Below are 137,397 nucleotides of genomic sequence, written 5' to 3' on the forward strand. Positions count from 1 at the left end.
TCTCTTTTTGAGAGGAAAATGTCTCATGTTTTCCATACCGGACGGGGATTAAACTCGGTAACTTTACCCGTTGTCGAGAGTCCTCTTAACCACTCGGTCAATGAGGTGGGCACATTATGGCATCGCTAACTTCCGTATAAAAATAAATAAATAGAAATACCGTTTCAATCAACGTCAGCGTTTGATTTGCAAATAAAACATCTACATGCATAATTCAGGTGAAAATTATCTCTTTTTGAGAGGAAAATGTCTCATGTTTTCCATACCGGACGGGGATTAAACTCGGTAACTTTAAATGTTGTCGAGAGTCCTCTTAACCACTCGGTCAATGGGGTGGGCACATTATGGCATCGCTAACTTCCGTATAAAAATAAATAAATAGAAATACCGTTTCAATCAACGTCAGCGTTTGATTTGCAACCACTTGCAAGCGCGGAGAGATAATTACAGAGCAAACCTTGCACATTAATCTGAAAACCAAATGGATCGAAATGATCCGAGCGACTTCAAAGCATGGTCCAGTTTAGCCACAATGTGATCCGAGATTAATATCACCGAACATTAAACAATCATAAGAAGGGTGACGCCCTTAGCGATCTACAGGGTGTCAGCGGCAGAATCGTGGAAGACCTGGAGGACCCCCCTGGTTTGATATGTCCTCATCAGAACTTTTCCGAGCCCCCAACAAAACACGAATACTCATACTTTTCGGCGTAACAAACTTGACCATGTTCCTTCTGAAGATTAGCCATAAATTATACAAGTGTAAATACAACGAGGAATACATTTGGTGAGAAGAAAACATGAGTTAGATTCGTTTTAATAGGTCAGCCAACCTACGAGATCTATTAATGAGAACTAAGGAACAAATGGTTGTTTCGTTACAAAGACATCGATTTTCTAATCTACTCGGGACGGAAAACGGTATCAAAGGAACTTATTCAGATATACTTTATCCTTGTATTCTTGCTCCTTATTTGCTTCGACTAATGATGTGCTAACAAATGTTAGATTCGCTAGTCCATTGATTGTTCTACACTTATGTTATTCTTGGTCCTTATTTGCTTCGACCAATGATGTGCTAACAAATGTTAGATTCGCTAGTCCATTGATTGTTCTACACTTATTTGTAAATTTCGTCACCTGTTTTGTAACCAAATCTTTTGTGTGAGAATACTACATTCTTATCTCGCGACACTCGGAACACTCCCTAGAGTAAATTTCGTCACCTGTTTTGTAACCAAATCTTTTGTGTGAGAATACTACATTCTTATCTCGCGACACTCGGAACACTCCCTAGAGCACTTGCAAGAATCCAGAACCTTTACACAACCATTCCTTTAAAAGGTTTATATAGTCCAAATACATCCAAAGCGTTTAGATGTACACAAAACTTATTTTTAAGAGGTTTATAATACATGGTCCAAATAGATTCAAAGCGTTTAGGTGTACACAAACCTTATTTTAAAAGGTTCATAATAGATAGTCCAAATAGATTTGCCCGTCACCTACCAGTGAACTCTGCATACATACATATGTCGCCATCGAAAGGAGAATTCGTTACATGCTCCTTTAGGTTAACGAAATTGAAATTTTCTATCTTGTAGGACAACTCAACGAATTCTATTGATGTACTGATATGATTGATTGTAGAGAGAAAATATCAAAGAAGACTAGGAAAGAAAAGCTCAGAATATTGACCTACTGTATAGGATGTATGTATTTTATTCATCTGCGCTTGTCCAAAAACCCAAATTCCTTTTCAACCTTAGTCTGTAAACCTGAGACTTAATTGCTCTCGGCAACATCATATGTCACCATCGAAAGGAGAATTCGTTAGATGCTCCTTTAGGTCAACGAAATTGAAATTTTCTACCTTGTAGGACAACTCAACGAATTCTATTGATGTACTGAGACGATTGATTGTAGAGAGAAAATATCAAAGAAGACTAGGAAAGAAGAGCTCAGAATATTGACCTACTGTATATACATATACTAGTAAATCTGTTCTAGAACAGGTAACATCGTAACTTCAACTGTTTTCTTGATTTAGGTTCCTCTTCCTTATGTATGTATTTTATTCATCTGCGCTTGTCCAAAAACCCAAATTCCTTTTCAAACTTAGTCTGTAAACCTGAGACTTAATTGCTCTCGGCAATAGGCTTAGATGAAAACACTCAGCAATTTTCCCACCTTTGTCAGTAACATACTGTTCATTACTCATCAAGAATAAGTTGTTCACTGAGTGAGGCAGTCACTGACTCTATTGAAACGCATACCTGTTCTCTTCAATCTTTTGAACAATTTTGAAAGAATAAAAACTTTTGACTGGTTTGATGACTGAGCGGTGCATGATTAATAAAAATCTTACGCAAGCTCTTGTCAATCATTTGGGTTCTGAGTTGCGATGATAATTACAGGTAATTAACAATCGCAGGTACTTGGAATCAAACCTCGGAGAGCCTAACGTGTCATTTTTGCTCAGAATTGAATATCAGTATGGAAGCATTTTTTGTTCAGAATTGAGTATGGAGGGAACGAACTCTTAGGAGGCTGTTGGAAATATTGGGCTCAACGATTATCTGTCGTAATTTTTACTGTTCCCTTTGTTTGTTTCTTCTGAAGATGTCTTCTGAGGATTTTCATACATGTTTGTGTGGTTTGGCGGAGATTCTCTCTTTCCAGGTGTCTTAAGCAGAATAATTTCATTGGGTATCTTGAGTACTGCAAAAGTTGCTGTAATAATTTTTTTTTCTTTTTTTAAGAGGTTTGACAAAAGGAACTGTAACTGCTATGGTCTTAATTTGTTTTTCAAACTCTCCGGGAAACCTCTGATTGAATACCCCTGGCAAACAAACTATGAAAACTTCACTTTATTTCTGCAAGCCATAATAGCAACCAAGGTCCATCCTTCGAGCGAAACGTACTGCAACAATATGATATTCAAACTGTGAATTCCATGTGAATTATTTGTCTGCAAAGTATTCTGGTTCAAATGAACCACACATATGCCCCAGGCCATTGTTCTGGCCTACAAGTGTTTTAGATCGGGTACCAATTTATCTTTATTAAGTTCCAACGAGACAAGAGTCGAGAATTAAAACAAGTGCTTTGCAGAGTGAGGTGTTTTGAAATAGTGGTTTGTTAGTTTTTATTGGCGCGTCTTTGAGTTTTTTGACCATGTTCCTTCTGAAGATTAGCCATAAATATTACAAGTGTAAACACAACGAGGAGTACATTTGGTGAGAGGAAAACATGAGTTACATTCGTTTTAATAGGTCAGCCAACCTACGAGATCTATAAATGAGAACTAAGGAACAAATGGTTGTTTCGTTACAAAGACATCGATTTTCTAATCTACTCAGGACGGAACCGAAGGAACTTATTCAGCTATATTTTATCCTTGTATTCTTGGTCCTTATTTGCTTCGACCAATGATGTGCTAACAAATGTTAGATTCGCTAGTCCATTGATTGTTCTACACTTATGTGCAAATTTCGTCACCTGTTTTGTAACCAAATTTTTTTGTGTGAGAATACTACATTCTTATCTCGCGACACTCGGAACACTCCCTAGAGCACTTGCAAGAATCCAGAACCTTTACACAACCATTCCTTTAAAAGGTTTAGATAGTTCAAATCCATCCAAAGCGTTCAGGTGTACACAAAACTTATTTTTAAGAGGTTTATAATACATAGTCCAAATAGATTCAAAGCGTTTAGATGTACACAAACCTTATTTTAAAAGGTTCATAATAGATAGTCCAAATAAATTTGCCCGTCACCTCTGGTAGTTCAGTTTGAGACAAGGTGTTGGTGTGAGTATACTTTCAATTTTTGACACTTCCATCATCAAGTGGTCTTGTGATAAAATTTACTATCTCATTGACTGCTTTAATGTCTGAGGGGTGTGTACTTTCAATTTTTGACACTTCCATCATCAAGTGGTCTTGTGATAAAATTTACTATCTCATTGACTGCTTTAATGTCTGAGGGGTGTGTCTAGTGTTGAGACATTCTATTTTATGTTCTTGTTGGTTTTGTTGTTGTTCTTGTTGGTTTTGACTTTGCGTCTTTGACATCGCTGGGGAATTTATTGTTCACACGCACGTCGTGATTATCAAACCTGACAATTATGATTTGCCCGCCACCTCTGGTAGTTCAGGTTGAGACAAGGTGTTGGTGTGAGTATACTTTCAATTTTTGACACTTCCATCATCAAGTGGTCGTGTGATAAAATTTACTATCTCATTGACTGCTTTAATGTCTGAGGGGTGTGTCCAGTGTTGAGACATTCTATTTTATTATGTTCTTGTTGGTTTTGTTGTTATTCTTGTTGGTTTTGACTTTGCGTCTTTGACATCGCTGGGGAATTTATTGTTCACACGCACGTCGTGATTATCAAACCTGACAATTATGATGGCTTGTGTTCCTCTGGTATACGATTATGGCCACAGGTGATGTTCCTAGATACACGAACTTTATGTTTCATAGGTAGTGTTAGTGTGGCTCTGAGGATATCTGTTGAGTTATTGACAACACCAAATGAAAGTGATGGTTTGCTTTTTTGTTTGCAAATAACGTAGAAAACGTTCAGTTGGGGAAAGTGTGAATGATGTGTTTTCTCTTGGGTTCTTTCGTCTAGTTGTAGGATAATCCATGTCAGAAATATGATCTATGCTGAATACTGAATAGTGTACATCTAATATTGCTCAATTTTATCAAACAAATCCAACGCGCCTAATATGATGAGACCAAAATATGGGCTGGAGAATTCAATTAAAAATGTTGAGATGAGCACATAATTTTCGAGTTGTCCTCCCACGCTGTTTTTTGGAAATCGATTCTCCGGAAAGCTTTACAATTCCAAGTCACCAGTTTGCCCAGGGTGACATTTTTAGAAATCCAGACAATCTTTTTGTTTCCACTTTGATATTTCTTTCAAAATTCAATCCCAAGCTGTTACTGGATATATCAAGAAGCAGGTTGTGGGTGTTGGTGTTATGTATCAAGCTATCAGGTGATAGGCCTTCTGAAAGTTAAAACACCTTCCTTATGATACTTAGCTAACTTTAGGATATTCTTCTTTTGATGAATTGTTTTATTTAAACATAAATAGTTAGGTAATAATGTTGAAACTAATATGTTCCTATGGTTTATCCTGTGTTTCAGATGTATGAGCTGTGTTATCACCAGGTAAGCATATGGATTTCTTCCTTGAGTTTTTATTGATCTTAAAAATCTTTGTCGCTCCCTTGGGATATGCATTTCTTCTTCTGAGCGGTTTTGGTGTAGGTAAGTGCTCTTTGGGTGTGCAAGTTATCAAATATCAACGTTAATGAACCCAAATAGCGGTGTTGAGCAAAGTATCCATCAAGTACCCCAACTGTAGGAGTTTCGCTCATGTCAATCATCCGTTTAGAGCGCAAGTGAATCTTACGTTAGCTTCTAAATCGCTCAGGGGGTTCCACTATGGAAATTGGCAACATCTCAATACTTTCAATTTTTGACACTTCCATCATCAAGTGGTCGTGTGATAAATTTTACTATCTCATTGACTGCTTTAATGTCTGAGGGGTGTGTCCAGTGTTGAGACATTCTATTTTATGTTCTTGTTGGTTTTGTTGTTGTTGTTGTTCTTGTTGGTTTTGACTTTGCGTCTTTGACATCGCTGGGGAATTCATTGTTCACACGCACGTCGTGATTATCAAACCTGACAATTATGATGGCTTGTGTTCCTCTGGTATACGATTATGGCCACAGGTGATGTTCCTAGATACACGAACTTTATGTTTCATAGGTAGTGTTAGTGTGGCTCTGAGGATATCTGTTGAGTTATTGACAACACCAAATGAAAGTGATGGTTTGCTTTTTTGTTTGCAAATAACGTAGAAAACGTTCAGTTGGGGAAAGTGTGAATGATGTGTTTTCTCTTGGGTTCTTTCGTCTAGTTGTAGGATAATCCATGTCAGAAATATGATCTATGCTGAATACTGAATAGTGTACATCTAATATTGCTCAATTTTATCAAACAAATCCAACGCGCCTAATGTGATGAGACCCGAGAAAATTTCTCTGACTTCTGGTCTTCAAAAGGGGCAATAACTCGAGCATCAGCATCATGAACACTTCGTACGCAAAAAGCCTAATCTGAGGCTCAGGTGTAGGGGCAAACAGCCCTTAAGTTGATGGGTGAAACTTATACGAATCATGAGCAAGTTGCCTATATCAAAGACAAAGTGGAAGATATTGATTGGAATATCAAAGACACATTGGAAGAAGTTAGTGAAGTTATAGTTGCTGAAGTTATGCAAAACAGTATTTCAAGGCAAGGAAGTAACTTGAGGCCTGGGATTGATGAGCTGAGACCAAATTATGGGCTGGAGAATTCAATTAAAAATGTCGAGATGAGCACATAATTTTCGAGTTGTCCTCCCACGCTGTTTTTTGGAAATCGATTCTCCGGAAAGCTTTACAATTCGAAGTCACCAGTTTGCCCAGGGTGACATTTTTAGAAATCCAGACAATCTTTTTGTTTCCACTTTGATATTTCTTTCAAAATTCAATCCCTGTTCAGTGAGCTACAAGTAGTACTGACTCAGAAAAAGCACTCTTTGGAGCTACACTGACCGGCAAAATTACCCGGCCGCTCGTATTTTTTGGTTTTTCTCAAACTGCTGTTCAGTGTTCATTTTTTTTGGAGCTATAAGGACCAAAATCAGTGTTTCTATGTATGGCCCTCATTTCATGAAAATTGGATGAACCGTTCTAGAGTTAGGTATCACGTATCAAACCAGAACAGATGGACTAAAGAGAAAAAGAGAGAGATGATAAAATTCAAAATAATGAAAGTCTAAATGCAAAATGAGAACTCACTTCATTCAAAACTTTGAGAAAACTCTGGAAATTTTCTTGAAGAATTCTACATTTTAACGCTTTTAATAGAATGAAGTTGAAAATGTGAAGATGCAGGCACACAGTGATGGCATTTTCAACAACTTTATCTAAAAAAACCTTTCGGTGACATTTTATCATCTAATATGTTAAATGCAAATAATGAAAACAATTTAAAGGGTTTAAACTGGCGTGCTTTTTGCCAATAAACTCAATACGATAAACATTTAGATCCTAATAAAGTTAGACATAAGTGTTAAATGATAAAGTTCAGGTCACTACGTTCAACTTGTAATCCCATTCAAACGTTTCTCGAAGAATTAAATGTGCAACTTCCGTTTGAACAGATTTGCCTTGGGCTGTAGGCCACTTTTGTTCGGAATATTAAGAGAAATAAACACATGTTTAGAGTGTTAAGCGATATACGCCTATATCAATTTAAAGCAAAACTCCATCGTAATGCAAATGCAGTGAGGTTTGAACAACTTCTGGTTCTCACAAATTAAGTTTTGTTATTAATCTATTAAGTTTTGTTATGTAGCTTAGGATTGGATTGGGTGATTCATTGAGCAGTAGGTTCAGCGTACCTTTGATCTGAGAGACACAGAAACATTTGATTTCGAACAACAAAGGTATAAAAGTATAAACTATCAAATATTTTATATTAAAGTAGAAATAATTGTAATAAACTTTCCTGCCTTAGTAAGGGGTAAGGTAACATGCAAAAATGTCTTTCACAAATGAGCAAAATTTCAATTTAAAGGGAAGTTTTGAGCGGGCTGGCTCTTTGATTTAACCTAATTGCTTTAGTAAGGGGTTTGGTAACATGCAAAAATGTCTTTCACAAATGAGCAAAATTTCAATTTAAAGGGAAGTTTTGAGCGGGCTGGCTCTTTGATTTAAACTAACTGCTTTATTAAGGGGTTTGGTAACATGCAAAAATGTTTTTCACAAATGAGCAAAATTTCAATTTAAAGGGAAGTTTTGAGCGGGCTGGCTCTTTGATTTAACCTAACTTCTTGTTCTATTATTCAATCAGTTTATTTACCAACAAGAAAGTCAATTATACTGACAGATTGCATGAGATCTAGGACCAATACAACTGATAATAATAGTTAAAAGAGCAACAGGAAAGTTGGCGTAATCTATCGATGTAAACATTGTAAACACATTATGTACATATAATGGAGAATGGCCAAGCCAAAACACATTGAGAGATACCTTGGGTTTATCAGGTGAGATTTCTGAGCGGACCAGCAGACTGTATGTCTCTAGCAAGCTATTAATTAGATCTGGGATATCAGTAGTAATTTTAAGCAAATAATAACGCAGCTAATGACTCCTTAATGTTACACCAAGCGCGCATCATTAATTTTGCAAACAGTGTTTGCAATCATTTTTCCACAAACATTGGCTTGCAAACAGCGTTCGTGTGTGCGTGGAGTTGATCCGGCTGCTGTCGGTTTAAAGGTATAGAATGGAAGACACTAAAGCTAATGTTACACCAAGCGCGCATCGTTTGCAATTTGCAATCATTTGCAAACAGCGTTTGCAAACGTTTGCAATCATTTTTCCACAAACATTGGCTTGCAAACAGCGTTCGTGTGTGCGTGGAGTTGATCCGGCTGCTGTCGGTTTTTCTACCAAAGCTAAAGGTAATGTGAATCAAAATTGGCTTAAAGAGTGAGCTCACTTTATTAAGTTTTGATACTTTTTGGCAGTGTGTATTCTTGAAGATGATCAATTGATTGCAGACCCATGGAAAGTAAAGTACTTGTGCATGAGGCAATGTTAGTTCCTCTACGACTATGATATACGTTAATACGTTCTATTGGGGATAAAGTCCGGAGAAGTATTATTCGATTTGTTCGCCGCTATATTACAAATCTGGACTAAAAATGTCAATGAAGTGTTATTTTATTGACCAATGCGTCCATTCCTTCATATTTTTCCTCTTGCCGGAGATCTTGTGGGATTAGTCGGATTATTCAATTTGACACCTGACAGTTGGGTTTAAAAATAAATCCTTTAACTAGTTCCAGTTCTATTTGTCTTGAGGTACAATTGAACCGAACACCCTCTTTATAATAATTGAGTGCGAAGTGTTACACAAAGCTTTGTAATTACAAAGAAACGAGTTCGAACCTTGATTCGAATTTATTTTCCAAGTGGGCAACACGGAGCAATTGTCACCTCTCTGTGCCTCTGATACGGGGTAGTTGCGAGTTTGCAAGTTTGGCTCCAGACATTCAGTCTTATAATCCCCTCAAATCTATGATATGTCATCTTCAGATCCCATAAAGTCAGGGTCTTATGATACCAACTTCATGGTCGAAAACAGGAATCACTGAAGTAAGTTGTATGTTGAGTATACAGACAGACTAGGGTCTTATGATACCAACTTCATGGTCGAAAACAGGAATCACTGAAGTAAGTGGTATGTTGAGTATACAGACTGACTGCTTCCTGTAAAAGGCTGGTATGCAGTGGTATGCCCTCTGTAGTCCGTACCCTAACGAATGAATTATTTCCATTTAAGGTAAGGTTAAAAGATGAGGGGAGGGGGCGTCACCAGGGCTTTTCTGATTAATAGTGGCTGATCCGCTACCTTACGAATGGTCTTCTTATAAAGAAAGTTCTCACACTCGTATTTATGAACAAGAATGATCGTTCTTAGATCAGTCTCAAGTCAAAATTGACCAATCAAATGCCTTGAGACTATGCTTGGCACAAACTTAAGAGCCAGCATTTTGTTAATAAATATGGGTGTAAGTCTTATAATCCCCTCAAATCTATGATATGTCATCTTCAGATCCTATAAAGTCAGGGTCTTATGATACCAACTTCATGGTCGAAAACAGGAATCACTGAAGTAAGTGGTATGTTGAGTATACTGACTGCTTCCTACTAAAAGTTGGTATGCAGTGGTATGCCCTCTATAGTCCGTACCCTAACGAATAAATTATTTCTATAAGGTAAGGTTAAAAGATGAGGGGAGGAGATGAGGGGAGGGGGCGTCACCAGGGCTTTTCTGATTAATAGTGGCTGATCCGCTACCTTACGAATGGTCTTCTTATAAAGAAAGTTCAAAATACGGGGTTGGTGGGCAAAGTTCGAGTCAGTGAAGAGAATCATTTCCGATATCCCAAGTCCACCCTGTTTAGGCGTCTATTATTCTCCAGCACAGCTGATAAGCGGGGTATATGTCAGGGTTACTGCGATGTTTCCTTCACTGTCGTTTATTTAACTGGTTTTAAATATGTACTTACCAAATGGAGGGTTGTTAAATGTTGTATGTGACTGTGAATTTTCATCGAGAGCTTACCTGGAATCAAAGAAAAATAGAACATTTAGTGTCAATTTCATTATTCTTTATACGGCAGACTTTTGAACTCAAATAGAAGTAAATGAAAAAGAAGAAGAAGAAAATGGCGAAGGTTGAAAATAAGCGTGAGATAGTGCGGTGTTGTGAGTTTGTGCACAACGAAATGTACCAAACATTGGTGCATAAACATAAACAAGAAGAAGAAGAAAATGGTGAAGGTTGAAAATAAGCGTGAGATAGTGCGGTGTTGCGAGTTTGTGCACAACGAAATGTACCAAACATTGTTGCATAAACATAAACAAATTAAACACTTTGCACAAGTGACCCGTGAAAACAACAACAAAGGTCATGAGGAAATCAAAAGCGTTACAACTATCGATATCTGTATCCAACCTGTACATAACAGTCTGACTGACACTTTTAAGGCGGATAACAGGATCCTTGAAAAACACCTTGACAGAAGAAATTTAATGAAAGAGGTAAATTTAATGCTGAACTCATTGATAAAGTGAGCGAGATAGGGCGTATAATAGACACAATTGGCATCAAGGGTAAACAATTGCTATTTGCTATGCAGGTTTATCAATTGTATAATGCAGATCACAAAAGCTTGTGTACTCAAATGTAAACAGGTATTGTTAGCTCAAATGATAAACCTATGTCTTGATAAGGTATTTGCAAAGGTCTGAATAATAGAATAATGTTGTCTAATAAGTTATACATAGTCCTGTTATTGTATAATGCAGATCACAAAAGCTTGTGTACTCAAATGTAAACAGGTATTGTTAGCTCAAATGATAAACCTATGTCTTGATAAGGTATTTGCAAAGGTCTGAATAATAGAATAATGTCGTCTAATAAGTTATACATAGTCCTGTTGATGATTGATTTCTGGCAGTGATACATAGGAACCTAGGTTTAGATGATATAGTTAGTTCTATAGAGATAGGTGTACCGAGGTTGACAGTGAGACCTAGGTATGACTGGTATAGTTAGGTCTTCAGAGATATAGGATACATAGGTAGATCGGATGGATGGGTTTTATGACTTTTTGGTGTGTGTGACATGATCAGTGTGTTACGTTAAAATTGCGCGGATTAGATTGGAGAAAGAAGTCCTGTTGATGTTATACATAGTCCTGTTGATGATTGATTTCTGTATCAACCAGAGTGAAGGAGTTATCGATACCTAAACAGGTAACCTTTGGTTTGATTACAATAATATTATAAGGTGGTGAAAGAAAATGATTTTGATTACGCTCATTATGTTCCTATTTTCCAGTCAAAGGTCGTACTAATTCATTGATATTTTTCATTATTATTACTTGTCTTGTTTGTTAATACGAGGTTCTTGTTCATTGATATGCTCAGATACGAGGTAATTCATTCATCGATTTTTTCTGCCCTAAGATTAGGTAAGTAAAGGTACCCACCCACCTATCCATGCAGTGTAGAGAAATGGACTAAGAAACGGACTACGGTACTAATTTGCTCAACATGTCAGGGAATGTATCAGAAGATTTTAAAGATTCATTCATCGATTTTTTTCTGCCCTAAGATTAGGTAAGTAAAGGTACCCACCTATCCATGCAGTGTAGAAAAACGGACTAAGAAACGGACTACGGTACTAATTTGCTCAACATGTCAGGGAATGTATCAGAAGATTTTAAAGTTATTTTCTATTGGGAGAAAAAGAAACGGACTACGGTACTAATTTGCTCAACATGTCAGGGAATGTATCAGAAGATTTTAAAGTTATTTTCTATTGGGAGAGAAAAAACTATTTTCTATTGGGAGAAAAAAAAATAATAATGGAACAAAAAAGTCGCAGAATTCGCCGATTACGGCGTGAAATTACCGACAAGACGTAATCGTCACGTGACCTTTTCAAATCCGAAACACAAAAAAATGTTCCCAAAGCTGCGAAAAAAATCCATGTTAAAGTAGAAAAAAAAATAATAATAATGGAACAAAAAAGTCGCAGAATTCGCCGATTACGGCGTGAAATTACCCACAAGACGTAATCGTCACGTGACCTTTTCAAATCCGAAACACAAAAAAATGTTCCCAAAGCTGCGAAAAAAATCCATGTTAAAGTATGTAAGTCATTCTCGTGAAATCGTTGATAAATATAATCACAGAAGACAGTTTTGCTGAAAAGAACCCAGCTCAACGCAAAAAAAAGCTTAAATTCAGCAATTTTCAGTAAAGAAGATCTGATCTTGTAAACAACTTCGAGATTATTGTACACATGTCCGGTCGTTGACCTCGGTAATCAAGGAGTCCTGTTAGTTTTGCATGAAATTAAAATCAACACCACAATCGGACAAAAAACTACACACACAACTTTACGGAACTTTCGTAAAGATCTGATCTTGTAAACAACTTCGAGATTATTGTACACATGTCCGGTCATTAACCTCGGCAATCAAGGAGTCCTGTTAGTTTTGCATGAAATTAAAATCAACACCACAATCGGACAAAAAACTACACACACAACTTTACGGAACTTTCATGTCAAGTTAACATAATATCCAATTGAGTATTAGGAGAGTCATCTTTCAAACAGGATCTCATCATCTCTCAGATTTAATTACACAATATCACAAAATTCAGCAATTTTGTAAAGAAGATCAGATCTTGTAAACAACTTCGAGATTATTGTACACATGTCCGGTCATTGACCTCGGTAATCAAGGAGTCCTGTTAGTTTTGCATGAAATTAAAATCAACACCACAATCGGACAAAAAAACTACACACACAACTTTACGGAACTTTCATGTCAAGTTAACATAATATCCAATTGAGTATTAGAAGAGTCATCTTTCAAACAGGATCTCATCATCTCTCAGATTTAATTACACAATATCACAATGTCAAACCTGTCTCCTTTCTTGTTTAATAAATTATTTAACACGGGATTTAATTATTGTTATTATTATTTTTTTAATACCCTAAATTCTTCAAAAAATTACCCTATTTCAGTCAAAATTACCCTAAATTCACCCCCCTCCCCTTTCAGAAAAAATGCAGTTCAATAGTCAAAGGATCAGTGTTTTGATTTTGCTGCCTTCTATTTTCACACAATTGGTCACTTTTATTTTTACTAAAATAAGAAGAGAATAGGTCTTCACTTGACTAAATAAACGAATTTATTGATGGAAAAGAGTCAACATGTTTCAATACAACCGTTCGTGTCTTAATACACCTTGGTTTCCTAATGCTACAAAGTCGCTATCTAAAAGAACATGGTAAAGGTGCTGGGAGTGACATTCTCGATTCTATGCTACGTAATTCAAGATAAAGCTTGAGAATCTTTCAAACTGTTGAAAAAGAAAGTGACATGTAGGCACATACCCTTTTGAGACTAGTTGAGATACGCAAGTTTATCTTGAAATTTTCGATTTCAATAAGAATAAGTCTCAACTTTTTTTTGCTGTACCTCGATTTCTTAGGGAACAGACCTCTAAAACCTACGTTTATCATCTTCGAAAATCATCAGGTGGAAGACTGCTGATGAGACATTTGAAGTGCCATGTAGATTTGTCAAAAACAAATAATTTCACTAAAGAAACAAACTCCACTTTTGTTTGTAAAGAGATCTATTGAACTGCTAGTAGAAGACAAAACACAATTACCAGAGATAAGTTGTCCTCAATGGTAATTCTTGCTGAATGCTTCTGGTAGGGTGTTGGTCAGTGTTTTGCATTCATTTGCGTATTATCTCGGTTTTTGCTGAATGGGATCTAATCTGGGATGTATTTGGAACAAATTCTCTACATACGCCCACAATCTATGTGCTCTAGAAATTATTCTCGAGTTAAAAGTTCTCTGTGGGGTTCTCTGCGATCTTAAGGTAAAAATGCATGTTCCGGCTACTAGTGATGCAAATTTTTGAAATTTGAATAAGTCTGATTTCCGGTTTAAAAAAGTTCTCTGTGGCGTTCTCTGCGATCTTAAGGTAAAAATGCATGTTCCGGCTACTATTGATGCAAACTTTTGAAATTTGAATCAGTCTGATTTCCGGTTTAATTCCAAACATGTGAAATGATGCACCATTGACTGTAATGATGCACACTTGTGTTCCCGGCTACTAGTGATGCAAATTTTTGAAATTTGAATCAGTCTGATTTCCGGTTTAATTCCAAACATGTGAAATGATGCACCATTGATTGTAATGATGCACACTTGTGTTGGGCATAGGACAGTGATGATGTGCACTTGTATTGGGTATAGGACAATAATTACTGTCCTTTACCCATCATAGGATTTTATAAATGCATTTAAAATATAGGATTTTATAAATGCCTTTGAAATTATGAACAATATGATATCATGTGAAAATGATGCACACTTGTGTTGGGCATAGGACAGTGATGATGTGCACTTGTATTGGGTATAGGACAATAACTGTCCTTTATTACCCATCATATGTGAAATGATGTACCATTGACTGTAATGATGCACACTTGTGTTGGGCATAGGACAGTGATGATGTGCACTTGTATTGGGTATAGGACAATAACTGTCCTTTACCCATCATAGCGAGAATCTTATCTTGAACTTCAAACTGTTGAAAAGGAAAGTGACATGTAGGCACATACTCTTTTGAGATTAGTTGAGATACGCAAGTTTATCTTGAAATTTTCGATTTCAATGAGACTAAGTCTCAACTTTTTTTTGCTGTATCTCGATTTCTTAGGGAACAGACCTCTAAAACCTACGTTTATCATCTTCGAAAATCATCAGGTTCGTGATAATTCTTCAATTGGAAAAGGACATGGAGGATTGAGGATTGGTCATTTGCTCTTCATGGAATACTGGGTGTAGTAGATCTCTTTCATAATGCTTCATCCTTTGGTATCTGCTAGTAATTCTTTTTCATGATCCTTCGTAGATTGGTATAAGCTTAACCCAACTTTTATGACTGTTTGTCCCTATTAAACCTTAGCCTCAGAGTGTTCTTTTTGTGTGAGAAAATCCTTTGTTTCTGGTCCTAAATCCTAACGTACATACTTTGCATGTGGTTTGATGTGATTTTCAATGTCATGTTTTGGGGGGTGTCACACATAAACTTTTTTGACTCACATTCTCACATAAAACAAGATCTCCATCCTACCATTCCCAGACTTGATGGCTTGATCCCGAAGGATTTTTGCCAACCATATCCCCGAGAACTCCCCTTTCCATAGGTTTGCTATTCGGGACATTCAAGTTTCTTGACCACGGAGTCATGGCTCCGCACAGTCTAGTCTCTAGTACTCTAGTAGACTAGTACTCTAACGTAACGAATCAGCCAATAAATCACTCATGTCGCATATGCTCAAACACATACGCATGGTAAGTTTCATCATGGTACTTTGCCAACCATATCCCCGAGAACTCCCCTTTCCATCGGTTTTGCTATTCGGGACATTCAAGTTTCTTGACCACGGAGTCATGGCTCCGCACAGTCTAGTCTCTAACGTAACGAATCAGCCAATAAATCACTCATGTCGCATATGCTCAAACACATACGCATGGTAAGTTTCATCATGGTAGCGTGAGGAATGTGTAAGATCAAATTGAATTATTATATATTACCACTATATTATTTGAAAATATCCAAGTACTCAACAAATCATACCTAAAGGTACAATTATACTGAGGCAACTTGTAGCATACCGTGAGGAATGCGTAAGATCAAATTGAATTATTATATTACCACTATATTATTTGAAAATATCCAAGTACTCAACAAATCATACCTAAAGGTACAATTATACTGAGGCAACTTGTAGCATGTTTTATAACACAAAAAGAGTCACAATCTCACAAAAGATCTAATCAGGAGGTTGCAATAACATAGGGCTTTAAATAGCCAATGCCCCTTCTTACTTCTTAGGTCGAATTTCACCACCCTGGATTGTCTCAGGATTGAGTTCAAACCGAGGTTGACTTGTGTATTAAGTATAGGTAACATAGGGCTTTAAATAGCCAATGGCCCTTCTTACTTCTTAGGTCGAATTTCACCACCCTGGATTGTCTCAGGATTGAGTTCAAACCGAGGTTGTCTTGTGTATTCAGTATAGGGAAATCCTCGTTTCATCTCAATCCCCAGTTGGTAAACCCCAGCATTATTCCAATAAACATGCAGCTTGCAGGATGCTCCAAAGAATTTGCATTGGATTGATATGGTTTTGAACCATGCTACAATTTCTAGATGTTGCTCTGTAGCATGTTTCACTGCGGCATGCTTCATGGTGCCTCAGTGTAATAGCGCCTTAAGAACATGTGTGGAGTTCTCTACGGTGTTATAATTATTGACTATGCGGAATTATTGACACAGACATTCACACCTATCATATGGTTCTCATTACATGTAATATTGTTTTAGTTCTTTTATCCTCTGGTCAATGGAATGAACGGTATGTAGGATCAATTGGACTTTGCCAAAGAGGAATGTGAAAGAAGTCATGCGAGTGGAGTTGGTAAATGCTATTTCAAGTGGAATCTTTGTAAATTTGAAATGCAGGTCTTTTGCAATATGTGCCTTTTGTGTAGGTTTGGATTTATTAATAACTAACGGAAGAATCTGAATAATTTGAGCATCTAATTGGTTTTTGGTTTACCATTGGAGTTGGATTCAATGTTTGGTTTCTTAGGTCGGATTTCACCACCCTGGATTGTCTCAGGATTGACTTCAAACCGAGGTTGACTTGTGTATTAAGTATAGGGAAATCCTCGTTTCATCTTAATCCCCAGCTAGTAAACCCCAGCATTATTCCAATACCAAACATGCAGCTTGCAGGATGCTCCAAAGAATTTGCATTGGATTGATATGGTCTTGAACCATGCTACAATTTCTAGATGTTGCTCTGAAGCATGTTTCACTGCGGCATGCTTCATGTTGCCTCAGTGTAATAGCGCCTTAAGAACATGTGTGGTGTTCTCTACGGTGTTATAATTATTGACTATGCGGAATTATTGACACAGACATTCACACCTATCATATGGTTCTCATTACATGTAATATTGTTTTAGTTCTTTTATCCTCTGGTCAATGGAATGAACGGTATGTAGGATCAATTGGACTTTGCCAAAGAGGAATGTGAAAGAAGTCATGCGAGTGGAGTTGGTAAATGCTATTTCAAGTGGAATCTTTGTAAATTTGAAATGCAGGTCTTTTGCAATATGTGCCTTTTGTGTAGGTTTAGATTTATTAATTAATAACTAACGGAAGAATCTGAATAATTTGAGCATCTAATTGGTTTTTGGTTTACCATTGGAGTTGGATTCAATGTTTGGTAATCCTTCAGATTGTGGCTTGGTGATAGTTATTAGACCTAAACTTTCCATTTTCTTCACCCCTAATTTTAACAGTTTTGAAGATCGAAATCTCGTAAAGATAATTCGATTTAGATTAGTTTTTAATCTTAGCGTAAACTTTCATCAATTTCAAAATTTTCAATAAGGACCGTAATCAAATTGCCTATCGACAGGAACTTGTTTGGGTTTTGTTGATTGCTCCAAATATCTTTAGTTCAGAATTTACGAATCGAAAGTATTCGTGTTTAATTAGTCTATTTTTACTGTTGTTATAATTGCTAGATATGTATATTTATATCTTTTGCATTAAGTTTTATACCTCGGGTTGCCTTTGTTTTCAAACCCGTTGGTTCTTTTTTTAACAATATTGGCCAATAATTAATTTTCATAAATGAATTCCTTTGTGTGTCAATTTATTGTTCTTGGTGAACTTTCGATTGATCTCTGCATTGATTGCAACATATCTGTCGGTTAAGCTTGTAGGAGTTTTGCAGATTTGTTCAAGATAAAGCTTGAGAATCTTTCAAACTTTTGAAAAAGAAAGTGACATGTAGGCACATACCCTTTTGAGATTAGTTGAGATACGCAAGTTTATCTTGAAATTTTCGATTTCAATAAGAAAAAACCATGTAATAAGTCTCAACTTTTTTTTGCTGTATCTCGATTTCTTAGGGAACAGACCTCTAAAACCTACGTTTATCATCTTCGAAAATCATCAGGTATCTTGAACTTCAAACTGTTGAAAAGGAAAGTGACATGTAGGCACATACCACATACCCTTTTGAGATTAGTTGAGATACGCAAGTTTATCTTGAAATTTTCGATTTCAATAAGAATAAGTCTCAACTTTTTTTGCTGTATCTCGATTTCTTAGGGAACAGACCTCTAAAACCTACGTTTATCATCTTCGAAAATCATCAGGTGGAAGACTGCTGATGAGACATTTGAAAGTGTATTCAACTTGGAATTAGCCCCACCTTGGAATGCCAAAAACACTTGAGAAAGTTTATGAAATAAGGGTCTTTTTCTATACTGTTTAGAGCCATTCTTCAATAGACCTCATTTCAATGACGATCATTCCTCGTCATCTGTCATATTAAACTATTGTCTATATCAGATAGCAACGTCCACAGTAACTTCTATACATTTGTATTGACTATCAAATACCCATGTGTTACTTACTATTCAATGTATTGTTTTGGTCTACGACAGTAACGAGAGGTGCATTCCTATTCAGTATTAGTCACCAGTCGCGTGAGGACTCACAAAATTTTGCTGGTTCAATACTCCTATCCAACGCAACGTTGCACGTTGTTGGCGAAATTTTGTTTGAACCGAGACTTAAATCGGATGTAGGAAACGATATGGATAACAATTTACAGTCTACAATAGCTACGTTGGACATTGTAGACTTCGCGTCTGACGTCATAATGAAAGTAAATGATAAAAGTTTATGAAATAAGGGTCTTTTTCTATACTGTTTAGAACCATTCTTCAATAGACCTCGTTTCAATGACGATCATTCCTCGTTATCTGCCATATTAAACTATTGTCTATATCAGATAGCAACGTACACAGTAACTTCTATACATTTGTATTGACTATCAAATACCCATGTGTTAATTACTATTCAATGTGTTGTTTTGGTCTACGACAGTAACGAGAGGTGCATTCCTATTCAGTATTAGTCACCAGTCGCGTGAGGACTCACAAAATTTTGCTGGTTCAATACTCCTAACCAACGCAACGTTGCACGTTGTTGGCGAAATTTTGTTTGAACCGAGACTTAAATCGGATGTAGAAAACGATATGGATAACAATTTACAGTCTACAATAGCTACGTTGGACATTGTAGACTTCGCGTCTGACGTCATAATGAAAGTAAATGATATAATGAAATAAGGGTCTTTTTCTATACTGATTAGAGCCATTCTTCAATAGACCTCGTTTCAATGACGATCATTCCTCGTTATCTGTCATATTAAACTATTGTCTATATCAGATAGCAACGTCCACAGTAACTTCTATACATTTGTATTGACTATCAAATACCCATGTGTTACTTACTATTCAATGTGTTGTTTTGGTCTAAGACAGTAACAAGAGGTGCATTCCTATTCAGTATTAGTCACCAGTCGCGTGAGGACTCACAAAATTTTGCTGGTTCAATACTCCTAACCAACGCAACGTTTTATGAAATAAGGGTATTTTTCTATACTGTTTAGAGCCATTCTTCAATAGACCTCGTTTCAATGACGATCATTCCTCTTTATCTGTCATATTAAACTATTGTCTATATCAGATAGCAACGTCCACAGTAACTTCTATACATTTGTATTGACTATCAAATACCCATGTGTTACTTACTATTCAATGTGTTGTTTTGGTCTACGACAGTAACGAGAGGTGCATTCCTATTCAGTATTAGGGACTCACAAAATTTTGCTGGTTCAATACTCCTAACCAGCGCAACGTTGCACGTTGTTGGCGAAATTTTGTTTGAACCGAGACTTAAATCGGATGTAGAAAACGATATGGAGAACAATTTACAGTCTACAATAGCTACGTTGGACATTGTAGACTTCGCGTCTGACGTCATAATGAAAGTAAATGATCTTCGCTGACGTTCGCACGTTGTTGGCGAAATTTTGTTCACCGAGCCTTAAATCGGATGTAGAAAACAATATGGATAACAATTTACAGTCTACAATAGCTACGTTTGACATTGTAGACTTCGCGTCTGACGTCATAATGAAAGTAAATGATCTTCGCTGACGTTGAAAACCATCGATCAATTGAATCAGTTGAATTTGTTCATCTGTTTCTGTCGATTTTTAGTCATTAGTTTGTGATTGAGACCATCTTCACGACATTTTGTTTGAACCGAGACTTAAATCGGATGTAGAAAACGATATGGATAACAATTTACAGTCTACAATAGCTACGTTGAACATTTTAGACTTCGCGTCTGACGTCATAATGAAAGACGGTGACGGTGAAAACCATCGATCAATTGAATCAGTTGAATTTGTTCATCTGTTTCTGTCGATTTTTAGTCATTAGTTTGTGATTGAGACCATCTTCGAGGTGGAAAATGTGAAACCACAAACCGCAAGATAATAGTGGACACAGTGATGTAATGCATGGGTAACCTTTATTTATTCGGACTGTATGTGGTCGCTTTGTATTTCAAGGAAAGTACAATACCTTCAGCTTTGAATGACGAGAGATAAGTAAGCAGAATTGTGTGGGTAGTACAAAGGACGGGTCAACCACTAGTGTTGTATAAAAGTGTAAGCATTCTTTTACTAGCGCCGCAGGCTTTTTTTCTCAATTTGGCATGCAGTCTTTCTTTATCTCATCAGTTTGGTGATCTTTCTTTTATTTTTAATCCCAAATCTTGCGGCACACCTAAGGCGACCCCACGGCACACATTTTGAGAAGCACTGACTGCAGCGTTTGCTCTTGCTCTATATTCGTGTCTCATTACAACAGATACACGCTAATGTAATTATGTGCCGGAGTAATGATATTGACTTGAACTTCGTATGTAAGTATGCAAAACACATACGGGGTCTCCTAGGTGGAAAAAATACTGGTAGATTTTTAAGACTTTTTATTTTAGAAAAAGTCCTTTGAAAACATAGACCACTTCGATACCTCCTGTTTGTCGTATAGAATACCCTGTAAATCAAATTGGCTATTTCATTAAAACAATAATTATTTTAATGTGTGGGTATTTTATTCTTTATGAGTTTCAGATAGTGGAAAAACTAGATTTTCAGCTCCCCCAGGAGAACCCTGCCATTTAAAAGAAAGCAAAACGGGAAAAAAATAATTGAAATTAAAGAATCTGAAAAAGAATTGGAAATAAACAAAAATGCTGATGATCTTACAACTCCAAAGTTGCTGTTCACTATCAAGTTTGTCTACTTGTCTTTGACTCGTGTGCCTGAAACCCTGCCATTTAAAAGAAAGCAAAACGGGAAAAAAATTAATTGAAATTAAAGAATCTGAAGAGAATTTGAAATAAACAAAAATGCTGATGATCTTACAACTCCAAAGTTGCTTTTCACTATCAAGTTTGTCTACTTGTCTTTGACTCGTGTGCCTGAGGATATAGTGAGATATACATATTCAAGATATAGAAGTCAGTATGTGAAATTAAAGAATCTGAAAAAGAATTTGAAATAAACAAAAATGCTGATGATCTTACAACTCCAAAGTTGCTGTTCACTATCAAGTTTGTCTACTTGTCTTTGACTCGTGTGCCTGAGGATATAGTGAGATATACATATTCAAGATATAGAAGTCAGTATGCCAAATTTTATCAAAACGTAATAAATCTGAGAATGGTATGTATTTTCGAATATTTTTGAAGATGCGCGATGTCAACTTGTCCTTTCACTTGGCACAGCGTGGTAGCAAATCCAAGTTAGATGAAGGTATGTATTTTCGAATATTTTTGAAGATGCGCGATGTCAACTTGTCCTTTCACTTAGCACAGCGTGGTAGCAAATCCAAGTTAGATGAACATTGTGTCCATTTCCCGATACGAGTTGCACAATTCGGCCTCCTCGAGTTTGGGGCAATTTTTGGGTCTTGTATTGGAAGAGAATGTGAAATCTGCTATTGGTATATGTAGAGAATCAGAATTTGACTGCAGCGTTTGCTCTTGCTCTATATTCGTGTCTCATTACAACAGATGTAAAGTACGCTAATGTAATTATGTGCCGGAGTAATGATATTGACTTGAACTTCGTATGTAAGTATGCAAAACACATACGGGGTCTCCTAGGTGGAAAAAATACTGGTAGATTTTTTAAGACTTTTTATTTTAGAAAAAGTCCTTTGAACATAGACCACTTCGATACCTCCTGTTTGTCGTATAGAATACCCTGTAAATCAAATTTGTAGATAATGAAAAAAGTATGGCATTCGGTCCAATTTTTCAAAATTGCGGAATGGGTGGAAATACTTCTTCTAGTGTCCCCTCAGTCTTTCTCTTAATCATTGGTCAACTAAAGGGTAGTCAACGGAAGCTTCCAACTAAAAAGCCTAAAGACCACAATAATCAATAATATTAATAAGTAGTGATATTTATATCTCCTACTTTCTCTTGATCGTTTTTGTGGACGAGGAACTGAAAATTTCTTTGCATTTATCGTTCGACTGTAACAAAAATCATCTCTTGTGGACCAGGCCTAAAGGGTGTACATTGGTCCCACATAATATTATATTGTACCAGACAATATTTTTTTCTCATTTCCTCTGGTAAACCCGTGTTAGTCCGTGTTACCCTCCGGCCTACAGGATTTAATATCGATAAATGAAAACACATTACATGAAAAACTTGAATGCTAGTCTACGAGTATACAGGGTGTCTATTAACTCTTGTTTTGGGTCTCATGGAGTCCGATTTTGTCAGTATTTACAAGCATGTCTAGGTACTAACTAAATTTCTTTGCATTTATCGTTCGACTGTAACAAAAATCGTCTCTTGTGGACCAGGCCTAAAGGGTGTACATTGGTCCCACATAATATTATATTGTACCAGACAATATTTCTCATTTCCTCTGGTAAACCCGTGTTAGTCGAAACATAGAAAAGAAATACAAGGATTGAAGGGTGACAAATAAGTCTTAAAGTTCAGGTTGTTGTAACAATTAAAAAGTAATTTTCAATCTTATACCTACTATTGATTTTCCGGACACCCTGTAGTTATACAGTCACTATTAGAGTTAGCATGAGAACCAAATCTTGGTTTATAGCATACCCATGGTCGGAGAATAGTGTTTTTTTTTTAAGTCTTAAAGTTCAGGTTGTTGTAACAATTAAAAAGTAATTTTCAATCTTATAATATTGATTTTCCGGACACCCTGTAGTTATACAGTCACCAGAGTTAGCATGAGAACCAAATCTTGGTTTATAGCATACCCATGGTCGGAGAATAGTGAGTTTTTTTTTTTCAGTTTGATTGAGAGGCAAGGAAATTTGAATTAATTAGGAACTTGGTATGATTGGTCGTGGCAGATAGTTGAAACAAAAAATACCACCAGATAAAGATAGACACACCGATGTTGGGATATGACGGGAAGTTTGTTGACATGTAAGGCAAAAACAGGATCCTTGGCTTTCTCCCTCCCTACCTTTCTGGACTGATTTTTTCGACTTTTTTCAACTAATGCACCCAAATAAGTTCAGATGTTGGACAAGATTTCAACACCACTTTCTGTTTCTAATATTAATTCAATCATATCATGATACAGTCGCTGTATTGTGTTACAAAATAGAGACCCTCCGCCTCTATCTACGTATGGTCTAGATTCTTGATTTCTTTCTTCGGATGAAATATGGTTCTCGTTGGAAGACTGGTTACTTGTTCGGGTAGGTTAGTATTGTTTATACTATTGTGTACCTTGGGAATTACTAATGTATCTATTGCCATCATCTGTATTTAATATATCGCCTGTGTTATTAGTATACCCAATTGTGTTACCATGGCTTGTGCTCAGGTCTGGTATTGAGACATAATATCCTAGAACAGTTTGTTTTGTAGTTTTGAACTGATGAGTTAAGTCGTGTGGTGAGTCAATGTTCAAGTTTATTGAGTTTTCAATTTGGACGTATAAGGGAGAGAGATCAGAACTTGTTGGATCGCCTTCTGGGATGAGAAACGCGAAGAGAAAAATGTGAAATACCCGTTGTAGTCGCAGGTTTTGTAATGTTTCCGATTTGCCAACTTTTCTGAAAAAGATTGAACTAATTGTTGAGAACAGGATTGCAGTTGAAAATCAGAGTTATGTTAAACTTGTACACAACACTGCTGAGGATATTGAAGAGTTATGGAGCATTTTGTGGTGCTAAAAAGACGATTGGATTAACTCGAAGAACCACCATTTGGTACTTGTCTGTCATCCCTTTCACCATAATTCTCCAACGGTTTTTCGATTTTGATAAAATATGCTAAACGACTTTTTCTTGATTTTGGGCTGTATCAAATCTATGGAGGGCCCGTACAATCGTTTTTCTACTAGAGTTTTACAGTGCACTGAATAACTGGTGATGGTCTTATATCGATTTTAGATCATCTTTTTGCCATGCTCAAGGGATGTTCTGGAAGTGTATTATCAGGGACTATGGTTAGAAGTGTCTAAAACTAGAACTTAATATATGTATACCGATCTAATAGTGTTCTAATACTGATCTAATACAGGGTGTCCGCTAGCATCTTATTTACCACCCTGTATGTTATATTTCCTATTTTTAGCCGGTGTGGAACCAGTTGTTACCTACATGTCTGACAGGTCCGTGCTACCTGTCGCGCTAATAGCGATAAATGAGAATACCTATTAGTGGAAAACTCAATGCCGATCTAATGAAGCCTGGGTCACACGCTACGATATTTTACTTTCCATTACCTACATTAGGTATAGAAAGAAGATTTTTGTCAGAAATTACGTTGTATTTGTTTTCTGAAACTTGTGATACCTACGAGGGATTTTTACGTTGTTTCGCCGATTGTCTGGCTTTCAAAAAGAAGGTGAACTAGAGATTACAGTATTACTGAGCAATAAATTACAATTTTATCAATCTTTTGTTACTCTTAAACTGCAGCTAAAATTCTATTACAAAATATTTCAAGTGCATACGATATAATACAACCACCTACTTGACCCATGCAAAACTGTCTGAAGATCAAGGTGCAGTTTGTCCAGTAGAATAGTACAGACATTGTTAGCACTATCATCTGAGAATTCAAAAATATTTCAAGTGCATACGATATAATACAACCACCTACTTGACCCATACAAAACTGTCTGAAGATCAAGGTGCAGTTTGTCCAGTAGAATAGTACAGACATTGTTAGCACTATCATCAGAGAATTCATCAGTACCTCCCCCCAAAAAAACACTTCGTGTTAAATTAACGTCAAGAGTTACCCTCCACAAAAAAGTACTGATATAAAAAAAGACGTCAATGTGGGACCTCCCTTCTACAAACTGCAGCTTAAATTCTATTAAAAAATATTTCAAGTGCATACGATATAATACAACCACCTAATTGACCCATGCAAAACTGTCTGAAGATCAAGGTGCAGTTTGTCCAGTAGAATAGTACAGACATTGTTAGCACTATCATCTGAGAATTCATCAGTACCTACTATTGCTTTGTTCAGCACTGACGTGACAGTATTCATGCATTTGGCAAGGAAGTAACACGCTGCCAATTTAGTGCAATGTGCCTCAATCAGTACTATTGCTTAGTTCAGCACTGACGTGACAGTATTCATGCATTTGGCAAGGAAGTAACACGCTGCCAATTTAGTGCAATGTGCCTCATGATTGTTCCTACATAATAATTACATCGCGGATTCACTTTCTATGACTTGACACAGAGTACCGCTATGTTGTTTAGCTTGGGTGTCCGCAATATTGACAATATTAATAACTATAACAATATACAGAATAGCTGCTAACGACATTATATTGTTTATTCAACATTGGATAAGACTTGGAACAATGTGTATTATATATAGCATGATCAATATGATCATTAGGGATTGTGATTATTGTGAATTGGAATTTCATTTGCAGATCAGTAGCGTGATGATTATTATTATTATGACTATTGTCTGTACAATGGATTTTGTTTAAAACGGATGTCTCGCGAAACTTTGCAAACATATACTGTGAGATTTATTGCAGGCAATATCCGAGTTGAATAAGATTTCTTGAAGCAGTCCTGTTTGCCCGAATTTAGACAAACACGTGTTTTAAACATTTCACAGTCGCGTTTGATGTACTCGGTAAACGGTTGCATCAGAATAGCTGCTAACGACATTACATTGTTTATTCAACATTGGATAAGACTTGGAACAATGTGTAGGGGAAGGGTGGGCAAAACGGACACCTTAAGGGAAATTGATTTTTGTATTTTTTATAGCATACGTTTTTGAACATGATCAATATGATCATTAGGGATTGTGATTATTGTGAATTGGAATTTCATTTGCAGATCAGTAGCGTGATTATTACTATGACTATTGTCTGTACAATGGATTTTATTTAAAACAGATGTCTTTCGCGAAACTTTGCAAACATATACTGTATACTGTGAGATTTATTGCAGGCAATATCCGAGTTGAATGAGATTTCCTGAAGCAGTCCTGTTTGCCCGAATTTAGACAAACACGTGTTTTAAACATTTCACAGTCGCGTTTGATGTACTCGGTAAACGCTTGCATTTAATCTCCTAAGAAACGCGTCATGTTTTGCCGTCGGGCGACACAGTTGCACGAAACGCCTGCATAAACGGCACCTAAACCTAAATCTCTATTTAGGTGACACCATTCCTACCTACATTTTGGTCTTATGAAAAGCTCTCATAAACAGAATCACAAATCAACTCATTGAGAAAGACAAAGGCTTCTAAGCAACCCTTCGATTAATCCATTTCCTTCCAGGTCACCATTTGTCCGACTCAATCAGACCTGTCCTTGGCTAAGGTCGATGAGATATACAACCCCATCACAGCACCATGAGGCGACTTGCAAAACAACTCGTATTTTATGGAAACTATAATGATACAAAATTAGGAGTTCCAAGATCTACGAAAGTAGATCAATATGAGTGTGTGTGCAATTATTCACAATTTTAACTTTTTTCCTCGTTTAAATACTCGGGGAATAATTGCAAATAAATAATTTCGAGCTCAATCTGTACAGAATCAAAAGCTATTAAAAGTTGGTTCAGGGCAAGGGAACATGAAAATTAGAATTTCAATTTCTTGCACGATAAGAAGTGATAAATTAATATCTCGTGTACCTCATGAAAATATGAATTCATTTCGTTTTGAACTTGGATTAGAATAAATATGTTGTATTTTACTGGTAGCTCTATCACACAATCTGACCCTATTAAAAGCATAAGGTTGTTCCATATATTTGGTGCATTACTGGAATATATGAAAATTATATTTTGAACGACCAAGTACTCTGCATGGATATAATTATTCAGTGCAATATTGGAATATATCAAAATTATATTTTGAAGGACTAAAGTTCTGAATCTTTTCTGAATGAAGGACTAAAGTTCATTTGGCAAAAAATTGTGCAAACTGTAAAGTTGAAGTTGTTTTAAGTCCCAATGGAGCTATATTTTCGTAGGAGCTGGTGTTCAAAGAAAGCTTAGCTCCCAAGGGAAGTTGTGATCTAATGTTCTACTTCGGTAGCAACCATAGGTAGCCTAAGGTAAAATGACAAAATATTGTGACAGAACCCCAAAAAACTGTGGGATTTGGATCCAGACTCCGTGAATTTTAGAAAATTTTAACCCAGGCTAGTGTTTCTGATCACATCGGCCCACACTATCATAAAAAGACCCTATTACCCATAATTATACATAGATCTGCATCTGATTTCAATGCATTTACGTAAATATATTTACGCAAAACAGACGAAATACGCGGAAAGAACCTGTTATTCGCTCACTCGATGGCTGTGGTCCAGAAGAGGAACTTTACTCGAAGTAAGAACGAGTTAGTAAAATTGAAGGAGGTGATAGAAGGAGTGAAGGCCAAATCTATCACAGATGATAACTATGAAGGTGTAAAGACTCTGTTCAAGGCATTCACGTAGATAATGAAAAAGTATGGCATTTGGTCCTATTTTTCATAATTACGGAATGGGTGGAAATACTTCTTCTAGTGTCCCCTCAGTCTTTCTCTTAATCGTTGGTCAACTAAAGGGTAGTCAACGGAAGCTTCCAACTAAAAAGCCTAAAGACCACAATAATCAATTAATAAGTGATATTTATATCTCCTACTTTCTCTCTCCATCCTATTCTCTTGATCGTTTTTGTGGACGAGGAACTAAAAATTTCTTTGCATTTATCGGTCGACTGTAACAAAAATCGTCTCTTGTGGACCAGGCCTAAAGGGTGTACATTGGTCCCACATAATATTATTTGTACCAGACAATATTTCTCATTTCCTCTGGTAAACCCGTGTTAGTCCGTGTTACCCTCCGGCCTACAGGATTTAATATCGATGAATAACTTTAAAGTTCATGCGGTCATACAATCCAATCTTACGTCATGCCTCACTGCAATCATCTAATGTCAATCAATAGGAATTTGACGAATTCAAAATGGGCATAAAAGAATCTTGTCTCATTTCCCTGTAGCCCTAAACATAACCTATTACATATTTAGAAACATAACTTCATTATGTAGCCCTGTCACTACCAGAGGGATTTTGAGTCGCATGTTCTTTCCAGTCCTTGATGATATTTTTGTTGATCTGAAATTGATAATAATTTAGTCATGAAGGTTTAATCATACCCAGAAGAACAAAAAATGTATTTCAGGACTTTAAAGTTCATGCGGTCATAAAATCCAATCTTACGTCATGCCTCACTGCAATCATCTAATGTCAAGACTTTAAAGTTCATGCGGTCATAAAATCCAATCTTACGTCATGCCTCACTGCAATCATCTAATGTCAATCAATAGGAATTTGACGAATTCAAAATTGGCATAAAAGAATCTTGTCTCATTTCCCTGTAGCCCTAAACCTAACCTCAATCACATCTCTTTCCCAATTAAAACATTATAAATCCACCTGTAATTAATCGGGCTGTGTAAACATTTATGACATTTAAAACAGCTGTAAAACAATCTGGTGCTATAAACTGGCGAATTTTTGTTTTTATGGTTCAATATAACAGTTGTGTTTATTTAATTGTATATTCTCATTTTTTATGTCGTCTAAAATCACGAACATGTCAAGTAGTTTGACCCGATGCCTGATAACCGGGAATCATTGCGCACTGCAATCATCTAATGTCAATCAATAGGAATTTGACGAATTCAAAATGGGCATAAAAGAATCTTGTCTCATTTCCCTGTAGCCCTAAACCTAACCTGGTCATGAAGGTTTAATCATACCCAGAAGAACAAAAAAATGCATTTCAGGACTTTAAAGTTCATGCGGTCATAAAATCCAATCTTACGTCATGCCTCACTGCAATCATCTAATGTCAATCAATAGGAATTTGGCGAATTCAAAATTGGCATAAAAGAATCTTGTCTCATTTCCCTGTAGCCCTAAACCTAACCTCAATCACAATCACATCTCTTTCCCAATTAAAACATTATAAATCCACCTGTAATTAATCGGGCTGTAAACATTCATGACATTTTAAACAGCTGTAAAACAATCTGGTGCTATAAACTGGCGAATTTTTGTTTTTATGGTTCAGTAACAGTTGTGTTTATTTAATTGTATATTCTCATTTTTTATGTTGTCCAAAATTTTGGACAAGAAATGAAGACGCACTGAGCAGAATGAAATCATAAAATGGGACATTTTGAGCTGATAACTTTAGCAAAAGAAGGAATTGAGCTATGAAAAGGCAAAAAAAATTGAATGAAAGAATTGTTAAACTTACCGAAAAACTATTGCACTGTTCAGATCGAATGGCGCTTAACAACTTTGAAATAAGTGGAACTTACCTGAAAACAGAAAAAAAACAAGGAGGTCTTAATAATCATTGCCAAAAAATCCTTTTACCTTATACCATCTTAAATACTTTATATGGGGTCCAGTTGATGTCGATAAATCGATTTCGGTCGACTGTAATATAGACGTATCTTAAGATTCTTCAACATTCGTGAGAGAGAAATAATCAATAAAATTTACTGACGGACTGCCCAAAGTTTGGATTGCCAAAACGACACTGGACACAGCTCAGATACTTCTCAGACAAAATTGTTTCATTTAAAATGAGATTGAAATGATTTAAATATGTAGATATTGTAGATAGATGATAGGTTCACTCGGATTTTCCTTTACTCCTCATTAAAGAGTAAAATAACTATTACCATCTGTGCACTCATTACCGTGAGGAGTTGGAACTTGGAGTCAAAGAGTTTACTAGATTTTGCCACTGGATAATTAGTCTTGTGTATAATTGGATGCTACGGGGCCTTATGCATGATGGTAGTGTGTTCTTGCTGATTGTCAAATTAGTATACTGATGAAATGCCAAGAAAGTCGATTACATAAATATGTATTCTAAATGGCGATACCTAATAGTTGATACTGGTTGATGAAATGATGATATAAAGTGATTCACATGCGGTAGCCACGAACATGTCAAGTAGTTTGACCCGATGCCGATACTGGCTGATGAAATGACGATATAAAGTGATTCACATGCAGTAGCCACGAACATGTCAAGTAGTTTGACCCGATGCCTGATAACCGGGAATCATTGCGGGAGAGTACTTAGAGACATATCGTTAATCTACAGCTAATACCACAAACTTAAGGTGATCTCTCCACACATAAGGCAGATAGCAGAACTATACGGGAAGTTCCGTGTTGATATCAAATGGAGGTCTTCTGTCTTTGAACTCTTTGATCCTATCGGTTAGGGTTAGAGAGATATCCAGTTGTGTGTTGTCTTTGGTTTGTTTGATAGAGTCTCCTATTTGTCCATTGATAAGTGCCAGCAAATGTGGAGTGTGGCACTTATCAAAAGGAGAAGTAAATAGCCCCACAGAACTTTCGTCCTTTATGTAATCGTTGGAATCGAATCACAATGAACTAGTTGGCAGGAGACCGAGGGGCAGACCAAGGAAAGAATACTTCCAGGACATCATGGAGAGCATGGGATGCAGATCATATGGCGAGTTGAAAAACGTGGCGATGGACAGAGAAGAGTGGCTACACCGACAAGGCCCAGCCTTTAGACAATGATGAGACCCAAAACTTTGGTCCATACTCCACAGAAACCAAACACATGAAAGAAATGCTGAAATTACAAAACTCGGGCACTGAAGTGTAATTGAAGACTATCAGTAGCACGACATTCATCATCCTCAAAAGAAAGGTAAATAAAGAATTTGATCAGGTGCTCTGAGCTACAACAGACCTTTTCCTGACAGCAGGTTGCACATATCTTTGTAAATCATATTATCTTTAGGCTCTTGGTCAAAATCGACCTTTCCGCAAAAATCATCATTTATGCTCTATGCTCATCCATTTCATTTCTCGAATGAATCGTTGACGATATCTATCTATAATGTTTCAACGTGCTGTTGGAATCCGCTTAATATTATCTACTAAATCATTACTGAACAATTACCTTGTCCCTATTTAACTAGTTATAGTTATAGTCACCTAATTATGCTATGTTTTGACGTTACCGAATTACATCAGTTTGGGTGAATTTGAATATTTTAAATACTCAACTCGTGGTCGTTGCTTCATTAGTTGAATTAGTCTTGTGTATAATTGGATGCTACGGGGCCTTATGCATGATGGTAGTGTGTTCTTGCTGATTGTCAAATTAGTATACTGATCAGTAGAGTAGTTGAGTAAACGAAGACATTGGAAAGATCAACTAAATGGTCAATGATGGAAAGGTGCTGCTATCATCAAAGACTGGCTTGCAAAACCATTGGTCTAGTTCACTCTGACATCTGCAATAATTCTTTTTTCGGCAGGCGAAGTAAATTGATCCGACCATGTAAAAATTTCTGTACTCAAGATTAGAGCCCTATTTGATACTGCGAGTAGTCACTCGTACATTACTAGTCAACTGTACGAGCAGTTGAAACTCGAGAATAAGGAAAGTGGGGAATTAAATATTTTCACGTTCGGTTCGACGTCCCCGAATAAGTTGAAAGTCGCACAAACCGAAATAGACGTACTGTGTGAAGGTAATAAGAAGAAAACACTGGATGTTTTTGTAGTACCTAACATAGTGGGAGGTAGAAACTTGAAGAATTTGTAAAAATTTCTACCTTTTAAGAGCCTAATCGGTTATGCGGGTTATGCCGCAAAAATTATCATTTATGCTCTCTGCTCATCCATTTCATTTCTCGAATAAATCGTTGACGATATCTATCTTTAATGTTTCAACGTGCTGTTGGAATCCTCTTGATATTATCTACTAAATCATTACTGAACAATTGCCTCGTCCCTATTTAACTAGTTATAGTCACCTAATTATGCTATGTTTTGACGTTACCGAATTACATCAGTTCGGGTGAATTTGAATATTTTAAATACTCAACTCGTGGTCGTTGCTTCATTAGTTGTGTCTAATTATGCTATGTTTTGAAGTTACCAAATTACATCAGTTCGGGTGAATTTGAATATTTTAAATACTCAACTCGTGGTCGTTGCTTCATTAGTTGTGAAATGATGTTCTAGTCAACTACAAATAAAATTGTTACAACCCCTCCTAATATATGGACCTTATTAGGTAGCCAGGTTGTAAGCGAAAAAGTTTACAAATAAAATTGTTACAACCTTACCTATATTCTTGGATTACCTACATTCTTGGATTACCTATATTCTTGGATTACCTATATTATTGGATTACCTACATTCTTGGATTACCTACATTACGCGGTTACTACAAAGGATTGCCATACTACAAAGGACTCATCAAATCAAGACTTCAAAGAGTAAAAATTGGAACAATGAAAGTCAATACAATCGCGTATCTGTAAGTCGTTCCAAGCTTTTATTATTTTGTTTCTGGATTATTTTATTTCATTTTGTTTTCTCTTTTAAAATTTCCTATTAAATTGTGCATTTTTGTTATTAAATTTTTTGAAAAATTTCCCTTAAAAAAATTTTGAGCTGGCTTCTCGAACTTCATCAGAATCAGAAGATTCAAATTTTGGTACGGACTACTCTGAGAGAACAACTCAAATGCTAGTACTACACGACATGACCATCCTAAGAGCTACTATCAAATGAAACCATTGGAACATGGAAAAGGAATTCTGAATCGAATAGTCTCAAGCTAAAAGAGTCAGATTGTAGCATCACTGTAAACATTATTCACGTATTTTCAGTAAATAATAGACCTACTACGGGGACTAGGTAATAGTAATAGGTATCCTCAGTAAATAATAGCAGTAATAGTACTAATAGTTCATCCATTGATGTAGAAGCCGCTCTCTGCCATTGTGAGAAAATCTCGGTCGTTTACGTTTTTCTGAGTGAAAGAACAGAAAATGTGTCATTGCTTGTAAGAAAGGAAAATGGCTTGCAGTATTACTTACTCGTATACTACATATGTAATTTGATTAGAAACTTTAGGCAAACATCATATTTTCAAGAAGATCTTGGAGGATAAATTTTTGACCTAAATTCCCAATTCATGATTTTGAAAAGAAAAAAAAATGAATGCAATAGGATGCAGTTTATAACTACACTGAGGTTTTCCAAGTGATTTTGAACCAGACAAGTAGACGAACTCTGTAGAAGGAACGACTAAACGAGAATGTTACCCATTGATTCACTCGTAACTCATATCTCCTTCTTTAGATATGGTACTCAAAAAGGTTTTATTACCTATTAGCATCATAGCTATTACACTAATAGAAGGTAATTACAAGGAGATCATTCATAGCACTCTTAAGTACTCGTAAGAAAAGAAGCCCACCATTTACTGAGTGGTGCAACAACACCAACTACTTATCAAGTCCCACGCCGCAGCTTGTAATTTGTTGTTGGTTTGAATTAGTGTGAAGTTTAACCTGCAATTAACGTCTTTGAGCTTCACTTCCATTGTGTATTGTTTGGTTTCATTACTTCTACCCTTATCTTGATGGCCAGTAATGTCCGAATGAAAGGATGTGGCGTTGCTCTCGGAGCTGGGAGGTCATTCACAGGATCCAGCGTACAATCTCTCCGAGGACCGAGACCTACTCCGGGCAGATCTATTAAAGAAGAAATGAAACTATCGGCCAATGCAATCTCACCCTCTTGTTAAATATACCTCATTTGCAGATCGTTGCAAAAGTTATGCCAATTAATTCCATACTGGATCTCGGACGCATTGCGACAAATTTGTCTTCGAATTTCATAAAGTCAGGCCTTGGGATACTCAAATTAAGCAAATACTTGAAGGGAGAGAGAAAAAATTGCACATGTTTTAATACAAACACAGATATCAACATGAAAAGGAATGATGGTGTGGTATTAGGTACGCTATTAGCACTATAAATACTATAAACGATACGAGATGGAGAAAAAGAAGTAATAAAAATACTTAACCTTGTACCTCATTTGCAGATCGTTGCAAAAGTTATGCCAATTAATTCCATACTGGATCTCGGACGCATTGCGACAAATTTGTCTTCGAATTTCATAAAGTCAGGCCTTGGGATACTCAAATTAAGCAAATACTTGAAGGGAGAGAGAAAAAATTGCACATGTTTTAATACAAACACAGATATCAACATGAAAAGGAATGGTGTGGTATTAGGTACGCTATTAGCACTATAAATACTATAAACGATACGAGATGGAGAAAAAGAAGTAATAAAAATACTTAACCTACGGCAAACTAGCCAATGTGTTTCTTGGGAATTATATAAGATCATCATTCCGAGCGATCCTTATAAGAAAAGAAATGGTCGAACAGGTCCCATTGATAAATATCAGAGAACTTGCAAGACTTTATATCAGTGGAGATGAAGGAAATGCCAAGAAAGTCGATTACATAAACATGTATTCTAAATGGCGATACCTAATAGTTGATACTGGTTGATGAAATGATGATATAAAGTGATTCACATGCGGTAGCCACGAACATGAAAATGCCAAGAAAGTCGATTACATAAATATGTATTCTAAATGGCGATACCTAATAGTTGATACTGGCTGATGAAATGATGATATAAAGTTATAAAGTGATTCACATGCGGTAGCCACGAACATGTCAAGTAGTTTGACCCGATGCCTGATAACCGGGAATCATTGCGGGAGAGTACTTAGAGACATATCGTTAATCTACAGCTAATACCACAAACTTTAAGTGATCTCTCCTCACATAAGGCATATAGCAGAACTACATATACTGGAAGTTCCGTGTTGATATCAAATGGAGGTCTTCTGTCTTTGAACTCTTTGATCCTATCGGTTAGGGTTAGAGAGATATCCAGTTGTGATAAGGAGCCACTATTGATATTGAATACAAAATCAATGTAAATGATAACAATCCGTTATATTTTGTTTTAACATTATTGGCATTACATATTCCTCATTACCATACCACCTCACACAGAGGAAATTCTTCAGATTCCAATTGAAACACATCTCACAGGTGATATCGTTATCCCACGCACACAGTTAGGAGATAAGCAACTCTTTATTCCAGAAGGAGTCACATCCGTCTCTCAAGGAGTCTCCTATTTGTCCATTGATAAGTGCCAGCAAATGTGGAGTGTGGCACTTATCAAAAGGAGAAGTAAATAGCCCCACAGAACTTTCGTCCTTTATGTAATCGTTGGAATCGAATCACAATGAACTAGTTGGCAGGAGACCGAGGGGCAGACCAAGGAAAGAATACTTCCAGGACATCATGGAGAGCATGGGATGCAGATCATAAGTCAGTCTCCTATTTGTCCATTGATAAGTGCCACAGTGCCAGCAAATGTGGAGTGTGGCACTTATCAAAAGGAGAAGTAGATGGCCCCACAGAACTTTCGTCCATTATGTAATCGTTGGAATCGAATCACAATGAACTGAATTGCTTTCAAAGTTTTCCTGGTTTTAGACCCAAAACTTTGGTCCACACTCCACAGAAACCAAACACATGAAAGTAATGCTGAAATTACAAAACTCGGGCAATGAAGTGTAATTGAGGACTATCAGTAGCACGACATTCATCATCCTCAAAAGAGAGGTAAGTAAAGAATTTGATCAGGTGCTCTAAGCTACAACAGACCTTTTCCTGACAGCAGGTTGCACATATCTTTGTAAATCATATTATCTTTAGGCTCTTGGTCAAAATCGACCTTTCTGTGGAGTTCCCAATTCGTACATACATATATCTTAGTTTGCTCCAATACACTGCAGGCGTTACGAGTGTACTTCATCATAACGATTGAGTTATCTGGCCGAATCCATCAACGTAATGAACTAGTCATCACGACAAGTAGTAGTTATATGTAAAGCACGATATTCCATCTTGTTGACCGCAGCAGAGTCAGTCATCTGTGAGTTGCTCCTCATTAAAGAGTAAAATAACTATTACCATCTGTGCACTCATTACCGTGAGGAGTTGGAACTTGGAGTCAAAGAGTTTACTAGATTTTGCCACTGGATAATAATTAGTCTTGTGTATAATTGGATGCTACGGGGCCTTATGCATGATGGTAGTGTGTTCTTGCTGATTGTCAAATTAGTATACTGATCAGTAGAGTAGTTGAGTAAACGAAGACATTGGAAAGATCAACTAAATGGTCAATGATGGAAAGGTGCTGCTATCATCAAAGACTGGCTTGCAAAACCATTGGTCTAGTTCACTCTGACATCTGCAATAATTCTTTTTTCGGCAGGCGAAGTAAATTGATCCGACCATGTGAAAATTTCTACGTTTTAAGAGCCTAATCGGTTATGCGGGTTATGCCGCAAAAATCATCATTTATGCTCTATGCTCATCCATTTCATTTCTCGAATAAATCGTTGACGATATCTATCTTTATTGTTTCAACGTGCTGTTGGAATCCTCTTAATATTATCTACTAAATCATTACTGAACAATTGCCTCGTCCCTATTTAACTAGTTATAGTCACCTAATTATGTTATGTTTTGACGTTACCGAATTACATCAGTTTGGGTGAATTTGAATATTTTAAATACTCAACTCGTGGTCGTTGCTTCATTAGTTGTGAAATGATGTTCTAGTCAACAAATATCCAACAGTTAGTAGTCCGCAGTTGTAGTTGTACGAACACAATTTACACAGGTCTTAATTTAATAGAGCGCTCCAATTTCATTCCAACAACTTTCAGGAAAAGATAAGGCTTCGCTTTTTTTTTCAACTGCACATTCTCTTTGTTTTAAAACCACTCGGAACATAAATTCTGCAGACCAAAACACTTGTTATTAAATCTGTTCGTATAGAGTTTTGAGTTGTTGCTCACTGGAGCACAACTCTGCACTGATTCTTCATTGCAGTTGAGGCCATTATTCTCGCGAACGGCTCATGCTGAACTGGGGTGAAAAAATTCTCGTGAACAGCGCACGACTTTCCATTACCCTTTGAAGAGTGGATTTGAAAAAACTCAAAAAGCACAAAATGGGTAATGCAAAAAATCGTTAATTCGGGGCCAAATTTTGAGAATAAAGTAAATCCAATGGAAAACATTTTTTCTGCAATCTGATCGGTGATTTGATATTTTGGATTAAGCTACCTACTTAATTCTGACTTTTTTTTTACATCGGGACTTATACCAATAGGTAGAATGATACCTTGGTTGGAGAGGTTTCTCATATTATATGGTAACGGTAAGTAATATGAAAGAAAAAAAGAATACTTTTTGATTTTTGAATCAAATTAATCGAGATGTTGATCTTGGATCTGTGTACCTAATGTCAATAAATTAACTGATTTGAACAATCAACTGCACATTCTCTTTGTTTTAAAACCACTCGGAATATAAATTCTGCAGACCAAAACACTTGTTATTAAATCTATTGGTCAACTGCACATTCTCTTTGTTTTAAAACCACTCGGAATATAAATTCTGCAGACCAAAACACTTGTTATTAAATCTATTGGTAGAGTTTTGAGTTGTTGCTCACTGGAGCACAACTCTGCACTGATTCTTCATTGCAGTTGAGGCCATTATTCTCGCGCGAACGGCTCCTTGGGCGAGATTTTGAACTTTGAATGCAACACACGTTTCTGCTGCCGAAGAATGGAAATAATTTCTGGACTCAGTCAACTGTGTCCCAACTTCTTGATTGTAATGAGTCAAACTATTCACACATCATCTTATAGAAAATCTCAGTTGTACAAGACATACGACGGAAGGTAAGCGTACCTATGCTCGAAAACTAGATAAAAGACACACGTAACACACGTAAAAGGTTATCGAATATTCTTAAGGTTGAAATGACTTGGTTGTGCAATAACAACTATAATAGGGCTATTTACAAATAAATAACAGCTTTATATTATATACGAGTCTCCCAAATTTCCGATGTGTGATTCCCACAAAATTCCTTTGTTAACGGTTCTGTAACATAGTTTTTGCAAAAACAGGAATACATTTTTTGCCATATAAAGTTCAAGATCACGGAAGGTAAGCGTACCTATGCTCGAAAACTAGATAAAAGACCAGACATTTGCCTCTAATGTAAATAAATGGTAACACACGTAAAAGGTTATCGAATATTCTTAAGGTTGAAATGACTTGTTTGTGCAATAACAACTGTAATAGGGCTATTTACAATTAAATAACAGCTTTATATTATATACGAGTCTCCGAAATTTCCGTTTTGTGGTTCCCATAAAATTCCTTTGTTAACGGTTCTGTAACATAGTTTTTGCAAAAACAGGAATACATTTTTTGCCATATAAAGTTCGTCTTGTTGTGAAGATCAGCAAAAAGTAAACACCTGTGTACTTGATTTAGAAGAGACAAGTTTCAATTTTGATCCGGGCAAGTTTACCAGTGATGTAATTTCATTCATTCAGACTAGTTTCGCAATGATGACCAACAATTATACGAATTTGGAAGCAATAGAACCGAAATAAGATCACGGAAGGTAAGCGTACCTATGCTCGAAAACTAGATAAAAGACCACACATTTGCCTCTAACGTAAATAAATGGTAACACACGTAAAAGGTTATCGAATATTCTTAAGGTTGAAATGACTTGTTTGTGCAATAACAACTGTAATAGGCCTATTTACAAATAAATAACAGCTTTATATGTATTATATACGAGTCTCCCAAATTTCCGTTGTGTGATTCCCACAAAATTCCTTTGTTAACGGTTCTGTAACATAGTTTTTGCAAAAACAGGAATACATTTTTTGCCATATAAAGTTCGTCTTGTTGTGAAGATCAGCAAAAAAGTAAACACCTGTGTACTTGATTTAGAAGAGACATATTCCAATTTTGATCCGGGCAAGTTTACCAGTGATGTAATTTCATTCATTCAGACTAGTTTCGCAATGATGACCAACAATTATACGAATTTGATTTGCCAATGTGTTCAAGACTATCAGCATGAGTTCTGCCAAGTGCTAGCATGCTGTTCTTGCTGGAGTGTTCACATATGGGGAGATACATAAAAGTTATGTACCCAAAATTGGTTACCTTGTTAAATAATTAAGATCAGTCAGCAGTTTCCATCTTAGCTACTATTCTTTATCCTGATCCAAGTCAGTTCTCCTTGCATCGAGCATTGTTAAGTATTCGTGTGTGAGATGTTATTTACCCAGGTCCAAGTGGCTATTATTTCATGTTCAACGGACTGGACCGGGCGGTGATTTTAGAAATTTGGCTACCCTGTATACAACCTAGAGGACATAGATTTTGTGCCCGGACCTGTGGAGGAAATTTGGCAACCCTGTATACGACCTAGAGGACATAGATTTTGTGCCCGGACCTGCGGAGGAAATTTGGCAACCCTGTATAGACGACCTAGAGGACATAGATTTTGTGCCCGGACCTGTGGAGGAAATTTGGCTACCCTGTATATACGACCTAGAGGACATAGATTTTGTTCCCGGACCTGTGGAGGCTTCATAGAGGGGACTTTTTCGAAGGTTTTACAGTTTTCTATACCACTCATTGGTAACCCTTTCGTTAATCTCTCCTTCGGCCCCCTCCCTCTCTCTCCTTCCCATTACTCAACATAGGTAATCAGATTTTTTTTTTAAAGCTATTCATAAATTCATATTAATATTGTTGTACGGTATCTACATCTCTATTCTCTATAATAAGGGTTAATATGCTTTTTTTCGTTCATTCAATATTGTAATGATCTTAATAACAGACTCATTAAAATGTGGAGCAGAAGCATTTTTCAAGGTGGATTGGCTTTAAAGCTATTCATAAATTCATATTAATATTGTTGTACGGTATCTACATCTCTATTCTCTATAATATAATAAGGGTTAATATGTTTTTTTTTTTTTCGTTCATTCAATATTGTAATGATCTTAATAACAGGCTCATTAAAATGTGGAGCAGAAGCATTTTTCAAGGTGGATTGGCTTCGTTGTAATGGAATATGGATAATCAGAGAGGCGAGAACGTGTAATAACTGTAATAGTAATACGGACCTCTCAGTACTATAACATTATCCTAGGGCAGGGATTCCCAAACTGTGGTCCGCGAGAAGATTTCAAGTGGTCCACCAGGTGGTCCCAAAAGAAGAACATAAAATCAATTTTCTATTCAAGTTCTTAATTTACTTTCAGTGTCCGGAGACAGTGTTAAAGTATGCATTGTCAAAAAGCAGTACTCTGTGAGCTGTGACCCTGTATTCTGTATACTTCTAACTTCTATACTAGTCAATAGTCATCATCACTATCATCAGTGACTATCATTCATAGCAAGCAGCACACTTATTACACAGAGAAATAATGTACACAAGTAAACAATACTCGCGATATCTATGAATAATGAATATAAAAAATAGTATTTTGAAAATACAACACACTGACTAAACTATACCTATGAACATACAATACACTTCACTATACTATGAAGTACCCAGACTACCCAGTTGAGGTAGTCTAAAGTTTTCGTTCTATGTACTGGGTGATGTAAAAAGTGGTAGTTAGAAATGTTTCCTCCGAAAAAGCAAACTCCCCAGCTCCGTGGCCAAGTGGGTTTTACACTAGGCTTGCACGCCGAAGGTCCCGCGGTGGTTTTGTTGCTGTTGTTGTTGTTATTGTTGCTGTTGTACCGAGGACGTCCACCTTCAGGCGTCACTATCAATGAAATCGCTGCATCAAGTTTGGCGTTAGCTGTTCACTAATCTTGTGATCGGCGCGAACGACATGTTTTAACACATAGCTAAAGCGCCTAAAAGGGGGGAAATCTTGTGATAAAGCTTTGCCAGAACCTAACAAGTCTGTCATCCAGTTTCAATTGACACTCCTGAAGAGCTGCTGGTCTTCTAATTAATATGGTATGTTGTTGTTGTTGTTGTTGTAGCGGCTTACCTTTCGCCGAATGGTGATGGCAGGGTAGAGAAAAGATATCTTTTTGTATCTGCCATACACCGGGGTAAAGGTCTCTAGCCAAGTTTAATTGGCTCGTCCTGAACCGCAGTCAACCATCCTGAGGACTTGTGCTTATTCTTTAAAAGCAGAGAACCCTTTGAAACTGCCAGCTAGCTAGGCTGGTTAGGGTTAGCCATTCTCCTCCCTCGTGGAACAGATAATTAATTTTCATTATCATGCAGTGCGGAAAAAGAGATAAAGCTGTCGATCGATGTCGACTGAACCGTCTATACTGCCTCGACAACATAGATTTATCTCGTCGTTGATCGACTATGTTTGTACACACCTTCAGCTTGAAAATCGCGAAGGGCATGTTTTAGCACAACATGCAAAGGCCCAGTGGAAGAGATAATTAATTTTCATTATCATGCAGTGCGGAAAAAGGGATAAAGCTGTCGATCGATGTCGACTGAACCGTCTATACTGGCTCGACAACATAGATTTATCGCGTCGTTGATCGACTATGTTTGTACAGCTTGAAAATCGCAAAGGGCATGTTTTAGCACAACATGCAAAGGCCCAATATGGCTTCTGTTAAAACCGATAAAATGAGAATGAATTTAAATAGTTGGAATTAACATGGATACCAGTTTTAAACGATAGGAATTTTATAATCAATCATTTTATTACTTAATTGCAAAGAACTAGGAGTTTTACTGTACTTGTATCTAATCATAGCACAAGAAACGTGGTAAAATGGAGCAAACTTTTTGCTTCAAATTTCAAGGCTTTCCTTGAAACACTTGGTGTGTTATGTCACAGTGTCACACATATTCGGAGATTGCCAGTTTCCTGGGGGGCTTAGTCTCTTATAGGTATATGTATTGAGTGACACTGTTGTCTTTAATTATGAGCTATATGGCTATCTTTCTTCCATATATTTTTTGGAATTTTAGGAGCTTTTGGTAAAAATTGAGAGACAGTCCTTTGTATTTACTTAGATTCCTTGGGATATCTGCCATTTTGGGCTTGAAACGTGAAAGTGTGTTAATTATCAGCACCGAAGACCTACCACTTATTAAAGTTAGAACTGTTGTCTTTAATTATGAGCTATATGGCTATCTTTCTTCCATATATTTTTTTAGAATTTTAGGAGCTTTTGGTAAAAATTGAGAGACAGTCCTTTGTATTTACTTAGTTTCCTTGGGATTTCTGCCATTTTGGGCTTAAAACGTGAAAGTGTGTCAATTATCAGCACCGAAGACCTACCACTTATTAAAGTTAGAACTTGTCATCAGTACAATACGGCTAATCATAGATGCCTCCTCACCACTCATTACAACAGTATCCTCGGCAGTAGGACTGACAGCAAAGCATCTCATGTGTACTTTCAATACCACAACTCTCAGGCTCCCATCATTAGACAGTCAATCTCCTAGGAGAAATTTCTGATCTCAGGATATAAAGTCTCATAGGGGAATCTATGATTTGATTAGTGTTGAATACATGATTGCACTGTTGTCTTTAATTATAAGCTATATGGCTATCTTTCTTCCATATATGTTTTGGAATTTTAGGAGCTTTTGGTAAAAATTGAGAGACAGTCCTTTGTATTTACTTAGTTTCCTTGGGATATCTGCCATTTTGGGCTTGAAACGTGAAAGTGTGTTAATTATCAGCACCGAAGACCTACCACTTATTAAAGTTGGAACTTGTCATCAGTACAATACGGCTAATCATAGATGCCTCCTCACCACTCATTACAGCAGTATCCTCGGCAGTTAGGACTGACAGCAAAGCATCTCATGTGTACTTTCAATACCACAACTCTCAGGCTCCCATCATTAGGCAGTCAATCTCCTAGGAGAAAGCAGAATCCTCGGCAGTAGGACTGACAGCAAAGCATCTCATGTGTACTTTCAATACCACAACTCTCAGGCTCCCATCATTAGGCAGTCAATCTCCTAGGAGAAATTTCTGATCTCAGGATATAAAGTCTCATAGGGGAATCTATGATTTGATTAGTGTTGAATACATGATTGATTCACATGCGGTAGCCACGAACATGTCAAGTAGTTTGACCCGATGCCCGGGAATCATTGCGGGAGAGTACTTAGAGACATATCGTTAATCTACAGCTAATACCACAAACTTTAAGTGATCTCTCCACACATAAGGCATATAGCAGAACTATACGGGAAGTTCCGTGTTGATATCAAATGGAGGTCTTCTGTCTTTGAACTCTTTGATCCTATCGGTTAGGGTTAGAGAGCTTGTGATGGACCTATAACATCCTTGTTATCCAATATGTGGACTTACGGATTCAGCAGGAAGACTTAATGAGTTGGGATAAGGGAATAGCGAATAACTACTTTATAGCAGAAGCCTGCATCATCTTCGCCTTCGTTTGAGAGATGTATTTTCCAGTTCAGTTGAGCAGCAGGGTCCATATTTTTGAAGTGCCCGGTCTTTTTGTCTCCTTGTCAAGTACCTACTTTACATCTTTACAACTATAAAATTTAGAATTTAGGAGCTTGAATTATCCTCTAAAGACCCAAGGACTTTTTGGGTTTTGTAGGTTCATAAGCACATGTCTAAAATTTTGGATATTGGGCCTTTGGATGTTGTGCTAAAACATGCCCTTCGCGATTTTCAAGCTGAAGGTGTGGGGTCCATATTTTTTAAGTGCCCGGTCTTTTTGTCTCCTTGTCATACCTACTTTACATCTTTACAACTATAAAATTTAGAATTTAGGAGCTTGAATTATCCTCTAAAAGCCCAAGGACTTTTTGGGTTTTGTAGTTTCATAAGCACATGTCTAAAATTTTGGATATTGGGCCTTTGGATGTTGTGCTAAAACATGCCCTTCGCGATTTTCAAGCTGAAGGTGTGTACAAACATAGTCGATCAATGACGAGATAATTTTAAAAGCTACATTAATTCATAAGGATGCACACGTCCACCCGCGTGGATAATCTTGATTGAATGAATCACGGAACCCATCCTAAAACTGGTAAAATCATGTTTGGAATCAGATCGGTGATTGATTTATTGATCCTTATTCGATTTATTTGGACTCCGCATTCACAAAAACCAGTTTGAAACGCTACAGTGAGCTGTTCTTCTATAACGCTATTTAATTAATTCATCAATATCTATATATTATTTATATTTATACATCAATATGGTTTAGATTCGTTTAGATTCGTGAGTTTTTCTATAAAATCAAGGATAATGCGGTAATAAAAAGTTATAACAAGCCGGGCTGTGTCGCGCGCGATGCTGGACTTCGCAACCAGCTAGTTTTCTGAATAAAGCTCTGAGCTATTGGTTTGTGTACAACCTGACAACTAGGTCACTTTACCTGCAAACGTTGAACTTCAGAGATAATGTTGTGCACTTCCAGTCAAAATCGGTGGGTAAACCCACATTGTTATCCCCTTCCGAGGTCACCAACAATCGTTCAACCTATTACTCTAATATTAAGCTTCAACTTCAGAATCTAGATTTCAGCAACATAAATCCAATGAACAAGTAATTTTAATACGACCAAAATTATGACATGAAAGCTACCGGTTATTTCCTCAATGCTCTTTCATTTGGTTGAACCCTGTATTCAGAGATTATACCAAACCCTGTACTCAGAGATTATACCAACATTTACACTCAAAACTATTCACTATTATTCACTATTATTCTCACTCACTGTAAACTACACATCATAAAATCATAATGTACCGAAATTTACACGTTAGCTGGATAACTAAGTAGCTCTATTTTCATAATTTGGACAACACAACACAGGTGGTTACTCATGTCATTGAAGCGATCTATCAGAAATTTACACTCAAAACTATTCACTATTATTCTCATTTCTCACTCACTGTAAACTACACATAATGTACCGAAATTTACACGTTAGCTGGATAACAAAGTAGCTCTATTTTCATAATTTGGACAACACAACACAGGTGGTTACTCATGTCATTGAAGCGATCTATCAGAATATTAAAATCACTCTTACTAGATCAGGGATTCCCAAACTGTGGTCCGTTTTAATGTTGTATTTTCGTCAAATAATCAAAATTATGACATGAAAGCTACCGGTGCTCTTTCATTTGGTTGAACCCTGTATTCAGAGATTATACCCTGTATTCAGAGATTATACCCTGTATTCAGAGATAATACCCTGTATTCAGAGATTATACCCTGTATTCAGAGATTATACCCTGTATTCAGAGATTATACTCAAAACTATTCACTATTATTCTCACTCACTGTAAACTACACATAATGTACCGAAATTTACACCTTAGCTGGATAACTAAGTAGCTCTATTTTCATAATTTGGACAACACAACACAGGTGGTTACTCATGTCATTGAAGCGATCTATCAGAACATTAAAATCACTCTTACTAGATCAGGGATTCCCAAACTGTGGTCCGTTTTAATGTTGTATTTTTGTCAAATAAGAATAGAGGGAAATGCTGAGTGGTCCGTTGGAAATCATGAAATTCAAAAGAGGTCCGTGGCTTGGGCAAGTTTGGGAACCCCTGTACTAAATCTTACTATCAGAACATTAAAATCGCTCCTACCTACTACCTATCAGAATATTGTAGAATCACTCTTATTATGAGATCATTAGAATCACTCTCACTAGAGGGAAATGCTGAGTGGTCCGTTGGAAATCATGAAATTCAAAAGTGGTCCGTGGCTTGGGCAAGTTTGGGAACCCCTGTACTAAATCTTACTTTCAGAACATTAAAATCGCTCCTACCTACTACCTATCAGAATATTGTAGAATCACTCTTATTATGAGATCATTAGAATCACTCTCACTATCACTCGAAGTGATCTGAACTTGGTCCTAACTTAATAAAAGAAACAATGGGTGGTCATGCTCAGTATATGTGCAAACAATAATCAACCCATCACCTGTTCCATGTTCTTCATGTACCCTGGTTCAACCAAGGTTGGTTCCAATAGTTCAGTTACTAAGTGAGGGGCAGAGGACTGCCGAATCTGCCGATGCCATTCAAATTCGGATCCCAAAAGAGATTTGAAAATTTTTCCCTCTTATGAAAATCCTAAAGAACAGAATTAAGAATTGAGAGGTCACTTTCTTCTCGGTGTTGTAATACAAAATTGTTATTATTCTGATTTGATTTCAGATTTTAATCGGACAACTAAATACACATGAGATTAATCTAGGACAGGACTGACTGGTGAGTTTTGTTTTTCTCTCTCATCAATTCTCTACTTCTTATTCTACATCCCTCTCATGAAGATCCTAAAGAACAGAATTAAGAATTCAGAGGGCACTTTCTTCTTGGTGTTGTAATACAAAATTGTTATTATTTTGGTTTGATAATTTGATTTCAGATTTTGATCGGACAACTAACACACATGAGATTAATCTAGGACAGGACTGACTGGTGAGTTTTGTTTTTCTCTCTCATCAATTCTCTACTTCTTATTCTACATCCCTCTTTCATACATACTTCCTTTCATTTCTCAGAAACGTTTTCCTTCCTAATAGGTAATAATTATTACATTCGCGAAATGGTATTTTGGCGTCTCCACCAATTTATCTAATAGTTTACGAATCGAGGAATCCTTTGTTTCGCCACAATTCCCAAACGGTTTGTCGGATTTTCGATAAAATTTGGCAACCCTGTATACGACCTTAGAGGACATAGATTTTGTACCCGGACCTGTGGAGGCTTCATAGAGGGGACTTTTTCGAAAGTTTTACAGTTTTCTATACCACTCATTGGTAACCCTTTCGTTTATCTCTCCTTCGGCCCCCTCCCTCTCTCTCCTTCCCATTACTCAACATAGGTAATCACATTTTTTTAAAGCTATTCATAAATTCATATTAATATTGTTGTACGGTATCTACATCTCTATTCTCTATAATATCTTCATAGAGGGGACTTTTTCGAAAGTTTTACAGTTTTCTATATACCACTCATTGGTAACCCTTTCGTTTATCTCTCCTTCGGCCCCCTCCCTCTCTCTCCTTCCCATTACTCAACATAGGTAATCACATTTTTTAAAGCTATTCATAAATTCATATTAATATTGTTGTACGGTATCTACATCTCTATTCTCTATAATAAGGGTTAATATGCTTTTTTTTCGTTCATTCAATATTGTAATGATCTTAATAACAGACTCATTAAAATGTGGAGCAGAAGCATTTTTCAAGGTGGATTGGCTTCGTTGTAATGGAATATGGATAACCAGAGAGGCGAGAACGTGTAATAACTGTAATAGTAATACGGACCTCTCAGTACTATAACATTATCCTAGGGCGGGGATTCCCAAACTGTGGTCCGCGAGAAGATTTCAAGTGGTCCACCAGGTGGTCCCAAAAGAAGAACATAAAATCAATTTTCTATTCAGGGGGAAGAAGTATGTTGTTGTTGTAGCGGCTTAGCTTTCGCCGAATGGTGATGGCAGGGTAGAGAAAAGATATCTTTTTGTATCTGCCATACACCGGGGTAATGGTCTCTAGCCAAGTTTAATTGGCTCGTCCTGAACCGCAGTCAACCATCGTGAGGACTTGTGCTTATTCTTTAAAAGCCGACAGAACCCTTTGAAACTGCCAGCTAGCAAGGCTGGTTAGGGTTAGCCGTTCTTCTCCCTGTTAATAGTCCCACAGCCAGACGCTAGTCTACTCTCTGTTTAAAGTCCCCTAGCCAGACTCGAGGGAAGAAGTACGAGTATTTAATCAGATGCTGTGATATCCACAAAAGTTGGGAAAATTAGGCTCTGCTTAAACACCAATAAATCCACGAGTCCCACAGCCAGACGCTAGTCTACTCTCTGTTTAAAGTCCCCTATAGCCAGACTCGGGGGAAGAAGTACGAGTATTTAATCAGATGCTGTGATATCCACAAAAGTTGGGAAAATTAGGCTCTGCTTAAACACCAATAAATCCACGCGTTCCACAGCCAGACGCTAGTCTACTCTCTGTTTAAAGTCCCCTATAGCCAGACTCGGGAGAAGAAGTACGAGTATTTAATCAGATGCTGTGATATCCACAAAAGTTGGGAAAATTAGGCTCTGCTTAAACACCAATAAATCCACGATGATAATTATGATGATGATATTTTCCCATTGTGAAATCAAGCAGTATCCAAATCTTATATTACTGAATTACCACTGATCATGGGAGCGACTCTTATATCATAAATCATAAGCTATGTATTTCGCTATGTACATAATATACACATCTTTGTATATTATAGATAGTTAATATTTAATTACAGCTATTTACCAAAACTCAATTGATGGAGGAAGAGTAAGTAAGTACCTATTCATTAACTTTGCAGAAAAATCAGAAGATGCTTTGTAATTTGTAAACGTTCGCGCATGCAATTACTATCATCAAGTACTTTGTATTGGAGAATATTAAACCCAAGTACTTTGTACGGGAAAAATTCAATAATCGTGTGAATTAACAACATGCGTTGTTTGTTGCAATCTCAATGAACAGCTTACAAGTTACTTTGAATTTTAAGAAAGGAGAGTGTGTTGAGTGTTTGGGCAGCAAGTCCGCTGAAGAGATCTGAAGGGAAGATCTTGTATTTTATCTTGGGGATATTGTGATAACCAGTTATCGCCTAGTTCTGATCAGAGCCAGGCCAGTGATTTTATCAGTTCTGTTGAAAATCTTGAAATAAACTTCGAAAGCTTGCCTTTTCTTCCAAATTTAAAACAGTAAATAAGCCGTGTGAATTAACAACATGCGTTGTTTGTTGCAATTTCAATGAACAGCTTACAAGTTACTTTGAAATTTAAGAAAGGAGAGTGTGTTGAGTGTTTGGGCAGCAAGTTCGCTGAGGAGATCTGAAGGGAAGATCTTGAATTTTATCTTGGGGATATTGTGATAACCAGTTCTGGTTCTGATCAGAGCCAGGCCAGTGATTTTATCAGTTCTGTTGAAAATCTTGAAACAAACTTCGAAGGCTTGCCTTTTCTTCCAAATTTATTTTAAGAAAGGAGAGTGTGTTGAGTGTTTGGGCAGCAAGTCCGCTGAGGAGATCTGAAGGGAAGATCTTGAATTTTATTTTGGGGATATTGTGATAACCAGTTCTGTTTCTGATCAGAGCCAGGCCAGTGATTTTATCAGTTCTGTTGAAAATCTTGAAACAAACTTCGAAGGCTTGCCTTTTCTTCCAAATTTAAAACAGTAAATAAGCAAATTAGAAGAAAGTCATTGAAAGTACCTGGATAATTCAAAGAGCACAAAATCAGAATGCCGCCCTCAACTGTATCCAATCTACGAAGAACATTACACCAAGACCCTGTCCAACTCTGGTCTCAATTGAAACAGGAGTACTGTTTGTATTTAAAAGACAAAGCAAAACTCCGCCAACTCAAGAAGAGTAATCAAAAGGGATTGGACAAGTTAGAAAACAGCGTGAAGGAGTATGAGCAACAGAAGGCCAATTTGAAGAAGATCGAACTAGAAAAGGCCTCGACAGTGAAAGAAGTTAAGGTGTTAAAGGGTTAGAAAACAGTGTGAAGGAGTATGAGCAACAGAAGGCCAATTTGAAGAAGATTGAACTAGAAAAGGCCTCGACAGTGAAAGAAGTTAAGGTGTTAAAGGGTACCAGAGATAAATATATCAATGACATTCTGAAGAAATCTGATTCTGTTATGACTGATGAAGAGAAGGAAACAGTGAGGGCTGTTGTATTGGAAGAATTTAAGGATGAGCTAGTCCGTGTTTTGATTGAACAGGTCATGCCACCTGACGTTCCTTTGTCTCAAAAGGTAAATAATATTAATGATGTATTTGAAAACAAATTTGAATTGGATGGCTGAAAGGTAATTATGCATAAGACACGTCAATGGCAAATTTACTGAAAATTTCTATATAAGAGGAAAAACTTACTTTAAGAGTGTGCTAAATGTATTTGGAAACAAATTTGAATTGGATGGCTGAAAATATTTTCACATGAAATCACCAGGATTTTCAAAATTATGTACGTAAGCCACCTACTCGTAGGTACCCACCAGTTCTTTATCTCTTACTTGGGTACCTTAGGTATGAAGGTAGGTATCTAACTTATAAACTTACTTCCTTATTTGTCCTTGGCTTGGTCTTGGTTGACCAAATGACCACCTACTTCAAGCACTACTTTTTCTTTTAGATTTCATGTTTTGAAGATTTGGAATGGAACTTTGTCATCACCCAGTTCAACTTTGAAGAGATACATGAGCTGTTGAAGAAATTGATTCAGAACACACAAGGAAACATCAAAAAGTTGCTGCAAAAAGAGGATACACTGGTGCAACGCTTACTTGTTGACCACCTACTTCAAGCACTACTTTTTCTTTTAGATTTCATGTTCTGAAGATTTGGAATGGAACTATGTCATCACCCAGTTCAACTTTGAAGAGACACATGAGCTGTTGAAGAAATTGATTCAGAACACACAAGGAAACATCAAAAAGTTGCTGCAAAAAGAGGATACACTGGTGCAACGCTTACTTTTTTTTTTAGAAAGAAAAGTAAAAAGGAAAATAGTAATATGATTAATATATTCAATGTGAAGTGTATTGTCGGTGGTTGAAGTCGTGATTTCTCAATCCACGGACCGCGGGTTCAAGGCCAATTCGTCATCGACACATAATCAGTTTTATACAATCGAGAAGATTGATTTGACAGTGGCTGGTTCTAGGTACTTGAGAAATAACTGCAAAGGTCCTTTGTTCCTTTCCCAGCTGGTTTTGCTTGGAGGTGGGGAATTGGGGATGATGTGGTGCTATTTCGTATAACTGTTAGTATATCTGACTACGGCGCTAGTTCACCGTTCTTTTGAAATGAGGTTCACTTGAGGGCTAGTTTTTCCTTGGTTATGTGTATGGTCGATGAAACCCTAGCCACGAATAAGTAAGTATGTACCTATGTATGTGTAGGAAAACTGGCCCTCAAGTCAAGACTATCCCTCAAGGTGCGTTCAGTAATACACTAATACCAGCCTTATTCAAATAGAATCAATGTGTGGGGCATGGGCGTATTTTCTTTTTTTTTTTCAGAAAGAAAAGTAAAAAGGATAATAGTAATATGATTAATACATTCAATGTGAAGTGTATTGTCGGTGGTTGAAGTCGTGATTTCTCAATCCACGGACCGCGGGTTCAAGGCTAATTCGTCATCGACACATAATCAGGTTTATACAATCGAGAAGATTGATTTGACAGTGGCTGGTTCTACTTGAGAAATAACTGCAAAGGTCCTTTGTTCCTTTCCTAGCTGGTTTTGCTTGGAGGTGGGGAATTGGGGATGATGTGGTGCTATTTCGTATAACTGTTAGTATATCTGACTACGGCGCTAGTTCACCGTTCTTTAAGAATGAGGTTCACTTGAGGGCTAGTTTTTCCTTGGTTATGTGTATGGTCGATGAACCCCTAGCCACGGATAAGTAAGTAAGTATGTACCTATGTATGTGTAGGAAAACTGGCCCTTAAGTCAAGACTATCCCTCAAGGTGCGTTCAGTAATACACTAATACCAGCCTTATTCAAATAGAATCAATGTGTGGGGCATGGGCGTATAATAACTTACAGGACTGGCTAACCTTCCAACTTCCACTAGTTCCATTGTATGGAGGTATGGACCGGGGACCCGAGGAGCTAAAAGAGTGTGGTCACTATGATCTATGATTCTATGGACTCGTTTGAAGGAAAAAGGAAACGGCCCAAGACTAGCTATCCTGGCTAATTCTAGCTGTCAAAAATAGAAGAAACTGTGGCGCTCACAACAACACTCAACACAAATATAATCTTACATAGAAAACGCAGGTTCTCGTTTCTCCACAATTTCCATCTCTGGTAACTTACAGGACTGGCTAACCTTCCAACTTCCACTGGTTCCAATGTATGAAGATAGGAGATATGTACCGAGGACCCGATCTAAGAGTGTGGTCACTATGATCTATGGACTCGTTTGAACAATCTTCTCGTTTGAAGGAAAAAGGAAACGGCCCAAGACTAGCTTTCCTGACAAATTCTAGCTGTCAAAAATGGAAGAAACTATTTGAAAGTTGCCTGGGCACTTTCTGTCTGAAAGCTCGAGGTATGGACCGGGGACCCGACCTAAAAGAGTGTGGTCACTATGATCTATGGACTCGTTTGAACAATCTTCTCGTTCGAAGGAAAAAGGAAAGGGCCAAGACTAGCTTTCCTGACAAATTCTAGCTGTCAAAAATGGAAGAAACTATTTGAAAGTTGCCTGGGCACTTTCTGTCTGAAAGCTCACGGGACACTACCGTTTTGGACTGATCACATTGTAGCTCTGTCCTAACTGTAGAAATGTAGATATTTTCGTACCCAAAAAGCCCACTTTGAGGCTTAGGTGTAGGGGCAAACAGCCCTAAAGATCGGGTTACGAACTTTTACGAATCTACGAACTGTAGATATTTCAAATCCTGAATATGGGAACGACGCGACTTCGACATTGCCTAGCATCAGCACAAGTAAAATTACTTATTCGAAGTCATAGAAAATGTAGAAATGAATGGTGAAGACTGTAAAGTTTTTTGTTTCATTGGCAGCTCTATCTGCTGGGCCTGACATGAACCAATCTATGCCAGATCTGTCAGGCAAGTTGCTAACCCAAAACAAAGTCTGTACTAACTGTAGAAGTGTAGATATTTTCGTACCCAAAAAGCCCACTTTGTGGCTTAGGTGTAGGGGCAAACAGCCCTAAAGATCGGGTTACGAACTTTTACGAATCTACGAACTGTAGATATTTCAAATCCTGACTATCATAGACAGTATTCAGTACCTACTCCAAACTCGGTGCTATCTACGTAGGTCATATTTATATGTTTTACGATATTATGTAGTAAGCATAGACAGTATTCAGTGCCTACTCCAAACTCGGTGCTATCTACGTAGGTCATATTTATATGTTTTACGATATTATGTAGTAAGCTAGTGCAGCTTGATCACATAGCCGGGTGTTTCTCAAACATGGTATCCACTATCCATGCACTTGATATATCTTTGACGAAATATCGACAGTCTAGTGCAAAAATTTCGAGACAGATTGTGACTTTAAAACCTTTTCAGTGTCGACAACTTTCCCATTAACAACCTATTTGACAACCAAAGACAGTTTATTGAAGACAATAACATGAGCTTTTTTTTCGTGAGGCGTTTTAACTGCAACATGAACTTTTAGTTGGTAAGAAACAACTTCTTCTTTTTCTTCACCTTTTCCCGTGTAGAGACGGGGTCGGTGTTTTTCGTCAGCCTCTCAATCAGCCCTTACTAGGGTCATTGCTTTGGGCTGCCATCTGGTTTTAGCTACAAATTTTACGAGTGGACGCTCTTTCCACTCAGTATGAAACAACCACCTTTAGAAATTTTTTTTTTCGTTAGGCGCTTTAACTGCAACATGAGCTTTTAGTTGGTAAGAAACAACTTCTTCTTTTTCTTCGCCTTTTCCCGTGTAGAGACGGGGTCGGTGTTTTTCGTCAGCCTCTCAATCAGCCCTAACTAGGGTGATTGCTTTGGGCTGCCATCTGGTTTTAGCTACAAATTTTACGAGTGGACGCTCTTTCCACTCAGTATGAAACAACCACCTTTAGAAATATTGTCAAAATGCTGTCAGGAGTGAAGGGACGTAATGGTATGGATATTGTAAAAGGATGGAAATGCAAACTTTCCCCAATTTCACGAAAAAAGGTTCGCGCTGCTGCACAACTTCTGACACACACTATGCTGGTTCATAGGAGCACAATACAATAATGTAAGCTTAATATTTGTTTATTTTCTTCTCCTGTAGCTACTGTCAAAATGCTGTCATTAGAAATACTGTCAAAATGCTGTCAGGAGTAAAGGGACGTAATGGTATGGATATTGTAAAAGGATGGAAATGCAAACTTTCCTGAATTTCACGAAACTTCTGACACACACTATGCTGGTTCATAGGAGCACAATACAATAATGTAAGCTTAATATTTGTTTATTTTCTTCTCCTGTAGCTACGTAAAACAATGTAGGGAGGTACATAGGTAGGTACTCTATTGTGGACTGGGTGAGACAGAAAAAATCTACCTAAATATCAAATAAAAAAGATATAATATAAGATATAATGTCCACCTGCTGAGTGATGACTGATGACAAACGTACATTTTAGGACGGAGAAAATGGGCATGCTACGACCAGAGTACCAGATATTTTTCACAGGGAAATCAAAAATGGTTGAATACTTAAGGCTATACCTAAATATCAAATAAAAAAGATACAAGTCCACCTGATGAGTGATGAGTGATGACTGATGACAAACGTGCATTTTAGGACGGAGAAAATGGGCATGCTACGACGACCAGGGTACCAGATATTTTTCACAGGGAAATCAAAAATTGTTGAACACTTAAGGCTACATTTTACACTAGTGTAGAACCCCTTTTTGATCAAATCTATCTGATAATTGTTTAGACCACCCCGTACATCCTCGTGATATTGAACATACATTTTTTATTGTTTACTTCTGAAAGCTCCACGAGAGATACACTGTAGAGAAAATAACTTTACAACATTTCGTAGGAATATGTTTTTTCCATTTTTCTTTTATTTCGAAAATAATTGCATGCCATAATACGAGCATTGTGTTGTGGAAATGTACATTCATAGCATTGCTATAACAGTCAATGCAGTCATGGCTGACTTATAGATAGTTAATATTTAATTACAGCTATTTACCAAAACTCAATTGATGGAGGGAGAGTAAGTATAAAGTACCTATTCATTAACTTTGCAGAAAAATCAGAAGATGCTTTGTAATTTGTAAATGTTCGCACATGCAATTACTATCATCAAGTACTTTGTATTGGAGAATGTTAAACCCAAGTACTTTGTACGGGAAAAATTCAATAATCGTGTGAATTGTGCTGAACTGGGGTGAAAAAATACTCGTGAACAGCACACGATTTTCCATTACCCTTTGAAGAGTGGATTTGAAAAACTCAAAAAGCACAAAATGGGTAATGCAAAAAATCGTTAATTCGGGGCCAAATTTTGAGAATAAGTTAATCCAATGGAAAACATTTTTCTGCAATCTGATCGGTGATTTGAGATTTTGGATTAAGCTACCTAACTTAATTCTGACTTCTTTTTTTTACATCGGGACTTATACCAATAGGTAGAATGATACCTTGGTTGGAGAGGTTCCTCATATTATATGGTAACGGTAAGTAATATGAAAGAAAAAAAAAATCAATACTTTTTGATTTTTGAATCAAATTAATCGAGATGTTGATCTTGGATCTGTGTACCTAATGTCAATAAATTAACTGATTTGAACAAGAATTTTGAGAATAAGTTAATCCAATGGAAGCACATTTTTCTGCAATCTGATCGGTGATTTGAGATTTTGGATTAAGCTACCTACTTAATTCTGACTTTTTTTTACATCGGGACTTATAGGTACCAATAGGTAGAATGATACCTTGGTTGGGAGGTTCCTCATATTACATATATGGTAACGGTAAGTAATATGAAAGAAAAAAAATCAATACTTTTTGATTTTTGAATCAAATTAATCGAGATGTTGATCTTGGATCTGTGTACCTAATGTCAATTAACTGATTTGAACAAGTAATTTAATAAATAATAAATAAATAAATGTCTTTTCTTTGTGTTACTATATCACAACTTTGGTGCTCACTGCAGGATTGTAGGATTTTTCCAAATACATACCAAAATTATGACATGAAAGCTACCGGTTATTTCCTCAATGCTCTTTCATTTGGTTGAACCCTGTACTCAGAGATTATACCAAACCCTGTACTCAGAGATTATACCAAACCCTGTACTCAGAGATTATACCAAACCTTGTACTCAGAGATTATACCAAACCCTGTACTCAGAGATTATACCAAACCCTGTACTCAGAGATTATACCAAACCCTGTACTCAGAGATTATACCAAACCCTGTATTCAGAGATTATACCAAACCCTGTACTCAGAGATTATACCAAACCCTGTACTCAGAGATTATACCAAACCCTGTACTCAGAGATTATACCAAACCCTGTACTCAGAGATTATACCAAACCCTGTACTCGGAGATTATACCAAACCCTGTACTCAGAGATTATACCAAACCCTGTACTCAGAGATTATACCAAACCCTGTACTCAGAGATTATACCAATTTAGAAAACAGTGTGAAGGAGTATGAGCAACAGAAGGCCAATTTGAAGAAGATCGAACTAGAAAAGGCCTCGACAGTGAAAGAAGTTAAGGTGTTAAAGGTCATGGCTGACCTTAAACTCAAGCTTGAAAATCAAGAACGCATAAGTTACACAAGCTGGCAAGCCTCTGTGATATACGTACGTATAATAAGAATAATAATACCTAGAATATATGAATGAAATGATGGAAAATTGAAATATGGAAATGAATTGGAAACAGTTTCGCAATCTTGTAATTGGAATTTCATGCCACTTTTTCGTTTTTTCCATACCCATCTCCTTTGACTTCGTGTAATTACTCTAAATGACATCATTGTCATCAAGGAGAAGATGATTAAGATAGTTTTGACAATCTTGTAATTGGAATTTCATGCCATTTTTTCGTTTTTTTTCCATACCCATCTCCTTTGACTTCGTGTAATTACTCTAAATGACATCATTGTCATCAAGGAGAAGATGATTAAGATAGTTTTGGCACTACTATATTATGATATCTATCCTGATGCAAATGATCTTATCAGAACCCATTTTTCTGAACAGCGAAAGACGAAAGTGCTACCAAATACAAAATTCAACAGAGTTCACCTATTGTAACGTTTTCCAGCAAATACTTCTTTTTAGGAACTTATAGTCGCATTTCAGGGAAGTGTTAATAAAACACTAATTTTTTACCTCACTAAGTAGGTCTTACCGATTTGACTAGTAAATTTATTTCACTGTGTAAACAGCACCAACTCTATCCTAGTAACGATTGTAATGGTTAATTTAATTTCGCAACAGAGTATTTTGTGGTTTCTTGTTTTCAAAATTGTTAAACCAACCTTGACCAAGTCATGTGCATTTGATTAAGACCACTAAACTTTTTGATTAAGACCACTAAACTTTTCTTGTTCGCCGATATTGGAAATACACGGGTCTTGTTCTTGCATTACTTGAAGTACATGCTTTGTGTACTTGGTGCTTGGTTCACATTTACATAATTGAACACCGAGAGAATGTCAGTACTCCGAGAAACTATGTTGAGGAATGGACGAATTTTGTCATTTAGGGGTTTCGTGAATGTTGCTAGAGACAGACATTGTCCGTTGTTTCTTTGACAGCGGTCCCCAAAGAGGAATGCCAAGAGTGTTAACAGTTAACCCTGACTTCATTGGAATGGGGGACTTTTCTAACGAAATTCCGGTGTTTTGAGTCCAACATGCAGGGCTATTACATCCTAGTATCAAATATACTTAGATGTTTGTCACAAATATCGCTCTCCATTTGATACATCTCGATAAAATGACCGGACTTGGACTCAAACCACCAATCTCCAGATCCCCAATCACTACTCCACTGAGGTTGGTGGGTTAACATGAGCACGTAAGACAACGACCCAACTTTCTTTCCATTGCATACAATGAACATAATCCTAACCATTCTAATATTTTTACTCCAAGTTCTCATATAAATAATCTGGATCATTCACTTCTGAAGGTTGATTCGAAGCAAAACAATGACTAAATTACAAGAACCGGGGAGAGAGAGAGAAACTGAATCATTTTATTTTAATAGAAGTAGCTGAATTTTAATAATACAATGTCTAGGTTCGAGCGTTAGTCAGATTGGAGCTATAGTTGGGTTCTTGCGTTCTAAACCAAGGCATACAAGCTATAGATGGATCGAGGAATTGTTATTAATTTGCTAGGAACGTAGTTATATTCATTTTTTTTTTTCTTTTTTTTTTTCAGAAAGAAAAGTAAAAAGGATAATAGTAATATGATTAATACATTCAATGTGAAGTGTATTGTCGGTGGTTGAAGTCGTGATTTCTCAATCCACGGACCGCGGGTTCAAGGCTAATTCGTCATCGACACATAATCAGGTTTATACAATCGAGAAGATTGATTTGACAGTGGCTGGTTCTACTTGAGAAATAACTGCAAAGGTCCTTTGTTCCTTTCCTAGCTGGTTTTGCTTGGAGGTGGGGAATTGGGGATGATGTGGTGCTATTTCGTATAACTGTTAGTATATCTGACTACGGCGCTAGTTCACCGTTCTTTAAGAATGAGGTTCACTTGAGGGCTAGTTTTTCCTTGGTTATGTGTATGGTCGATGAACCCCTAGCCACGGATAAGTAAGTAAGTATGTACCTATGTATGTGTAGGAAAACTGGCCCTTAAGTCAAGACTATCCCTCAAGGTGCGTTCAGTAATACACTAATACCAGCCTTATTCAAATAGAATCAATGTGTGGGGCATGGGCGTATGTTTGCAATAGTCAAATTTTCAACAAATCGTCCGGCTGATGTCCCAAACAGTGACCTCACGTAACCTCTTCAAGATATATTTCTAAGTTTGCATAATTTTCACGCATTTACATATTCAAGATCAGAACAGGAAGATCTTCGAAGAGGTGATGCTTCAATGCTTCATCTAATATGGGTATGATTTCATCAAAGCCTGTGTTGATGCTGCCTATTCAAATTGATTGTGATCAATACCGATTATATTCTTCTAAATTCAAGATCATCAGTATCACCACTCCAAGTTCTCTGGGTTATTGACTTCTCACTTTGGGAGCTTTGTTTATATTCCATCTCGTAGTTGGATAAAATTTCATAATTACCGCTTCAAAATTATCATTCCTGCTCATATTCACATTATTGTGGGTGCCATATACATCTGCGTACATACATATGTATATCTGAATTATCTGACTAATCCGCCATTCGTATTGTGGTCAGTTTATCATTTATCTCGAAACCAAAGCACGACGGGTGAGGGCGTTATCCAGATCCCCTTTGGGCGTGCAAGTTGTCTAGGTCCACAATGTTTTGCGGATTGTACCCACGTCTCGTACAATATCGGTCTCACCTTAACCTTTGCCGCTCTTATTGTGTTCACAATTTTGTGCAGAGTTCAAACCTGGTTGGTCACTGATACAGGGAAGTTCGGTTGATTGTGGTCTGGAAAAATCGTGAATAGGAGCACAGAAGAAGCCGTTTTCAATGCCCTCAAGAGACCACAATTGGGTTGTAGGTTCAACAATGGGGCATCATAAACCAGAAAAGAACCATCCATAAGGGGAATTTTGCCTTATGGATGATATGGATAAAGCAGAAAAGATCCATCCATAAGGGGAATTTTGCCTTATGGATGATATGGATAAAGCAGAAAAGAACCATCCATAAGGGGAATTTTGCCTTATGAATGATATGGAAAAAGCAGAAAAGAACCATCCATAAGGGGAATTTCGCCTTATGAATGATATGGATAAAGCAGAAAAGAACCATCCATAAGGGGAATTTGCCTTATGGATGGTTGTTCTTTTCTGCTTAATGCTGTCCAATGTACCTACAACTCGTGTTCCTACGCAGTGTTGTAAACTTATTCTTGAAGATTTTCAATTAGGTAGGATGGATAGAAAGATTAGGAAGTTGGGAGCTTCTTTAGAATTTTTGTGAAAATCAACCCATTCGTGTAGTTAATTGATACAGATGGTTCTTTTCTGCTTAATGCTATCCAATGTACCTACAACTCGTGTTCCTACGCAGTGTTGTAAACTTATTCTTGAAGATTTTCAAGTAGGTAGGATGGATAGAAAGATTAGGAAGTTGGGAGCTTCTTTAGAATTTTTGTGAAAATCAACCCATTCGTGTAGTTAATTGATACAGTAATTTTATTGTTGGTTGATCCTTAATCGGGTATACCTAGTTTTCCATTGGTGCGAACTTCACCTTAGGGCCGGTAATGTGGTTTTACAGAAAGAGTTCGAAACTTAATGCAGGTAATACGAATATACGTTACCCAAACCAATAAATTTGGCACACGAAACGTCCACTGGGTCACCCTGAACATGGGAACGGGGTTATTGAATTTGAAGTTCGAGTAAGTACCAATAATATGAACATGGGTACTCGGGTATCTTAGCACCTTAGGGCCGGTCATGTGGTTTTACAGAAAGAGTTTGAAACTTGTTGCAAGCAATACGAGTATACGTTACCCAAACCAATAACTTTGGCACACGAAACGTCCATTGGGTCACCCTGAACATGGGAACGGGGTTATTGAATTTGAAGTTCGAGTAAGTACCAATAATATGAACATGGGTACTCGGGTATCTTATCAGTGATCTGAACATGGGTACTCGGGTATCTTATCAGTGATAGATTGCCACAATTCAGATCATGTACACCTTTTATATCGTTTTATAGACCAGTTTATCATTTAATAGATTAAACCGTTTTTGAAGTGGGGCTGAAGTAATGAACTTTGGTACACAATTACCGTTTAGTATTTGAAGTGGGGCTGAAGTAATGAACTTTGGTACAAAATTAAGCAACTCCAACTTACTCCAAGTTCTTGAACGCCTTTGAGAAGGTAACGTGCAAATGTTTGAAATTTACATCGCATGAAGGATTTGTTTTCAACCCATGTAATAGCAATTAAGAGGATGTGGACTATACGCCCAAGTTCGCTAGACTTTCGTTGGAAATGTGGGCTTAACCCAATTGCTTTTCTAGTTCATGTTTAACTTGAAATTTGAAAGTTGCCTGGGCACTTTCTGTCTGATAGCTCACGGAACACTACCGTTTTGGACTGATCATATTGTAGCTCTGTCCTAACTGTAGAAGTGTAGATATTTTCGTACCCAAAAAGCCCACTTTGTGGCTTAGGTGAAGGGGCAAACAGCCCTAAAGATCGGGTTACGAACTTTTACGAATCTACGAACTGTAGATATTTCAAATCCTGAATATCATAGACAGTATTCAGTGCCTACTCCAAACTCGGTGCTATCTACGTAGGTCATATTTATATGTTTTACGATATTATGTAGTAAGCTAGTGCAGCTTGATCACATAGCCGGGTGTTTCTCAAACATGGTATCCACTATCCATGCACTTGATATATCTTTGACGAAATATCGACAGTCTAGTGCAAAAATTTCGAGACAGATTGTGACTTTAAAACCTTTTCAGTGTCGACAACTTTCCCATTAACAACCTATTTGACAACCAAAGACAGTTTATTGAAGACAATAACATGAGCTTTTTTTTCGTGAGGCGTTTTAACTGCAAAGGACGTTTTTTCTCCCTTCTAAGTAACGACAGTAAATTGCTGTGAAAATTGAATAGTAAGCTCAATGATAAAATAATAGGAAACTTGAGATGACCCGATAGAGATACTTCTTGAACTTGGTAAATATGGAATAACTGTGGAATCAACAAAACAAACTCTTAATCATTCTTAGTACTAAATAAATTACTAATCTAGAATAAAATGGAAGTTCATATTAATCTTGATAAAAATTTGGAATGAATTATTATTTCGGCTAATAGGAAATGACCTTTTGTGAGATTTTGTTAGGTAGCTATTATTCTAGAGGTCATACAGGTAAATTGTTTTTGAACTTCAGGTAGGTAGTAGGTAGTGATACCAAGGGGATAGGTAGTATCTACGGTAGTCAAATGTAAAGTCCAAGGCATGTTTTAGTCTGAAGGTTCTGTTCTTCTAGTTGTTCTCTAAATAAATTACTAATCTAGAATAAAATGGAAGTTCATATTAATCTTGATAAAATTTGGAATGAATTATTATTTCGGCTAATAGGAAATGACCTTTTGTGAGGTTTTGTTAGGTAGCTATTATTCTAGAGGTCATACAGGTAAATTGTTTTTGAACTTCAGGTAGGTAGGTAGTGATACCAAGGGGCCAAGGGGATAGGTAGTATCTGGTAGTATCTACGGTAGTCAAATGTAAAGTCCAAGGCATGTTTTAGTCTGAAGGTTCTGTTCTTCTAGTTGTTCTGGAGTATTTAGAATCCCGACACGTTCAAATGGCTTGTTTTTCTTTCTCACCGAAGCACGTCCAACACTTAGCGTAGGCTTTTGGTCGAAAAAAAAAGGTTCAGGCCTGGACATGTTAACGCTCCGCTGGCCAACGTCACACCTATTGAAATAAAATTTTCGGCCCTGTTGACTTTTTGAAGAGTTGAAAATGTGAGATGTGATCTATTACTAAGCTCAGCATATTTTAGCTATTTGGACAGAAGTACTTCTACTATCTTCATCTTCCGTAATATCTTGTATTGTCCATATATGCGACTAAATAACATAAATATATGATGCGACTAAATACATAGTCCATATATGCGACTAAATATACTCGTATTGCACTTATGAATTTATCTCGGAGACCGTAATGTGATGTCACAAGTAAACTTGAACCATTCCAAGTCAGCATCGGCTTTTGGTAAAAAAAAAAAAGGTTCAGGCCTGGACATGTTAACGCTCCGCTGGCTAACGTCACACTTATTGAAAGAAAATTTTCGGCCCTGTTTGACTTTTTGAAGAGTTGAAGATGTGAGATGTGATCTATCACTAAGCTCAGCATATTTTAGCTATTTGGACAGAAGTACTTCTACTATCTTCATCTTCCGTAATATCTTGTATTGTCCATATATGCGACTAAATAACATAAATATATGATGCGACTAAATATACTCGTATTGCACTTATGAATTTATCTCGGAGACCGTAATGTGATGTCACAAGTAAACTTGAACCATTCCAAGTCATGTTGTTGAAGATATTACTCTCGTCTACTGGGTATGACGGGTGGATGGTTTGGATCTTTTTGAACGAATATTTTCGAACGTTCAGAAATTCAGATCGTAAGCTGTGTCAACGTCTGAATATTCACATCGATTGATGGTCTTCAGAGATTTCAGTTTCTTTTGTGAAATCATTACATCCTAGAGATAAGTGCTCTTAAGTCCTAATTTTGGGAGAACAATATGATACACCAAAGTCCCCCACCAACCTAAGTGGTGTAATAGTTAGCGCGTCGGACTTCAAATCTGGAGATCGGTGGATCGAGTCCAATGCAAGTCATAAAATTTAGTTTCCTGCAGAACGTACACTGAACGACATTTTTGGCAAAAATTAATGCTGAACACCTTTGAAGTTCCTCTGAAAAACCCCATTTTAAAAACGCAATTTTTCCCGACATTCTGTGGATGTTTCAAGATCTTTTTCAAGTCTTATAACTTCTTCCATCTTTTTTCAACCCTGTAGGTATACTCAAAGTTATTGCTTTAACGTTCTGAATCTCGTATTTGCTGATGATGTTGATAAATTCGTCTCTGAGAACTCGAAGGAACGGTACTATTTCAGCAAATACCTTATTGATGTCGACGTACGTTTTGGTCATATTGGTCTGGTTCTGGTTTTGGATGACACCAGAGGTTTGGTCAGCAGATGTTTCCAATGATGTGTGGTGGTTTACGCAATATTTTTACTTTTTGTAGACGAGATCACCATTTGGAGCACTCGATGAAACCGCATTTGTAATTTACTTATTTGTCAATACCCACTGTTTTTGTCTTCTTTTTCTACTTCTTCTGTTTCTTCTTTTCTTTCATTGTTGTCAAATTACGTAACGAGAGAACCACATCATACAGCATCTCTTTGGTACTTGGGTACTCTAGTTGTCTTGCTTTACTTTCGTGTTCAGTTCATGATTCTTTTCAGAACAAAGCATCAGTCGGTAACTGGACTGATGGTTTTATAGATTCCGATGGGTTTGTGTTGTTGACTGGATTAAAATTTAGATATCAGCGTTGAGCAAACCCTCCTCGTGGTGACTCTTGATTAAAAATACCCTATACTTACTTACCGGAATTTTCATTATTATTATTAAACAATTCGATCAAATCTTTACTAATTTCATGTCAAGTTTAGAAATATTCTCGTGGGTTTTGCTTGAGGATTACTTTCTTAGTGGATTTTAAAGAAAAGTCCTCAAGTGTCAGTCTCAGGTTTAGTTGTGTTCAAGAACTGAGTGAGACTCGAAAATATGTGACTGAAGAGGGACATGAACCCCGAGCCTATTATGTATAGAACAAGTACTTAGTACTTGACTTCAATATCTGTTCAGTTCAGCGTGAGAATTGCCAGATTTGACACATAATGTATGCCATGCACATATGCCATTTATGCCACGCATGTAATGTATGGGATATTGAGGCGACGTCATCGCCTTCGGGAGCGTATGCCGTGACGTCAAAGTTTACGATTTACCGGTATTTTTTAATCGATTTATCTCGGGATCTAGGTAAAGAATACAATATACCTCAGCTAGGATAAGACTGAAAAGTTGCATCACAATGCTATTAACAACAAGGTCTGGTAGTTCAACAATGGAATTTCAAAACGTCTTTTGGGATAGCGTCTTTTTCAGACCCCTTGCCTCATCCTGAATCAAAACTCTTTAACCCTCCTCCTATGGATGATATTCAACTGCTGACCAAAAAGAGTGCAGTCCGAGTTAGCCTTTTCCTCAGCTAGGATAGGACTGAAAAGTTGCATCATAATGCTATTAACAAGGTCTGGTAGTTCAACAATGGAATTTCAAAACGTCTTTTGGGATAGCGTCTTTTTCAGACCCCTTGCCTCATCCTGAATCAAAACTCTTTAACCCTCCTCCTATGGATGATATTCAACTGCTGACCAAAAAGAGTGCAGTCCGAGATAGCCTTTGGTGTTCTCCTAAGCATCAATATTGTCGTGGAACTTTCCTACAGGAAACTTGAGATGACCTGATAGAGATACTTCTTGAACTTGGTAAATGTGGAATAACTGTGGAATCAACAAAACAAACTCTTATTCATTCTTAGTATCTACTAAATAAATTACTAATCTAGAATAAAATGGAAGTTCATATTAATCTTGATAAAATTTGGAATGAATTATTATTTCGGCTAATAGGAAATGACCTTTTGTGAGGTTTTGTTAGGGAGCTATTATTCTAGAGGTCATACAGGTAAATTGTTTTTGAACTTCAGGTAGGTAGTAGGTACCAAGGGGATAGGTAGTATCTACGGTAGTCAAATGTAAAGTCCAAGGCATGTTTTAGTCTGAAGGTTCTGTTCTTCTAGTTGTTCTTACCCTAGAGCTGAATGTAAGGCTCACAAAGGACGGACATCACAGCAACATCGCCAGCACCGTCATGGTGCGGTCATGTGTGTTCCGACCTTCCATCGGGGAACGACGCGACTTCGACATTGCCTAAGCATCAGTCCAATTAAAATTGCTTCTTCGAAGTCATAGAAAATGTAGAAATGAATGGTGAAGACTGTAAAGTGTTTTGTTTCATTGGCAGCTCTATCTGCTGGGCCTGACATGAACCAATCTATGCCAGATCTGTCAGGCAAGTTGCTAACCCAAAACAAACAAAAACGGCAAACCGAACTCAACCGTTTGTGATGTATTTGTCAAATTACGTAACGAGAGAACCACATCATACAGCATCTCTTTAGTACTTGGGTACTTCAGCTGGTAGTTTTCGTGTTCAGTTCATGATTCTTCTCTTTCCAGAACAAAGCATCAGTTGGTTACTGAACTAAAGGTTCCATAGATTCCGATGCGACGGTTTAAGAAGTTCATATTTCAAGTATAGAAAATTAGTCGTCTTATGACTGCCTTGTGTTGGCTTTTCCCTAAAGCGCTTGTATACGTAGCCTTATTATCAATAAATAATAGTTTCATCAAATTAAATTCACCACAAAGGGAAGGTAAACCTAGCCTTTAACAATTTCCTTACGAGATTAGACTGAAAGCAGGTCCTCAAGTGTCAGTCTCCAGGTTTAGTTGTGTTCAAGAACTGAGTGAGACTCGAAAATATGTGACTGAAGAGGGACATGAACCCCGAGCCTATTATGTATAGAACCACCCATATTTATGAACAAAATGCTGGCTCTTAAGTTCGTTCTAAGCATAGTCTCAAGGCATTTGATTGGTCAATTTTGACTTGGTATCCGGAAGCGATTGGGTGAAATGTCTGCCGTGAGATATTGTCATTAATCATTATCATTGGATTATTTTCAGCACAATCATTGTAGTACGCTGACATCTTTCTTTGGACAGACTATAAGCCAGATATAAAGTTTTTTTTTTTTTTTTACTAGTATCTAAGTATGCTGAGAAAATGTTCATTACCACTCGCAATCGGACCAGTAGGTACAATTACCATTTCAAATAAAGTTATATCCTTACGATTGTTATTATTCTAATAATGCTTGGTTATTAATGTGAGTTTACAGGGTATACTCCTAAAAAAAGCTCTGCTTAGAAATATACTCCCACACTGTAAAATGGTTAAAATTTTCTTCCTTTGAGGCCGATCTTAAAAGGTTCAAATGCCAAGAAAGTAAGTTAAGGAATTGTATACCTAATATTCCTAGAAAAAATTATGCTGAAATTGAGTTCTCAAGTTTTTGCGAAGTCCCCTCCCTCCACGTCTGGGAGCACACGTTTTAACACTTCAGAGAGTTCCTCTCATCCCAAGATCAAAAGTACCCTAAAGTCTAAAGTACTTTTCTCTCTCTCTCTCTCTCCCTCTCTCTCTCTCTCTCACTCTCTCTCCTTCCCTTCTTTCTTTTCTCTTCTTTAAGCACTTTAGCAATGCTTAAGAGTATGTCTTTCGCCATTTTCCTCCAGAGAGCAATCCTATAGAAAACTTGCCACTCTTGTATAAGTTTATACCTACCACCCTGTATAATTGTATATTACGGCTAAGATTTTCTGTTACACCCTGTATGATTGCCTTCAGTCAGGTTGCAGGTTGGTGGTATGTTCTTGATACTGGATAGGATTGGAAGGCCGTCACATAAACCGCCACGCCGCGATATTGAAAATCGTTCCTTGTAAGCGCTAGGTCGCGAGATCGATTCCCGCTTGGGGCGAACTTTATCCTAAACAGAGAGGGTTGTTCTCGGAACGGCTTGTTTTGTCCTGTTCTGTCCTCCTTCTCTCTTACCAGCTTAACTCCACAAAAAATGCCCACTTTCAGGCTTAGATGTAGGGACAAACAGCCCTAAAGGATGGGTTAAGCTTATACGAATCCTTAATTCTCTCTTCGCTTTCGGGAATATAAGACCTCTGTTGTTAGAGTTCCCTCTATTGAACTTTTTTTACGTTATTATAACCGTCAAGGTTTTTAGTCCCTTTTTTAAGCGATTGATTAGTGTATCATCCTGATCAATCGTGTAACCAAATAGCGGCTGAGAGGGTCTGACAGCCGCTCATTTTATCATTCAGCGGCTGCATCTGTCACTGATCTTACAACTTGCTAACATTTTTACATCCATGTAAATGTTATCCATGTTTTCAATCATGTAATACCTAGTATTACCTACGTAGATAGTTCTGTACCTACTCACTATCTATGCATTTATCAAGATTACTAGCCTGGGGCCAAATAGTAATAGCACTAATAGAACCAATTTCTTTCTAATAGTCTATTATGGTTCGCGTAACGCTAGATTGACCTTGGCTCGATCGAAGTTGGTAAAAAAGCAGGCGTTTAATTTTTCCCGAGTCGCCAAATTGTTCCAGATTTGATTCGACTCAATCAATGTGTCTCGGGAAAATGATGGATAGTTGTATTTATTACTGTATACTACTGGTACAGTTGCTAGGCAACGTATGTTTGAGGTAATTTTTTGTAAGTAGGTACCTATATGATTGAGAAAATGTAAAAAAAAAACTGCAGTGATATTGTTGTTTTTTTTTTTTTTTACTTCTCACGTCTCTATTCGGTTAAATATACCTCAGCTAGGATAGGACTGAAAAGTTGCATCACAATGCTATTAACAAGGTCTGGTAGTTCAACAATGGAATTTCAAAATGTCTTTTGGGATAGCGTCTTTTTCAGACACCTTACCTCATCCTGAATCAAAACTCTTTAACCCTCCTCCTATGGATGATATTCAACTGCTGACCAAAAAGAGTGCAGTCCGAGTTAGCCTTTCTCAGCGCAGCGTTGAAAGTGCAAATTTACACTTTACAACAAAGTTATGCTTTACAATAAAAATTAGTGTACAAAATTGTTAAGGTGATAAACACATGCAATACGTATGTGCGAATAAATGTGAGTATAACTTAAATGTAAAGACATGGCAAACGCAGCCCTAATGCACAAATGGACTGGTGAAATGCCAGGGCTGAGTTCACGCTTTATGGGACGGCTTGTTTTCTCTACTTTTCCTTGAAAATTGTAGAAATTGTCAAGTAACTACTCATTAGGTATGTGATGTTCCTAGAAATCTCTCCAGAAAGGTTTGATCCAAGGCCCTTATCATGAATATGTACTGTAAATTCTGATGAAAGTAATTTTGAACTAAGTTTTTAATCTTACCAAATTCGGTGACACACCTACAATAGATGTTTTAGAATTTCCCTAATGCCTGTTCAATCCGTCAAGTGAATTTACCTGCAAACAAAAGAAACGGAGGTGGTTTTAATATCATAAATTAATATTCAGGCTGATGGATCAATAATTGTGGGGGCAAACAGCCCCAAAAGATGGGTCAAAAGAATACAGCCTTGTGTGTCCTAAAAAAGGTACTTTTCCCTCACAATCCCTTCTCAAAAACCAGGCCTGCCCGAAACATTAAACGCGCGTACCCACTTTTAATACTCCATGTACAATCTGGGAACAAAGTAGTAATGTTGTGTAATAAATTGAATAATTTCAGCTAATTATTCAAAAAATTAAAAGAAGTGACACGTTCAAATGGCTTGTTTTTCTTTCTCACCGTAGCACGTCCAACTCTTGGCGTAGGCTTTTGGTCGAAAAAAAAAGGTTCAGGCCTGGACATGTTAACGCTCCGCTCTCTAACGTCACACCTATTGAAATAAAATTTTCGGCCCTGTTTGACTTTTTGAAGAGTTGAAAATGTGAGATGTAATCTATCACTAAGCTCAGCATATTTTAGCTATTTGGACAGAAGTACTTCTACTATCTTCATCTTCCGTAATATCTTGTATTGTCCATATTAAAAGAAGAAAGTTGAAGTTACCTGAGTTGTTACGAGGATTTTGCCTGCGATGCTCAGGCGTTATCTTCTCGAGGAGAAAATTACCAGGGTGAACCAATCAGATGTGAAGATAGGAAGATACCAGAGCCAGGAGCCAATCAAATGTGGGGATAATTATGATGGGTTTTTAATTGAAAACCGTTTAAAGGTAACCTTGTTTTTGCTTCCGGTTTTACACGGTTGGCTTGGTTTAGGTAGAAAGACCCAAAACCCTGAAAACATTGGTTCTCCGAAGATTCGTTTACACTGTTCTACAGACGATCGAAGTCGTTCGACATCGACAAGAACCGAAAAAGGTGTAAGACTAGTGTGGACGCACTCTATTTAGCTCTAAACTCAACCCTTTCAAACATTTACAATTTTACAACTTTGGGAAGCCCTTATCTTCGTGTAAGCTTAACGCAACTTCTAGGGCAGTTTGCTCCTACACCTAAGCTACGAAGTTGCCTTCTTGTGTGCGGAGAACTTAAGTAAAGGGTGTTTGAAAATCGGTCTAAGGTTTACCTATTCCTGTAAAGTTCATCCTGTCACTTCCAACTGAAACGGACACACTGAGACACCCTGTCACCGAGTAGCTTTTAAATCAATGTTTTTAAAACCCTACACCTAAGCTACAAAGTTGCCTTCTTGTGTGCGGAGAACTTAAGTAAAGGGTCTTTGAAAATCGGTCTAAGGTTTACCTATTTCCAGGGTGTCTACCGGACTGGAAAACCGGGAAAACCGGGAAAAGTCAGGGAATTTCATGGAGACTGGAAAAGTCAGGGAAAAAATCCGTCAGTCCTCATTTTTCCTGCTCTATGACTTTGAAACATCACCGAAGTAAGCGCAACTGATCTACATATTATTTCATTGATAATAATGAAAAATCAAGTTCATCGGGAAATACCAACCAATGGGCACTTGGCTCCCAATAACCAAACTTCTACCCGTCACCGTCAAATGTCTTCACTCAGCCAACGCAACGTCTAGCGGGGCGACAATATAAATGGGTGACCATCATATGTATGTTAAAAACTATTCAGTATTCCGATACCTATATGACTGGTTCTAGACCAATTTATTGCAATTCAGTGGTGAGGAGCTGTTATCTGATCTGCAAACAGCAAGACCTACTCTAATGTTCTAATTATTTATATCTATGATTTACCTACTAGTTAAGATACCTGATATTAGATTGGTTTGATGAGTATCTCTGTCATAATAAGCAATAAAATACTGGTACAACATGAGGTATTGTACTGCAACTATACCTCGCCTAGAGATCAATGATAATATCAGAGATGTCCACTGGACTAGTACAGTCAAATCAATCTTTTGATATCTAGGTGCTACGAATAGGAATCACTACTTACTAATTAATGGGACAATGTTTTAAATGATGTCCGGGTTTCAACTTTGGGAAGCCCTTATCTTCGTGTAAGCTTAACGCAACTTCTAGGGCAGTTTGCCCCTACACCTAAACTACAAAGTTGCCTTCTTGTGTGCGGAGAACTTAAGTAAAGGGTGTTTGAAAATCGGTCCAAGGTTTACCTATTTCTGTAAAGTTCATCCTGTCACTTCCAACTGAAACGGACACACTGAGACACCCTGTCACCAAGTAGCATTTAAATCAATGTTTTTAAAATCCTCTCTACACTTTAATTGAACTCTAGGGAGAATGAAAGTCATTAGAGGCATCAAACACATTTTACTACTGAAATTCTATTCATACCTATTAGCATTATGACGGACCAGGGACTTGAGTTAGGGAGGACTCTAAAGCTGTGTCCACACTTAGTTGACGCCTTCGATCGATGGTCGATCGCCTCCGTTTCCAAAAGGAAAAAAACGACTCTGCATAGCATCGAATCCAGTACTTCCAGTCGATGTCAATCGACCTGGGTCGAATTTAGTGAGAGCACACACCACCAGTCCACCCAACCCCTCCGGGGCCAACAGAAGGACACGCGGAGGATAAGGGTAACTTCCCGTACTCCCCGCCCCCATCCATCGACCCCCAAAAGGATGGAAAGACTGGAATGCAAACGCATAAGTACTACCCGTCAACTTTCTTGGACGATCTTGCCTGACATTACTATTATACTACATATTAAAAAGAAGCTACTGTCTTAACCGACTGTTCTCTGATACAGTTTACGACCCAACAAGCTTGGTAAGAACTTTATCTACAATGCTCCAGTATTCTAGTGCAATATAATTGCTGATTTGCAGTCCTATGTTATAATTATTCTGTCAATGCCTCTTCCTTTCACATTTTCTTCACATCCACCCATTGAAAAAGTTATTTTTGTTGCTGTTGTTATTGTTGTTTGTGTTATTATCATTATCGTTTTCTTTGGTGTTCTGCACTCAAAGTTGAAACTATTTGTTACTGATTTCCTCATACACATGTAATTCTTGTTTGTGTTATTATCATTATCGTTTTCTTTGGTGTTCTGCACTCAAAGTTGAAACTATTTGTTACTGATTTCCTCATACACATGTAGTGGGTATTTATCTTACTCTTGTATTTCACTCAATGCTCTTAAATATCGTTCGTCTAATGTAAATAGATAGACTAAGTACTCGTATTATGTGTTTAAAAGGTCGAATAAATTTGAAGCAATGGAGCAGTTGCAAATGGGTAAAAGTTATAAATAAATGGTCGATTCCTATGTAAAAAGTTGGGGAAAATCCAAATCTGAGGTCAAAACTCCGAAAAAATAAGTTTAAAAGGTCGAAAATTCAATTTTTATAATGAAAGAGTTCAAAGATTTGTGACGTCAGACTTAACGCAGTTGCTATTTTTGTCCGCTCACCAGTATTTATGATCTCGTATGTTGTACAATAACTTTTGCTCTGGCAAAATCTAGTGGCGTGTCCTCCGTGGTAGATAGGGAAGCAATCAATCTACGGTTTCTATAGCCCCTTTTTTCCACTTACCGAAAATGGGAAGTGATTTATGTCCGATCTTACCACAAAAAGTTTTCAGTTCATCCAGAGTTTAAGAAATACTGGTCTGTCTAAATCAAACAAGTGACGTTAAAGGAACCCCTTGACACTGTGTCAATTCTCGTTTGTAAGATCGGCCATAAGTGATCATGATTATCCATCCTGGAGCAGATCGGCATTCTGCATTGTAAAAGGGTTACCAGTATTTATGATCTCGTATGTTGTACAATAACTTTTGCTCTGGCAAAATCTAGTGGAGTGTCCTCCGTGGTAGATAGGGAAGCAATCGATCTACGGTTTCTATAGCCCCTTTTTTCACTTACCGAAAATGGGAAGTGATTTATATCTGATCTTACCACAAAGAGTTTTCAGTTCATCCAGAGTTTAAGAAATACTGGCCTGTCCGCCTGTCTAAATCAAACAAGTGACGTTAAAGGAACCCGTTGACACTGTGTCAATTCTCGTTTGTAAGATCGGCCATAAGTGATTATGATTATCCATACTGGAGCAGATCGGCATTCTGCATTGTAAAAGGGTTTTATCGGCATACTGTACCTGGATTCTAAGACCCCCAGAAGTTCAGTAAACAGAGGTTCCCCTTTTGAAAATATCCCGGCACGCCACTACCAAATTCTATTCCATATGATTCCTCCATAACTTTTGCTGTAGCAAAACCCATTCCATCTTATATGATTCTGTTACACATGTTTATCTGTTCGAACCGTTTTGAGCCTGGTTTGTGGTTGTCATTTTCACTCGTAAATTCGCTGAATGGTTGGAAAGTATGAGACTTTGAACCATACCCACGTAGGTATTATACTCAGGTACTAGAAGAGTTACATTTTAGAATTTTTAGACCTTGAGTGGATTGATAAAAATAATTATGTATATGAATTATCTGAAGTTTGAATATTTGGAAGCTTCCTCTATTGACAACTCTTTGCATTATCAAAATCTTCCTTGATCATCGATTGTTCATTTCGTAGAAAACATCAAGAAAGTAAGACCTCATGTTAATCTGTCATTTCTGGTAACATGTTTTACCATATCCTTATCTGAATATTGTGGTTAAGCAATTTGCGTTCGAACAATAGCTGGTGACGGAAATATTTACCCAAATTTAGCCACAATCTGAATATGATCTTCTATAGAGAGAGTTTGAGACACCATATCCGACTTCGTAGATATTAAAACACATGCTGAAATTAAGAACAACATATTTATGCTCAACCGTATTTTGTACCTACGTGCTTAATGGTGCCCTGCAATTGCAAGTTGTACGAGTATATCTCCAGGTAATATGCAACTCCTTTCGTCGCAGCATATTCTAGTCTGCATATTTCTGTTCCAAGGTCATCGCATGCTGAATTCTTTACCTCCTGATCTAATTTCAAATGTCGCATCGCTCGAACCTGTTTTGAAGTCGAGTTCACATTGCAAACTTATAATTCTCCCGCGGAATTCGAAACAATATAATTCGCATGAATCAGAGCTAATTCTGATTTTCTTTACTCTAGTTATGAGGATTATAACATGATTGTGCATTTACTTATTTACCATTTCGTCCCAGATTTAATGAATTATAAGGAAAATGACAAGTTTGATTCGTATGTACAGCTCAGTTATGAGCATTTCGTCCCAGATTTAATGAATTATAAGGAAAATGACAAGTTTGATTCGTATGTACAGCTCAGTTATGATATTTTGACCTAGGGAACCATTTCGTCCCAGATTTAATGAATTATAAAGAAAATGACAAGTTTGATTCGTATGTACAGCTCAGTTATGATATTTTGACCTAGGGAAAAAACCTCACCTTTATATTTCTCTGTGGGAATCGAATTAATTGAACCAATTTCATAATTTTAACCATTTTTATTCATATTGTTTTTATGCGTGAGACAGGCTTGATTTAGATAAAAATCTTACTGAACCAGCTGGTAATACATGTGGATCTGATGAAATTTGAACCATCTTTGGTAGTTTCCATGTTAATTCCAACTTGTATGTTTTGAGATGCCGTTAGTCGCACTAATGCTCGTATTATTGTTATTTTTACCTTTTCTGTCATATTTTTGTTGGCAGTCTCCTTCTCCCTTGTGTCATTTGAAGCTTCCTCAATCTTGATTAGACTTTGCGAAATTCTAGATTAACTTTGGTCCTTAGAAACCGTTAGTCACATTAATGTTGGTATTAAATTTGTTATTTTTATCTTTTCTGTCATATTTCTTGTTGGCAGTCTCCTTCTCCCTTGTGTCATTTGAAGCTTCCTCAATCTTGATTAGACTTTGCGAAATTCTAGATTAACTTTGGTCCTGAGATGCCGTTAGTCGCACTAATGCTCGTATTAAATTTGTTATTTTTATCTTTTCTGTCATATTTTTGTTGGCAGTCTCTTTCTCCCTTGTGTCATTTTAAGCTTCCTCAATCTTGATTAGACTTTGCGAAATTCTAGATTAACTTTGGTCCTTCACTCTTCTACAAGGCTTTATTTGTCATCATTATTGCTGTGGCAATCTCGTAACGATCATTACGGGACTCTGGTTGTCCCATTCATCATATGGTCGTAGAATGGGATTTGTATTGTCAGGAATATGTTGAAAGTTGTAGACTGGGTCTCCGAACACACCAGACTGAGTCAAGGTTATTTCATGTCAGTCAAACCTGGTGACCGGTGAAGGAACCAAACTCGAGTTTTTGGGAGGGCCAATAGCAGAGTCTATTTTCTGGAAATCTCTTTGCGTTATCCACAATTTCCCCTGTTCTGAAGCCCTTTTATTTCGTTCTCATACTTCCCATATTGTCTCATTTATGATCTCGCCTAGATCATATCTCTTCTCTCAAATGGGACATTACTGTTACAGCGGAATTACATTATTTATGTATATGATGGTATCTTTTATATCTTTGAGTGTTTCGTTCTCATACTTCCCATATTGTCTCATTTATGTGATCTCGCCTAAATCATATCTCTTCTCTCAAATGGGACATTACTGTTACAGCGGAATTACATTATTTATGTATATGATGGTATCTTTTATATCTTTGAGTCCAGGTACATTTTGAGATTTGCTTTCTGTGCAACAGTAAAATCTTGAGCTTTTTTTCAAGTCCAGTTACTTTCATAACCAATGATATCTTACGTTGTGTTTTCCTGTTTACACGGAGTTTTATCTGGAGGGTGTGACCTGGTAATAAATTTAGAAACAAAATACCTAAACCTTCTTCTATTTACACAGAATACCTTTAATAACACTTATTACATCTTGAAATAGCATAATTTGGGCTCTAAACGCCGGATTTAAACTTTGGAGGTAACCTGACGTGGAGTTTTTACTATCACTTTAGTTCAGTGAAGAATCCAAGGTGCTGTCAACTGTGTTCTCAAAATCCTTATAAATTTACCAATGGCTCAGTTCATAGATGGTTCATTGGACCAATTCAGTAGTTCAAAACAAACTGAGCTCAAGCATTTCAAAAGAGTCTACAAGTCCTGTGGTTGAGATCTAAATAAGATGTGAAAACAAAATTCCAGATTGTAATTTTAAAATTTTCAATTAAAAAAGGCTTTTACTGGAACCTCAAATGATCATCTTTCAGCTACCAAAGGAATAGCTATCCGCATTTGACTTCTCCTGGAATTCTGTACAGTCATATGTAACTGAATAGTTGACTACGTAACTTGTGTTCACTTGGTCTTGATATCATTGAAGTTCAATATTTCATCATGTTTGTTCTTGAGTCAGTTGCTATGGAAATAAAAATCACCTAAGATACCCAGGTCTGTCAGACCTAGCTTTTTCAACCAAACACGGTCAAGACGGTCTGACAGACCTAAGTCTGCGAGACCGTGGTCTTCCAGACGGTCTCAGCGTGGGTGGTTGGCCTGATAGGTCCCTACTACAATACGGGCATAAGCTATTGAGCATTCTAGGACGCAGACACTGGGTCTAATGTCACTGAGGTGTTTCATCGCTACGAAACGAAAAAGGGGAAAAAGTTATTAAGGAAAAAATGCAACTGCCTCATTCGCAGTCGCAGTCCAAACCCTGGTTCTAATGCATGGAGTATAAAAATGTTAATCCAAGAAGAGTAATTATCATTAATAACGGTGCCCCACTACATGAGGGTTAATAAGACGGTCTGACAGACCTAAGTCTGCGAGACCGCGGTCTTCCAGACGGTCTCAGCGTGGGTGGCTGGCCTGATAGGTCCTTACAACAATACGAGCATAAGCCATTGAGCATTCTAGGACGCAGACACTGGGTCTAATGTCACTGAGGTGTTTCATCGCTACGAAACAGAAAAGGGGAAAAAGTTATTAAGGAAAAAAGATGCAACTGCCTCATTCGCAGCCCAGACCCTGGTTCTAATGCATGGAGTATAAAAATGTTAATCCAAGAAGAGTAATTATCATTAATAACGGTGCCCCACTACATGAGGGTTAATTCAAATGAGATTAATAATCCATTAAGGAAAAAAGATGCAACTGCCTCATTCGCAGCCCAGACCCTGGTTCTAATGCATGGAGTATAAAAATGTTAATCCAAGAAGAGTAATTATCATTAATAACGGTGCCCCACTACATGAGGGTTAATTCAAATGAGATTAATAATCCAGACAGCTCTAGCAAGTTATGAAATGGAACTACCATGAGGTCTTATGGTCAGACTTTGAACCCATAAGAATCTATGAATGACGGGCTCAGTCAAACCACTTTTTTTCGCTTAACCTGTAATTATTCTGATAATATGTATTAAGTTTTTTTTTCGAATCTAAATTGTCGCTGGCCAGTTTATTAGCTCGTAGCGGTCTGAATGTGTCTGGGGCAGATCTGAATTTTTTTAATGGGAGAACTCCGCCCTCTATTGGCACTTGTGTTGACTCATTAGGGAAAGATTTGAGGATAATCAATTCAGGAGATCGACCCCCGAACAAAAAATCTTCTTTATCTTTTAGCTAATTGTTTTTTTTTTTTTTTCTTTTTTTCGCAAAGTCCATTGAGCGAACTGCAGATTTGGTTCCAATGTAGATAATTCAGGTTTCGTCTGTTCGAGTTCTTCAGGTATTATGTGCATGAATTTCTGTGGGAGTTTGTACCCTACCTAATGATGTCAGATGCTAGGTCAACATTTGAGGACACCACAAAGTAACCCTATGAATTGTACAGTCGAACCTGGATATAAGAGAATCCGGGGGACCGACCTTTTTTTCTCTTATATCCAGGTTTCCACTAAATCCAGTTTCTCTAATGTAGGTAATTCAGGTTTCGTCTGTTCGAGTTCTTCAGGTATTATATGTGCATGAATTTATGTGGGAGTTTGTACCCTACCTAATGATGCCAGATGCTAGGTCAACATTTGGGGACACCACAAAGTAACCCTATGAATTGTACAGTCGAACCTGGATATAAGAGAATCCGGGAGACCGACCTTTTTTTCTCTTATATCCAGGTTTCCACTAAATCCAGTTTCTCTTATAATGTGACTTTTGGACAAATGCTTTTACATAGAGGTCCGAGGTAAGAGGATTCTCTTACATAGAGGTAGGTAAATCGATTACCTTGGGCCAGAAAAAAATTCTTTTATATCGAGGTTTTCTCTTATATCCAGGTTTCCCTTATATTTCTTCTCTTATATCCAGGTTTTTGGCTCAAAATTAAGGTCCCAGAAAATTTTCTCTTATATCCAGGTTCGACTGTAATCGAAATATCACAGCATTTTTACATCTTGGTGGATGCCTCGGTAACTTTGTGAAGGTTCTTTTTTCTCTACCTCTCTATCTAGAGTATTTTTACTTCTTTTTTTAAAGTAATGGATGGTGGGAATCGAACCTGCGACCTTCTGGGCCCAATCAAACCTAGCCATGATAACAAGCGCGTTACCATTGAACCAACCGTGTCTCAATGTCCCATATTGTACAAACTACAAACCAAGTCCCAGAAAATTTTCTCTTATATCCAGGTTCGACTGTAATCGAAATATCACAGCATTTTTACATCTTGATGTATGCCTCGATAACTTTGTGCAGTTTTTTTCTCTATCTCTCTATCTAGAGTATTTTTACTTCTTTTTTTAAAGTAATGGATGGTGGGAATCGAACCTGCGACCTTCTGGTCCCAATCAAACCTAGCCATGATAACAAGCGCGTTACCATTGAACCAACCGTGTCTCAATGTCCCATATTGTACAAACTACAAACCAAGATTTTCTGATTTTTTCATCATCATTACTTGGAAATAATGACATTACTAATGATTGTGTAAGGTACCCATGAGCTTAAGTAACCGGCATAAGTTATGTTTTTCTTGTGGAATCCAGGACCAAGTTACCCGCCATTTTTCCCTCTTCTGAGGTCATTTATCCAGCATTCTACAGATTTATTGCGCTCGAGTGTTGTCACACACACTATCGTCCAATTGCTAGTAGAAAACATGGTCAAGTTAGGACGTTTTTTCTCCCTTCTAAGTAACGACAGTAAATTGCTGTGAAAATTGAATAGTAAGCTCAATGATAAAATAATAATCGCTCGTATTTTTTCATCTCCTTCAAAAACATGGAGTTATTATTTTTTGTGTGTGAAAATATAAGGCCGAGGTAACGGACGTTTTTTCTCCCTTCTAAGTAACGACAGTAAATTGCTGTGAAAATTGAATAGTAAGCTCAATGATACAATAATAATCGCTCGTATTTTTTCATCTCCTTCAAAAACATGGAGTTATTATTTTTTGTGTGTGAAAATATAAGGCCGAGGTAAACATGATTTAGTGCTGACCAGCAATCAGTAATAAGTACTAGTGGACGCACCTTAATAAAGATAAATAAAACAAGTAATAGGTAGTCACCGAGGTAAACATGATTTAGCGCTGACCAGTAATCAGTAATAAGTACTAGTGGACGCACCTTAATAAAGACAAATAAAACAAGTAATAGGTAGTCGCTGATAAATAGTAGTAGTAACTACCTGCTACCTATAGCGTATATCACCGAACAGGGAATCATAGGTAATGGGTAGTCGCTGATAAATAGTAGTAGTAACTACCTGCTACCTATAGCGTATATCACCGAACAGGGAATCATAAGATTTATGACATCCCAATGTAGTTTAAGTTTTGCTAATTCCAGCTCTCCTAAAAATACCGGCGAAGAAAACGCAGGTTAATTTTCTTTTACAAGAAGAAGAAAAATGACATAAAATCTAAACGTCATGTAAGCCCCGAACCCTCGTACTCCTGATTTCAAGTCCATGCCCTCTACCAGCAGCGCCGTTTATAATCCCAAGAAGTTGATCAGATTTATAATTCCAAGAAGATGATTTTCAGACCAAATTATTGGTTTCTCTCCCTGCCCAATATCTCACGATCCCGTCACGTTATTGGTCGGTTTTTTGCCACCAGTGCCACCTATAGCGTATATCACCGAACAGGGAATCATAAGATTTATGACGTCCCAATGTAGTTTAAGTTTTGCTAATTCCAGCTTTCCTAAAAATACCGGCGAAGAAAACGCAGGTTAATTTTCTTTTACAAGAAGAAGAAGAAGAAGAAGAAGAAGAAGAAAAAAAAATGGCATAAAATCTAAACGTCATGTAGGCCCCGAACCCTCGTACTCCTGATTTCAAGTCCATGCCCTCTACCAGCAGTCAGATCCATCATGGGCTTAATATGACAGAATCGTAAACAATAGAGTTTGACAGTACTTGGCACTATCTATCATCTTTGCTGAAACAATAATGGTTTAGTTTCTAGCTAGAAGAAAAAATGGCATAAAATCTAAACGTCATGTAGGCCCCGAACCCTCGTACTCCTGATTTCAAGTCCATGCCCTCTACCAGCAGCGCCGTTTATAATCCCAAGAAGTTGATTTTCAGATTTATAATCCCAAGAAGATGATTTTCAGACCAAATTATTGGTTTCTCTCCCTGCCCAATATCTCACGATCCCGTCACGTTATTGGTCGGTTTTTTGCATTTCTCGGTAACGTAATTTTCCCTCTCGGCATCGTCAGTTGACGAAAAACCACAGACTTGAAACACTTTGCGCTCGGAGAATCTAACCGCAGAAACTGAATTATCAAGTGATTACCATTGACTTCGAAAATATTCAGGACCGAAATCGTTTGCCAAGTCAGGCAAAGTAGAATAAAGAGACCAGGCAGCAAAGTGGAATAAACAGATCAGGTTTTGGGTGGATTGAGAAATCCTAGGCTGTGTAAAACTAGTAGAAATGAAACTAAAATAGATATTAAAGCGGTCATTTGGATGTGCCTTCTAAGCCAAGGTCTGTGGATTGAAAGAAGGTCTCAACAGATTGAAAGTCTGATCAGCAACAACGGAAGGATAAGATGAGAAGTAAAAAGTACAAAACCAGTCAAAAATTGTGACTCAAAATAAGCATTTGGTCTTGAATATGACAATCAGTTGCAAGATCTATGTAAATGTCTATTTAAAAAAATGCAGTTTCTTTGTGTTATTATATCACAACTTTGGTGCTCGCTGCAGCATTGTAGGATTTTCCCAATATCTCAATAATCCTAAAATCCAATGTTTACCTACCATGCTGGCAGTAAAAGGGTTTTATCGGCATACTGGACCTGGATTCCAAGACCCCCAGAAGTTCAGTAAACAGAGGATCCCCTTTTGAAAATATCCCGGCACGCCACTACCAAATTCTATTCCATATGATTCCTCCATAACTTTTGCTGTAGCAAAACCCATTCCATTGTTGAAGATATTACTCTCGTCTACTGGGTATGACGGATGGATGGTTTGGATCTTTTTGAACGAATATTTTCGAACGTTCAGAAATTCAGATCGTAAGCTGTGTCGACGGTCGTATATCCACATCGATTGATGGTCTTCAGAGATTTCAGTTTCCTGTGAAATCATTACATCCTAGAGATAAGTGCTCTTAAGTCCTAATTTTGGGTGAAAAATATGATACACCGAAGTCCCCCACCAACCTAAGTGGTGTAATAGTTAGCGCGTCGAACTTCAAATCTGGAGATCGGTGGATCGAGTCCAATGCAAGTCATAAAATTTAGTTTCCTGCAGAACGTACGCTGAACGACATTTTTGGCAAACATTCATGCTGAACACCTTTGAAGTTCCTCTGAAAAACCCCATTTTAAAAACGCAATTTTTCCCGACATTCTGTGGATGTTTCAAGATCTTTTCTGTAAAGTTCATCCTGTCACTTCCAACTGAAACGGACACACTGAGACACCCTGTCACCGAGTAGCTTTTAAATCAATGTTTTTAAAATCCTCTCTACACTTTAATTGAACTCTAGGGAGAATGAAAGTCATTAGAGGCATCGAACACATTTTACTACTGAAATTCTATTCATACCTATTAGCATTATAACGGACCAGGGACTTGAGCTAGGGAGGACTCTAAAGCTGTGTCCACACTTAGTTGACGCCTTCGATCGATGGTCGATCGCCTCCGTTTCCAAAAGGAAAAAAACGACTCTGCATAGCATCGAATCCAGTACTTCCAGTCGATGTCAATCGACCTGGGTCGAATTTAGTGAGAGCACACACCACCAGTCCACCCAACCCCTCCGGGGCCAACAGAAGGACACGCGGAGGATAAGGGTAACTTCCCGTACTCCCCGCCCCCATCCATCGACCCCCAAAAGGATGGAAAGACTGGAATGCAAACGCATAAGTACTACCCGTCAACTTTCTTGGACGATCTTGCCTGACATTACTATTATACTACATATTAAAAAGAAGCTACTGTCTTAACCGACTGTTCTCTGATACAGTTTACGACCCAACAAGCTTGGTAAGAACTTTATCTACAATGCTCCAGTATTCTAGTGCAATATAATTGCTGATTTGCAGTCCTATGTTATAATTATTCTGTCAATGCCTCTTCCTTTCACATTTTCTTCACATCCACCCATTGAAAAAGTTATTTTTGTTGCTGTTGTTGTTATTCTTGTTTGTGTTATTATCATTATCGTTTTCTTTGGTGTTCTGCACTCAAAGTTGAAACTATTTGTTACTGATTTCCTCATACACATGTAGTGGGTATTTATCTTACTCTTGTATTTCACTCAATGCTCTTAAATATCGTTCGTCCTCTATGAAATTATAGGTAAGTTCACCAGTATTTATGATCTCGTATGTTGTACAATAACTTTTGCTCTGGCAAAATCTAGTGGCGTGTCCTCCGTGGTAGATAGGGAAGCAATCGATCTACGACTTCTATAGCCCCTTTTTTCCACTTACCGAAAATGGGAAGTGATTTATGTCCGATCTTACCACAAAAAGTTTTCAGTTCATCCAGAGTTTAAGAAATACTGGTCTGTCTAAATCAAACAAGTGACGTTAAAGGAACCCCTTGACACTGTGTCAATTCTCGTTTGTAAGATCGGCCATAAGTGATCATGATTATCCATCCTGGAGCAGATCGGCATTCTGCATTGTAAAAGGGTTTTATCGGCATACTGGACCTGGATTCCAAGACCCCCAGAAGTTCAGTAAACAGAGGATCCCCTTTTGAAAATATCCCGGCACGCCACTACCAAATTCTATTCCATATGATTCCTCCATAACTTTTGCTGTAGCAAAACCCATTCCATCTTATATGATTCTGTTACACATGTTTATCTGTTCGAACCGTTTTGAGCCTGGTTTGTGGTTGTCATTTTCACTCGTAAATTCGCTGAATGGTTGGAAAGTATGAGACTTTGAACCATACCCACGTAGGTATTATACTCAGGTACTAGAAGAGTTACATTTTAGAATTTTTAGACCTTGAGTGGATTGATAAAAATAATTATGTATACTCGTATACCATCAAAAGTTATAAACCTATAAATTTGATAGGAATATCGTGAATGTGGTTTAGAGACAGATATCTTCTGAGATGGTACTCGGTGGAAAGTTTTTTGGTCGTTTGCTAACAGATTACTGTCGTATATATCATATTCTGGGCAAATTCGTCAACCACAATCATTGACATGTACCACAGCTCCATAGGATACTCGGTTAACTTTATGAAACAAGCTAGAGCTCAACACAGGCAAAAATATTAAGAAGAAGAAAGAAAGAAGAAGAAAATGAACATTTCGTTAATTACCTAAATTGAATATTATTTGATGGTTCTAAGATCTAAGGATAAAGAAGTTGTCTTCCTAGGTGACATAATCGTACCTTTATGAAACAAGCTAGAGCTCAACACAGCCAAAAATATTAAGAAGAAGAAAAAGAACATTTCGTTAATTACCTAAATTGAATATTATTTTATTTGATGGTTCTAAGATCTAAGGATAAAGAAGTTGTCTTCCTAGGTGACATAATCGCCATTTTGAGAGGCTTAAAAGAACTGTTAAATCATTTGATCTCACAATGTCAATATTACTTACCTAATTTCGGCAATAAAATGTTCTTCTTTGCTTCTTCTTTTGCAAATTTTTTGGATGTTCTTAATTTTTTTACGTCTTCCCATAAGAATGTTGCTTGGGTCTCATCAATATAGTGGACTTTCACTTTTAAGATAAGCACTATTGGGCACGGGGCAGTTTGATTTACTTTGATGTCATTTGACACTTTTGTTGATTTTTTCCTTTTTTATAGGCAGGTCAACACTTAACCTATCCTCTCTTAATAGATAGGCTGAAGTCCTCAAGTTTCTTCTTATTTTTCTTTTAAGTGACTTTGTCCTTATCAAAGTGAGAGTGGACTCAAATTTGTTCGAGAAATCTAATATCAACAATGCTACAAATACTAATTACCTGATTTCGGCAATAAAATGTTCTTCTTTGCTTCTTCTTTTGCAAATTTTTTTGATGTTCTTAATTTTTTTACGTCTTCCCATAAGAATGTTGCTTGGGTCTCATCAATATAGTGGACTTGCATCAATAGAGTGGACTTTCACTTTTAATATAAGCACTATTGGGCACGGGGCAGTTTGATTTACTTTGATGTCATTTGACACTTTCGTTGATTTTTTCCTTTTTTTTATAGCCAGGTCAACACTTAACCTATCCTCTCTTAATAGATAGGCTGAAGTCCTCAATTTTTCTTTTAAGTGACTTTGTCCTTATCAAAGTGAGAGTGGACTCAAATTTGTTCGAGAAATCTAATATCAACAATTCTACAAATATTACTTTTGTCTGTACATTACCATGGATTGCCGCTATTCTTAATACATATCAAAGTCCGTGTCAACAGCCACGAGACTCACGACAGAAATCCTGAGCGACCTGCTTACCACATCCAATGTTTGGTCAAGACGGCTTCCAATCTTAATGCTGACAATAAATCACCCGTTGTCACTTTGGAAAGTAAGGCGGCTACAAATATTACTTTTGTCTGTACATTACCATGGATTGCCGCTATTCTTAATACATATCAAAGTCCGTGTCAACAGCCACGAGACTCATGAATAAAATCGATGTAAAAAAAGGCCCAAGTAGAAAAGGATGATGAAGAGCATGAACGAGAAGAAAAACTAACAGCAGAGTCTGCTCTAAGAAGGCTACCGGTGGTGTAGTGGTCAAGGCGCTCGCCTGGTAAACAGGAGGGCGTGGGTTCAATCCCAGCCGAGGTATGGTTGCTTACCACATCCAATGTTTGGTCAAGACGGCTTCCAATCTTAATGCTGACAATAAATCACCCGTTGTCACTTTGGAAAGTAAGGCGATTACACTAAAACAATGGATCGGTCCAAGTACAATTTTAGAGAGACCATTAATAGTGTTAATATTAGATACCATTATCATTTCATTTGCAAATAGCGTCTTGTAATGCCCAAATGTTGTAACCATTATCATTTCATTTGCAAATAGCGTCTTGTAATGCCCAAATGTTGTGTCAATTTGACAAAATAACTACGGACTGTTTCAGTAAGATTAGTATTTATTTATTTTTTTCATCACATTTCATTATTATTTTCTCAACTTTTGGTGTTTTGGTTACCAAATATGATAAATTTTAATAACTGACCATCATAATTCATCACATTTCATTATTATTTTCTCAACTTTTGGTGTTTTGGTTACCAAATATGATAAATTTTAATAACTGACCATCATAACCGCTCCAAATACAATTTTAGAGAGACCATTAATAGTGTTAATATTAGATACCATTGTAACCATTATAAAATAACTACGGACTGTTTCAGTAAGATTGGTATTTATTTATTTTTTCCATCACATTTCATTATTATTTTCTCAACTTTTGGTGTTTTGGTTACCAAATATGATAAATTTTAATAACTGACCATCATAAATATTAGTACAGAAGACTACCGTCATGAAGACTACCAGTTGACAAACCTATTCCAGTACATAAATCCTATGATCATGATGTATTAGAAATTGGAATATTTTAGAATAAATTAGAGATTTGATCCTCGTCAAATTTTCACTTTTTTGGAAGACCATCCTGACCTCAGAGTTTTAGCGAAGAACCTGATCAACTTATCCAACATTCAAAGTATTCAAACCACAGAACTTTGAAAGTTTCAAGTTCGGTAATAAAATAGAAACAAAATACCTAAACCTTCTTCTATTTACACAAAATACCTTCAATAACACTTATTACATCTTTAAATAGCATAATTTGGGCTCTAAACGCCGGATTTAAACTTTGGAGGTAATCTGACTTGGAGTTTTTACTATCACTTTAGTTCAGTGAAGAATCCAAGGTGCTGTCAACTGTGTTCTCAAAATCCCTATAAATTTACCAATGGATCAGTTCATAGATGGTTCATTGGACCAATTCAGTAGATCAAAACAAACTGAGCTCAAGCATTTCAAAAGAGTCTACAAGTCCTATGGTTGAGATCTAAATAAGATGTGAAAACAAAATTCCAGATTGTAATTTTAAAAAAGGCTTTTACTGGAACCTCAAATGATTATCTTTCAGCTACCAAAGGAATAGCTATCCGCATTTGACTTCTCCTGGAATTCCGGATAGTTTCAAATACCCATAAAATCATGTTTCACACAAAATACCTAAACCTTCTTCTATTTACACAAAATACCTTTAATAACACTTGTTACATCTTTAAATAGCATAATTTGGACTCTAAACGCCGGATTTAAACTTTGGAGGTAATCTGACTTGGAGTTTATACTATCACTTTAGTTCAGTGAAGAATCCAAGGTGCTTCATAGATGGTTCATTGGACCAATTCAGTAGATCAAAACAAACTGAGCTCAAGCATTTCAAAAGAGTCTACAAGTCTTATGGTTGAGATCTAAATAAGATGTGAAAACAAAATTCCAGATTGTAATTTTAAAATTTTCCATTAAAAAAGGCTTTTACTGGAACCTCAAATGATCATCTTTTAGCTACCAAAGGAATAGCTATCCGCATTTGACTTCTCCTGGAATTCCGGATAGTTTCAAATACCCATAAAATCATGTTTCACAAGGTAACTGAGAGATTCATCCCAATCTGGCAACTAGTCAACCCATTATTCGTCCTCATACGAGTAATATATAAAATAGATACCCATCATAACATTTTATTTGCGTTAAACCGACTCATTATGATAAAATATGAGGAACTAATCATTACACCATATAAAATAGATACCCATCATAACATTTTATTTGCGTTAAACCGACTCATTATGATAAAATATGAGGAACTAATCATTACACCGCGTGAGGAATTTACCATTCACGTGCCAGAAGACATAAGAAGATCCTATGGTGAATTGGTTTTGTAGGAATTGAATCGTAAGCATGTCGAAAATTCTCATTTAAAGTTCGTAAATTGTTCATCCTCTCACTTATAATACAAGATACAATATATTTATTTAATGTTTATCAATTTTACAATAATTATAATGGTTATTATTATTATTATTTCGTTATTAAATTGTTATCTTCAAAGTGTTTATGTAAGGTATTTTTGGTATTTGTTTTGTTGACTCCCGAAATTAAGGAGATTGTACTTGGACTATGTTTGAGAGATTGGTTGGGGTTTAGGTTCTGGTGAGCTATCTCCTAATTGAAATGTAAATTTTGGTAATATATTAGTTATTACTGGGATCAGGAAACTAGGTGTGAGTGGGTGTCGGTTTTGTCCTTAGTGATTAGAATGTTTTTTAATGAATGTTATTTCAATTTGGTAGAGGACTCAGATTAAATTTGCATTTGGTTTGAGGTACTTGAGAAGGGAGATGTCAAAGTTCTTATTAGTTATTACTGGGATCAGGAAACTAGGTGTGAGTGGGTGTCGGTTTTGTCCTTAGTGATTAGAATGTTGTTTAATGAATGTTATTTCAATTTGGTAGAGGACTCAGATTAAATTTGCATTTGGTTTGAGGTACTTGAGAAGGGAGATGTCAAAGTTCGTTAGAATGTTGTTTAATGAATGTTATTTCAATTTGGTAGAGGACTCAGATTAAATATGCATTTGGTTTGAGGTACTTGAGAAGGGAGATGTCAAAGTTCATTGTCTAATTACAACACAACCAAATCTTTATCATTAACTTGTTACATGAGTTGAGAGACATTCATTGATAATAGTATGGTTAATTTGACTACTGTAACATTTTGCCTTGGATCGTGGAAGAAACATCTTTCCCCTTTATGTGCACGGTAAAGTTGATCTTTTTCGCTCATATTTCTTCCTTAAGTAACCACCAGCAATCAGAAATAGAGGTTTCAATAACTTCAATTGAATTCTTTCGAAACACACTTAACTTGTTACATGAGTTGAGAGACATTCATTGATAATAGTATGGTTAATTTGACTACTGTAACATTTTACCTTGGATCGCGGAAGAAACATCTTTCCCCTTTATGTGCACGGTAAAGTTGACCTTTTTCGCTCATATTTCTTCCGTAAGTAACCACCAGCAATCAGAAATAGAGGTTTCAATAACTTCAATTGAATTCTTTCGAAACACACTTGATATATCTTTTTTCTTTTCATATCTTTTTTTCTTTTCCTTCAGAAAACTCAAATCATTCAGTTACAATTAGCTCTGAGAAATATGTGGATTCTGAATTAGGTACTCAAGACAATGAAAACCAGTGGAAAACTGGGTCTTTTTGTAACAAAAAACGCGAGATGAGGACTTTTTTCTTTTCCTTCAGAAAACTCAAATCATTCAGTTACAATTAGCTCTGACAAATATGTGGATTCTGAATTAGGTACTCAAGACAATGAAAACCAGTGGAAAACTGGGTCTTTTTGTAACAAAAAACGCGAGATGAGGATTTTCTTTTCCTTCAGAAAACTCAAATCATTCAGTTACAATTAGCTCTGACAAATATGTGGATTCTGAATTAGGTACTCAAGACAATGAAAACCAGTGGAAAACTGGGTCTTTTTGTAACAAAAAACGCGAGATGAGGATTTACCTCAGAAAATCCCAGAATAAATATATTTTTTTCCCACGACTAAATAAATACAATGCCTTCTAGATACGAGTACCATGATACCAGAGCTTGACGAACGATTCATGAACTGGCACTAAACACTCGGATTTATCAACAGTTGAAAATCTTCGGCCTTAATTTATACCTGCGAAAATTCAACTTCCCACGACTAAATAAATACAATGCCTAATAGATACGAGATTACGAGTACCATGATACCAGAGCTCGACGAACGATTCATGAACTGGCACTAAACACTCGGATTTATCAACAGTTGAAAATCTTCGGCCTTAATTTATACTTGCGAAAATTCAATACTGATCCTTGCAGGGTGGGTTAGTAACAAAGTATGTAATTGTACATATTTTAACCAAGCACATGATAGATCTCCTAGGAATAATAAAGAAAAGAGAAAGGGTTAGTAACAAAGTATGTAATTGTACATATTTTAACCAAGCACATGATAGATCTCCTAGGAATAATAAAGAAAAGAGAAAAGGTTAGTAACAAAGTATGTAATTGTACATATTTTAACCAAGCACATGATAGATCTCCTAGGAATAATAAAGAAAAGACCTTCTTTCCTTATATCCAGCAGTGTACAATAGTGGTCCACAATCAACACAATCCTATCCAATTCGTAAATGACTCATCGCTTCGAAAAACACTCAATATGTAAATTCAAATCCTCACCCAAAGTTCGCCAGATATAATCCTAACAAGGCCACTGTTGTTGTGCTTGAAACAATCAATTAAATTATATAATGACGAGGAATTGACCGGAGCATTAGGATATTCGGATCGATCCATGTGTTGTAAATCACTAATCCTGCCTCGGGTGATGGAACACTCTTCAAGTCTAACCTAACCCGCCTGTGCCATATCGACAGTTTGGTTGTTTTGTTCTTTTGCCACCTAGTTTGGTTACTTCTGTTTGTCTTCACCATGTTGTTTTAAAGGTCATTTCTTCATTTTCTTTTTTGAAATCTAGTTTTGATACTTTCTGTTACATCTAAATTGTTCATTTATTCTTTCCCACCTAAGTTGTAGATACTTTCTGTTATGTACCTCTATGTTTGATGGCTCATTTGCCATCTTTTTTTTTTTTTTTTTTTTTTTTTTTTTCTTCACCATTTTGTTTTAAAGGTCATTTCTTCATTTTCTTTTTTGAAATCCAGTTTTGATACTTTCTGTTACATCTAAATTGTTCATTTATTCTTTCCCACCTAAGTTGTATGTAGATACTTTTTGTTATGTACCTCTATGTTTGATGGCTCATTTGCCATCTTTTTTTTTTTTTTACGAAGTTTTGATTTTGTTCTATCTTCTATTCATCAAAGCGATTTGTTAGGATACCTTTTCAATTGGCCTGTCCGTTTGCATACGTCAACGCTGTTTATAATCTTATTAAATGGTTCTCTAATATTTTGCTTAATCCAAGTCTACAAAGCTGTCACCTATAATCCCTCGCACGACAGTCAACGTCTGGATAGATTTGCCGCTTTTGATCATTTCAGTGTTTGAAGAACTTTATTCAATCATCTTAAGGTTAATCCTGTCTCCATAAAGCAGTATCTTTACTCTACATTGATTGACCTCTGCCACTGTACTAGGGCAACTGCCAATCTTGCCGTTGTCTTGACTGGACTATTAATTCCGAGAGTGTTATAAATGTTACATTTTTCTCTCCGTATATCCTTCGAAACTTTTGCATATTAATGAAAAGAAGAAAAAAATCTCGACTAACATAAACTTGCTACAATTATAAAGTTGAACTCAGGTAACCTTTGAGAACTTTACGGTAGTGTTGCTTAACTCTTTTGCTGTTCCATTTGATATTAGTACGTAGGTGGTTCTTTATTGAGTAAAGAGAGCAGTTTGAAAATCACCAAATCATCAGCTTGGTTTGAGAGCTCGGTTGAATTTATGTAATCCAAATTTAAGTGAAATTTGAAAGGAAATGAAAAGTTTACCATACGCCATACAAAGATGGAACAGGATTGCCTTTGTTTCATTGTTGAAATAAAATTTAAGATATTTACGATTCCTATACGAATTGAGAATTTGCTGTTGGCAACTCAGCTTCTTTGAACCCTAAAGAGCTCTACCATTCTACCGAAGGCATAGAAGAGTCTATACATACAGGTATTAACATAGAGCATATTAACAGATATTATGTGCGTAAAAACGTATACGGTTCATATGTATATTGGCACTTTGATATTGTTTATGAGGCTGGGAACAGAAATATGAGACCTAGTGAGTAGTCGGTCCAAGAACTACGTTATGAGCTAAAGAGTCAAAGTTACTACCGTACTAGCGTACTACTAGTCCATTTTTGGGCCAGGTTGTAAATTACTGCTGTTGTGCCCGTATGAATGAATCCCAGAATCCCTATGACTATGGGGAGAAGCTTTTGTTTTCATTGCTAAAATTAGGGTTTCCTCAAAAGAAATGGGACTAGGAACTACATGTCCTATTTTACAGTCTAAATAGAGCACTATAAGTGCATACTATAACTAATATGCTTGCCTCTTGTACCTTCATCTATGGCCCGTCATCTACGAATTTATTCCATGATTTTAAAATTTTAATTTGTTTCCACTTTCCAGATTTGCTGGTAATGGAGATTTCGGCATTCAAGAACTACTCACACTAAAGAGACAATAATTTCGGTAAGTAAAAACAAATAAACGAATTATGACTTGAATAAAATCGATGTAAAAAAAGGCCCAAGTAGAAAAGGATGATCAAGAGGATGAACGAGAAGAAGAAGAACTAACAGCAGAGTCTGCTCTAAGAAGGCTACCGGTGGTGTAGTGGTCAAGGCGCTCGCCTGGTAAACAGGAGGGCGTGAGTTCAATAGTCACTCACTGTACCATTCATTCTTACACTGTCTGCTTCTCCCTGTTAAATAACTTCTGAACCACTCTGGTGAAAGTAGTTGAAGTTCCCAAGTTGATCAACTCTGTAATCATAGTATTCATTCACAAAATCAAACGCCTTACCAATGTCAATTTCTAACTCCGGCCCTGCACTCTCAACCAAACCAACGTTTGCTCTTTTTTTTCTAGTTCAATGCAACAGCTCTAGATATTGTCCCTACAAAACTGCCTTTACAATCATAAGGCATTGCCTAAAAAAATCTAACAATAATTTCCAAATCGCAGTATTCTCTTCCCAACATAATTCTACTACAGGCCCTTTTGCCAACTAAAATGGCATTGCTAATAATATCGAACGGTTTGTCCGATTTTGAAAATACTGATTTAATTTTTGAACCTATTGGTTGTTTCCGTTTTCCGAGGTCTACAGAACTACTATCTACTTCTGGCACATTTTCAACTGAGAACCCCTGACTCTCGAGCAATTATTTCATTGGTCAATGGTCACACGTAGGTACAACGAGACGGTGTACTATCTGTTTCGTAAAAAAAAGGTAAAAAAAGCTTTAAGTGCCGTGCAGTTAATTTCGAAAGAGCAACAACATAGCGCGCGGCAAGATCTACAAGAGTTGACTGCTTAACTCTTTTGCTGTTCCATTTGATATTAGTACGTAGGTGGTTCTTTATTGAGTAAAGAGAGCAGTTTGAAAATCACCAAATCATCAGCTTGGTTTAAGATCTCGGTTGAAACTCTCTTTCTTTTACTAATAATATCGAACGGTTTGTCCGATTTTGAAAATACTGATTTCATTTTTGAACCTATCGGCTGTTTCCGTTTTCCGAGTTCTACAGAACTACTATCTACTTCTGGCACATTTTCAACTGAGAACCCCTGACTCTCGAGCAATTATTTCAACTCTCTTTCTTTTACTAATAATATCGAACGGTTTGTCCGATTTTGAAAATACTGATTTAATTTTTGAACCTATCGGTTGTTTCCGTTTTCCGAGTTCTACAGAACTACTATCTACTTCTGGCACATTTTCAACTGAGAACCCCTGACTCTCGAGCAATTATTTCACAATAGAGTTTGACAGTACTTGGCACTATCTATCATCTTTACTGAAACAATAATGGTTTAGTTTCTAGCTATCATCAGGTCATTGTCAGTTCTAAACTAAAGGGGCTTGTTAATATGTACGTTAATACGACTAGGTATACACTTTATAAGAAAACTTGTGGAAGACTAATTTTTTATTGGATTAAGCTTGGGAGGTAAAACAAGTTCCACTTAAGGAACCATTTTTTCCTTATTTTAAAGTTCTTTGTACCGATTTATGTATTTTCCTCGTAAAAAATTGCCTCCAATAAATAAATTGTACAAAGCTGGTCACACGTAGGTACAACGAGACGGTGTACTATCTGTTTCGTAAAAAAAAAGGTAAAAAAAAGCTTTAAGTGCCGTGCAGTTAATTTCGAAAGAGCGACAACATAGCGCGCGGCAAGATCTACAAGAGTTGACTCAACGATAGGACGTGTTGCTCTCCGTGTTCTAGCTCTAGACATCACGTTAGAAACTCCATGAATTATCTGAACTTTGAATATTTGGAAGCTTCCTCTATTGACAACTCTTTTGCATAATCAAAATCTTCCTTGATCATCGATTGTTCATTTCGCAGAAAACATCAAGAAAGTAAGACCTCATGTTAATCTGTCATTTCTGGTAACATGTTTTACCATATCCTTATCTGAATATTGTGGTTAAGCAATTTACGTTCGAACAATAGCTGGTGACGGAAATATTTACCAAAATTTAGCAACAATTTGAATATGAACTTCTATAGAGAGAGTTTGAGACACCATATCCGACTTCGTAGATATTAAAACACATGCTGAAATTAAGAACAACATATTTATGCTCAAATTGAAAACCATACTCCACTCCACATAACCAATGCCGCTGATTTTATTAGCATTATAATCATAATCTATCTTGGGATTTTAAAACGATCTGAGAACATCTTCACCTTCTGGCCACACGCTTTCATTTCTCTTTCCTTATTTTTATTTATTATTATTATTTTTTTTTTTTTTAAACATAATTAAGTAGGATCTCTGTATTTGTTAATATGATTTTGTGAGTAGGAAACCAGCTACCCAGTTTCTCTCACTTATAATAGAAACATGTGGAATGCAAGCGACCAACGAATACCATTTAGATTTTAGCGTAATTAGTCAAACTGATTCAAAGATTTCCAAAGGCGAATGTATACATTTGTCCTCTACAAATGGACATTTTTTACTCGATTCTAGTTGAGTCTGGGTTAATATAGGTCTTTATTGTGTTTAAACTAGTGACTAGTAACTGTGATCCTGTGCACTAAAACTGCACTTTAAACTGCATCTTATGTGTAGAAGAAAGTAAAGGAGCACGCACTGTTCCTTGTGGAAGTCCATATTCAGGGTTTGTCCTCTACAAACGGACATTTGTTACTCGATTCTAGTTGAGTCTGAGTTAAATATAGGTCTTTATTGTGTTTTATACTAGTGACTAGTAACTGTGATCCTGTGCACTTTAAACTGCACTTTAAACTGCATCTTATGTGTAGAAGAAAGTAAAGGAGCACGCACTGTTCCTTGTGGAAGTCCATATTCAGGATATACTGGGTCACTCACTGTACCATTCAATCTTACACTGTCTGCTTCTCCCTGTTAAATAACTTCTGAACCACTCTGGTGAGAGTTGACTCAACGATAGGACGTGTTGCTCTCCGTGTTCTAGCTCTAGACATCACGTTAGAATCTTTAGACAGTTCAGGTCCGATGTTTAATGACAACCATTTTGGACATGTATCTTAGAATGAAACTTGTGGAATGCAAGCGACCAACGAATACCATTTAGATTTTAGCGTAATTAGTCAAACTAATTCAAAGATTTCCAAAGGCGAATGTATACATTTGTCCTCTACAAATGTACATTTGTTACTCGATTCTAGTGAAGTCTGAGTTAAATATAGGTCTTCATTGTGTTTTATACTAGGGACTAGTAACTGTGATCCTGTGCACTAAAACTGCACTTTAAACTGCATCTTATGTGTAGAAGAAAGTAAAGGAGCACGTACTGTTCCTTGTGGAAGTCCATAATTCAGGATATACTGGGTCACTCACTGTACCATTCAATCTTACACTGTCTGCTTCTCCCTGTTAAATAACTTCTGAACCACTCTGGTGAAAGTACCTGAAGTTCCCAAGTTTATCAACTCTGTAATCATAGTATTCATGTTCACAGAATCAAACGCCTTACCAATGTCAATTTCTAACTCCGGCCCTGCACTCTCAACCAAACCAACGTTTGCTCTTTTTTTTCTAGTTCAATGAAATGCAAGCGACCAACGAATACCATTTAGATTTTAGTGTAATTAGTCAAACTGATTCAAAGATTTCCAAAGGCGAATGTATACATTTGTCCTCTTCAAATGGACATTTGTTACTCGATTCTAGTTGAGTCTGAGTTAAATATAGGTATTTATTGTGTTTTATACTAGTGACTAGTAACTGTGATCCTATGCACTAAAACTGCACTTTAAACTGCATCTTATGTGTAGAAGAAAGTAAAGGAGCACGCACTGTTCCTTGTGGAAGTCCATATTCAGGATATACTGAGTCACTCACTGTACCATTCATTCTTACACTGTCTGCTTCTCCCTGTTAAATAACTTCTGAACCACTCTGGTGAAAGTAGTTGAAGTTCCCAAGTTGATCAACTCTGTAATCATAGTATTCATTCACAAAATCAAACGCCTTACCAATGTCAATTTCTAACTCCGGCCCTGCACTCTCAACCAAACCAACGTTTGCTCTTTTTTTTCTAGTTCAATGAAATATTGAACATTCAAGTTTGTAATAGTTCTGGCTGGTCAACATAGATAAATTCAAAGACACGGGCGTATTGAGAGCATCACGAGTATAAATTAAATTAAAAAAATAATGTACATAAATATCCTAGTAATACATAAACTAATAATATCTTACAGTCTTATTGGTCGGTGCTGGTAATGGATGATCGGAGGGTTTGGTTGCATGTGATTGCAATATTGAGACACTTGAGGTACGAGCTAGAAGAATTGGAGCACTTTTTGTTTTACGAGGTACTTCGGGTACTTGATCAGAGTAATAAACATGAACACGCAAAGATGACTTGCGCCATGGAAGATGTATCACGAAGTGGGTGGTTTTATTTCTCCGGACGGCGGACGATTTCAGTTGTATTTTCCTTTCGGAATTTACCCTCTTCTGATGTTTGTTTTCCATCTTTGAGTATGATAGCGTCTATACTAAACCATAGGAAATCCAAGATGTCGCGCCATCAGAATCGGTTCCTTTTCTAAAAGTTTCACGAAAGGAAATCTGAACAAGTAGATGATCTTCATCATTGTATGGAGACAGGATTTTCATTTAACACAATATACGAGATCACATTACGTCCTCCTGATGTGAATTTTGAACAAGATGTCGCGCCATCAGAATCGGTTCCTTTTCTATAAGTTTCACGAAAGGAAATCTGAACAAGTAGATGATCTTCATCATTGTATTGAGATTTGAGACAGTAAGATGTCGCGCCATCAGAATCGGTTCCTTTTCTAAAAGTTTCACAAAAGGAAATCTGAACAAGCAGATGATCTTCATCATTGTATGGAGACAGGATTTTCATTTAACACAATATACGAGATCACATTACGTCCTCCTGATGTGAATTTTCAATCTGGTTTTTGGCATATTTTTTAATGTTCGTTGTTTCAAAACCCCTGTATTCAAAAATTGTACCACGATTTCCATTATTTTCATGAGAGCTTTTAATTGCTTCAATGTTTCACACTCGGATTTGAATGTCAAAGTTTCCTGGTCTTGACTCTGGTTTTTGGCATATTTTTTAATGTTCGTTGTTTCAGCACCCCTGTAGATATTTCAAAAACTGTACCACGATTTCCATTATTTTCATGAGAGCTTTTAATCGCTTCAATGTTTCACACTTGGATTTGAATGTCAAAGTTTCCTGGTCTTCTGGCATCAGTTGTTGTGGTTGTTCCATCTACACTGTCCAATGAACACTAGCCGTGTGTCATTTGTTAAATCTTCTACCGGTTATTCTACCCAACATACCAACTGAGATTAACATCTGAACTTGAAGGTCTTGAAACTGTCCACCAAACTTGTCCACTCTGCGAAATAGTCCACTTTGCTGAACTAAATTCGTACTTTACACTATAAACATGTCAGTGGACATAAAAAAAAAGAAAAAAAATTAAAAAAAAAAAAAAATGGAAAGGATTTTTTATAGGAAAACAAATTCTCGTGACTGATCAGTGATTATGATTTGTTTTTAAAAATAATTAAATTACTTCTCAGGGTGGTAAATTTTTATCAGTGGCGAAGTTTGGGGTTTTCTTTGGGGGAGCCCTGCTGAGTCTAATGGGCGGATAACAAGAAGATGACTTGACTTGAAAAATGCCCTAATACCTATGTTATTATATGGAAAAAATTCCCACAAAGGATTAAGTGACAGTGTGACAAATTTACAAAAAGTTGCAGACTTCAAGTTCAAATTTGAGTATTCCTGTTTTTATAATATGTTGCACGTAAAGATTAGTTGTTTAATTAAAAATGTTCATCAACAATGAGGATGGATTAAAAGTTTTTATGTTATCTGAAATATTTGAATATTTGACAACCCTCTGCTGATCGCTGACATAGGAAAGACAACTCTTCGAGCAAAGAATTCTCAGGTATTCAAATCAGTATTAGCAGAAAAAAAAGTTAATAAAACATAATAAGCGTAATAAGTTACGAGCCGAACCTAAACAAAGTTGTAAAGTTGTAGAGACTGGGTCTCCGAACACACCAGACTAAGCGTTTTAAGAAGAAGAAAAACAAGAATGGTGTGCAGTTTTAATACAAGAAAAATATGCTCAAATCTTCATGGTTCTGCATGAACGACAAAAATGTAAATTTTCTAACGATATTTTTCGATGAATCAAAAAAAAAAAAAGGAACCGGAAGTTTCCGACATTTCCCTGGATCAAAAAAGCCTTTGACCCGAACCCTCTGATATTCCTTAGGCACAACAATCTGCCTGAACTATGTCCTTGTGTCGTTGTAGAAGGGTTCACATGATGCTTCAGTCCAGCAAGTGTTAACCTTGATAAAATCAGCTGTATTGTCGATTGCCTTGACGCTAGTTGGGCAATTTTTGCTAAACTCCAAACTTTTCGTAGAGATACTAGACAGTTTGTATCTACATACATACCATGAGTTTTGTTGTAATCATGTGTAGTATCAATGGAATTCCTTTCATTGACTCGAATTATGCGTTTGATAGTGTTTAATTGGATAAAGCCGATAAAGATTGACAAACTCACATACCTATCCTGAGAAATCAACACCAGAAATAACGATATGAATTGCTTAGAAATAACGATATACAATTATACACTCACGCGCAAAAAGTTTGGGACATATTGGAACTTTCTTTGACATGAACATTTCTAAATTTCCTTAGAAAATAGAGCTGACCAGAAAACCTAAAACAATGGCTTGAAGACAATATGAACTTTTAGCTGGCACCAAAAAACCTCAAGAAGCATTTTTACATTTTTTAAACTTAAGCGCGGGGCGTAAAGGAATGGAAGTGTTAATTGTCCCGATTTTATGCCGGACACTCTGACATTCTGAGCTTAAGTAACCGGCATAAGCGCATAAGTCATGTTTTTCTTGTGGAATCCAGGACCAAGTTACCCGCCATTTTTCCCTCTTCTGAGGACATTCATCCAGCATTCTACAGATTTATTGCGCTCGAGTGTTATCACACACTATCGTCCATTTGCTAGTAGAAAACATGGTCAAGTTTTGCTGAGAGTTATTCAACTTCCGTTTGTCATTTACCTGCCTACTGCCCATTTGATTGAAGTCACATGGTACTTATACACGTAAGGTTTTTTATGGTTTCCAGTATTTCATGTAAAAAACAGGATTTTCATTTAACACAATATACGAGATCACATTACGTCCTCCTGATGTGAATTTTGAATCTGGTTTTTGGCATATTTTTTTGAGACAGGATTTTCATTTAACACAATATACGAGATCACATTACGTCCTCCTGATGTGAATTTTGAATCTGGTTTTTGGGATATTTTTTAATGTTCGTTGTTTCAGAACCCCTGTATTCAAAAACTGTACCACGATTTCCATTATTTTCATGAGAGCTTTTAATTGCTTCAATGTTTCACACTCGGATTTGAATGTCAAAGTTTCCTGGTCTTCTGGCATCAGTTGTTGTGGTTGTTCCATCTCCACTGTCCAATGTCCACTATCCGTGTGTCATTTGTTAAATCTTCTACCGGTTATTCTACCCAACATACTAACTGAGATTAACATCTGAACTTGAAGGTCTTGAAACTGTCCACCAAACTTGTCCACTCGGCGAAATAGTCCACTTTGCTGAACTAAATTCGTACTTTACACTATAAACATGTCAGTGGACAAAAAAAAAAAAAGAAAAAAAAAATGGAAAGAATTTTTTATAGGAAACAAATTCTCGTGACTGATCAGTGATTATGATTTGTTTTTAAAAATAATTAAATTACTTCTCAGGGTGGTAAATTTTTATCAGTGGCGAAGTTTGGGGTTTTCTTTGGGGGAGCCCTGCTGAGTCTAATGGGCGGATAACAAGAAGATGACTTGACTTGAAAAATGCCCTAATACCTATGTTATTATATGGAAAAAATTCCCACAAAGGATTAAGTGACAGTGTGACAAATTTACAAAAAGTTGCAGACTTCAAGTTCAAATTTGAGTATTCCTGTTTTTATAATATGTTGCACGTAAAGATTAGTTGTTTAATTAAAAATGTTCATCAACAATGAGGATGGATTAAAAGTTTTTATGTTATCTGAAATATTTGAATATTTGACAACCCTCTGCTGATCGCTGACATAGGAAAGACAACTCTTCGAGCAAAGCAGAAAAAAAAGTTAATAAAACATAATAAGCGTAATAAATTACGAGCCGAACCTAAACAAAGTTGTAAAGTTGTAGACTGGGTCTCAATTCTCAGGTATTCAAATCAGTATTAGCAGAAAAAAAAGTTAATAAAACATAATAAGCGTAATAAGTTACGAGCCGAACCTAAACAAAGTTGTAAAGTTGTAGAGACTGGGTCTCCGAACACACCAGACTAAGTCAAGGTTATTTGATGTCAGTCAAATCTGGTGACCGGTGAAGGAACCAAATTCGAGTTTTTGGGAGGGCCAATAGCAGAGTCTATTTTCTGGAAATCTCTTTGCGTTATCCACAATTTCCCCTGTTCTGAAGCCCTTTTATAAGCACTATTATTATTACCGTATTTTGTACCTACGTGCTTAATGGTGCCCTGCAATTGCAGGTTGTACGAGTATATCTCCAGGTTGTTTTAGAGAAGAAAAAAATGACTTCAGTTTCAATACAAGGAAAAATATGCTTAATCCATGAATTTTTGCAATCTACATTCATGAAAAAATTTATTTTTTTTAACGATACCTACTTTTTGAAGGAGAAGCAGAAGAAGTTTCCAACATTTCCCTGGATCAAAAGCCTTTGACCCGAACCTCCTAATATTAGTAGAGAACAATCCACCTGAATTTCGTCCTTGTAGAAGGGTTCACAAGATGCTTCAGTCCAACAAGTGTTAACCTTGATAAAATCAGCTGTATTGTCGATTGCCTTGACGCTAGTTGGGCAATTTTTGCTAAACTCCAAACTTTTCGTAGAAATACTAGACAGTTTGTATCTACATGCTATGAGTTTTGTTGTAATCATGTGTAGTATCAATGGAATTCCTTTCATTGACTCGAATTATGCGTTTGATAGTGTTTAATTGGATAAAGCCGAGATAAAGATTGACAAACTCACGTACCTATCCTGAGAAATCAACACCAGAAATAACGATATACACTCACGCGCAAAAAGTTTGGGACATATTGGAACCTTCTTTGACATGAACATTTCTAAATTTCTTTAGAAAATAGAGCCAACCAGAAAACCAAAAACAATGTCTTGAAGACAATAAGAACTTTTAGCTGGCACCAAAAAACCTCAAGAAGCATTTTTACATTTTTTAAACTTAGCAAAGGCTGTCGGCGCGGGGCGTAAAGGAATGGAAGTGTTAATTGTCCCGATTTTATGCCGGACACTCTGACATTCTGAGCTTAAATAACCGGCATAAGTCATGTTTTTCTTGTGGAATCCATGCAGGACCAAGTTACCCGCCATTTTTCCCTCTTCTGAGGACATTTATCCAGCATTCTACAGATTTATTGCGCTCGAGTGTTGTCACACACACTATCGTCCAATTGCTAGTAGAAAACATGGTCAAGTTTTGCTGAGAGTTATTCAACTTCCGTTTGTCATTTACCTGCCTACTGCCCATTTGATTGAAGTCACATGGTACTTATACACGTAAGGTTTTTTATGGTTTCCAGTATTTCATGTAAAAAACGAGAATATGGTGTCGTTTGAATTAAACTAGGATTTGTTGGAAATATACAGGGTTGTACTGGTGAAGTGTCACAAGGTTCTTGGACGCCAATTTTGACCCCCTAATCACCTGTAGACCCTGGGAATTTTAGATTAACTAAATTGAACAATTGGTGGACAAGGGCTAAATATCCACCGCGTTAAACATTCTAAAGACCAAATAGAATACAGTTCATATGAACCATAATGTTCTTAATACTCTACAGTCCCTACCTGACAAGGATACCAGAATTGGTACTCGAACCAGTACAAACAATATTGTCCAACCAGTACAAACAATAACCAGACAAGGGCTGTACTAATTACCTACCAACAACTCTGGATATTGTCCCTACAAAACTGCCTTTACAATCATAAGGCATTGCCTAAAAAATCCAACAATAATTTCCAAATCGCAGTATTCTCTTCCCAACATAATTCTACTACAGGCCCTTTTGCCAACTAAAATGGCATTGCTGATTTTACTTTTAGATACAGCAAAATCTTTTAAACGCTCCGAATATCCACCGCGTTAAACATTCCAAAGACCAAATAGAAATAGAATACAGTTCATAATTATGAACCATAATGCTCTTAATACTCTACAGTCCCTACCTGACAAGGATAACAGAATTGGTACTCGAACCAGTACAAACAATATTGTCCAACCAGTACAAACAATAATCAAAGCACCAAAAGTAGAACATTTTGCGATCTGCGCTTTGAGATTTAATTAACACTGCTCGAACTACAAAAGGAATAATTACAAAGCTTGGTACAACTATGGGTAGGTAGAACCAAAAGGAGTTGAGTAACAGAAATAGCTCAATCTCGTGCCAATAATAATGCTATTTCTACACCATAATGTGTTTCTAATGAGATAGAATCCAGAACTTAAAGAGTATACCTACGTAAAATATGTCACAGTTAATTTAAATCAGATCAATTATATCTCTCAGTTTCCAATTTTCTACGACTAAGAATATGATTATTTCGGGGAATAAAATTTTAATATGTTTCTATTGAGTCAAAATCTAGTGGTCATATTTGAAGAAATCCAATGAATTAGGCTTCTAAGCGAATATTTTTGTGAGCAATTTTTAAAATGTGTGTCCCAATGTAGTTTAAGTTTTGCTGATTCCAGCTCTCCTAAAAATACCGGCGAAGAAAACGCAGGTTAATTTTCTTTTACAAGAAGAAGAAGAAAAATGGCATAAAATCTAAACGTCATGTAGGCCCCGAACCCTCGTACTCCCGATTTCAAGTCCATGCCCTCTACCAGCAGCGCCGTTTATAATCCCAAGAAGTTGATTTTCAGATTTATAATCCCAAGAAGATGATTTTGAAGGGGCTTGTTAATATGTATGTTAATACGAGTAGGTATACACTTTATAAGAAAATTTGTGGAAGAGTTGTAAGACTAATCTTTTATTGGATTAAGCTTGGGAGGTAAAACAAGTTCTACTTAAGGGTCCATTTTTTCCTTATTTTAAAGTTCTTTGTACCGATTTATGTATTTTCCTCGTAAAAAATTGCCTCCAATAAATAAATTGTACAAAGCTGTATCTCAAAAATTCGAACAGCCAGCAGCAATATCACGTTGAATGCATCAATTCCTCATGAATCACTGATGTTAAGACAACGTTTCACGTGGTGAGTATCCGAATGGGTGACTAACTGGGCATTCGCGTGCTGCTGACTTTTTCTCGGACCCACTCAGCCTGGATGAAGTTAATGTTATTTTGATTTACCTTCGTAATACAACCAGGAAAAACTGCATCAAAATTGGCTAGGACTAAAGAGGAAAAGGTTGTTAAATGTGTGTTATGTCTAAGATCATCCTACGCTCTCTTCTCTCTCTCTCTCTCCCTCTCCTGTCAATCTGATTTCTCTACAGAGCTTTGATAGAGAAAACTACTGTTAAGGTCTTATCGTCCCGAAATCGAAGAGAGAAGGAAGAAAGGATAGGAGAAAGCCCAGCCCTTTCGAGAGCGAACATTATCCTAAACAGGTAAAGTTACCTGTCCCTCCCAGGTGGGAATCGAATCCCCCCAACCTAGCGCTTACAAGGCAGGTGCGCTTCCCTCCAAGCTAACTAGACTGTCTTAGCATTCATAAATGGTGTTTTGGCGTCTCCACTAATTTCTAAAATGCTCTCTGACCCCTCGTGAAAAAAGTAAAAGTAAACAACATCTCACATCTCTACTTCTGGCTACTTCTATTTTGCATTAGTAGACTCATCGGATCAGTGTGATTAATTAATTCATTGATACTTGTACATCGCCATTTCTACAATGCTCTCTGACCCCTCGTGAAAAAAGTAAAAGTAAACAACATCTCATACATCTCTACTTCTGGCTACTTCTATTTTGCATTAGTAGACTCATCGGATCAGTGTGATTAATTAATTCATTGATACTTGTACATCGCTTTGTTTATATTAAAACGTTTAGCATTAATCGTGTTGTGATTGCGAGGCAAAGCCGACTTTACAGTAGTTCGAGTGTACTGCTGTTTGTTAGAATATGAACCTCTCTAATGTCAATACATCCATGAACAATACCAACTTTACCAATCCTGACCTAGGCAGAGAAGTTGGCACAATCTCAACATCACGAAGTCCCAATCGTTCGAATATGAGCCTGAACCTTATTATTTCGTCAGTTCCAACATACGCCTGAACCTTACCAAATTCATTTCTTATTCAATTTTCGCCGAACTCATAAAGCATAACTGTTACCTTATGGCTTATGCCAATTATGCCACAAGATCCAAATTGTCGTGATCGAACTATATCTGTTATACCAAGATTCCAAACTAGGAAGTTAATGGAGCTTTTGAACTGAGCTCTATAATCGTGCTATCAGCCTGATCTACATGTGTTTTGTGACTTGAAGTGACCCATATGCATATGTTATGAACATGTCGTGAAATAGCTGAAATCGTTGTGAAAATTTCGAGTCCCATAATGGGGGATCACACAAGATGATAACAGACCATGTGACTATCAGCCTGATCTACATGTGTTTTGTGACTTGAAGTGACCCATATGCAAATGCATATGTTATGAACATGTCGTGATATAGCTGAAATCGTTGTGAAAATTTCGAGTCCCATAATGGGGGATCACACAAGATGATGACAGACCATGTGGGGGAGCAATATAGGTGAATGGTAGTATGGTACCTATTAAAAAAAAATGCTTCTCCTTATTTAAATTGATAAACAAATAGTCTGATAGTATCGTGATCTTGAAACACTAGGCACAAAAGTACCTGCAGCTGAACTACAATCATGGGAGCAATCATGGACCAAATGAAAACTTTTCCATCAAAATAGGCGCAGAAAAATTGTGATAAATACTACAAAAAATCAAATTTAAAGTTCTTACCTGTTTCGTGGAGTCTTCCCACTTCCTGAGGTAGAAGGGCCGGCGGTTCCATTGTTCCCCGCGTAGAAACATTGTATTACAATTTTATTCCCCAAAATAATCATATTCTTAGTCGTAGAAAATTGGAAACTGATTGATATATGTAAGCTGTCAAACTTTCTTGACTTGGCGGGGCGGAGCGCTACCGCGCTCCTTGATTGATCTGATTTAAATTAACTTTGACATATTTTACGTATACTCTTTAAGTTCTGGATTTTATCTCATTAGAAACACATTATGGTGTAGAAATAGCATTATTGGCACGAGATTGAGCTATTTCTGTTACTCAACTCCTTTTGGTTCTACCTACCCATAGTTGTACCAAGCTTTGTAATTATTCCTTTTGTAGTTCGAGCAGTGTTAATTAAATCTCAAAGCGCAGATCGCAAAATGTTCTACTTTTGGTGCTTTGATTATTGTTTGTACTGGTTGGACAATATTGTTTGTACTGGTTCGAGTACCAATTCTGGTATCCTTGTCAGGTAGGGACTGTAGAGTGTTAAGAACATCATGGTTCATAATTATGAACTGTGTTCTATTTGGTCTTTGGGATGTTTAACGCGGTGGATATTCGGAGCGTTTAAAAGATTTTGCTGTATCTAAAAGTAAAATCAGCAATGCCATTTTAGTTGGCAAAAGATGCTTCCCCTTATTTAAATTGATTTATTTGTTTGATAGGATCGTGATCTTGAAACACTAGGCACAAAAGTACCTACAGCTGAATTACAATCATGGGAGCAATCATGGACCAAATGAAAACTTTTCCATCAAAATAGGCGCAGAAAAATTGTGATAAATACTACAAAAAATCAAATATAAAGTTCTTACCTGTTTCGTGGAGTCTTCCCACTTCCTGAGGTAGAAGGGCCGGCGGTTCCATTGTTCCCCGCGGCCGGCGACGTGCGAGCTCCGGTATACATCAGCGGGTTCGGATAGCTGGAGGCCGCTGTAGCATTGCTCTGCCCGGCGGCCAGAGCCAGGCCTATGTTGGCCGAGTTGTTCTTGGTGGAGGAGGACACAGAACTGGAGGTGGAAATGGACTTGCCGGTGTTAACGGCCCGGATAATGACCTGCGGGTTTCGCACGCGGCGGGAGGTTGGAGGCCGAGTCTCACCGTCCAAAGCCTGACAGAGGCTCAGGGAGGCCATGAGACCAATCGTGGCTAAGAAAGGAAGATGCATGACTATGAACGATAATAGAGGGTTACTAAATTTAAAAAGGCAAATAAATCTTATCAGTTGTTATCCATCAAAGGTTATTAACATTAATTCAGCTCTGGTACCACTAAGATATACATTCTTCCCAATAGGGATGATACCTTGTGGCCAAATTTTATCCATGCAAAGATTGCTCGTCAGATCGATCTTCACAGAAATTTTGAAGATATACATTCTTCCCAATAGGGATGATACCTTGTGGCCAAATTTTATCCATGCAAAGATTGCTCGTCAGATCGATCTTAACAGAATACTCGTACACCTAGTGGCATTCTCGTGCGTTGCACGTACCATGTATTGAGGACTATTTAGTAGGTACACCCACAGGCCAATTATAATCTTTGTCCTGAATACAGCAGGATCAGAATATTGTTCGGATCAGTTCTGGTTGTTAGAATCTTTTGTAGGCTTTGGGCGATGTGGTATTCTTTCAGTTACCCTTGGGCCATATCGCTATGTAGTGTTCTCATAATAGTTCACGATTCGAGGTATCCTCTTTTGAGTATCTTTTACGAGTGCTGAAGTCTTCTGGTTATTGGTCCCTAAGAGGTTCAATGGTCTACCGGCTACCAGTGTGTTGCAAGCTGCTGTTCCAGGAAGCAAGTTCAATTTGTACTTTGCCCATAATCCCTGATGTGGTCAACATTTGGCTTTCAACTTCAAACAGGCTACTTCGAAATTTACGTAGGTCTGTATAACTTGGAAGTCTTCTGGTTATTGGTCTCTAAGAGGTTCAATGGTCTACCGGCTACCAGTGTGTTGCAAGCTGCTGTTCCAGGAAGCAAGTTCAATTTGCACTTTGCCCATAATCCCTGATGTGGTCAACATTTGGCTTTCAACTTCAAACAGGCTACTTCGAAATTTACGTAGGTCTGTATAACTTGCAAAGTAGTCTCTTGGGATGTTCCGCAGTTGTCTATCACAACGTTCTCAATATCAGCCGATTTCTCACCAAACACAGTCTTCCTTTCGCCGGAACCCTCAAATTTGGCGAAAACATTGTTTGTTCTTTGCGGATTTTGTAAGCCTCTCTTATAATATCCTTCTCACCAAACACAGTCTTCCTTTCGCCGGAACCCTCAAATTTTGATCTTCACAGAATACTCGTACACCTAGTGGCATTCTCGTGCGTTGCACGTACCATGTATTGAGGACTCTTTAGTACACCCACAGGCCAATTATAATCTTTGTCCTGAATACAGCAGGATCAGAATATTGTTCGGATCAGTTCTGGTTCTTCGAATCTTTTGTAGGCTTTGGGCGATGTGGTATTCTTTCAGTTACCCTTGGGCCATGTCGCTATGTAGTGTTCTCTTAATAGTTCACGATTCGAGGTATCCTCTTTTGAGTATCTTCTACGCGTGCTAAAGTCTTCTGGTTATTGGTCCCTAAGAGGTTCAATGGTCTACCGGCTACCAGTGTGTTGCAAGCTGCTATTCCAAGAAGCGTGTTCGATTTGCGCTCTGCCCATAATCCCTGATGTGGTCAAGATTTGGCTTTCAACTTCAAACAGGCTACTTCGAAATTTACGTAGGTCTAACTTGCAGAGTAGTCTCTTGGGATGTTCCGCAGTTGTCTATCACAACATTCTCAATATCAACCGATTTCTCACCAAACACAGTCTTCCTTTCGCCGGAACCCTCAAATTTGGCGAAAACATTGTTTGTTCTTTGCGGATTTTGTAAGCCTCTCTTATAATATCCTTCTCACCAAACACAGTCTTCCTTTCGCCGGAACCCTCAAATTTGGCCAAAACATTGTTTGTTCTTTGCGGATTTTGTAAGCCTCTTTTATAATATCCTTCTCACCAAACACAGTCTTCCTTTCGCCGGAACCCTCAAATTTGGCCAAAACATTGTTTGTTCTTTGCGGATTTTGTAAGCCTCTTTTATAATATCCTTCTCACCAAACACAGTCTTCCTTTCGCCGGTACCCTCAAATTTGGCGAAAACATTGTTTGTTCTTTGCGGATTTTGTAAGCCTCTCTTATAATATCCTTCTCGCCAAACACAGTCTCCCTTTCGCCGGAACCCTCAAATTTGGCCAAAACATTGTTTGTTCTTTGCCGATTTCAGCCTCTCTTCTCTCTATGGGTTTAGGGCTCTAAACATTTGCAAGTAATTATCTTGCCTGCGTTGTGTTTGATTATGATCGGGGCATGTTGATTAGGAATGGGTTTAGGGCTCTAAACATTTGCAAGTAATTATCTTGCCTGCGTTGTGTTTGATTATGATCGGGGCATGTTGATTAGGAACTTGGTCCGGTATCTTATCTGTTATCTGTGAGATCCAGGAGGAACCGTTTGTATTCTGCTCCGGGTAGTGTTGTGTTTCTGTGCATACTTACATTACTTGGTGTACCTGTCAAGTCTACCTGATAGTGAGTGGCTGGCCTAATGATAATGATACCAAATAGATTTAATAGATGGATTTCATACATCGATAGATATGGTAGACTGTAGTGTAGATAAGGTGGTTAAGTAAACAAAGATACATAAGATATCACATTACTTGCGAGAGTTTGGAAGAATGGTTGTTGGTCTCCAGTGGCACATTGAAGAATTGTTTGTTTGTTTGTTTGTTTGGTAGAGGGTTAACGGGTTCTACCCTCCTCACATGAACCTCACCCAGAGTCACGCAGTCCAAGCGGGGCCCCACTCACTATCAGGACCTGATCAGGTGTCAGGTCTACCTGATCGTGTTAGGTCTACCTGATAGTGTGTGTGCTTCCTAGGAAGACCTGACAGTCGGACCTTTTCAGCCGTACCTGTCAGGTCTACCTGATATTGTGTGTGCTGATCAGGGTGTCAGGTATACCTGATCGGATGTACCTGTCAAGTCTACCTGATAGTGAGTGGCTGGCCTAATGATAATGATACCAAATAGATTTCATAGATGGATTTCATACATCGATAGATATGGTAGACTGTAGTGTAGATAAGGTGGTTAAGTAAACAAAGATACATAACATATCGATAGATAAGTAAACAAAGATACACAGGGGCAAAAGATGTGAATAATCGGAGCAGTTTCACTCAAGGCCAGCCTAATGTGTTACTCTCTCCATATGTGGTGTACTTGAGAAATACACAATACGAATACAGAATCACAGATATACCTACGTACGTACCAGTGGTCGCCACAATACCAGTCTTCGTCACAGTATACTGGGCAAATATACCTGGTAGTGTGCTTTGCTTTACCTGGTAGTCTTTAAAGGTGTGTCCAAGTCCAAACATATTCGACCGGCCGTCGATCGACGAGGTAAAATGGTGCCTCTATGTTGTCGAGGCAGTGTGGACGGTTCAGTCGACATCGATCGATGGCCGGTCGACTATGAGTGAACACACCTTAAGAAGCCAGCGCCGCGCCGTAATAGCATATCGAATGCGCCAGTTCCCAAGGGATCACTGAAGTAAAGTTGCGCGTGGTTGGTATCCAGATGGGTGACCATCTGGGCAATAGAATCGACGGCCGGTCGATTGAACACACCTTAAGAAGCCAGCGCCGCGCCGTAAAAGCATATCGAATGCGCCAGTTCCCAAGGGATCACTGAAGTAAAGTTGCGCGTGGTTGGTATCCAGATGGGTGACCATCTGGGCAATAGCGTGGTGAGCGTGGTGCTGGTTTTTTGTCGGCCCCACTCAGGCTGGGTAAGGTTAATTGGAGGAGGCACCTAGCTTGTCGCCGAATGAAGCAAACCTCCGTCACATTAGCAGAGATGTAGTGACTTTAAGGTGGTGGGGAGGATGAGCAACAACAACAACAGACTTCTCTTCCCCACTTACGTCTGAACTGTTCTGGAAATCCTGAAAATTTCTCTCGCGTTTGGGCGCAAGCATTGTGCGTCGTATCTTCCAGTGTTGATTTTCCCTCTCGCAAGTTGTACATGGAATACATTATTCAGCGAAGAAGATGACACCCACAATATTACCGACCAGATTGTTCAATATGTGGACAACTGTGAGCGAAACGTTGCTCAACTACGCGCCTGGGGCGTTTCGCAACAACCTCCAGTTCCTAGCTTGTCGCCGAATGAAGCAAACCTCCGTCACATTAGCAGAGATGTAGTGACTTTAAGGTGGTGGGGAGGGTGAGCAACAACAATAACAACAACAACAACAACAACAACAACAGACTTCTCTTCCCCACTTACGTCTGAACTGTTCTGGAAATCCTGAAAGTTTCTCTCGCGTTTGGGCGCAAGCATTGTGCGTCGTATCTTCCAGTGTTGATTTTCCCTCTCGCAAGTTGTACATCACTAATTTGATGCCCCGTAATAATATCATAGCTACTTGTGTTTGGTATAGGAGTATAGGATATGGAAATCTTTCTAATGTCATGTTGGAATTGATGATGTTATGGATACAGTACGTTCTAGAAGTTTGGAGAGTCTTCCCCGAGTCTGAATGTAAATTTTCGGGTGTTTAAATTTGTAGACACCTCCTGAAGAACAACACTTTTCTTTCTATGGGATAAAGAAAGTAAGAAGTCCAAAAGTTGACGAAAAAGAAATGTTGACATGAGACTGTACACCCGGGACTTTTTGTTTGGGGAACAGCCGGAAAAAAAAGTGACCAATCTTGTTCTTAGTGGACTTTACTCAAATGGAATAATAATGAAAACCGTCTGACTAAAGCTAAAATCCTCGGTCTAAATCTTTAATACTGTTTATAGTTTCAGCAAAAAAGTTAAACTATTTAAAGGTCGATAGGACCTTATAGCTGGTAAAACTGTTGTCCCTCACATGCCCAGAGGGAGGAGAAAAAGTTCAAAGTAAATAAATAAATAGAAAAAAAATTTATGACTTCTGAAACACACTGTAGAGATCATGTCTCATGATGTTGACATGAGACTGTACACCCGGGACTTTTTGTTTGGGGAACAGCCGAAAAAAAAAGTGACCAATTTTGTTCTTAGTGGACTTTACTCAAATGGAATAATAATGAAAACCGTCTGACTAAAGCTAAAATCCTCGGTCTAAATCTCTAATACTGTTTATAGTTTCAGCAAAAAAGTTTAAAGGTCGATAGGACCTTATAGCTGGTAAAACTGTTGTCCCTCACATGCCCAGAGAGAGGAGAAAAAGTTAAAAGTAAATAAACAATAATAAAAAAACGTTATGACTTCTGAAACACACTGTAGAGATCATGTCTCATATGGTGATATGAGGAACCGGTAATAGACCTAGCAAGTTTGGTGAGCTGGTCTTTTTGAACGCTCTGTGTTTGTGACAAGAGAAAACGATTAACTCTTCCAGCCTTCTAGTAGTTAGTAGTAACTTTGAGACCAGGTTTTTTCTTCCATAGTACGTATGGAACTTACCATCAGGTATTGATATTGATTAGGAACAGTTTGGTGACCTGGTCTTTTTGAACGCTCTGTGTTTGTGACAAGAGAAAACGATTAACTCTTCCAGCCTTCTAGTAGTTAGTAGTTGGTAGTAACTTTGAGACCAGGTTTTTTCTTCCATAGTACGTATGGAACTTACCATCAGGTATTGATATTGATTAGGAACTTAAGATCCGTTTTATTATTATTATTTATTTTTAATTGGTATTAACTAAAAAAAAAAAGTAAAAAAACTAGAAAAACATGAACACTGTTCGAGTGTAGTTCTATCCTTGGATCTTGGCCTTGAAGTTGCGAGTTCGTATCCCTTCTGATAGGTATCTTGCTAATTTTCGGATCAGCTCGGCTGTCTCACTTTTACGCGGCTTTCACTTAGAAATGAAACTAAAATAGATATTAAAGCGGTCATTTGGATGTGCCTTCTATTCTAAGCCAAGGTCTGTGGATTGAAAGAAGGTCTCAACAGATTGAAAGCCTGATCAGCAACAACGGAAGGATAAGATGAGAAGTAAAAAGTACAAAATCAGTCAAAAATTGTGACTCGAAATAAGCATTTGATCTTGAATAGTTGCAAGATCTATGTAAATGTCTATTTGGACACACGAAAAATTATTTCAAGGGAGTCTAAAATAGAGCCCCAAATTTCAAATTGTGCTGTCACATGTTGTTAGTTTTTACTCCAATGTGAAAGTTCATGTTTCTTTGAACAAGATTCAGGACGTAAGCAGTAGCATCTTGCGACTTGCTACTTGCGACGTGTTACCTCAGTGCGAAACGCGCCTTACGGCCTCATGTTTGATTTGTGTCATCTACTACAATGGACTGAGAGTAAAAAGTAAAAGGTTGAAAGCAAAAGGCTACAAACAGAGGGGAGCGGAGTGCAAAGAGCATAGCGCTTTTTGCTCTCAGTTCATTGCCGCTTAAAGTCGTCACTTCTCTTTACCTGCTCGATGCATTATGTACTCCGCTCCACTCTAATTTCAACCTCAATCGCTTTCCTTTGAATTCCCATTTTGATATCTGTGCAGCTAAACACACAATCTTACCAACCACACGTGCCAATCTCGGGATTAAGAGAGTCTGTAGATAGAAGATACCTAGTTATATTTTACGTCTATCCCGGATCGGGACATGTCAAAGTATCCGACTAGGAATTAGTAACTCGATACCTTGTTAGTACTTGTATGCAATAGTCTTAGTCAAAAAAGGACGCGGCACTAGTTATATTTTACGTCTATCCCGGATCGGAATGTTAGAAACACGTCACTAAACGAAAGTATACACATGTCAAAGTATCCGACTAGGAAAGGTTGATAGCAAAAGGTAAAAGGTTGATAGCAAAAGGCTACAAACAGAGGGGAGCGGAGTGCAAAGAGCATAGCGCTTTTTGCTCTCAGTTCATTGTCGCTTAAAGTCGTCACTTCTCTTTACCTGCTCGATGCATTATGTACTCCGCTCCACTCTAATTTCAGCCTCAATCGCTTTCCTTTGAATTCCCATTTTGATATCTGTGCAGCTAAACACACAATCTTACCAACCACACGTACCAATCTCGGGATTAAGAGAGTCTGTATAGATAGAAGATATGTACCTAGTTATATTTTACGTCTATCCCGGATCGGAATGTTAGAAACACGTCACTAAACGAAAGTATACACATGTCAAAGTATCCGACTAGGAATTAGTAACTCGATACCTTGTTAGTACTTGTATGCAATAGTCTTAGTCAAAAAAGGACGCGGCACCAGGGATCTATACCTACAGAGACCGCCTTATCTTAAGAGGACTAGGTTCAAAGGATCAGGAATCATTTGGACCGTCCATTTCCAGGTGGCCTTAAGCCTCTTTCCGACGAGTCTGGAAATCAGACTGGTCTGAGCGCATTAAGGAGATATTTTGCACTCTAATAATTTAATCTAATGTTAAGTACAAGGAATATCGGGAATTCTTGTTATCAAAGAGCTTTTTTGTCGGAAAGCTTGTGACAATCGGTATTTAAAGCACCATCACATTATATCGTCTAGTCACAAGTCAGGCCGTTCTGCACCTCTGGACGTATTTAAATTCCTGTCAGACAGAGCGCAATCTGAGACAAATCCTTTAAGGCCCCCTTCTTTCTTCTGAAAATGTGGCTCAAAATTTAGATATAAGTTTATACGATTCGACTGAACCTCACAACAAACACCTAGCCTTTTTTTTAAGAGGTTTGACAGAAGGAACTGTAACTGCTATGGTCTTATCGTCCCGAAATTGAAGAGAGAAGGAAGACAGGATAGGAGAAAGCCAGCCGTTCCGAGAACGAACATTATCCCATCAGAATAAAATACGCCCCGGGCGGGAATCGAACCCGCGGCCTAGCGCTTACAAGGCAGACGCACTAACAACTAAGCTAACTAGGCTGGCAAAGATCTAGTCTAAATCATGTAGGTATTGTAGGTAAATACTCGAAAACTCATGTTGATTCTTTGTTTACACATGATAAAACTATTGAAAATCCAATAAAAACTCCATCGAACTTTCAAACTATCTAAATTTCCATCAGATAATCAGATCCTATCTCATTGTTCATCTCTAAAGTGTGTCACACTCGTGACTCTATTTTCAATCGGATCTAAGGCCAGCCACTCACTATCAGGTAGACCTAATCAGGTGTCAGGTCTACCTGATCGTGTTAGGTCTACCTGATCGTGTGTGTGCTTCCTAGGTAGACCTGACAGTCAGACCTTTTCAGCCGTACCTGTCAGGTCTACCTGATATTGTGTGTGCTGATCAGGGTGTCAGGTATACCTGATCGGGCGTACCTGTCAAGTCTACCTGATAGTGAGTGGCTGGCCTAATGATAATGATACCAAATAGATTTAATAGATGGATTTCATACATCGATAGATATGGTAGACTGTAGTGTAGATAAGGTGGTTAAGTAAACAAAGATACATAAGATATCGATAGGTAAGTAAATAAAGGTACATAAGATATCGATAGATAAGTAAACAAAGATACACAGAGGCAAGAGATGTGAATAATCGGAGCAGTTTCACTCAAGGCCAGCCTAATGTCTCCATATGTGGTGTACTTAAGAAATACACAATACGAATACAGAATCACAGATATACCTACGTACGTACCAGTGGTCGCCACAATACCAGTCTTCGTCACAGTATACGGGGCAAATATACCTGGTAGTGTGCTTTGCTTTACCTAGTAGTCTTTAAAGGTGTGTCCAAGTCCAAACATATTCGACCGCCCGTCGATCGACGAGGTAAAATGGTGCCTCTATGTTGTCGAGGCAGTGTGGACGGTTCAGTCGACATCGATCGACGGCCGGTCGACTATGTGTGGACACACCTTGAGAAGCCAGCGCCGCGCCGTAATAGCATATCGAATCCGCCAGTTGGCCAGTTCCCAAGGGATCACTGAAGTAAAGTTGCGCGTGGTTGGTATCCAGATGGGTGACCATCTGGGTAATAGCGTGGTGAGCGTGGTGCTGGTTTTTTGTCGGCCCACTCAGGCTGGGTAAGGTTAATTGGAGGAGGCACCTAGCTTGTCGCCGAATGAAGCAAACCTCTGTCACATTAGCAGAGATGTAGTGACTTTAAGGGGGTGGGGAGGATGAGCAACAACAACAACAACAACAACAGATTTCTCTTCCCCACTTACGTCTGAAATGTTCTAGAAATCCTGAAAGTTTCTCTCGTGTTTGGGCGCAAGCATTGTGCGTCGTATCTTCCAGTGTTGATTTTCCCTCTCGCAAGTTGTACATGGAATACGTTATTCTGATCTGATCAGATTATGATGACATGTGAAGGTCAAGTACCTCGCAGAATCTACCTGACAACTCCTACAACCGTAATAATAGAAGTGTAGACTCGGTGAGTTCTCGATCTCCATGGAACTTTGTTTTGATTTGTAGACCTGCTAACAGGCAAGAATTCATATTAATTTATTAGTTTTAGAGAGATGGAAGTTAATAATCTAACAAGCTGGGCCCGTCCCTCCGGGAATTTTTTAGCCCGTAGTTTATTCGATCGTGATTAGAGAAAATCAGTACCTATGAATAGCTTGGAAGATAGAGCGTCTGCATTGTAAGGTCTAGGTTGCGAGATCGATTCCTACCCGTGGCGAACTTTATTCATTAGTTTAGGACCTAAACAAATGAAATTCGTTCTCTGATCGGCTGGCTTTCTCCCATCCTGTTCCTTCTCCTTTCGATTTCCGTCATCAGAGAGATTTTGCAACCAAAATTAGCCTCCCGTCAACTGAAATTTTTAAGGTTATTTGATGAAACTCATTTCTGCGCATGTGCAGAGTTTAATTAACGTCGAAAAGTTCAATAAATGAGACGATAGTTTTAATTTTGGTTGCAAAACTCTCAATTTTCTTGTAGGTCGTCCCTGAAGAAGTCAGGTGTTAATGGTGTTTTCATGCCTGATCTCTATCTTACAACTCCATGGTTCCTTGTCCATCTTGTGGTCAAAAAACTCTCAATTTTCTTGTAGATCGTCCCTGAAGAAGTCAGGTGTTAATGGTGTTTTCATGCCTGATCTCTATCTTACAACTCCATGGTTCCTTGTCCATCTTGTGGTCATATTTGATGGAAACTCATTTCTGCGCATGTGCAGAGTTTAATTCACGTCGAAAAGTTCAATAAATGAGACGATAGTTTTAATTTTGGTCGCAAAACTCTCAATTTTCTTGTAGATCGTCCCTGAAGAAGCCAGGTGTTAATGGTGTTTTCATGCCTGATCTCTATCTTACAACTCCATGGTTCCTTGTCCATCTTGTGGTCAAAAGGTTCCGGTTCATATACCTTGGAACTTGAAATTCGATTTGTTGGTCGTGACTTGACCATTATAGATACTTCAATTGTCTGTACTTGGCCAAATCTCTACATGTTTGATTCTGACAATGTTGGTATAAAGCAGCCTATAATGCCTATATATGTATTATACGTTTAAAGATGTTAAAAACGATCAATGTAATTTTGAATAGATTGTTTAAAAGAACTACCCTAGTAATTGTTGGATTCTTCGGTTGTCTGTACTTGGCCATCTCTACATGTTTGATTCTGACAATGTTGATATAAAGCAGCCTATGTATTATACGTTTAAAGATGTTAAAAACGATCAATGTAATTTTGAATAGATTGTTTAAAAGAACTACCCTAGTAATTGTTGGATTTAGTTGCCAAATTCAATAATAAAAAAAAGTCAAACTAAATGAAAAATAGTAGAATTTAAATGAGGACCATCTTGGTTCATAGTTCTTATTCATATACATAGATAGATTTTAAAGGAAATTCTTCGAATTCTTACCGATTGGGCGTAATCAGTATTCTAATATTGCACATTGCATATACAGTAGTTTTCAGGGGTTCATACAAAAAGTTTCAAGAAATAACACCTAAATACCTCCAGAATCGGTCAAACTAAATGAAAAATAGTAGAACTTAAATGAGGACCATCTTGGTTCATAGTTCTTATTCATATACATAGATAGATTTTAAATTAAAGGAAATTCTTCGAATTCTTACCGATTGGGCGTAATCAGGATTCTAATATTGCACATTGCATATACAGTAGTTTTCAGGGGTTCATACAAAAAGTTTCAAGAAATAACACCTAAATACCTCCAGAATCTATTTATCATCTAGAAATTTCCAATCTGTTTCTGTCTACAGTAACCACATTCAACTGATTCAACAAAACCACCCTCCGGATTTAAAATGGAGGACGACCGCCAACCCCTGGAAGATGAAGAGTTGCGCAAGATCAAACTGAAAGTAGACGCAAGGGAAGAGGCGCGCCGATGGATACAGAAGAAGAGACAGGAGCGCTACGAAGCGCAACTGGCTGAGTTGGAAGCTAAGCGCCGCGAAGAGGAACTGAAGCGCCAGAATCTTGCCGAGTTTGCGCACACGATGCAAGCGCTGAAGAAGAAAGCTACGGTAAGTTGTGCTTATTTTGATTTGGGCTCTATTGCATAAAAAAAATTAAATCAATGAAAATTCAATTGAAAATTTGAATAATTTTCCTACTAGTCTTTAACACAAACAAATGAAAGAAAATACAAGGTTCTACCTATTTCTCAAATATTTTCAGGTGAACAAAGCCCCCGGGCAACGACCTCCCAGCCTGCTGTCCAAGATGCACAAAGCCTCTCACTCGACCGCCCTGCTCAAAACCAACATCACCAAAGCAGTCCATACCACCGAAAAGGTCTCCCCGAAGGTCCCTCTGACCACTCAAAGCCCCAGACTTTCCAACGTCAAGAAAAGCTCAAAGGAAACGCTAAGTTCACAAATTTCGAGTAGGAAAAGTGCCAGCAAGGAAAATTTGCAAAGTGCCAGCAAGGAAAATCTTCAAAGAGCGTGAAAAGGTCTCCCCGAAGGTCCCTCTGACCACTCAAAGCCCCAGACTTTCCAACTTCAAGAAAAGCTCAAAGGAAGCGCTAAGTTCACAAATTTCGAGTAGGAAAAGTGCCAGCAAGGAAAATTTGCAAAGTGCCAGCAAGGAAAATTTGCAAAGTGCCAGCAAGGAAAATCTTCAAAGAGGGAGCAAGAAAAATTTGCAAAGTTTGAAAATGTCCCAAACGATAGACTCCAAAGTGGGCGGTTGGCTGTTGAAAGCGGACAGTATTACGAAATCAAGCAAAGGCTCCCCAGTACTAATTTGATGCTTCGTATAATAATATCATAGCTACTTGTGTTTGGTATAGGAGTATAGGATATGGAAATCTTTCTAATGTCATGTTAGAATTGATGATGTTATGGATACAGTACGTTCTAGAAGTTTGGAGAGTCTTCCCCGAGTCTGAATGTAAATGTTCGGGTGTTTAAATTTGTAGACACCTCCTGAAGAACAACACTTTTCTTTCTATGGGATAAAGAAAGTAAGAAGTCCAAAAGTTGACGAAAAAGATGTTGACATGAGACTGTACACCCGGGACTTTTTGTTTGGGGAACAGCCGGAAAAAAAAGTGACCAATTTTGTTCTTAGTGGACCTTACTCAAATGGAATAATAATGAAAACCGTCTGACTAAAGCTAAAATCCTCGGTCTAAATCTTTAATACTGTTTGTAGTTTCAGCAAAAAAAGTTAAAATATTTAAAGGTCGATACATATAGCCTGTGCATACTTGGTTCCTCACAGTAAGGTTAATTGGAGGAGGCACATAGCTTGTCGCCAAATGAAGCAAACCTGCGTCACATTAGCAGAGATGTAGTGACTTTAAGGGGGTGGGGAGGATGAGCAACAACAATAACAACACCAACAAACACAACAACAACAACAACAGACTTCTCTTCCCCACTTACGTCTGAAATGTTCTAGAAATCCTGAAAGTTTCTCTCGCGTTTGGGCGCAAGCATTGTGCGTCGTATCTTCCAGTGTTGATTTTCCCTCTCGCAAGTTGTACATGGAATACATTATTCTGATCTGATCAGGTTATGATGACATGTGAAGGTCAAGTACCTCGCAGAATCTACCTGACAACTCCTACAACCATAACAATAGAAGTGTAGACTCGGTGAATTCTCGATCTCCATGGAACTTTGTTTTGATTTGTAGACCTGCTAACAGGCAAGAATTCATATTGATTTATTAGTTTTAGAGAGATGGAAGTTAATCTAACAAGCTGGACCCGTCCCTCCGGGAATTTTTCAGCTTGTAGTTTATTCGATCGTGATTAAAGAAAATCAGGACCTATGTACCTACCCAATTTGTTTAATATTCAGTTTATTAATATTCTTGATTTGATTTTTCGATTTTACTTTCATGTAATGATTTAAAATCAAAACTAGAGCCCGATCTCCCTTTATTCCCAATATAAGGTTTAAGACACCCATCCATTCATTGGCCTTGCTCGGCGTAGCTTAACTTAGATGACGCTAAAACCGGTCTTAAATTAACGACTGAAGTATTATCTAAAACTTTCTCGCTTTAAGTTCATAGGTCGTCGCGGCAAATTTCAAGATCAGAGCTCATTTGTGTGAGAAAATGTGAAAAAAATCCCGCAAAAACCAGTTTTTTTGTTTTCTAGTGGACATCCTTAGTGGTCAAGTGAAAGCCTTAGTGACCAGAATCTCGCGGGCTCCCATGTCGTGTGAAATAGTGGATGTCATATCTGCTTGATAGTAGTGGGATTTGATGTCATATGTACTAATTTGATGCCCCGTAGTAATATCATAGCTACTTGTGTTTGGTATAGGAGTATAGGATATGGAAATCTTTCTAATGTCATGTTAGAATTGATGATGTTATGGATAGGCTTAACATAGGTGACGCTAAAACCGATCTTAAATGATCGACTGAAGTGTTATCTAAAACTTTCTCGCTTTGAGTTCCTAGGTCGTCGCGACAAATTTCAAGATCAGAGCTCATTTGTGTGCGAAAATGTGAAAAAAATCCCCCAAAAACAAGTTTTTTTGGTTTTTTGGCTTTATGGTTCTCTGGACAAAATTTGCACCACCACTTTCGTTTTCCTCGTAAAAAGACCTTTAATTTGAAACAGACAGAGTGACAGACAGACCACGCCGAAGCGAATACAACACTATACCTTTTATTATTACTATCGTAATAATAAAGGAAGGACGGGCTAAAAAGGGGAAAAAATGTTAAACATTTGTATGTAAGTGCATATAACATTGGAACCCCTGATATATGTTACCTACCTAAAAATGGCCGCTCGGAGAAGCTAAATTCATATGCTTCAAAAGTCAAAGCCACCCTGGTTAGCTTGGAAGATAGAGCGTCTGCTTTGTAAGGTCTAGGTTGCTAGATCGATTCCTACCCGTGGCGAACTTTATTCATTAGTTTAGGACCTAAACAAATGAAATTCGTTCTCTGAACGGCTGGCTTTCTCCCATCCTATTCCTTCTCCTTTCGATTTCCGTCATCGGAGAGATTTTTCTACCAAAATTAGCCTCCCGTCAACTGAAATTTTTAAGGTTATTTGATGGAAACTCATTTCTGCGCATGTGCAGAGTTTAATTAATTCACGTCGAAAAGTTCAATAAATGAGACGATAGTTTTAATTTTGGTTGCAAAACTCTCAATTTTCTTGTAGATCGTCCCTGAAGAAATCATCAGGTGTTAATGGTGTTTTCATGCCTGATCTCTATCTTACAACTCCATGGTTCCTTGTCCATCTTGTGGTCAAAAGGTTCCGGTTCATATACCTTGGAACTTGAAATTCGATTTGTTGGTCGTGACTTGACCATTATACTTCGGTTGTCTGTACTTGGCCATCTCTACATGTTTGATTCTGACAATGTTGGTATAAAGCAGCCTATTTATTTTATACGTTTAAAGATGTTAAAAACGATCAATGTAATTTTGAATAGATTGTTTAAAAGAACTACCCTAGTAATTGTTGGATTTAGTTGTATTTTTTTTGTCTATAGACATATTAAAGCGGTCATTTGGATGTGCCTTCTAAGCCAAGGTCTGTGGATTGAAAGAAGGTCTCAACAGATTGAAAGTCTGATCAGCAATTGTATTAAAATGTCTCTCCTGAAAAGTAGCGAAAATCACATAGGCCGTTCTTCTTGGGAACGATTCATTTGGTCTTGAATATGACAATCAGTTGCAAGATCTATGTAAATGTCTATTTGGACACACGAAAAATTATTTCAAGGGAGTCTAAAATAGAGCCCCAAATTTCAAATTGTGTCAGTCAAAAATTGTGACTCAAAATAAGCATTTGGTCTTGAATATGACAATCAGTTGCAAGATCAATGTAAATGTCTATTTGGACACACGAAAAATTATTTCAAGGGAGTCTAAAATAGAGCCCCAAATTTCAAATTGTGCTTAGATCTAGACAAAACAAAACATATTGGGACTCAAAATGCAATACTGAATGCCAAAACCCTCTGCCACATTGATCCACTGAACCAGTTTTGTGAATAATGTCTATTTGGACACACGAAAAATTATTTCAAGGGAGTCTAAAATAGAGCCCCAAATTTCAAATTGTGCTTAGATCAAGACAAAACAAAACATATTGGGACTCGAAATGCAATACTGAATGCCAAAACCCTCTGCCACATTGATCCACTGAACCAGTTTTGTGAATACCACTGAACCAAATGGTGCCCTCCACGTCAATTTCGATCCTAAATAAATTTTTATTCATAAAAAAGTGGGACTCTAACTTTACTTAACCTTGTTGTTAATCAGTTATTGTTAATCCTCTTTGGTAATTTCCAAGTGTACACTTAAATCCTTTGTTTAAAAATTTGGTTAACAAACTTCCGTTAAAATTCACAACCGCGGGAAAAAAATTCACTTGACAAAAATCGCACTGTGTTCAAATACCTGCACACTTTCAAGTGGAAAATCGGAAATGGACTTTTCCATGTTTAGAAATTAATCCGGAGGGAAAAAAATAGTGTTTTAATTATTTATTTTTCAAAGTTTTTGCAACCGAAGAAAACACTCATCACGAATGAATGGGAAACACGATTTTTTAAAAACGAAAAAAAGTGAACAATTAAACACTGAATTTTTTGCAATTTTTAACACGGATAGACGACGCGATTTTTTTGCTTTAAAAATAGACAAAAATAAAAAAAAAATATAGCACCAAACGTAACGGACAAACCAGAACGAGATGTGATAAATGAGAATGGCTTTGAATGAATGATAAGAAGTTGCACGAAAAAAAGTGAACAATTAAACACTGAATTTTTCGCAATTTTTAACACGGATAGACGACGCGATTTTTTGCTTTAAAAATAGACAAAAATAAAAAAAAATATAGCACCAAACGTAACGGACAAACCAGAACGAGATGTGATAAATGAGAATGGCTTTGAATGAATGATAAGAAGTTGCTGGTTCTGCATCGGGCTCGTACTTGGATCCTGGTCTGCGAGAGGTCTTCGCGAACAACTTTCACTATCTGCTGGATTTGGTTTTGAGTTTTGAGACCAACAATATCGGAGTGTAGTTTTATGTGATCTATTTATTTTTATTTGATTTTATTAAACTTACATAAGATTAAATTCTACCAACAATATCGGAGTGTAGTTTTATGTGATCTATTTATTTTTATTTGATTTTATTAAACTTACATAAGATTAAATTCTTATTAGGTTCGAAACGGTGTATCGTATCGCCATTCTGTAAGGGGTTATGACCGGGCTCCGTCACTGTTGGTTTTTGGACCCCTGACCAAATCGGGACGCTTTTGAAGGAACTTTTATACAATCGATGTTTTTACTGCACTCTGTTCTGCATGGGGGTTATGACCGGGCTCCGTCGCTGTTGGTTTTTGGACCCCTGACCAAATCGGGTCGCTTTTGAAGGAACTTTTATACAATCGATGTTTTTACTGCACTCTGTTCTGCATGATATACAAGATAAGATCATTTACACACAGAGATATCAGCAGTAACTATACATGTATAGCGTACAATTTTATGATATATTTTGCCCCTATTAGTATCATTCCTATTATCATCCCCACCATTAAAAAATAGAAAGTCCATGTATGTATAGCGTACAATTTTATGATATATTTTGCCCCTATTAGTATCATTCCTATTATCATCCCCACCATTAAAAAATAGAAAGTCCATCTTTAATATTCAATCCTTCAGAACTAAATTTAAAAAGATGTATAGCGTACAATTTTATGATATATTTTTCCCCTATTAGTATCATTCCTATTATCATCCCCACCATTAAAAAATAGAAAGTCTACAAAACCTGATGTAGCCTGTGTTAATCGCCTAACAAAATTACTGCTAGGTGCTTAGTGATTTACATTTTTACCTTTGAAATATCATACCAATCAAATAATATTGCCTGCCATAAAGAAATGAGAAAGGCACCTGGTCTCTCAATCAAGAAGAACCGAGTTTGAGGCCCACCGAAATTTTATCATTTTTCTATTTGAAAGACAAGTTTGTGTTGAAAATGTTGAAATTAACGACACCCTCTGAACAAAATGAAATTCATACTGATTTAAATCATCTTAAGGTTTGAAAGACAAGTTTGTGTTGAAAATGTTGAAATTATCGACACCCTCTGAACAAAATGAAATTCATACTGATTTAAATCATCTTAAGGAGAAGATGCTTTATGAGTGCTAGTAGCGTCTATTGCAATAACTACTGTAGATCTTATTGCAATAACTAGCATGCAATTTTCTGTTGTAAACGCCTTTAAATGACTTCTATAGCTTCTAGCTCCTTGTTAGCTAAAATACTTGATTATATATGGACGGAGTTGAGTCAGTTGCTATGGAAATAAAAATCACCTAAGATACCCAGGTCTGTCAGACCTAGCTTTTTCAACCAAACACGATTAAGACGGTCTGACAGACCTAAGTCTGCGAGACCGCGGTCTTCCAGACGGTCCCAGCGTGGGTGGCTGGCCTGATAGGTCCGTACTACAATACGGACATAAGCTATTGAGCATTCTAGGACGCAGACACTGGGTCTAATGTCACTGAGGTGTTTCATTGCTACGAAACAGAAAAGGGGAAAAGTTATTAAGGAAAAAAGATGCAACTGCCTCATTCGCAGCCCAGACCCTGGTTCTAATGCATGGAGTATAAAAATGTTAATCCAAGCGAGAGTTTGGAAGAATGGTTGTTGGTCTCCAGTGGCACATTGAAGAATTGTTTGTTTGTTTGTTTGGTAGAGGGTTAACGGGTTCTACCCTCCTCACATGAACCTCACCCAGAGTCACGCAGTCCAAGCGGGGCCATTTATTTTTAATTGGTATTAACTAGAAAAAAAGTAAAAAACTAGAAAAACATGAACACTGTTCGAGTGTAGTTCTATCCTTGGATCTTGGCCTTGAAGTTGCGAGTTCGTATCCCTTCTGATAGGTATCTTGCTAATTTTCGGATCAGCTCGGCTGTCTCACTTTTACGGCCTCATGTTTGATTTGTGTCATCTACTACAATGGACTGAGAGTACAAAGTAAAAGGTTGAAAGCAAAAGGCTACAAACAGAGGTAACACGTCGCAAGTAGCAAGTCGCAAGATGCTACGTAGCATGCATCTTCAAAGACCAGATGATTATGATCGGGGCATGTTGATTAGGAACTTGGTCCGGTATCTTATCTGTTATCTGTGAGATCCAGGAGGAACCGTTTGTATTCTGCTCCAGGTAGTGTTGTGTTTCTGTGCATACTTGCGAGAGTTTGGAAGAATGGTTGTTGGTCTCCAGTGGCACATTGAAGAATTGTTTGTTTGTTTGTTTGGTAGAGGGTTAACGGGTTCTACCCTCCTCACGTGAACCTCACCCAGAGTCACGCAGTCCAAGTGGGGCCAGGACAAGCCAGCAGATCGTAACCCACCTTACTTATTCTTTAGGATGATGATAATTTGGGTTAGGTACAGGAAAAAATAGACGCATGGGATGGATGCCTGAGATTTTGAGTGCATTGGATAGGTATAGTCGTATAGTGTCGAATTTTGTGCTTCTTCAAAGAAATTCCTAACATACCTAATGATCATTGAACCATAAAAAATATAAGCTAACCTTAAATTAAATTATCTTTCTCCTCTGAATCAGCCACTGTTTCTTCTATTATTGTTTGTTCTAATCTCTAATATAATTTCGTTGTTTTTTGTTCATGGCTGGAGGGAGGCTCCCAGTATTTGGTGTTTTAGGAAGTTACATTAAGAGCAAGAATGTAAGACTTTGTAAATATTCGACGAATAGATGGTCCTCTTATATCCCATGCTCTTAGCTCGATCCTATCCATGACGAGACTTGTATCTCAAAAGTGGGGCCAGGACAAGCCAGCAGATCGTAACCCACCTTACTTATTTTTTAGGATGATGATAATTTGTGTTGGGTACAGGAAAAAATAGACGCAGGGGATGGATGCCTGAGATTTTGAGTCTTTTGAGTGCATTGGATAGGTATAGTGTCGAATTTTGTGCTTCTTCAAAGAAATTCCTAACATACCTAATGATCATTGAACCATAAAAGATACAAGCTAACCTTAAATTATCTCTCTCCTCTGAATCAGCCACTGTTTCTTCTATTATTGTTTGTTCTAATCTCTAATATAATTTCGTTATTTTTTGTTCATGGCTGGAGGGAGGCTTCCAAGTATTTGGTGTTTTAGGAAGTTACATTAAGAGCAAAAATGTAGACTTTGTAAATATTCGACGAATAGATGGTCCTCTTATATCCCATGCTCTTAGCTCGATCCTATCCATGACGAGACTCTTGTATCTCAAAAATTCAAGCAGCCAGCAGCAATATCACGTTGAATGCACCAATTCCTCATGAGTCACTGATGTTAAGACAACGTTTCACTTGGTGAGTATCCGAATGGGTGACTATCTGGGTATTCGCGTGCTGCTGACTTTTTCCCGGACCCATACTCATGCTGGTTGAGGTTAATTTTGATTTACATTCATAAAACGAGGAAAAACTGCATTAAAATTGGCTAGGACTAAAGAGGAAAAGGTTGTTGAATGTGTTATGTCTAAGATCATCCTACGCTCTCTTCTCTCTCTTCTCTCTCCTCTCTCTCTCTCTCTCTCTCCTTCTCTCTCCTTCTCTCTCTCTCTCCTTCTCTCTCTCTCTCCTTCTCTCTCTCTCTCTCTCTCTCTCTCTCTCTCTCTCTCTCTCTCCTGTCAATCTGAGTCTAAATTTCAGGACCCAATGAAAGAAAATTCCGACCATCTTTTTCTTTGCCCACCTCTGTGGCCGAGTGGTCAAGAGCACTGACTCTCGACCCGGAGGTGCTGGGTTCGAATCCCGACCAGGGCAGAAATTTTCTAACCAAACATTTCCGGTCTTGGATAGGTAATTGAGCATGGATGTAAAAGCATTTGCCCTGAGGTAATGTGAAAGCGGTGCCAAGGTAGGTACTTTTTTTTAATCTAACTACTTAAAATTTTTTAATACATTTTCCATAACCTCCAGAGCCCACCGTCCTAACCACTACAGTCCGACCATCTTTTTCTTTGCCCACCTCTGTGGCCGAGTGGTCAAGAGCACTGACTCTCAACCTGGAGGTGCTGGGTTCGAATCCCGGCCAGCCATCTTGGTTCATAGTTCTTATTCATATACTATACATAGGTAGATAGATTTTATAGATGGGTCGTAATCAGGAATCAAATATTGCACATTGCATATACAGTAGTTTTCAGGGGTTCATACAAAAAGTTCCAAGAAATAATACCTAAATACCTCCAGAATCTACCTATTTATCATCTAAAATTTTGCAATCTGTTTCTGTCTACAGTAACCACATTCAATTGATTCAACAGAACCACCCTCCGGATTCAAAATGGAGGACGACCGCCAACCCCTGGAAGATGAAGAGTTGCGCAAGATCAAACTGAAAGTAGACGCAAGGGAAGAGGCGCAACCTTCTGCATGGCCAGCGAGCGCATCACCACGTTACTAACCCCAGCTAACTTGAAATTGACTAGATTCGTAGAAGCTTAACCCATCCTTTAGGGTTGTTTGCCTACAGCTAAGCCTCAGGTGGGCTTTTTGTGTATGGAGTTAAGCTGTTTTTTTTTTTTTAAGAGGTTTGACAGAGGGAACTGTAAGAAGAGGCGCGCCGATGGATACAGAAGAAGAGACAGGAGCGCTACGAAGCGCAACTGGCTGAGTTGGAAGCTAAGCGCCGCGAAGAGGAACTGAAGCGCCAGAATCTTGCCGAGTTTGCGCACACGATGCAAGCGCTGAAGAAGAAAGCTACGGTAAGTTGTGCTTATTTTGATTTGGGCTCTATTCCATAAAAAAAAATTAAATCAATGAAAATTCAATTGAAAATTTGAATAATTTTCCTACTAGTCTTTAACACAAACAAATGAAAGAAAATACAAGGTTCTTATTTCTTCCCCGTTTATTTTCCGTTTTTGATAGTTAGGTTGTTTGATGTGTAATAGATAGTAAAGGGAAACCGTTTATATTGTAAATAAATAAATCAGGATAAAGTCCGCCCCGGGCGGGAATCGAACCCGCTGCCTAGCGCTTACAAGGCTGACGCACTACCAACTAAGCTAACTAGGCTGGCTAGAGTTAAGCTGTGAAATTGACTGAAATACATCTTCCTAATTGTTCCCCTAGAAGCTTTTGGATGGACTAACTTTTGGATTTGATTTTTCAGTTGGAAAGCATGATCAAGGCAGAGGAGGAAAGGCAAAAGCAGAGCAAACTGATTCTCAAGTTGAAATCCAAAGCAGTCACTGATCGAATCTTATCTGAACTGTCCAGACTTGAGACGGAGAAGAAGTAAGTGCTAATTTCTCTCATACAATAGTGACTGAAAAGCAAGTAATGGTCTCTTAAACCAATTAATGGTATGTGCATCTACCCCAGTGGCGTAGCGTGGTCTAAATTCAAGTGTAGGGCGTGTAGGGCTCATGCACAGGTCTACCAAGTCCCATCACAGTACATGCCATTAATATTTATCGGCATTAGATTTAACTTTTGAGTTGTATGGCCGCCATACATACACGCTACGCCACTGATCTACCCTAAATATGTATAATAATAATAATAATAAATAATAATAATAATAATAGTGCTTATTTATACTGCTCGCATAGGACTGAAAAGTCCCTTTACTCCATCAGTAGGCTACTACTATTATTGTGGTGAAATTCTCAAATTATATTGAGAATAAAATTCCATACCTCGGCTGGGATTGAACCCAGATCGGAAGAGCGGCGGGTTCGAATCCTGGCCGGGGCATGAATTTTCCGACTGTATTTGCAGCCATGTCCAAACAACTACTCAGCCAGTCCCAGGTAAGCGGGTTCGATTCGCGGCCGGGGCATGAATTTTCCGCCTGTATCTACACAGGCAGGTATTCCGTTTCTCGGATAAGCATGGTTAGACCAGTGGCATTGATAACTCTCGTGGTTCTCACGCAGAGGGTCCCGAGTTCGATGCCCACCTTTGACAGAAAAAAAGTTGACTCGTATTGGTATTTGTCATTGCAAACACTCGTATTTCCTGATTCTCTAGGGCTTCATTGGGGAGATTTGTATCGTCCTTGCCCATTTGATGACATTAACCTATTAAGTCCAATGCAGGAGTTGTTTCATATATATATATATATAAAAAAATTGCCTTGATTTCGCCTCGAACCCACAGATATTTCGTCCATACGAAATGAAAATTTAACAAAAAAATTCCTGGGAAATAACTACCTACCTACTAAAAAAAAATGCCTTTGTTGGGATTCGAACCCACGTCCTCCAATTTCACCATGTCCTCGTTTTCTCATGAGCGGATTCAAGAGCTAACCAGCCAATACAATCATCTGCGCGCGCAACCCGATACCAAGGCTATTCCCAAGGTCATTGATGATTCATTCAGATTCCATGATGACGTCACAGATAGTGATGTCACTACTGTGACGTCAGAGAAACCCCGACCAGGCATAAGAAAAGTTTCATCTCTACTATGAATTGACAGTGACATGAATATATAAACAAATATCACCAGACCATGCTTAGCTACTGTAATTAATGACACAATGGGCTGCCATCCTTAAAAAGTAATTAATTTATTAAAACCCTTATTCAATTATCACAAAACCTTCTGAGTACTGATTAACTGATTGTTTTCCTCTTTTTTACAGAGGTTATCTCGAAATTGAACCAGTCAACAATGTTTGCGTCAAGACAACAGGAAAATGTAAAGACAGAACAAATCCCATCACAAAAGCACAAATCATCTCGCCATCAATCCTCTCATAAAGAAACAGCATACACTCAAACCAGTCAATTTGGTGACAGCTTTGTGGAACCCAATGCAACAGAATCGAAAGAAAACAGGCAATATCCTAGGAGTGAAGATTTTGATATGCGGTTCAAAGATCCAACACCTTTTAATTTCACTAGCGGAGTCAATTTGGTGACAGCTTTGTGGAACCCAATGCGACAGAATCGAAAGAAAACAGGCAATATCCTAGGAGTGAAGATTTTGATATGCGGTTCAAAGATCCAACACCTTTTAATTTCACTAGCGCGATGAAAGCTCGTCTTAATATGCTTACGAGTGAAAAATACCGCGAGAATATAAAGAAACAGCAATCGGAAATGCAACCTGAGAAACCAAACGGAAAGAACAGCGAAGAAGATGACACCCACAATATTACCGACCAGATTGCTCAATATGTGGACAACTGTGAGCGAAACGTTGCTCAACTACGCGCCTGGGGCGTTTCGCAACAACCTCCAGTTCCTCCAGTACAACCGTTCGTCGCTTCCACCAACCCACTTAGTCCGAACAATCGCCACCAGGTTGCGAAGCGGGAGAAGGAGTCCCATCAACGCAGTCATCCTGAAACCCAGTTTGACACTTTTACACACTCGCGGTCCAAGACTACCTCCCTGCATCACCCCCAATATCCTCATAGTCCGAACAATCGCCACCAGGTTGCGAAGCGGGAGAAGGAGTCTCATCAACGCAGTCATCCTGAAACCCAGTTTGACACTTTTACACACTCGCGGTCCAAGACTACCTCCCTGCATCACCCCCAATATCCTCATGACGAACCTCCCCCAATCGATTGCACCTATGAGCGAGCACTCAAACCTCTTCCTCTCAACGTTGAAGATTTGAAACTGCACTTCCGAACCACAAGCAATTCCACAAGCTCGAGCTGTTTCGAATTTTCCGAACTTCATCGAATGCACTCGCAAAGTCAATGTTTGAACACATCGCAAATCCCGGAACGAGACAGTGGGGAATCGTCTGTCACGGATAATGTTGAACGAAATGAAACTGTGAAGAAAGAGATCAAAGATGTGAGGAATGTAACTAGACGGACTGACAAACAAAATGGAGAAGCAAACGATACTTTTGAAATTTTCAAACGCACTAGTAAGCGTGAGCAACCAACTAAAAATGTATCAGGCAATACCCAATTGGGACCAAATCATGGAAATAAATTCCAAGATGGAACTGGAAACCACAGGGTGAAACCAAACCATAAGGACGTTCAAGATCACCCAACTAATCCGCCCCACAATCTCCAAAGTGTCCAAACCCAAATCCCCACAGTTTCAATTTTCGACCCGGATTGCGAACAAGGGAGGAAGAAAAGTGCTTTCTACGTTGTGCCCCCCAGTCAGCAACTTCCCCCTCATATCGGCGAATGTTTGACACAGCCGGACTTCTCTCTATCGCCCCGGAGGAAGCAAGCGCCCCTGGAAACCAACTTCAGGAGGATATCATCAACCCCCACATCGTCTCTGAAGTCGATGGAAACGTTTAAGGATTCGGATAGTCTATCGGAGATCATGCAGCCTGAGCAAGTGGAACGGGGTGGTGCCTGTGCTGGAAAGGTATGTACAATGCTACAATGTTATGAAAAAATCTTCCTTTTTGCCCTCTTTTCCTATTCTTTGACATAATTTTAACTCTTGTAGAACAATGTTTCCCCATAAATTTGAAATTGTACATCAATTTTGGCTCAGTCCAGACCTCTTGCCCTCTTCATTTTCTCAACCTGGAAAGGTATGTCCAATGCTACAATGTTATGAAAAAATCTTCCTTTTTACCCTCTTTTCCTATTCTTTGACATAATTTTAACTCTTGTAGAACAAGATTCGTAGAAGCTCAACCCGTCCTTTGGGGCTGGCCAGCCCCTACACCTAAGCCTCAGTTTGGGCTTTTTGTGTGACCATTTTTTCCCCCAGCAGATTTGAAGAAGTCCCGTCACGAAAGCCGCAGTGTGCTGGTATCCTCAGTAACCACCGAACCGAACGCTAAGTACTATCATCTTTTTTTCCCCAGCAGATTTGAAGAAGTCCCGACACGAAAGCCGCAGTGTGTTGGTATCCTCAGTAACCACCGAACCGAACGCTAAGTACTATCACTTCAGCTACGTAGATCCTCCCACCCCGTCACCACTTAACGTATCCATGTGCTCGGAATTTAACGAAACCTCTAGTTCCCGAGCGCTGCATGAGTTTAACAGTAAGGTGAAAATGCTGAAGCAAGCGCTCAGTCAGGAATTCACCAGGGACGCTGTGATCAGCACACTGGAGAAGTCTTTGGACAAGGGTGAGTTTGAGGCTGCCACTTTTCTTTTGCCGTCAGCGTTTGGAGAGACCTTGAAAAAGAAAAAAAAAGGAAAACAGCTTTGGTAGCCGAATTAATATCATTTGGTTATAAGAAAAGTTTCATCTCTACTATGAATTGACAGTGACATGAATATATATAAACAAATATCACCAGACCATGCTTAGCTACTGTAATTAATGACACAATGGGCTGCCATCCTTAAAAAGTAATTAATTTATTAAAACCCTTATTCAATTATCACAAAACCTTCTGAGTACTGATTAACTGATTGTTTTCCTCTTTTTTACAGAGGTTATCTCGAAATTGAACCAGTCAACAATGTTTGCGTCAAGACAACAGGAAAATGTAAAGACAGAACAAATCCCATCACAAAAGCACAAATCATCTCGCCATCAATCCTCTCATAAAGAAACAGCATACACTCAAACGAGTCAATTTGGTGACAGCTTTGTGGAACCCAATGCGACAGAATCGAAAGAAAACAGGCAATATCCTAGGAGTGAAGATTTTGATATGCGGTTCAAAGATCCAACACCTTTTAATTTCACTAGCGCGATGAAAGCTCGTCTTAATATGCTTACGAGTGAAAAATACCGCGAGAATATAAAGAAACAGCAATCGGAAATGCAACCTGAGAAACCAAACGGAAAGAACAGCGAAGAAGATGACACCCACAATATTACCGACCAGATTGTTCAATATGTGGACAACTGTGAGCGAAACGTTGCTCAACTACGCGCCTGGGGCGTTTCGCAACAACCTCCAGTTCCTCCAGTACAACCGTTCGTCGCTTCCACCAACCCACTTAGTCCGAACAATCGCCACCAGGTTGCGAAGCGGGAGAAGGAGTCCCATCAACGCAGTCATCCTGAAACCCAGTTTGACATTTTTACACACTCGCGGTCCAAGACTACCTCCCTGCATCACCCCCAATATCCTCATGACGAACCTCCCCCAATCGATTGCACCTATGAGCGAGCACTCAAACCTCTTCCTCTCAACGTTGAAGATTTGAAACTGCACTTCCGAACCACAAGCAATTCCACAAGCTCGAGCTGTTTCGAATTTTCCGAACTTCATCGAATGCACTCGCAAAGTCAATGTTTGAACACATCGCAAATCCCGGAACGAGACAGTGGGGAATCGTCTGTCACGGATAATGTTGAACGAAATGAAACTGTGAAGAAAGAGATCAAAGATGTGAGGAATGTAACTAGACGGACTGACAAACAAAATGGAGAAGCAAACGATACTTTTGAAATTTTCAAACGCACTAGTAAGCGTGAGCAACCAACTAAAAATGTATCAGGCAATACCCAATTGGGACCAAATCATGGAAATAAATTCCAAGATGGAACTGAAAACCACAGGGTCAAACCAAACCATAAGGACGTTCAAGGTCACCCAACTAATAAAACCTATGATCCGCCACACAATCTCCAAAGTGTCCAAACCCAAATCCCCACAGTTTCAATTTTCGACCCGGATTGCGAACAAGGGAGGAAGAAAAGTGCTTTCTACGTTGTGCCCCCCAGTCAGCAACTTCCCCCTCATATCGGCGAATGTTTGACACAGCCGGACTTCTCTCTATCGCCCCGGAGGAAGCAAGCGCCCCTGGAAACCAACTTCAGGAGGATATCATCAACCCCCACATCGTCTCTGAAGTCGATGGAAACGTTTAAGGATTCGTATAGTCTATCGGAGATCATGCAGCCTGAGCAAGTGGAACGGGGTGGTGCCTGTGCTGGAAAGGTATGTACAATCCTACAATGTTATGAAAAAATCTTCCCTTTTGCCCTCTTTTCCTATTCTTTGACATAATTTTATCTCTTGTAGAACAATGTTTCCCCATAAATTTGAAATTGTACATCAATTTTGGCTCAGTCCAGACCTCTTGCCCTCTTCATTTTCTCAACTTGTAGAACAATGTTTCCCCATAAATTTGAAATTGTACATCAATTTTGGCTCAGTCCAGACCTCTTGCCCTCTTCATTTTCTCAACTTATGGAGCTTATGACTTACGAGTCTTATGACACTAGACAATTTTGTGATCTCAGTACAAAGCCTAGTCAAATATAATGCAATGAACACCATTTAACTTCATCAATATTATCTAACTATAGTACTAATTTAACTATTCTCATTACTTTTCTCTTGTCTGCTCAACAGGCTACAGACGACCAGAAGGTTGTCCTATCCAAACCCAACGCAAACTCCAAACGGGACGGCAAGGCTAGCAAATCCATCGCCACTCAATCTCCCCTACCGTCCCAGAATCAAATGCCGTCCCAACCATCCCAAATGCCATCGGTCGCGTCCCAAATGCAATTATTACCATCCCAAATGCAGTATGAACACCATTTAACTTCATCAATATTATCTAACCATAGTACTAATTTAACTATTCTCATTACTTTTCTCTTGTCTGCTCAACAGGCTACAGACGACCAGAAGGTTGTCCAATCCAAACCCAACGCAACCTCCAAACGAGACGGCAAGGCTAGCAAATCCATCGCCACTCAATCTCTCCTACCGTCCCAGAATCAAATGCCGTCCCAACCATCCCAAATGCCATCGGTCGCGTCCCAAATGCAATTATTACCATCCCAAATGCTATCCCAACCGTCCCAAATGCCATCGGTAGCATCCCAAATGCTATCCCATTCCTCCACATCTGACACCCTGTGCGACCCGCTGACGGAAATTTCAGTGTCTACTGCAGACGTCAAGGCAAAGGCCAAGAGCATTTTCAGCGTCAAAAAATTGAGCTCGCCGAAATTTTCGCTGGAACTGGTGAGTTTGTTTGTTTGCTCTTTCTTTCCTTTTTTTTCATTTTTGTAGTTTACATGTCCCTCCTCATCAGATGGGCGAGAGACCCAATACTTCCCATTTAGGAAGTAACCCGTCAAAAATAACTATTGTTTGTAATCGAAATACGAGTGACCATCGGTAGCATCCCAAATGCTATCCCATTCCTCCACATCCGACACCCTGTGCGACCCGCTGACGGAAATTTCAGTGTCTACTGCAGACGTCAAGGCAAAGGCCAAGAGCATTTTCAGCGTCAAAAATTCTGTGCGACCCGCTGACGGAAATTTCAGTGTCTACTGCAGACGTCAAGGCAAAGGCCAAGAGCATTTTCAGCGTCAAAAATTTGAGCTCGCCGAAATTTTCGCTGGAACTGGTGAGTTTGTTTGTTTACTTTTTTTTTTTTCTCTCTTTTTTTTCATTTTTGTAGTTTACATGTCCCTCATCAGATGGGCGAGAGACCCAATACTTCCCATTTAGGAAGTAACCCGTCAAAAATAACTATTGTTTGTAATCGAAATACGAGTGTAATTTTTTTGTCGATGATGGACATCGAACCCAGGACCTTCTGCATGGCCAGCGAGCGCATTACCACGTTACTAACCCCAGCTAACTTGAAATTGACAAGATTCGTAGAAGCTTAACCCATCCTTTAGGGTTGTTTGCCCCTACACCTAAGCCTGAGGTGAGCTTTTTGTGTTTGGAGTTAAGCTGTGAAATTGACTAAAATTTATCTTCCTAATTGTTCCCCTAGAAGCTTCTATATGGACTAACTTAGTCAGCTCCCATGGCGTAGGGGTCACTGCGCTCGCCTTGCACGCGGGAGACCCGGGTTCGATTCCCGGCGGAATCAAATTTGTATCATGCAAATGATTGATTCCGTGACTGGCTGTTGCGGGGCCCACTCAGCCTCGTGAGGAAAATGAGTGGCTATGACATAGGGATAACGGGGGTATGACTGATAAGGTAGTAAGCCCCTCAGTGTTGAATTCAGCCGCCCATTCTGGGTACAGACGCTGTTTGTAGCCGCTTTAGTTGAGTAGCGATCAGTGTCGCCATTAGCAGTGTAAAAAGATGAATGATGAATGAAAATTAACAGTAAAGCTGTGTTACTCACAAAAGTTATGAAAAAGCTCTCTACTTTACCACGAAGATGAAGAATTCATGATTTGATGATTTTTATTTTACTTCAACGTTCGTCACTTTAGTAAATCTGTGTTACTAAAGTTATGAAAAAGCTCTCTACTTTACCACGAAGATGAAGAATTCATGATTTGATGATTTTTATTTTACTTCAACGTTCGTCACTTTAGGACTTAATCATAACTATTCGAACTACCAACTTTCAAGTCCAAAGTTTTTTTTTTTTTTTAAGACTTAATTCTTCTACCTATTATTTCAGGGGAAAGCTCAAAGCATTCAGCTCATTACCTGAAGGTTTGGACAGAGGAGATATGGGTTTGAGTAAATCCAAACCAGACGGCCAATATTTGGACTTACCCATCCAGCCGAAAGTATTCAAGGGTAAGTTACTTTTTTAAAAAATTTTGGACACTTGGGTGTGGACATAATAGGAAGTTGTACTTCCTTCTTGATTTCTTTTAACATCTCTCCTTTCTATCCCTCTAAGTACTTCTTGTGTACTTTTAGGGACAAAGAACTCTATTATTGGGTTAGTTCCCCTGATTTAATGTGAATCCTAGTTTTTTTTTTTTTCTCAGTGGTGGATGTCAACCAGCTCTTCAATTATCTGAGTGCACCCTGAGAGAACAATTTGAACCCCAAGGCTAACCAGACCCTCATTTCATTTCAGACCAATGCACCTCCCCCCTGCATTTATCCAGCACTGAGCTATCTCATGATATTCCCACTGCCCCTGTTCCCCCTACACACAACACACAAACTGCGCCTGTACCCATGCGAGCCCCGCTGTACCCGAAATATCTCCGACGATTATCTTTTTGGAGACTTGGGTGTGGACATAATAGGAAGTTGTACTTCCTTCTTGATTTCTTTTAACATCTCCCCTTTATATCCCTCTAAGTACTTCTTGTGTACTTTTAGGGACAAAGAACTCTATTATTGGGTTAGTTCCCCTGATTTAATGTGAATCCTAGTTTTGCTTTCTGACCGAAGTACGAGTATTTATTTCTTAAATGTGAAAGTTTTCTCAAACAACTCCTATTATTATTATTATTATGTTAAGGCGGTCACTTTCTGATCCCTTGTGTGCCGCGTCCACTTTAGATTAGGACTATTGCACTCCTCCTAACCAACCTAAACAACTCCTAACAATATAACATCATTTTTCAGGGCAATCAAAGAATCCTTAAAGGCCAAGAAGGGCATCGGTAGTCATGGACAGCAGACAAACGACAAACTTCGTAACCTGAAGAAACGACAGCGGGGTCTACTCATGAAATTGAACCAAGAGAGAGAACATTTGAACGCCATGTCCAAACAACTACTCAGCCAGTCCCAGGTAAGCGGGTTCGATTCGCGGCCGGGGCATGAATTTTCCGCCTGTATCTACACAGGCAGGTATTCCGTTTCTCGGATAAGCATGGTTAGAGCAGTGGCATTGATAACTCTCGTGGTTGTCACGCAGAGGGTCCCGCGTTCGATGACCACCTTTGACAGAAAAAGTTGACTCGTATTGTTATTTTTCATTGCAAACACTCGTATTTCCTGGCTCTCTAGGGCTTAATTGGGGAGATTTGTATCGTCCTTGCCCATTTGATGACATTAACCTATTAAGTCCAATGTAGCAGTTGTTTCATATATAGAATAGAATAGAATAGAATATACCTTGTTTATCCTGCCAGAATGAGACTGAAAAGTCCCTTTACTCCCGCAGTCTAAACAAAAGAACCTACCGAACCTTCGACTTCAAGATTATCAAGCATTCCATGACGTGCAAGTCGTGCAAGTTGCGTTGATCAAGACTTCAGGAGGTGTCTGCAAGAGACCGGCTGTTAAGTTGTGTCCACACCCAATTCGGTGGATTTGGTTCAGTTATGAAACCGGTTGTTTCATGGTGGGGAGAATGTCGCAGCCCGCCTCGAGTGTCACCGGCCTGCTTCCAAGTTTTCCATTTTGCAGCCAACATTATGTACGCTCTCTGAGATTTTTCCCGAGCTTCGTTCAGTTCAAAATTAGGCTTCGAGGAAACCACAAGTTTTTCTTCGTGTCTACATTTTGTTCTCAATAAAGT

General features: G+C 37.8%; 2 protein-coding genes across 3 annotated transcripts; one reads left to right on the forward strand and one right to left on the reverse strand.

Annotated features, from left to right (window-relative positions):
• Nucleotides 1-10,184: 10,184 nt before the first annotated feature.
• LOC113466969 lies at nt 10,185-105,980 on the reverse strand. Of its 2 annotated transcripts, none has more exons than XM_026822831.1 (2): nt 105,601-105,980; nt 10,185-10,218 (listed from the first exon to the last, which is right to left on the reverse strand). In XM_026822831.1, the coding sequence occupies exons 1-2, from the start codon at nt 105,951-105,953 to the stop codon at nt 10,215-10,217; spliced, it is 357 nt and encodes a 118-aa protein (XP_026678632.1). In that variant the 5' UTR covers nt 105,954-105,980; the 3' UTR covers nt 10,185-10,214. The 2 variants fall into 2 exon arrangements, with proteins under 2 accessions (XP_026678632.1, XP_026678633.1); XM_026822832.1 differs by lacking the exon at nt 10,185-10,218 and adding an exon at nt 68,646-69,010.
• On the forward strand, nt 46,907-118,012 carry LOC103508144. The gene is made up of 5 exons (XM_008472679.3): nt 46,907-46,971; nt 91,521-91,583; nt 117,018-117,284; nt 117,439-117,555; nt 117,716-118,012. Exons 3-5 carry the CDS (start codon nt 117,063-117,065, stop codon nt 118,010-118,012), a joined length of 636 nt encoding a protein of 211 aa, XP_008470901.1. The 5' UTR covers nt 46,907-46,971; nt 91,521-91,583; nt 117,018-117,062.
• The last annotated feature ends 19,385 nt before the right edge of the window (nt 118,013-137,397 follow it).

This window comes from Diaphorina citri, unplaced genomic scaffold, assembly GCF_000475195.1.
Source record: "Diaphorina citri unplaced genomic scaffold, Diaci psyllid genome assembly version 1.1 scaffold372, whole genome shotgun sequence".
Lineage (NCBI taxonomy): Eukaryota > Metazoa > Arthropoda > Insecta > Hemiptera > Psyllidae > Diaphorina > Diaphorina citri.

Bases quoted from the DNA above. Each gene is read 5' to 3' on its own strand.
- LOC113466969 (XM_026822831.1), bottom strand. From the start codon at position 105,953: ATGCATCTTCCTTTCTTAGCCACGATTGGTCTCATGGCCTCCCTGAGC.
- LOC103508144 (XM_008472679.3), top strand. From the start codon at position 117,063: ATGGAGGACGACCGCCAACCCCTGGAAGATGAAGAGTTGCGCAAGATC. The intron at 117,285-117,438 runs GTAAGTTGTGCT...AAATATTTTCAG, and splicing joins CGCTGAAGAAGAAAGCTACG to GTGAACAAAGCCCCCGGGCA. The intron at 117,556-117,715 runs GTCTCCCCGAAG...GAGCGTGAAAAG, and splicing joins CAGTCCATACCACCGAAAAG to GTCTCCCCGAAGGTCCCTCT.